The sequence below is a fragment of the Nyctereutes procyonoides genome, unplaced genomic scaffold (assembly GCF_905146905.1).
Source record: "Nyctereutes procyonoides isolate TBG_1078 unplaced genomic scaffold, NYPRO_anot_genome, whole genome shotgun sequence".
Classification (NCBI taxonomy): domain Eukaryota; kingdom Metazoa; phylum Chordata; class Mammalia; order Carnivora; family Canidae; genus Nyctereutes; species Nyctereutes procyonoides.
The window spans coordinates 66593159-66733285 of NW_026575052.1; the positions used below are offsets into that span (position 1 = coordinate 66593159).

The window sequence follows — 140127 nt, forward strand, 5'->3', positions numbered from 1 at the left end:
TACATAATTACAGAATTTGCTTTCACTGTGTTGGGATAGACACTCTTGGATATTCAGCTGCTAGAAAAATTTGAGAGGCTTCTGTGTAATGTGCTGAACTAATGAGTCTCTTCAGTGATCTGTGGCAATAAATAGCTTAAGGATGGATAACTGAACTTGCATGCCACCCCTACTGTCCACCAAATTCCTCAGTCTCACTGGCCCCCTATGCTTTATGGCTTTTCCTCACACTATAAGAAAAGATCTATTCACAGTTATTAAAAGCTTAGCTTCTGGCTTTATGGCTTGGGGCTAGTTCTTTGACCATGCAAAGCCCTAGTTTCCACATCTAAAACATGAGACTAATAATAGTATCTCAATAGGTTGGAATTGTACTTTAAGAGGGTTGAGAGGATTGAGACAGGAAATGCTCTCATGACATTGTCTGGCAAACAATAATAACCAGATAAATTCTAAATATTTCAAATGTACCAAATCCTGGAGAAACAAGTAGCTAAATGTATTGTTTTAATTTTTCTGTCTCATTTTTTGCTGCATACCCTGCTTACTGTCTGGGAATAACAATTTTAACCATGCATTTGTAAAGAATAATATGTAAAATCTTAAGGTTACCTCAGATAGTAATTTTTCATGAAACAGCAGTAAGTACAAAAATGAGCAACCTACTGAATATACACATTAAATTTGTTGTGAATTCATCAGGCATTTGACCATCCCTCCTGAGTTCTCACTGACCCTAAATTATAATACTCTACTAAGACTTTCATTATGAATTTACTTTTCTGAGTTCCCCATTATTGTTTAAATTCCCTAAATCTTGTTTAACAACGCATCTCTTACTTCATCTGCCAGTCCAACAGGAACTTATATAATACTTATAACTCTTAAAAAATGAGAATTCAAATAATTTCTTTCAAATTATGCTATGATAATCTTTTTTAAGGAACCTATAGTGAAGTAGTTGCTTTGTAATATTCTTAGATGTGAATATATTTTACATACATTTATATTTATATTGGAATTTATAGAGTGAACAGTGCTCAAACTAAAGTATTACTTATTTGAGTTTAGAATGCATCTTGTATGTAATATTTGAAAATGGATGTACCTGATATACTGGGAAGTCACAACACTTTATACAAATAGTAAAGTCATGTACATATAGGAGGAGAATTATTGAGTAACTAATTTAATATTTTACTTCAAAAGTATACAAGTTTATAAAGTTCAAGTCTATGTTTTTTTTCATTTCAATGCTTTTCAGTATTTTGTTTAATTAAAAAAATTTAAATTGTTGACATACAATATTAATTTTAGGTATATAGCATAGTAATTTGATATACATACCTTACAAAATGATCACTGTAATGAGTCTATAATCATGAGTCTATGATCACTTTAATGATCACCTGTCACCATACATAGTTATTACAATATTATTGACTACATTCCCTATGCTGTACTTTATATTCCCATGACTTATTTATTTTATAACTGGAAATTTGTACCTTTTAATCCTCTTCACCAATTTCACTCATTTACCCACACCCCTCCCCTCTGGCAACCACCAGTCTGTTCTCTGTATCTAAGAGTCTGATTCTGTTTTTTGTTTGTTTTTTTGTTCATTTGTCCTGTTTTTGAGATTTGACATATAAATAAAATCATGTGGTATTTGTCTTTGTCTGGCTTATTTCACTTAACATGTACGGTCAAGAACCATCCATGCTGTTGCAGATGGCAAGATTTCATTCTTTTAATGACTGAGCAATATTCCATGACTGAGTAATATTCCATTGTATATCTATCACATTTTTAGGTTTATCCATGTGTTGATGGACACTTAGGCTGCTTCTGTATCTTGGTTATCTTAAACAGTACTGCAATGAACATAGGGACACATATTATCTTTTTGATATATTTTCATTTTCTTTTGATAAATACCGAGACGTGGAATCGGAGGATTGTATGGTAGTTCTATTTTTAATTTTTTGAGGAACCTCCATACTGTTTTCCATAATGGCTGCACAAGATTACATTCCCACCAACAGGTGTAGGTTCTCATTTCTGCCCATTCTTATCAACGCTTATTTCTCGTCCTTCTGATTGGTATGAGGTGATATCTTATTGCAGTTTTTATTTGCATTTCCCTAGTTATTAGTGATGTTGAGCATCTTTTTGTGTGTCTGTTGGCCATCTGTACATCTTTGGAAGATGCCTCTTCACTTCCCTCCTCTGCCCATTTTTAAAGTAAATTGTTTATTATTTATTTACTTTTGGTGTTGAGTTCTATTAGTTTCTTATATATTTTGGATATATTAATACCTTATCAGATTTATCATTTGCAGATATCTTCTTCCATTTGGTAAGTTGCCTTTTCATTTTGTTGTTGGTTTTGTGCAAAAGCTTTTTAGTTTGATGTAGTCCCATTTGTTTAGTTTTGCTTCTGTTGCCCTTGCCTGGGGAGATAGGTACAAAAAATATATTGCTAAGACCCATGTGCTATGCCTACTGATTATATTTTCTTTTAAGACTGTTAAGACTTCAGGTCTTAAATTAATGTCTTTAATTCATTTTGACTTTATTTTTGTATGTGGATTGAAAAACTGGTCCAGTTTCATTCTTTTCCATGTAACTGTCCAGTTTTCCCAACATCATTCACTGAAGAGACTATCTTTTTCTCACATCACATATTCTTGTCTCCTTTGTCATAGATTAACTGCCATATAATTGTGGGTTTTTTTCCTGGGCTCTGTATTCTATTGATTTGTGTGTCCATTTTGTGTGTGTGTGTGTGTGTGTGTGTGTGTCATCTGTTTTGATTATTAAAGCTTTGTAGTATACTTTAAAGTCAAAGAGTATGATGGTCTCCATCTTTGTTCTTCTCTTTCAACATTGCTTTGGTTATTCAGGGTTGTTTTTACTTCCATACGAATTTTAGGACTATTTGTTCTAGTTCTTTGAAAAATGGCTTTGGTATTTTGATAGGATTATATTGACTCTATAGACTGCTTCAGGTAGTATGGATATCTTAACAATATTACTTGTTCCAATTCATAAGCATGGCATATCTTTCTATTCATGTTATCCAGTTGCTTTCATCAATATCATATAGTTTCCAGTGTACAAGTATTTCACTTCCTTGGTTAAATAGGTATTTTAAAATATCTTTTCCTAGGTATTTTATTCTTCTTGGTGCAATTGTAAATGGGATTGTTTTCTTAATTTCTCTTTCTGACAATTCATTATTAGAGTATAGAAATGCAACAGATATGTGTATATTAATTTTATATCCTTCATCTTTACTGCAATTCACTTATTCTAGCAATTTTTTGGTAGAGTCTTTAGCATTTTATATATATACAATTATGTCATCTGCAAATAGTGACAATTATACTTCTTACCAGTTTGGATGCCTTTTATTTCTTTTCTTGTCTGATTGCTGTGACTAGGACTTCTAGTGCTAATATTGAATATAAGTTCCAAAAGTGGGCATCCTTGTCTTGTTTCTAATCTTAGAGGACAAGCTGCAACTTTTCACTATAGAATATGATGTTTTAACCATGGGTTTGTCATATATGGCCTCTATTATGTTGAGATATGTTCTCCGCATAAATGGATGTTGAATTTTATCAAATGTTTTTTAAGTATTATTGAGATGATATGATTTTTTTAAAAGTTTCTATCCATTTATTCATAGAGACATAGGCAGAGGGAGAAGCAGGCTCCCTGCAGGGAGCCCAATGTGGGACTCTATCTGAGAACCCCAGGATCACACCCTGAGCCAAAGGCAGATGCTCAACCCCTGAGCCACCCAGATGTCCTGAGATTATATGATTTTTATCTTCATTTTGTTAATATGATATATCATGTTGATTGACTTGCAAATATTGACCTATCCTTGCATCTTGGGAAAAATACCACCTGATCATGGTATAGAATCCTTTTAATTTATTCTTGAATTCAGTGTGCTAATATTTTGTTGAGGATGTTTACATCTACATTCACTTGGAATATTTGGCCTGTAATTATTTTGTAACATCTTTGCCTAGTTTTGATATCAGGGTGATGCTGGACTCCTGAATGTGGAAGCCTTCCTTTCTCTTCAATTTTTTGTAGCAGTTTCAGGAAGATGTCAATTCCCCTTTCAATATTCAGTAGAATTCATCTATTAAGCCATCTGGTCCTGGATTTTGATTTGTTGGGAGTTATTTTTTTTATTATTAATTCAATTTCCTTATTAGTACTCAGTCTCTCTCAGATTTTCTATTTCCTTCTGATTCAGTCTTGAAAAATTGCATATTTCTAGGGATTCATTCATTTTCTCTGTATTGTCCAATTTGTTTTACCCTAGTTGCTCACATTTTTCTTTTATAATCTTTTGTATTTCTGTGGTGTCTGTTGTAACTTCTCTTTCTGATTTTTATTTGAGTCCTTTTTTTTTATGAGTCTGGCTAAATGTTTATCAATTTTATTTATCTTTTCAAAGAACCAACTCTTGTTTCATTAATCTTTTCTATTGTTATTTAGTCTCTGTTTCATTTGTTGTTGCTCTTGTCTTTATTCTTTCTGCTAACTTTGGTTTTGTTTGTTTTTCTTTATCCAGTTCCTTTAGGTATAAGGTTAGATTGTTTATTTGAGATTTTTGAGGTAGGCCCCTGTCACTGTAAACTTCCTCTTAGAACTGCTTTTGCTGTATCCCATTGATTTTGGTACATTTTATTTTCATTTGTTTCAAGGTATTTTTTGATTTCCTCCTTGACTTCTTAATTGACCCATCGGTTGTTTAGTAACATGTTGTTTAGTTTTCATGTGCTTGTGTTTTGCTGGTTTATTTTCTTGTAATTGATTTTTAATTCCATACCATTGTGATCACAAAGATGCTGATATGATTATAATCATTTTAAATATATTGATATTTGTGTTGTGGCCTAACATGTAATCTATCCTGGAAAATGTTTCATGTGTACCTAAAGAGAATGCGTATTCTGATGTTTTTGGATGGATTGTTCTGTATTTATCTGGTAAGTATGGTCTAATGTGTCATCTGGTCTAATGTGTCATTTAAGGCCACTGTTTTCTTAATGATTTTTTTGTCCAAATGAACTATTCATTGATATAAATGGGGTGTTAAATTTTTTTTACTATTATTGTATTAATGTCTCCTTTTGATCTGTTCCCATTTGCTTTTATATATTTTAGTGTTCCTACTTGGAGGAGTATACATATTGGTAAGTGTTATATCATCTTGTTGGGCTGATCTCTTTGTCATTATGTAAATCTCCATCTTTATCTCTTGATACAGTCTTTCTTTTAAAGTCTATTTTGTCTGATACAAGTATTGTTACTCCAGCTTTCTTTTGGTTTTATTTGTATGGAATCTTTTCCTGTCCCTTCACTTTAGTCAATATGTGTCTGTTGGTCTGAATGAGTCTCTTATAGGTAGTATATTGATGGGCTTTATTTATTTATTTACTGCACAGCATGGAGTCCAATGTGGAGCTTGAAATCACGACCCTGAGATCAAGATCTGAGCTGAGATCAAGAGTCAAATGGCCTAATCAACTGAGCCACTCAAAAAATAAGCTCTGGTCTTTTTTATTTATTTTTTATTTGATCAGTCACCCTGTGTCTTTTGATTGGAATATTCAGTCCATTTACCATTAAAGTAATTATTGCCATTTTCAAAATTGTTCCTGGTTGTTTTTGTAGTTAGTCTCTGTTCTTGCTTAATCTCTTCTCTTTGTTTTGATGATTTTCTATGGGTTATATTTGAAATTCTTTCTCTTTTTTTATTTTTGGTATCTATTATACCTATTATGGGGTTTTGGTTTATTGTTATCATGAAATTTATATTTAGCACCCTTTGTATGTACAAGTCTATTTAAGTTGATGGACACTTAAGTTTGAACATGTTCTAAAGGAGCTACATTTTTATGCTTTCCCCAATGTTTTATGATTTGATGGTGTACTTTATATCTTTTTATTTTGTGTATCCCTTAACTAATTACTATAACTATAGTTGGTTTTATTACTTTGGGTCTTTTAACATTCATACCAGTTTTATAAGTGGTTTATCCACTACCTTAACTATGTGTTTTCTTTAACCAGCAAGATTTTTCCTTTCATAGTTTTCCTACTTGTAGTTATGGCCTTTTCTTTTCCATCTAAAGAATTTCCTTTAGCATTACTTGAAAGTCCAGTGGTGATAAACTTTAACTTTTGTTCCTTTGGAACTCTTTATCTTTCTTTCAATTCTGAATGATAACCTTACTGGGTAAAGTAGTTTTGGTTGTCTATTTTTTTTTTCCTTTTCAGCACTTTGTATCACGTCAGTCCCTTTTGGACTGTAAAGTTTCTGCTGAAATATCAACTGATAGTCTTATATGGGTTCCTTTGTACATGACAAGATCTTTTTCTCTTGCTGTTTTTAAGAGTCTTTCTTTATCCTTAACTTTTGACATTTTGATTATTATGTGTTTTTTTTAAGATTTTATTTATTCATGAGAGATACACAGAGGCAAAGACATAGACAGAGGGAGAAGCAGGCTCCTCAAAGGGAGCCCAATGCAAGATTATATCCCAGGATCACTTCCTGAACCAAAGGCAGATGCTTAACTGCTGAGCCACCCAGATGTTCCCTTAATTATTATGTGTCTTGGTGTGAACTTCTTTGCATTCATCTTGTTTGTAACTCCCTGTGCTCTATGGACTTGGATATCTGTTTCCTTTCCCATATTTGGGAAGTTTTCAGCTACTTTTTCTTCAAAAGAGTTTTCTAATCTTTCTCTCTTCTTTTTTCCAAAATCCCTATAATAAAATGTTAGTATGGTTGATGTTGTTCCAGAGGTTACTGAAACTATCCTCATTCTTATTATTTTTTTCTTTTTGCTGTTCACTTTGGATTTTAACTACCTTGTCTTCTAGATTACTGATCTTTTTTTCTGTATTCTCTAATGTTGATTCCCTTTAGTGTATTTTTCATTTCAGTTATTATATTCTTCAGCTTTGATTGGTTCCTTTTTGCATTTTTTATCTCTTCATTGACATTTTCACGTGTTCATTCATTTTCTTCTGAGTTCAATGAACATGTTTATGACCATTACCTCCAATTCTTTATCAGGTAGATTGCTTATCTTCATTTTACTTTTCCTGTAGCTTTGTCTTTTTTTTTTTTTGGAACATATTCCTCTATTTCCTCATTTTGCCTGCTTGCTGTGTTTGTTTCTATGTGTTCGGTAGGTCAGCCTCATCTCCTGGCTTTGAAGAAGTGGCCTTTATGCAGATATCCTGTGAGTCTCAGAAGTATAATCCTCCAGTCACCAGAACTAAGTGCTCCAGAGGTATCCCCTGTGTGGTTTGTGTGTGCCCTTCTGTTATGGCTATGCTGTGACTGGTGGGCAGAACTGGCCCATTGTGGTTGATTAAGAGGCCAACTGTGGCTACCATGGGTATGCTTGTGTTTGAAGCTAGCCCATGGTACAGCTGTCTGCAAGATCCAGCTGCAACTATTGGGGACATATTGGTGGGTGGGTCCCTCTGCTGTACCTGCATTGGGAAGGTGTTTCAGTGTCTCACTAAGAGACATTAATTCATGAACTCTAAATCATGCTGCTTCATGTATTTTTCAGAACTGCCATGTATGACTGGGGTAGCCAATCAGAAGGGCATCCCTTTCAGTTTAACAATGAACAATCTGAACATCTTTATGCAATGGCCTTCAAAAAAAGAAACTTACTCCAAAATGGGTTCCCCTCTTGGTCAGCGTTGAGCCAAAAGATACAATCAAGTGAAAGAATAGGAAAAGGAAGGGTTTTACCTTTAACAAGTAAGAATAACATCAGGGATATTTCCAAGATTGGAGAGACAGATAGGAAGTCACAGCTGCCTGAAGGAGATACTCACCAGCACCAGGTAGGAAAACCTCAACTGTAATTGATGAATTGTTGGAGGCTCTGTGTTAATAACTGAGTTAAAACCTCCAGAAGGACCATGTCATAGGGGCTTCCTATAACACTGTAAGATTAACCTCCAGGAGCTTGACCAAGTTTCCATAGTAAATATTGAAGAAAAATCCCCTCATGCTTCTACCAGGGGAGGGGAAAAGAAACCTTTTTGAAATAAGCCAGAGCACTCTGTTCTTCTTCATAAAGCCTGCCCTCAGGGGAAAACTAGCTAACCAGAGCCTAATATGTTGGTGTAATCATCAGAGCCTAGCTGACTTGAGGAAAGGGAAATACCCAATTCCAGCCCACTCTGCTATATTGTCGACCTTAGGATAAGTGGAGAAAAAAAAAAAAAAAAGAAAACCAGAGAAACTCTTGTGCAGTTCACAGTCTCAGGGCATAGATTCCCTAAAGACTGAGATCTGGTCATAAATTATAAAATGCTCCCCCCCACCACCACATACTTTGCCTCCACATTAGTAAAGGCCTATTTACAGAAATTCCTTTTACCTTTTACATATTATGTCCAGCTATCAAAAAATTACAAGGCATACCAAAAGGCAAAAATATATGATTTGAAGAGATAGAACAAGTGTCAAAACCAGACATGTCAGGGATGTTGGAATTATCAAACCAAGAATTTAAGACAACTAGGGTTAATAATAAGGGCTCAACTGGATAAAGTAGACAGCATGCAAGAACAGATGCACATTTTAACCAGAGAAATGGAACTCCCAAGAAGGACCAAAAAAAGAAATGCTAGAAACAAAAAACAGTGTAGCAGAAATGAAGACTGATTTAGTGGGTTTATTAGTAGACTGGATACAGCTGAGGAAGAAATCTCTGCACTAAAGAATATAGCAATAGAATGTTTGAAAACAAAGAAAATCTGAAAAAAAAAAATAGAACAGAATACCCAAGAACTGTGGGACAGCTGCAGAAGGCATAAGTTATGAGTAATAGAAATACTAGAACAGAAGAAAGATAAAAAGGAACAGAAGAAATATTTGAAACAATAATGACTAAGAATTTCCCCCAAATTAATGTAAGACACCAAACCCACAGATCAAGGAAGTTCCAAAAACACCAGACTGGATAAATGGCAAAAGAATTATACCTCAGCATATCATTTTCAAATTACAGAAAGTCAAAGAAAAAATATCCTGAAAGATACCAGAGGAAGAAAGCACCCTATCCCTAACATGCTTCTCAGGAACCATGAGAGAACAGTGAAATATTTAAAGAATTAAGCGGGAAAACTACCAGAATTGTGTTCCCTGTGAAATCATTCTTCAAAGGCAAGGAGAAATACTTTCTTAGACTTAAACAATTGAGGAAATCTGTTGTCCGTTGACCTGCCTTGCAAGAAATGTTTAAAGAAGGTCTTAGAGAGAAGGAAAAAATATAGGTCAGAAACTGAGATACATAAAGAAAGGAAAAGTATCAGAAAATGAACAGATGATAAAAACTATAAAAAAATCCTTAACTGACCTAATTGGTAACAGTTTGTTCAAAATAATAATAGGAACAATGTTTTCATCTATGTATGCTTATGTATATAGTGTATACATACATGCTTTGTACAACTATATGTAAGTAACACAAATGACAGCAATGATACAAGTGATAGGAAGGAATTAGGATTTTTTTTTTAATTTCAAGATACATTCATGCTAGTGGTATAGCATTATTTGAAACTGTACTTGGATTAGCTGTAAAAGTACGTTGCAAACATTAGGGCAGTTTCTAAAAAAATTTAAAAAAGGAAGTAAACAGATATGCTGGGAAAGGAGACAAAATGGAGTCATATAAAATGCTCAATACCATAAGAGGCAGGGAAAAAGAGTGAAAGGCAAAAATGGCAAAAAAGAAGACAGTAATGCATATGATAGATATGAATTCAACTTTATTAATAATCACTCTGAATGACAATGATATAAATACACCATTTAAAAGACAGAGATTGGGCACCCGGCTGGCTCAGTGGTTGACTGTCTGCCTTTGGCCCAGGGCATGATCCTGGAGTCCTGGGATCGAGTCCCACATCGGGCTCCCTGCATGGAGCCTGCTTCTCTCTCTGCCTATGTCTCTGCCTCTCTCTCTGTAACTCTCATGAATAAATAAAATCTTAAAAAAAAGAAAAAGAAAAAATAATATTGACAAACTAATTCTAAAGTTTATATGGAGAGATAAAATGCCCAGAACAGACAACACAATATTGCAGGAGAAGAGCAATGTTGGAGAATTGATAGTGCCTGACTTGAAGACTTACTTGTAGCTTTACAATATGGTATTGACAAAACAATAGACAAACAGGTCAATAGAACAGAATAGAGACAAAATAAACCCACATAAAAATAGTCAACTGATCTTTGGAGAAAGAACAAAATTAGTAAAATGCAGAAAAGACAGTCTTTTCAATAAATGGTGTTGGAACTACTATATCCACATGCAAAAAATATAAATCTGTATGTAGACCTTACCCCCTTCACAACAATTAAATCAAGATGGATCATAGATCCAAAAGGTAAATAGAAAACTGTAAAACTAGAAGATAACATAGGAGAAAACCTAGATGACCTTGGGTACAGTGATGTCTTTTTAGGTATAACACCCAAAGACATGATCCATATAGAAATAGTTGATAAACTTTACTTCATTAAATTAAAGAGCCTTCTGCTTTGTGAAAGACAATATCAAAATTAGAAGACAAACCACAGACTGGGAGAAAATAATTGCAGAGATATCTAATAAAGACTCTTATCCAAAATATACAAAGAACTCTCAAAACCCAACACTAGGAAAACAAGCAACCTAACTTAAAAATGGACAAAAGGACCCCACCAAATGAATAGACACCTCACAAATGGCAAATTAACATATAAAGAAATGTTCCAGATCATATGCCATCAAGGAAATGCAAATTAAAACATTGAGATACTACTACACATCACTTAGAATGGCCAAAATCAAAGCACTGGCAACACCAAATGCTGGGGAGGATGTGGAACAGAAGAAATTGTTGTTCAGTGCTGGTGGGAATGCAAAGGTACAGACACTTTGGAAGATAAAAAGACAGTTTCTTACAAAACTGAACATACTCCTACCATACCATCCAACAATCATGCTTCTTGGCATTTTCCCAAAGGAGTTGGAAACTTATATCAACACAAAAGCTTGAATATGGGTATTTTTAGCAGCTTTGTATTCGTAATTGTCAAAACTTGGAAGCAAGAAAGATGTCCTTCTGTAGGTAATTAGGTAGGTAAAATAGTTCAATAAATTGTGGTAATTCTGATAATAGGATATTATTAAGCACTAAAAAGAAATGAGTTAGCAAGACATGAAAAGACATGAAGGAAACTTATCTGTATATTACTAATATAAGAAGCCAGTTTGAGAAGCTTGCATGCTGTATGATTCAAACTATATGATATTCTAGAAAAGGCAAAATTACAGATACAATAAAAAAAGATGAACAAGTAAAGTACAGAGGATGATTATAATGGAGGAGAGTATGCACATGAGGGGTAAGAGGAGTATATGGGAAATTTCCTCTCAAATTTCTTGTAAACTAAGTGTCTTAAAAAATAATCTTAAAAAAATAGGGTAGTCTTAAATATATCAAAAATGATTTTATATGTGTTGAGCATAATATTTAATATAGTAATATTTGCTGTGAAAGTTTGCACTTATATACACAAATATTAATTTTTCAGGATGTTCCTATTTAAAAAGTCATTATTTCTCATGTATTGAAATAAATTTTTTTTAAAGATTTTATTTATTCATGAGAGAAACAGAGAGAGAGGCAGAGACACAGGCAGAGGGAGAAGCAGGCTCCATGCAGGGAACCTGGTGTGGGACTCAATTCCAGGACTCCAGGATCACACCCTGGGCTGAAGGCGGCGCTAAACTGCTGAGTCACCTGGGCTGCCCTTGAAATAAAATATTAATGGAGTTTTCAGCAATGCCTTCTTCCCCTACAATGTATTTCTTTCTTTCTTTCTTTCTTTCTTTCTTTCTTTCTTTCTTTCTTTCTTTCTTTCTTTCTTCCTTTCTTTCTTTCTTTCTTTCTTTCTTTCTTTCTTTCTTTTCTCTTTCTTTTTCTTTCTTTTAAGATTTAGGTACCTTAGAGAATAGGGTTTCTAGAATATTTCAGTGAATAGATATAACATTTACATTCTGAATTGCTAAATACTATAGGTAACATTACATATTTGTGTAGTTCAGGAGAAGAAATCTAATGTTTTTGTGTCTTGGCTTCCATCTATAAAGTCTCGGTACTTTTCAGACCCTAAAGTACATTTTTAATTTTATTTAAAAATTTTTTCTCAAATATTAAATGACCTAATTATTATTATTTCTCAAATGACCTAATTAAATTATTTTTCAAAGTTAAATAAATGTGTTATAAAGACGTGTGTGGTACCAAACAAAACAAAACACCAATTAGAGAACTGGAAAACTCACAGGCCCCTCAAATAATGTGTGTGTGTGTGTGTGTCTCTGTGTGTGTATGTATATGTGTGTGTGTGTGTGTGTGTATACACACACACACACACACACACATATATATATATATATATATATATATGGTAGATTATAGTCAATCTAAATATTTTGTCTGGAGAGAATCACAAAGTCAAATTTTAGACAAGTCAATACAAATATATATTTTTTTAATTGCAGTAAGGCAATTATTGTGCTTTGACGTATTTTGGTAAGGAGTGGAAAGTGTGAGGAATAAGAATATGAATAAACAGCATTCCATCCTTTAAATATTTAAGTTTGTACTCAACTGCATCATTATATCTTATTTTTTCTTTCTGGGCCATAATTATTGTGATACCATTTGAGCAAATTTTCCCATCAAAAGATTGGCTTGCTTAAACAAAACGAACTTCTGAATCAGTTGCCAGTATTAACCATGAGAAATGATAGAACAGGTTACAAAAAATGTGTTGAGCTATTTTCTTGGAACTTCCAGGGCAAAAGAGTCACCAAGTTCATCTTTTATGGAACTGAGTGGGTGTCAATTACGTTATGCTTGAGAAAGAGAATGTCTAGGAGGAAATGAAATAGTTCAGCAATTATCTTGCCAATTAAAAAAGTAAGGATTTTCTTCATTTTAGAGAAATACATCAACTTGAAGGAAGTGCTAGTTAAAGGCTGCCACCATCACCAACAGCTAAGCAAAAACCAGAACCAAAGCTTAGTAGAAGAATATAACAGATTTTAATGCTGTAAAATATACGTAACATAAAATTTCCCACTTTAACCGTTCTTATATGTACAATTCAGTAGCTTTAAGTAGATTCACAATGTTGTGTGATTACCACCACTATCTATTTTTAGAACATTTCATCATCTCAAACAGAAACTCTCTACCCACTAAACAATAATAACCACTTTCCCTTCCTCACCAGTCCCTGGAACCTCTATTCTTTCTGTCTCTATTGAGTTTACCTATTCCACATACATCATATTAGTGGAATCATGCATTACGTGCCCTTTTGTACCTGGATTATTTCATTTAGCATAACATTTTCAAGGTTGTACGTGTTGTAGCAAGTATCAGATTCCTTTTTACATAATATTCCATTGTGTGTGTGTGACCAACACTACATTTTGTTTATCCATTCATCTGCTGATGGACAGTTGGGTTGCTTCTATCCTTTGGCTACTATGAATAATGCTGCTATGAACATTGGTGTACAAATAATGTTTTAGTCTTTATTTTCAGTTCTTTGGGTATATAACTAGAAGTGGGATTTCTAGATAAAATGACAATTACATGTTTAGCTTTTTGAGAAATGGCCAGACTATTTTCCATAGTGGCTTTTACATTCCCTCCAGCAGTACACGAGGGGTCCAATTTCTCCACATCCTCACAAACACTTGTTATTTTCTGTTTTTGTTTCCTGATAGATGCCACCCCAGAGGGAGTGAAGTAATATGCCATGGTGGTTTTGTTTGTACTTCCCTAATGACTAGTGATATTGAATTCATGTGCTTATTGGCTATTTGTGTGTCTTCTTTGGCAAAAAGTCTGCTCAAGCTCATTGTCATTTTTAAAATTGTGTTGTGGTGCTATTGAGTTGTACTTCTTTATATATTATGGATATTAATCCCTTATCAGATATATGATTTGTAAATATTTTCTCCTGTTCTGTAGATTGTCTTTTCACTCTTTTGACTGTGTCCTTTGATATAAAAAATTTTCAAAATTTTGGTGAAGCCCAATTTATCTATTTTTTCTTTCATTGCTGAGTCTAATGGCATGAAGATTTTTTCCTGATGTTTTCTACTACAAGTTTTATGGTTTTAAGGTTTTTGATCCATTTTGAGTTAATTTTTATATATGGTATAAGGTGAAAGTTTCATTCTTTTGTATATGGGTATTCAGTTTTCCTGAAACCATTTGTTGAAAAGACTATTCTTTCTTCATTGAATGATCTGGGCACCCTTGTGAAAAAATCAATTGACCACACATGTGAGAATTTATTTCTGGCCTTTCTACTCTATTCTATTAGTCTTTATGTTTCCCTTTTGCCAGCACCATACTATTTTGATTACTGTAGCTTTGTGGTAAATTTTGAAATCAGAAAATATGAATTGAGTTCTTCAACTTCATTGTTTTTCGAGAGTGTTTTGCCTTTATGAGATCTCTTGAAATTTCATGTGATTTTTATGATGAGTTTTTTTTAATTTCTGCAAAAATGTCATTGGGATTTTTATAGAAATTACATTGAATCTATGGAACTCTTTGGATAGTACCATCATCTTAAAGATATTAAGTCTTCCATTCTATGAATATGTGATATCTTCCCATTTATTTAGGTCTTCTTTAATTTCGTTCAGCAATGTTTTGTAGCTTCCATTGTATAAGTCTTTTGCCTCTTTGGTTAAATTCATTCCTAAGTATTTTATTCTTTTTGATGCTATTGTAAATGGAAATGTTTTCTTAATTTTCCTTTTCAGATTTTTCATTAATAGTATGTAGAAATGCAACTGATTTTTGGATTTTGATTTTGTATCTTTCAACTGTGTTTCATTTGTTTATTAGCTCTTTTTTTTTTTTTGGAAGCTTTAGGGTTTTCCACATATAAAATCATGCCATCTGTGAAAAGAGATTATTTTACTTCTCTTTGACAGTTTTACTTCTTTTCAAGTTTGATACTTTTGTTTTTTTTCTTGTCTAATTCAGCTAAAACTTCTAGTACTATGTTGAAAGCAATTAAAAGCAGCAGTCAGCCTTCAAAACCCACAACTCTGATAGTTTGAAGGGCAAGGTCCTTTTTATCCACCCTGGCCCTAGCAAGCTGCACCAGAAACTCAGTCTGTGGCCCTTGCACTGTCAGCCACAAAGATTGGTAGCCACTACCATAAGAGAAAGGTTGAAATTCATTGAAATTTACTAGCTCTCCACTGTGTGTTCTAAGACTTCTACTAGAGTCCAGAGTTGCCAGATAATTACCTCGGACAGTTCCCACCATTTCAATAGTTGTTTAGATGAAATGATGGATTCCTAGAGTCTCCTATTCCCACCATCTTCTGTGATGTCACTCTCACAAAAGTTGACTGTCCAGCTTTTGGGAGAGTTTGCCTATCCTTCTAGCCTGATATATTTTTGTTTCAATAAGGTCAAGGTCTTGGGTAAATTCTTTGTGGAACAGTTGGCCTCCTTTTGTTTCAAAGTCAGATTTACCACTAATCTTGGTTGGCCATGTGACACATTTATGTAATTCAAAAAACCTTGAGGGTGAGTGTGAGAAAATATAATTACATTTTCTTTGCTTCTGAAATTGATACAAATCCAAATCAGACCAAATTTTTTGAATTTATGTAAATTATGTACATTTAAAAGTCATGAATGACTCATTTAAAATATCTTTTTTTGTGTGCGATAAATCAGTAAAAGTGTTTAAGAAACAAACATTTTGTTTCATCTGTTTCATAACCAACTTTTTTTTTGTCAGTCAAGTCTTGGCTTAATGAAAAAAACAAAAGACCTTTGTCCTATATTTTTACCACCTTTTGCATCCTGCCTGAATAACCTTAAATTTAGAATGTTTTAAAAAATCAATAAGAGGACTATATCACATTTCTTATTAGGTAGCAGTTTATAACTTTTATAATTCTCACAAAAATGGTCAGTCTTGGGGCTTTCCACTTGATGATAAACTATTCATTTAAAATTTCAAAAAAAATGCAATGTTTCCAGCTTCATTTTGAATTGCTTATCTTTACCAACATTCCACATGTGGGCTGGCTGTCTAATTACTGATATCTGCATCAAAATATTATTAATCCATGTTTTACTTCTGAAAAATAATAAAATAGGTGCTTAGGGGCTAATATTGTGTTTTGTAAACATTTTTGTTTGTATTTTCTTTTTAAAATTATCATTTTTTATATAGGCTCTATGCCCAACATGGAGCCCAGCTCAGGGCTTGAACTCACAACCCTGAGATCAAGACCTGAGCTGAGATCTAGAGTTGGATGCTTAACCAACTGAGCCATGTAGGTGCTCCTATTTTTGCTTTTAAAGAAAGAAATCCACCCATCCTGTAAGGAATATGCATCCTTGTGAACGAACTAGCAGATTTTCCCCTCTGAGAGGAACTTTCCGACTTTGAAGACAACCAGTATGGTTGAGGCTGGGCATCAAGGCTTTATTACAAATCTTTTGTCAATCTTTTCTCTCTTTTTCTGGAGAACTTTCTAGAGAAAGCCTTCTAGAACTTTCTGCTTCCCAGCCTCGAGGAGATTTCTTATGTCTAACCTCTCACTTTTCTTCTGGCTAAAGGAACAGAGCTCTGTGAGAACTGTGTCTTTTGAATCTAAGGGGAAAAAAAAAAAAAAAAGATGCTCCAAGCACTGAATATAGAGAATGAGGGGGATCAGTTTCAGCACATCAGAAAATGTTTCCAGCATGAAGCATTTTCATTGCCTGCTATTTCTGTGTCTGGGGTGGGGTTGTCTGCTGAGGGACCATTGGTTCAGCTGCTTCCCAGAGGGAACCCCAGCTTTCTGGCCCAGGTAGTGGCCTCCTGTCACACAGCCCCTCCCGAGCCAGCCCTCGGGCACACAGCTGTTTCTCTTCTCCCCTTCTCTGCAGGCCAGCCTGGCTCCGGGTTTCTCACGATCACCCTTTCACCACCCCCCTTCCTCAACCCTCTCCCACATGTGTCCCTTTCTTCCCTTCCTCTGTGTCTGCTCTTCTCAGAAGTTAGCTTACAAAGCAAAGTTGTAACTTTGAATTCCTGTTTTTCCAACTACCCTCATGTGACAGGATATCTCCTTATTGGAGGTTTTCCCTAATTTCAGAAGCCCTTTAAAAGTAACAGCTTCCTCCATACCTCTTTTCAGCAGGGCAGCTCTGAGAACAGAGTAGGGGAAGGGGAGAGCGGGTGCCTGCATTGTTTTGGCTCCTTCTTACCCCCTCGTCTCCATCAGTGGAAGCGAAGGATAAACTCTGGGCCATGAAGCTGTCCCTACTCCTGGTTTTCCTCTCTCTTATTCCGGTTGCTGTACAGCTGTTGGGTAAGTTGACTGAAGCAGAAGCTTTCTGACTTGGGGCCTGGGGGCTATGCCACGTTTCCTTTGGGGTCAAGGTTAATGGATGGATTCCTTTTAATATCTGTGGTGAGGAGGAAAGCCAAAGTCCCGCGCCCCATCAGCTCTGTGGGAAACCGGTTGCCTCCTCCTGGCTGCCAGGCCTAGAAGCCCGGGGCCTGGAGAAGCAAGACTGCTTCTCCAGCCAGAGGTGCCACCTGGCCTCGAGCCCCACAGAACCCCTGTCTCCTCCTGACTTCTCTCACGTCCCATTATTCTTTCTCTGCTCTGTTCTTAGAGGGATTTCCTTTGTGGTTTCTGGGTTCTGGTTTTCAATTCACAATAATCCTGTCTAACCACCAAGAAATATCTTCTGGAATGTTTTGGCCAAAAGGAGAAGGCACTGGTGTCGTTCCTCATGGTGGGTTTAAGGACAGGATCATAGATCATCCTCCAAAGAGGGATTCCATGAGATTTTTACAATGCGTGTTTTTCTGTGAACAAATCTTTTAATTATCCATGGTTTTTATAGCTACAAAGTTCATCTTTATCAGTATTCTAAGTTGTTCAAACTGACTTACACTTGTTTTCTTCCTCTTTTTTTTCTTTTTTTTCTTTCTGGAGACTGGTGATTGCTCATGAGGAACTTTATTTTTTTTTTTTTTACATAACTTTTCAATTCTCAGACACATTGCCGAGTCTGTCTTTTCTCGTTCTCTAGATGCAAACTGCTTAAACTTCAGAATGGGAGTGCCTGTTAGAATTTTCATTCCCAGTTCCTTTTTGAAATGAGATTGAAAGGATCTCAACTTTGAAGTTTTGGTTCCTGATCCCCCTTTTCTCCTACATCAGCACAGGCCACCTCTGCCAATGGCACTCCATACCTTCCATGTAATGGTGAGAGCAGGAATGGGAGCATATTTATAACACAGAAACTCCAACCACCAGGAGACTTCAGAGAGGGTGCTGACCACAGAAAACATTAAATCATTAAGCATTAAGTAGCAGTGATTATATGGGGCACCTGGGTGGCTCAGTCACTTAAGCATTGGGCTTTTGGTCTTAATTCAGAGCTTGATCTTGGGGTGGTGAATTCAAGCCCCAAATTGGGCTCCATTCTGGGTGTGGAGCCTACTTAAAAAAAGAAAAAAGAAAAAAAAATAAATAAGTAGCAGTGATTATACAAGTACAAGTGAAGGCCTCCTGCCCCTGCAGGGAAGGTACGGAATTACTCTATGTATTAGTTCTCTGCTCTAACAGGGAGCTTAATGTTACCTGCCCCATGTTTTTGCAAGGATTCAATGAGTTACAAAATATGAAATGTTTGGAACATAGTATGGGCCATAGGAATTGCTCCCTTAGTGCTGACAATTAGAAGTAGTGAGTTCTTGTTCCCACAGTAGTAACTAATTATCCAATAAAAGCAGTAGATGAAGCATTTAAAGGAGAGATTTCCCAAGAAACTATGCTGAGGAAAAATTTAGAGCCCGAGAAGATATTTTGCCTTATTTCTGGCTACAAAGCATATCTCTGATTGAGTAAGGGGTGCTGGAGGAGGAGATGCTTAACCCAAGTGGGAGAAGACCACATTTTCAAGTGTTCATCTTGCAAGTCTGCAAGTGGAAGGGTAAAACCAAGACCAATGAAAATCTTCTAAGACTTGTGCTGTCCCACATAGAATCATCTGCATAGGATTAAGTTCCTTGTCACTGAAGGTCTTCAAGCAAAATCTAGGTGAACAGTTCAAGGGCTCTGTATGTGACCTGGAGCCTAACACAGGAAGTCCAATAGAAACATTATTAGCGGGGATCCCTGGGTGGCTCAGCAGTTTAGCGCCTGCCTTTGGCCCAGGGCGTGATCCTGTAGTCCCAGGATCCAGTCCTGCATTGGGCTCCCAGCATGGAGCCTGCTTCTCCCTCCTCCTGTGTCTCTCTCTCTCTCTCATAAATAAATAAATAAATCTTTAATAAAAAAACATTATTAGCTACATTATATAGCCACACTAAAAAACATTGATTTTATGAATATCTTTTATTTAACCTGATATGTCTAAAATATTTTTAGTAAAGAAATGTATTGCGATATTTTTATATTCGTCTTTTAAAAGTTAGATTTTCAAAATCCAGAATGTATTTTGTACTTAGAGCACTTCTCAATTCAGACTGGCCTCATTTCAAGTGTACCAGAGACCCTTATGGCTAATGGCTACCATATTGGGTCCCATAGATACTAATTTTCTCTAAACTGACTCTTAATGCTTTGGGACAAGAAATGTTTCTCAATTTGCTTAGGAGAGTTACCCTCCTTGAGACAGCAAAATGCCTTTACTCTGATGAATGTCTTCCTCTTCATAGGCACAAATATGGGGGAAGCAGGGAGTTGCTGAAGATCTGTTTACTCAGAGAATAAAAAACAAACAGAAACATGGGTAAGGGAGCTTCTTACAGAATTTTTTTCTTTAACTTGAGAGCCTATAATTCTGATTATACCTTTTCTTGGTTCAAACAGCACATGAACAGAGGTTAGTTACTGCTCAGTTAGCAGTAGAACAAAGGGTATATGAATTCCTTTACCCCTGCACCCCCTGCCCTGGCTCCCTACCCATGAAGAAAACCCACAGAAAGGTCTCCCTACTTTCTGTGGTTTATTTTTCTTTCAATTCAGACCCCAGCGCATTCCACGTCATCAGCACTGTGAGCATCCATGTCTACCTTGAGGTCCTAGGAGGCCAGGCATGCAGGACGGGTGTGTGGGGGGGTGATTCTTAGCTTTCTTCTTGCCCTGCTGTTTAGCTGAAAGAATTGCATTCAGCACCAATGTTTAGACCTCAGTGGCGATATAGTCATAGTCATGATACAGTGAGAGATGCTCAGACTCAGAGGTTGGACCTCAGCAGAGGAACATAGCTTAAAATGGGATGGTTTGGTGCATAAGCAATAGTATGTTGGTAAACTTAACAATTAGTTCCCAGAGAAGAAAAAAAAAGGCACTGATTTGTGGCATTTACTGATTTTCATGGTGTAACGTTCCTGTCACAGCTGATTTCAAACTACCAATGTAATGGTACTGGAGGCAGACTTGGAAAGGATGCCAACAGTAGGACCTCACTAGCCAGTGATTGTAAAAAAAAAAAAAAAAGATACAGTGAATTTGATCTCTGGCACAGTCCCATGCTGCATCCACTGTCCTTGTTTGATAGATAAGAAAATTGAAGTCCTGACAGGTTAAGTGATCTTTCACAACTAGTTAATGGCACAACCAATTTAGTGCTCAGGGCTCCTGACTCCCAAGGCAATGCAGGGTACCTGGGTGACTCAGTGGTTGACCGTCTGCCTTTGGCTCAGGGAATGATCCTGGGGTCCTGGGATTGAGTCACGCATCAGACTCCCTCTGCCTATGTCTCTGGGTCTCTCATGAATAAATTAAAAATTAAAAAATAAACAGAAGCAATTCATTTTTTTGGTATATGAATTATTGGTTAATACCAATCTAGAATTTCTTCAAGAAATAATTCCCCTTTGCCATTCCCTTAGTCATTTTAATTTTCATAAAATTTTCTTTATAAGATTTCTAATTTTATCTCTAATCTCTTCATTTCTTCCTTTACATGTGACTTCTTTTAGACACCGGATTTAAGACATGCTTTCTAAAGTTACTGAGCAAAACCAAGTTCTTGTCATTTTCTTTTTTCCACTGTTCTTATATTTGTCTATTTTTCCTGTTACTGTTCCAAACTTCATCTGACTTTTCTGAAATTGAGAGATGGAGATCTGTGTATGTAGAATATTACAAAGGTAAGATGACAGTTGCCTTGTCACATGACAATTCAGTGCCTTAGGGGTGCTGAACCTAATTTCTCAGTAGAAGGAGTCATCATTGGTTAAATGTCAACTTTACAGAGTCAAATATGCTCAACATCAGTTAAAGACAAGAACCCTTGTCTTCAGAAAGGAGCTGAAGACCTTCAACACTCAGATCTGTCCTCTGGGACTGGAACATGAGCAGCTAAGGATCAGAGCTAGGAGGTCACAGAGGCCATGAAAGGAGTTGAACAAAAAGAAAGTAACCTTTGAAGTAGCTTACCTCCATAGCAGAGAGGGAATGAAACTGATGTCATAATGAGAATATTAGTGTCCTGTTGTTTCTTGGCTACCATCAAGCATTGTTGGATGGAAACATCATGGGGTTAGTTTGGTCTGTAGAGGAAACCAGTGAAAATCAGGACAAAAGTAAGAATAAAAGAGGTAAGAAAGCAAATACTCTTTTAAAAAGAATTGAATCTGACATAGAAAGGAGAAAACACTATTTTTTATATTCCCCAGATGAATAGTGAAAGGGAATAAAGGGGAAAGGAGAACAAATGAGTGGGAAATATCAGAAAGGGAGACAGAACATGAGAGACTCCTAACTCTGGGAAACGAACTAGGGGTGGTAGTGACTGGATGACGGGCACTGAGGGGGGCACTTGATGGGATGAGCACTGGGTGTTATTCTATATGTTGGCATATTGAACACCAAAAAAAATAAATTTTATTTTAAAAAAAGGAATTTTAAGAAAAAAAAAAGAAAACATTCTAAGACAACTTTGTCCACTTACAAACCAAATTAGAGTCATAGAGCACTTTCAGAACCTTAGTCACATTCATTAATCATTTTCAGATCCTTAACAACAGCCCCATGATGTAAGAAGGGTCGGTGTTACTGTTACCATCCACCTTTTATTACAGGAGAAAACAGGCTCAGAAGTCAGCTAGCCAATAAGGACCAGAGCTAATTCTTGACTATTGTCTTCTGGCTCTGAGGCTAAGAATTTACCAGCTGGGGTGTGTAGACCAGGGAAGATCTAGATCAGAAAAGACATAAAATGTGCCCAAAACAACATTATGTCAAAGAAGGATTTAGTCCCTCTATTTATATCAACTGTTTAGACTTTTCACTCGGGGAAGGGAAGGAGGTTATTAATACTGGGATGTATACTTTATGCAAAATGACATGCTGGGTGTTTTTACATAAATTATCTCATTTAGAAGTTTGTGGTAAGTCTATCAAGGAGCATTATTATCCCTATTTTACAGATGAGGAAATCGAGGCTGGAGTGATTACTTTAACTGAGGCAATGCCACAAGCGAATGATGGAGTCAGAATTTGATCACAAGTTTGCTGACCTCAAAGAATATACCCTTCTCCACCACATCATCTGTCTCTTGAGTTTGGAAACTGGAGTCTCCATCATCTCTGTTCCTTTCTCTGGTCTGCTGCAACAGCTCTATTTTCTCTGGTCTCATCCTGTTCTGAACCATTTCACGCTGTCTTCAAAACTGATTTTCCCAAGTTAATGATAATAATTAACATGTATATAGCGATTTCTGTGTGTCAGGAACCATTCTCAGTGCTTTATTTGGATGATCTCATTGAAGCCTCACGACAACCAGCAAGTCCTAAGATTTTCCCCTCATTTTTCAGATGGTGAAAAGGAAGCACAGAGTAGTTTAGAAACTTCACCAAAGTCACACACCCAGTGAGCATCAAGAGTTCTGATTATGCCATGGTCAAATGGACATGATACATAAGGATTAATTTTTTAAAGATTCTATTTATTAATTCATGAGAGACACACAGAGAGAGAGGCAGAGACACAGGCAGAGGGAGAAGCAGGGAGCCGGATGTGAGACTCCATCCCAGGACCCCAGGATCACGCCCTGAGCCAAAGGCAGACGCTCAACTATTGAGCCACCCAGGTGTCCCCATAAAGATGAACTAATTAGTGAGCATGGCTGTGAAGAGAAGATTGGTGTAGTGTCAAATTCTTACCTATAGATTTTGTTTGTCCTAGAACGAGGGGAGAGGCTAGCATTCTGAGGTTGAAGTTCTAGGAGAGAAAGAAAAGGAGAACAAGTGGAGAGGCAGAGGGGGGTAGATAGAGTCCAGGACATAGGTAAAGAAATCAGCAGACCGAGGGAGACCTACTGAGATGGAAATGAACAAACCCAGGAAGGGTGTAGTTCTTCATATCTTTAGGAAGGAAGACAGGAAGTTGGATAAATGTCTTACGCCTGGCCTCTCCTTTCTCCTTGAGGTCATAACCCTTATTGGATTCACAGTTGTACCTCTCCAAATGGCCAAATGCAGTGACTTAAAATTATTAGGCTCTCTGAATATTTGGTGAATGAATGAAAGATCAAAGTGACAACCAAAATAATTCTTAATTTTTCCTTTATTCTTTTGTTCAATTTTGCCAAACCTAACACTGTGATCCTTAGTCTTCCCCATGCCCCCAGTACTTGGCATAGTTTTTGGTTTTGTTTGTTTTTTGCATGTACTAGGTGAATGATAAATAACTGCTTTTCACTTAACTTCGGTTCTTAGAGGACACAAATGAAGGTTTTTACATTCATTTACTGAGGCTAATGGACAGATTTCTTAGTTTGGGCTGCTTAAGATGCTGTCTCTCTGACAATGATTTGAGCGAATAGTTTACTTGGGAGACAGTGCCAGGAAACCCTGGCAAAGGAGTAAGGAGGTGGGACTGGAAGGGAAGGAGCCAGTGACCACTGGGAACACCTGGGGTTCAGCCCTGCTAGAGTGCTCTGGGTGACAATGTAGGATATGTGCCTCAGAGTTATCCCTCCCAACGTGCCAGGGACTTGGGGTGTTCATTCATCAATTGCTATCAGTCACTGGTAAAAGGCTACTACTCAGGGGCTTCTCTGGCCTTTTTTGTCTTCACAGTGTGTAGGCACAGGGGACTCAGATGCCCCCCAGGCCCAGAGATGCTATGCTGACCTTGGGGAGTAGGGCTCATGTGCACTGAAATGGCAAAAGGCAAGAAGAGATAAGTAGGGTTCTGGCAGTATCTGGTACAAAGTATCCACTTATTTTCCTCTTACCCAGCTTCACTGTCTTGCAAAAGATAGAGATGTTTGCAGCTCAGCATTTTATTTGCCAGCAGGGAAAGTCTATAAATGTATAAGGAAATACAGCATATAATACTTATATCTCTAGATAGTCAAATTTAATCACCTAATTTTCTTTGCTAATCAATTTAGAAATTTAATTATTAACCCAATGTCAATGGAAAAATTTAAATCTGTTAAAACATGCTTAAAAGAATATTCATGGGGCACCTGGGTGGCTCAGTTGGTTAGGCGTCTGACTTTTGATCTCGGTTCAGGTCTTGATCTTGGGGTTGTGGGTTTGGGCCTTGCTCTGGGCTCCTTGTTAGGCATGGAGCCTATTAAAAAAAAAAAAGAGTATTCACACTCATGTTATTGGGTATCTAGTCTTCAGTTATTTTGACTTGAGATATTCATCTGGAACTTACTGCTTCTTTCATGTGTGTATTTTGACCTTTGAGGTTTCTGCCTTTAAATTAACTGCAGGTGGTGTGAGCTCAGTGTGGCACAAAAGTTGTCTCTGGTTTGTCCTTGCAAGGTTACTTGCACAGTGCCTGGCACATATTTGTTGAAAAATTAATATGAGGTTAGGAAGATAGAGTTAAGGATGGAAGAAGGGTCTCTTCAATCCTGTAAATAAATATCTGATGTGTAAGTATTTAATAAGCAAAAATTAAAACACAATCAATCCCATAATTGAGGTGGCAGGGAAATGAATATAGAAATTCCACCATCCTCTTTTGTTAGCTTTGTAATATTTCTATTACAATAACATAGTTAGTATAGAAAAAGAACAGAAAACATTGGTGTGGTTGATAGTGGCAAAAATACCACAAGATGACTTTTAGTCAAGGCCTTGGATCATTTTCAGAGGAAGAAATATGACATTTTAAATCAGAGACACTACACAGATACCATGATAAAAGTAAAACTCAGTGTTGACTAGTGGGGGAGAGGAGTTATGTATGACTGTGGAATCATAAAATGATAATTTTACATTTCCTTATATTGTCTGGCAAAGGCAATATCAAACTTGCACTGCTCCCTAATGTCAAAGATAAATAAAGGAAGCCAGAATAGATAAGGGTGAATTGAAATAGAGCTTTTCATTTCCAAGTACTCCTTGTATAAACATTTATAGATTGTTCTTTGGTAAAAATAAACTTTCAGGGAAAGAAGCTAACATTAAACGTACTCATCATCATTAATCAGTTATTAAATAAAATAATGTGTCTGGGTGTCTAGTCAAGGTGCTTCAGATTTAATTAATATTCTTTCATTCATTCAACTAATATTTGTAGACAGACTATAACGCTCCAAAAAGAGAGGATAGAGTACTGAACCAGAAAAATGAAGTCTACTTGTGGAATTTACATTCCAGTGGAGGGATACAGGCAAAAGATAACTAAGTGATTTCTTAAAGAGAATATATTTTAAGATGGTTGTGAATGCTATATAGAAAATAAAAGAGCAAAATTGGGATAGTCTGCTCACTAAGGAGTTGACACTTGAACTAGGGCCTTAAAGAGCATCCCAAGAAGAGAGAACTTGAAATATGACATTTCTAAAGTGGAAATTAAGTGTTTGAGGAACAGAAAGGCCTGTGGCTGGAAGGTGGTGGGTGAGAGCAGAGATAGCCAAACAGGATCATGTCCTCCCTAGGGAGCTAGGATGTGGAGGTTGATATTTTTGTCCTGTGTACAATAGTGCACTCTTGAAGGTTTTAAATTTTGGGGAAGATATAGTTAAAAACAAAATCTCCTCCCAGCTTAGAAAACCTCTTACAAAGCTAGAAGAAAAAGAAAACAGTTTCATGGTTGAATAAGCATTCAACCAGAATGGGATGCATATCACAGGCAATCTACTAAAGAGACTGCAAAAACGGGAAAAAAAAAATCAGACTCATCTATGTAGTTAAATAGAAACAACCCATTACATGAGGTAGGATTTGTGGTTTGGAGTCAGGTGCCAAAGTAGGCCCATCTCACCCAGGAAACTGGGAGATCAAGTGTTATATTCTTTGATGCTTGCATTTTTAAGAGAGGAAGACCAGAGTAAGACTATGGTGGCTTGGTCTAGGATGGTAGCTGTGGAGACAGAAAAGAATGGATTAGAGTATATGTATCTGTCAGGGTTCTCCAGGGAAACAGAACCAATAGGTTATGTGGGTGTGTTTGTATGTGTATGTATCTCTATATCTGTCCATCCATCCATCCATCCACCCATCCATCTACCCATCTATCAATCATCTTCTGTCTATCTTTTGAGAATATTTAAGGAATTGGCTCATGCAGTTGTGAAGGCTGGCAAGTCCAAAATAGGGGTAGGCTGGCAGGCTGGAAACTCAAGAAAGAGTTGATATTGCAGTCCAAGTTCAAAGGCAGTCTGGAGGTAAAATTCTTTTTCTCTTTAGGAACCTCACTCGGTCTGTTATCTTGCAGGCCTTCCACTGACTAGATGAGGCCCACACAGTACTGAGGATAATCTACTTAAAGTCTAGATTCAAATGTTAATCTCATCAAACAAACCTTCACAGCAGCATCCAGTGTTTGACCAAATATCTGGAAACTGTGACCTAGCCAAGCTGACACATAAAATTAACTATCACAGTATACTTTTGGATAGAGCCAATAGATTCTGCTTTTGTTCTAGAAAGTGAAGGAAATCGGGGAATCCAGGATGTCCTAGAGTTTTAGCTTATGGATATTAGTGGATGATGATACCATTAATGAAAAACGGAAGATTGGAGTTTTGCTTATTAAATGCCATAATATTTAGAGAAAAATCAAGATGGAACTGCAGATGAAAATTACATGAAATAAAAGTCAAATAAGTATAAAAATCTCTGAAAGAAGAACAACACTACTTGTGCATAAAGACTTTCAAGCACCTTACCTTAAATGGCTGGTTACGAACTAGTTGAACGACTGAATTTGTGATTAATAAATGTTGGCTGTTTGATGATGCTGAAGTATGAGGTGGAAAATATTACTGTTTATGAGGTGTTACTGAGCAAAACTGTCTGAAAAGTGGAAGATAAGTCAAGATAGGAAAACAATAGGTGGAATAGCATACAAATTAAATGTAAAGGACAATATAGTTGAGTTCACAGATATATATGAAAAATTTCAGACTTCATTACCATTTTAGATAGAAAAGCCTAGACTTATATTTGTGTGTGGCAAATTATCATAGTAAGCTTTTCTCCCCTATGTCCTGTGTTTTATTATAAACAGAACATGATATTATTAATATTTTAATTTTATTGCCAACACAGAAAGTTACTCATCTTGTCACACCAGGACATGGGCAGCAACAAAATGAGATCAAGTCTGGGAAGGAGTTCAGCTAGATGGGAGGAGCTTCAGCCAGGCATTGCATACTCAGTTGACAGATGTCAACTCCAGAGAAGCAAACAGGAGCAGGTGTTCTGAATTGAGACTATTGAGTCCCAATTCCAAGAAATCAAACCAGCAGAAATGAGAAACCCAGCCGAGGAAGCCCGGCTAAGGTTCAAAGTAGCACCAAATTAGGAACCCAGATGGATTAGAGGCGGGAGGTCTCTAACAAGTGTGGGGCAAGAGCAGATGCAGGAGCAGGGCAGGGAAAAATAAACTTACAAGGCAAATTAATGGTCCAATAACTGGTCTCAGGATGTAAGTGGTTCTAACCTGACAGGAGTGTTGAGACAGTAAAAAGAATATGGCTTGTGAAAAGGTTCTGTAAATGTACACTCTGCTAGTGGTACTTTTATTACTTTAAGACATTTCACTTGATTAAAAATAAGGAACTAATTTAGTCAGACCCTCAAATATCTGCAATACTGGCAGCTCATTTTGAAAGAACACTTACTTAGAAGGAATTTAGTAAATTCTCAGAAGTAATGTTTGATAGTTATGTCATAAAATGAAAAGTCAGTTCTTTTCATTTGTCTATTCTTAAAAAAACAAAAAAAAAACAGAAAAGAAAAAACCTTTCCATGAATTCAGTTTTGATTTAAGGGGAGGGGGGAAGCTTGCCAGATCCTTTTCTTTTTTCCTTTCCTTTCTTTTCTTTTCTTTCTTCCTTCTTCTTTCCTTCCTTTTTCTTTCTTTCTTTCTTTCTTTCTTTCTTTCTTCTTTCTCTTTCTTTCTTTTCCTTTCCTTTTCTTTTTTCTTTCTTTTCTTTTCTTTTCTTTCTCTTCTGTTCTCTTCTCCTCTCCTCTCCCCTCCTCTCCCCTCCCCTCCCCTCCCCTCCCCTCCCCTTCTCTTCTCTTCTCTTCTCTTCTCTTCTCTTCTCTTCTCTTCTCTTCTCTTCTCTCTCTTCTCTTCTCTTCTCTTTTTTCTTTCTTTTTGCAAAATGGAAGTTCAGTTTTGCCAGCTAGCAGCTTTGTACAATAAGTATAAGCCATCCACATATATTTATTTACATTACCAGTCCCAAGTTGTAAGTATAAAGCAACACTGTTATTTGTAGTTATTCTCAAAAATATTACCTCAAATGAAGTAAGGATGTATACTTAAACTTTACTGTGAATTTGACAAATTCATTGTTTCTTTTTGTTATACAAAGGCTAGCTTGAGTATGCCAATAAAATGAAAGTTAAAATTATATAACAGATACTAACTTCCATCTCAGTGCTGTATCTCTAAGTTACCTATTGCAAGGGAAAACAAAACAAAACACTGCTCTTGTAGGGCTATCCAGAAAGCACTTAGTTCAAAGATTGACTGGACATAAAGGTAACATTTCCTAAAATAAAATTACTTTTTAAGTTACAGAAAAGCCTCATTAATGTTGTAATTAGAATAATTATGTATGCGTTTCCTTTATCTCAAAGAGAGTAGGGTTGAATCAGACTTCAAAATTCTATTCCAGGATACACATATATTTAATTTTACTGCTTTTTGGATTTATCTCTTTTCTTTTTTTAAAAGATTTTATTTATTTATTCATGAGAGAGAGAGAGAGAGAGAGAGAGAGAGAGAGGCAGAGACACAGGCAGAGGGAGAAGCATGCAGGGAACCTGATGTGGGACTCAATCCCAGGTCTCCAGGATCGGGCCCTGGGCCGAAGGCAGGCGCTAAACTGCTGAGCTACCCAGGGATCCCCTGGATATATTTCTAAATTGTCTTTTCTCCAATGCATGTTATTTCTTTCTCTGTTATCTTCCTTTTATGCTTACTCTAATTTGTGTGCATTTAAGACCAGCCTTTTTGTAATGCTCCCTGTAATGAACTAGGAAGTCTTCAGGATTTCCAGCCGATTGCTGGGGGCCCTGTGTTCTCCAGGGAGAGTCTCTCCCCTAGCCTCAAGGACACTCCCCCTCTGGGTCTCCTGCACCACCCTCCTCCCTGCCTGGAGCAGAGGGAGCAGAGTTGGCCCAGGTAGAGTCCACTTCTCCCCTTCTTCTGGGATCATGAGTTTTATGGAAATAAAAATGTTGGGAATCTTGACCAAAAATATTATTTGTCATATGTATCCACTTAAGCATGTTTTCTTATTATTTTTTTTAAACAGACACTAGGCAATTTTTAATATATAATGAAGATCACAAGCGCTGTGTGGAAGCAGTAAGTCCCAGTGCAGTCCAAACAGCTACCTGCAAACAGGACAATGAAGCACAGAAATTTCGATGGGTGTCTGAATCCCGGATTATGAGTATTGCTTTTAAATTATGTTTGGGGGTGCCATCAAAAACTGATTGGGTTGCTGTCACTCTGTATGCCTGTGACCCAAAGAGTGAATTTCAGAAATGGGAGTGCAAAAATGACACACTTTTGGGCATCAAGGGAGAAGATTTATTTTTTAATTATGGCAATAAACAAGAAAAGAATATTATGCTTTACAAGGGTTCTGGTTTATGGAGCAGATGGAAAGTCTATGGAACTACAGATGACTTATGCTCCAGAGGTTATGAAGGTAAGAAGCATGGAATGTCTTGCCTTTCTGTCAAGTTTTTCTCATCTTTATATCAGGAATCTAATTCAAGAAAATAAGTATATTATTGTTTAGTCTGTGCTAGAATTATTAATTGATTGTGTTTGTGTTTTAGACTATTCTACATTCTATAAATAAATGACAGTGAATGATACTTTAGCTATTTATAATTAATGGAATGACTATTTTGTGTTTTTTTAACTTTTTAAAATATTTTTTAAGTTATGGATTGCAATTATTAGAAATGAATTTGCACTGTAGTCTTTGACCAGAAGCTTCCCATTTGACATTATTTGGTTATTGTGATAAATGAATCTAACCAGATGTTTCTTTTCCTTTGGTTTATGTTTCCCTAGAGAATGACACATGGAACAACATTCTTTCTCGAGTCAAACTGCCTAAAACAAAAACTTGGCATTTCTTGATCTCTTAAATTTCTAAATGTTTCTGTGTCCCCCTATGAGCATTAAAAAATATAATAATCACAAGATTAGAACATCTAAGGAATTAGCTTGTAAATTACATGCAACATATTTAGTCAGCTATTTTAGAAAGTGGTAGCACCTGTGGGGCAGAAAATAATTTTATATGAAGTTGGTTCCTTAAGCTCTTGAAGGTTAAATAAAACCAGAGTATTTAGTTTTATCTTGCCAAATTTCATTCTCTGGTGGCTGCACAGAAACAACATAACATAAATAAAACAGAACTGAAACCTTTTACAAAACCTTCTTGTGTCGGATGATATGATAACCACATTCCAGGTTTGGACACTTGGTTATTTGGAAGTGTTATCTAGAACAACCTCAGAGTCAGAGGAATAGCCTGCCTTTTGGGATGAGAGATTACCTGTTTCCAAAATTACTATGTTCCTGAGGCTACAAAGATTGGTTGAGTAGCTAGTTGCCGTAGCTAATCAGAGCTGGGAAGTTCAGATCTTTCTAAGGCCATAATTTGTCAGCTTTCCATTTTCCTTTTTTATAAAGAGGAGGGAGGGTAGGCATTGTAGAAGAATGAGAAGAAGGGTTCAGAAAGAGGCTCTCCTGAGCCACTTAATGAACATAATGAAGGTTTAGAAATTATAGGTGAGGCAACCTAAGTAGTATAACCTTTCAGGAGAAACTCAATAGAAAACTTCAGCAAGACAAGAGTGAACCAAACTTGATTGAGTCAAATTCCACAGATGATGCAATAATCCTAATTGAGGGATTCAAAACAAGGAAGATTGGTGCTAAGACATCAGACTTCTTATTTAAAAATATATCACCGAAGTTACATAGACCCCAATCCCCAATTCCCATCATCCTTTGTGTTCTCCTGCTTATTTGAGAAAAAGGTGCACAGGGTTTGGGATAGTGGTTCTCAAACTGTAATATGTTTACAAATCACCAGGAAAGCTTGTTAATAGTGCAGATACCAAGGTTCCCCTCCTACCCAGAAGCTAAATTAGCATATAGGGGGTAAGGTCCAAGAATCTATTGAATTATCTTGATGAGCACCTCGGTGGTTGGATGAAGATGGTCCATTGACCACATTTTGCCTGTTTTCCATGTCTCTCTCAGAGCTTAAGCTATTCCTACTAGAAGATCTAGCCTTTCAAAGGGATCTTGGAATCTACTCATTGGAATACACATTTGATCTGAAGATAATGTAGAGAGGATATACATAGAACCTGTCTCTCTAAAAGAACACTTGAGGAAGATAACTGGCTGAGGCCAAGAATTATTTTAGAATAAGAGAATCAGAATTATAGACTTAGTAGAATCAAACTGTTATCTGGGAGTTTGGACCACATAGGAAGAAAAATTGACGGTAGTTATGATTTGTCAGTGAAGTGGCTAGAATGGAATTTGGTTCTTTTGGCCTCATCAGGGCTATGATAAATAAATAGGTTTAGTTCTGAAAATGCCATTTCTGATTGAGAGCTCTAAACCCAGCCCTGAAAATTTCTTGGCTAATTTAATTAAGAGTACAGCTGGCCCTGAGGTGGTTTTAACAGGCTTTCTTCATATGAAGGAACAGGATATCCAGTGATTAAGGGTGGCACAATTATATCTAAATCCAGCATGTTCCTTATACAATATATGAGTTGGAGAACTGGTCCTGTAACATAGTGGAACCAAAGTTAGGACTGTATTTTGAAGTTCCTAACAACTAGCTAATTGACCAAAAAGTTAATTTTTTAGTAAATGAAAATAAGCCTAGTTTGTCAGGAGGATTGGATGAGTACAGGGTCATGGGTGATGGCCCCTCTCTCATGGGGTTCTCACCCAGCTGGGTGTGGAAGACAAGGCCATTAGGTCCCTGGGATGCTACAGCCCCTGCCTCTAGTCTGGGTCACACTAGACGTTTGTCCACACATTGAATACTCCCAGTGAGTAACCCCACTCACTTAAGACCAGATGGACTGGTCTGAGGAGCACACATGTGTGTCCCCAGGAGGCTCATGCACCAACCCTTCAAGAGTTATCAGATAAAATCTAGGCCAGTTCAACTTGAGTTTGAAATAAGCAACAAATACCTTTTTAGTGTACGTATATCCCAAAGGTCGCACAGCTTACTAAACTTAGGATATACTGATATTAAATTATTCAGTGTTTATCTGGAATTCAAATTTTACTGGGCATCCTGTTTTTACTTGCCAAATCTGGCAACCCTTAATTCCCAGGTTTTTTTCTCAGTGACTGAATAGAAAGGAAAGAGAGTAAGGAACTTAGCATGAATTACAATTTTAATATTTGTTAGGTGTTGTGCTACATTTTATACATTCATTTTACATTGTCTAAATCGGATTTTGAGATATCTTTTAGGGACTCCTTTTAAAGTCATGAATCTACAAAACTTAATGAAGAAAAGAGTATTTTTATCTAGGACAAATTCTGAATATCATCAGGTGGCAATAGGCAAAATACTACACTATAGAGGGTTATTGTTTTCCTGGGGGCGGAGGGGGTGTCTCTACAGGGACAGAGGCAGTAAACATTTTGAAGAATGCAGTTAGGGGAATGGTGTGGTTGTCAGTGGAGATATGAGCTTCTCTAATTCTTTGGCTTAAGCCAAACCATAATCAACAATGATTTTTTTATTTCAGTTTTCTTTTCTAGGTAAGCTCAGAGCTTCCCATTTTGCTCTGTCTGAATTCAGTTTTAAGAAGGACAAATATTGATTATAAATGGTATCCAGTGGTTTTGAGTGCTTTCTTTCTATGATGTGGATTAGAGAGTTATGTTCAAATTCTGACCCTTCCTCGTAGTCATTGTTGAGGGACTCCAGTAGAGGCTGGCTTGCCACGATGTGGTAGGAGGGGATTTGACTTTTGACTGCGCGTTAGAGTTACACAGCTAGAATGTTATTTTTCAATGTAGAGATTCAGTAATTCTGTGATACCAAGCAAGAGGAAGGATGGCCTCTTCTCTGTTTGAGGGAAAATGCAAAAGTCAAGGCAGGTGTCACTAGACCTGACTACTTTTGCCTAACACGAGGAAAGAGGGAAATCTGTCCTAAAAGACAGCAGAAATGAAGTGGAACTAGAGTTGTTCCTAACACAGATGGCTGTGTGTACTCAGAAAGGGACTGGGGTACAGAGAGAAGGGAAAGAGAAATGAATTCCCCGTGTGGGAACATTAAATGTGATCAGAAGAGTAAGACCCATCCTCGGCATTTTTCTTATTGCAAAGCCACCGTTCAGAAGATTGACTTATGTTCTAAGTGTGGTCAATGTGTCTCTTCTAGACATGTACACACTGCTGGGCAATGCCAATGGGGCAGCATGTGTATTTCCATTCAAGTTTGAGGACAAGTGGTATGCAGATTGCACAAGCGCTGGGCGATCAGATGGATGGCTCTGGTGTGGAACCACCGCAGATTATGACGCAGACAAGCTATTTGGATATTGTCCATTGAAATGTAAGTAGCGTTGTCGTCAAGAAAATTTGCCACATTTAGTACAGCAACATGGCGATAAGACCTTGTGTTTATTGGGACTATGTTCTCTCTCAAAGTTATTTCCCACTTATCATCTTGTCACACTCCACTGCAACCCTGTACGGATATCATTGTCCCCACTTTCTAGTGGAGAAAGTGATCCATGTTGGCTGAAGACCAGGACACAGATCTTCTGACTTCTCAGCCCTGGGCTGCATACATGACTCCTTTATTTCCATCAACTGCTTCTTTCCTTCAACTGTTACTGTTCTATCTGTTATTTTTTAAGACTTTAGGGCAAATTATGCTGATGCTATATATACTGAATACTGTCACCGTTGGGACTTACCATTATTAAACCATAGATCAAAACCAATTTTTTTTTAAGATTTTATTTATTCGTGAGAGACATAGAAAGAGAGGCAGAGACACAGGCAGAGGGAGAAGCAGGCTCCATGCAGGGAGCTTGATGCGGAACTTGATCCCCAGACCTGGGATCACACCCTGAACCAAAGGCAGATGCTCAATCACTGAGCTACCCAGGAGTTCCTCAAAACCAAAATTTAAACAATGCCATAAGCATGTGGTTTGATGGGACGAGAGAGATGTGAGGGACTCCTGATGTTTTGCCAATGTAATGAAAAGGGCACCTTCCTGTGAAAGTGATAGTAATGAATAGTAATGACAGTAAATTTAATTTAAGAACAGTGTCGTTTAATTTAACCTTGCTATGAATCAAATAGAAGTAGATTATTTTTATGCTTGAAGGATTTTTAAAATGAAAACGTATTACGCAGTAATACAAAATAAGTGGCATTGCATGGAATTGATAGGAAGCAGCCAGAATGTAAGAATTCTCCTGTGTTTTCTCCACACTCAAGAATCTGTAAGGAAACAGTGTAGCTGGTTGAGGTGCAGGAGAGAAGGAAGTGGAAGAGCCTTGGAAGCCAAGGCTGAGACTGAAGAAGGAGGCAGGGCTATCACCCCCCACCCCGCCCCCCACCCCTGGCCTCAGCCTCCTGCCAGCTATCCTCTTCCTTTTCTAACCCCTAAACTTCACACTTGCTCTTGCTCCCTCAGACTTTGTAGAGCACAGCAACTCCTGTTTGTGCTATTCTGAGCTTTCTCCTGCTGGCCTGCAGAGGGGTGGGTGCAGGAGAGGAGTTAGGTGCAGATGCAGTCTGGGATGATTGTAAGGCCACCTGAATTGCAATAGCATCACTTACCACTGAATTTTGGGAACTACACACAAGCATTATTGTGAATTAATTATTAATGTAATATTAATAAAAATAATAACAAATAAATTAATAATGCTAAAAATGTTTTAGTGTCTCACATTAAAGCCAGAATCCTAAGAATCATGCTTATTTCTCTTTTAGATTTATAATCCCACTTAAAATAAATTTTATTTTTCAGCCCTATATATTATTGCAATTTTCTTCTGTGTGCAGTTCCCATGTTCTGGGCTAATATCTGCAAAAACTCACAGGCTTCCCATTCATGGCAATGCTGCTAACTTGTCCTTGGGTGAAGTAATTGTATCTGCCTCTAATAACAATTTTCAGAAGTTTGATTCCCACGAAAGGTTAATAGATGTCTGACCTCTGTATTAGATGTCTTTTTTTGTTGGAACGGAGATATTTTTCCCCTAAGATAAAGTAATGCTTGTATTCCAATGATTGAGGAGTGTCTTTCACCTTTACTTAGTAGAAATGGTATTTTATAAATCTGTTATCAAGGAATTTCTTGGAGGTGTGGATTTCATGAGTCTACAGCATCTTGCACTTAAGTGATATTGATGAAGGAGTTAGTTGTTGGATGTATGTATGATTTAGTCAATCATTAAATGGAAGACAAATGACTAGTCACTAATCATAAAAAAAAAAAAAACTACAAAAAAACTCACGACCTTGGGATCCATGTGTGTTGGAGGGGTATCCTGAGTATTTTCTTGAATAATCTTTTAGTCTTGTTACTTCTAATTTATGTCTTCAAAACCAATGTGTGTGTGTGTGTAGTTGGTAAATGTAAAAGTAAAATAACTAGGAAATTTAAAAAATTGTTTGACTTTAGTGTGCATTAAAAATTTAAAGCACATTTAATACATTCATGCGTTTCTTAAAGGGCTTTGTGATTTCCCAATCTACTTCATTTTCCTTGCTTTGTGTTCCTTTCAAAAGAGCATTTTTTTAAAAAATATTAGCCTTCAACTAGCAGGTTTAATACAGGAAGATAAGGTACCAGTTATTGACCTAATCTTCATTGTCCTTTGCATTGTTTATTGTAATGTTTTCCTTCTGTTTAGACATTTATTTTAAAGTATCATGAGAACAGGAAAAGGAAAAGACCCTTTCTCTCAGTTCTCCAGAGCTTGCAACTTTAGCTTTCCACATCAGTTGTACTGGTTTACTGTGTGAATATGAACAATATGGGGAGGTGTAGAGTCAGCAAACCTATACATTCGTTGGGAAATAGATTTTAATTCCTTGATCTACAGTGCAAAATATACTCTTTAAATGAAGAGAAGAGTCAAATCACATTTCCTTCTTTGATCATGTATATCTCTTACTTCTATTTCTGGGCAAGAAAATAATCCCTTCTTTTTAAAAAGAAGTCTCACATTGTTTACCGTATTAGATCTCCAAATTTCTAAAAATATGTATTTAAAACATCTCCATCTTCAAATAACCCTTAAACCAGTCTCATGTGAATGGATGGTCTCACTTAGTGGAGAAGAATCTGAGAACTAGTAAGATCTCAGATCATGATCATTTGTTTTATATTTTTTAAGATTTTATGTATTTATTTGACAGAGAAGCACAAGCAGGGGGAAGGGCAAAAGGAGAGGGAGAAGCAGACTCCCCACTGAGCAGGAATCTGGGTACAGGGTATGGGGGCTTGATCCCAGGACCCCAGGATCATGACCTGAGCTGAAGGCAGATGCTTAACTGACTGAGCCACCCAGGTGGCCCACATCATGATCATTGATCATTTAAGTTTAATATTATCAATTCAAATTTATCTTTATGTAAATATATAATCATTTTATAATGAAAACATCTTAGAAATTTCTTCTTTTTTTAAAGATTTTATTTATTTATTCATGAGAGACAGAGAGAGAGAAAGAGAGGCAGAGACACAGGCAAAGGGAACCTGATGTAGGACTCGATCCCAGGACTCCAGGATCACACCCTGGGCCGAAGGCAGATGTTAAATGACTGAGCCACCCAGGGATCCCCAACATAGAAATTTCTATGTTGTTGCCCAAATGAAGTTTTATCTGTTTTTCTTCCTCTTTGATGTTTCATAGAACCACAAGTTTCATATCACATTATGTGGTATGTGTATGAAAAAGGTTACTTCCTTGTCACATACAAAGATTCATGGCAGCGTAGGTATATGCTTATGGGAAACTGGCCAACTTCTTGGCAGGTTGAACACTTCTCAGAAAATTTGAGAAGTTACATGATTCCTCCTCTTCCTTAGGAATAAGTGAAGAAATTATTACTCCCTAGGATTTGTAAATAGAATTTTATATTTTTAAAAAGAGAAGAGGGAGGTACCTGGGTGGCTCAGTCCATTGAGTGTCTGCCTTCAGCTCAGGTTATGATCTTGCAGTCCTGGTATTGAGCCCTACATCAGGTTTCCTTCCTGCTCCACAGCAGAGTCTGCTTCTCGCTCTGCCTCTGCCCCTCCCCCCATGCTTATGCTCTCCCTCTCTTGCTCTCTTTCTCTCAAATAAATATAATCTTTTAAAGAGAGAGAGAGAAAAAAAAGGGAACATTTTTATAACATGAAGCACACAGAAATATTTCATTTGTTGACTAATTTCCCAAACATCTTGTAGGTAACACACTACAAATAATATTTATCAGTCTCTACTATTGGCCTTTCATAAAGTATAACTAAGTTTATAGAGTATATTGGGAATTGTAAAACAGCAAAGGCAGAAGTAAGCTCAAAGAATTATTTTTTACTCTAAAGGAAGGAAAACTAACCATCTACTACTGGCTGGGGCTACATAAATTTAATATATTCTAGAGATGGGAAAAAGACTTTAAAACTAAGGATAAACTAGTGAGTGCCACTGCCTGGATACAGGTAGAGTCCACGACTTTGCCTTCTAACACCCATGCCTTTTGTCTGAGAAGACCCAAATAGAATGTCCAGGCAAAATATTCACCTCCTGAGAGAAGATACATATATTCTCTTTCCCCAAATTTCCCCAGGAGTTTGGGCTGGCGTCTCTATTCTTAGTTTTTGCATTGGCTCACTTCTCAACTCAATTGATCCCAAACATCTTGACACAAAAATAGGGAGACAATACCTCTCTTTCCTTTCTTAGGTAGATGAAAAAAATTAGATGTGGTTGATTTTTTGAAAACTCTCCTCTATCAAAGGTGTGAAGAAAATCTCACAGGTGCTTTTAAAATAAGTAAGAGAAAAGAAAATAAATATATTTCAGACAAAAATGCTATTAGAATTGTTTAAAAAATATTGTTTTCTGAAAGTCTTTTTATGCCTAATGCAGCCAATTCCATTGACTTCTCTTACAGTTGAGGGCAGTGAAAGCTTATGGAATAAAGACCCGCTGACTGGCATTTCCTACCAGATAAACTCCAAATCTGCTTTAACTTGGCATCAGGCGAGGAGGAGCTGCCAACAACAGAGTGCTGAACTCTTGAGTATCACGGAGATACATGAGCAAACATACCTGACAGGTAATAACGGGTAAAGAAAAGAAAGTTGTAAGATCATGATGATTTTATTTCTATCTAGTTTAGCTTAAAAGCAGATGGTGCATCTGATTATAGACATCAGGAGAGAGTCAGTCCTGAGCAGGTATTACAGGGGTAGGGTAGATTTGCCCCCCGGAATGGCAAGTAGGTTTTGTCTCAGGAGCAAACTTTCTTCCATCAGTTATGACAGTTTCAAGAACCTGTGTTGAGAAGGATTCTGAGAATTGACCTGGGCTCAGAGTAGAAGGCATCACAATGAGTCGGTGATGTTCTTGGACATGGCAGGGGTACTATGCTGGTCAAGCATTCCAGATCTAACCTGAAGCCAAAGATTTTCCATCAGCATCACGGAATTCAAAAGGAGAGAAGGAAGTATATCGTATGTTCTTGCCACAAGCAGGGACGAGTCAAGAGCAGCTCTGAAACTTGGAGTCCTTTTTACTTCCTGCCTCTCAAACTCCCAGACTCTACTGATTTTCAGGCCTTATTGGTGTTCTACCCACAATATGTTTGTTTTTTAAGCATTTGTTCTTATAGGATTGTGAAGATGGGAAGAGAACCAGTGTTTGCTTGAGATCAAACTATTTGTTTTAGCTTCTGAAGTCCACACTTGGGGAGCCGAGAGATTAGGAGCAGTTCTAGTTCACCCTGACACTGCTACCAGATTAATATATCTCTAATCCTATGCCTATCGTGTTCAAAAAAGCCATCATGGCTGTTTATTTCCTATCAATTAATTAACAGAACACCTTTGCCTGGCATTTAGAGGCTGACGGCTCTTCCCTGACTGCTGTTCTCCTTTAGGTATTTTGCAGTCTTGACAGAAGAATTTTGGGTCTCTCATCTTTACCTAATACTTTCTCATTGCCATATCTTTCCCCATGCTGTTTTATACATGGAATCCCCAAATTTCATACAGGTGAAATGCAATCTTATTCATTTCTATCTGCATTTCTCTTATTTGTTTACTATTTTTATAATAGCTGTGTATGTATATGCCCCACTTCCCCTACAAGACTATAAATACATTTATTTGTTATTTCTTATTCATTTATTCAACCAGGTGGCTGGTATCTGTGTGTGAGGTATTATGATAGGTCCTAGAGACATGAGGGTGACCAGAGCCAGTCATGTCCTGTCTCCATGTTGCTTAATTAAAGTCCAGTGGGGAAAACCAGCATGAACCAGAAGACAAATAGATAAATACAAATTTTAGTGAGTGCCATGAAAAAAGCAAACTTAAAGACATGTGAAGGATGGATTATAGGAGCAAATGGCTGAAAATGAGGAATGTCTTATGAATAGTGATGTCCCTCAGCCCCCATAGAGATTCACATAGAAACGTCCAAGGAAGAGAGTCTCAAAGAATGTTTGCTAACTGACAATTGATGGTGTCGCACAATAAGAATAATTATTTAGAAATTCAGCCTCATGTGTGCACAGGTGGTCAGTTTATGGCAAGAAGATGGTTAATGCAGTGGTTCATAAATGTAAATTTGCATATGAATCATTGGGCCACTTTGTTAAAATGAAGATAAATGGGCATGAATGCCAGGGATGCTAGATCAGTAGCTGTTATGTGGGGCCCAGGAGTCTACATATTGTCAACCTTCCAGGTACTTCTGGGGCAAGGGTTGAGGGACCACTGTGTTAGCGCCTGCTGTGTCAGCAATGCCTACACAGTTCAGTTGACTAGCCACCAAGCAGCAGAAGGTAGGAGTAGAGAGAGAGAGAGTAAACTCTGGAGCCAGACAGCCTGGGTCTCAGCTCTTCCAAGCTTTGAAGCTTTTGGGCCTCAGGGACATCATCTGTTAAAAGGGGGAGTATGTGTAAACCAATACGAGGGATGGAGCATGTCCCCAGCTTGGCCTTTTTTTCTCTTTTTGGATGATAGCTCTTCAATGACTGGAACACATTTCCCCTGTAAGTTATTATTATTTTTAATTGAATTTGAAGATGTTTATTCCATTCTCTTTTTGGAGAAAAGAGGTAACACACATTTATTTAGCACAGCCTTGTGAAATGCATTTTTAAAAAAGATTTTATTTATTTGACAGAGAGAGAGAGAGAATATAAGCAGGGGAGACTCATACTCCTTGCTGAGCCCAATGCAGGGCTGGATCCCAGGACCCAGAATCATGACCTGAGCTGAAGGCAGATACTTAACTGACTGAGCTTCCCAGGAACCCCATGAAATGCATTTTTCTACTCTTCCTCCATTCCTGAGGACTGAATCATGAGCTGCTCCACTGTAATAGAATCTTTCTTGCAATAATAGTTGGGTGCCAAGCTTAGCATTTATTTTTTTTAAATCTTTTTTTTTAATTTTTTTTTACTTTTATTTATTTATGATAGTCAGAGAGAGAGAGAGAGAGAGAGCGAGAGAGAGAGGCAGAGACACAGGCAGAAGGAGAAGCAGGCTCCATGCACCGGGAGCCCGACGTGGGATTTGATCTTGGGTCTCCAAGATCGCGCCCTGGGCCAAAGGCAGGCGCCAAACCACTGTGCCACCCAGGGATCCCAAGCTTAGCATTTATTAATGGTCTCTTTTCAGTACAGGCAGCAATTGACTATTTTATTTCTGTTATTATGACTGAGACCAATAGTAGAAAAGCAACCTGACCTCACTGTGTGTTCATAAGCTCAGAGAAAGAATTATGCCTCATGTCTCCTCAGTTATTCTGTTTCATGTTGGTCTGGGAGGCCTTCCTAGTATCAGGGCAGAGTATCAGAGTGATTAATATTTACGACCATGTATAAAAATCAGGGCAGAAAGCATGGACAGAGACAAAACTAAATTCATGTAGATGATCAAGGAAGAGAAAAGATGACATCAGACAAGTCAGGTGTTTTCTGTGTGAGCTGGCCTGGGTGAGAGAAAACTATTAGAGGTGAAGTGGTTTCTGCCAGTCAGAGAATGATGAATACCAAATGATTTCATTCATATGTGGAGTTTAATAAACAAGACAGATGAGCAAAGGGCAAAGGGCAAAGGAAAGAGAGAGAGAGAGAGAGAGAGAGAGAGAGAGAGAGGCAAACCAAGGAACAGCCTCAATCACAGAGAACGCACTGCTAGTTACCAGTGGCCAGAGGATGGGAGTTATGGGGGGAATGAGTGATGGGGGTTAAGGAGGGTACTCGTGGTGATGAGCAGAGGGTGATGTATGGAATTAAAATAAAAACTTAAAAAAAAAGTTGAAATGATTTGAGCTGGCTTTCTTTTTTTAAGGGACTCTGGGTTGTATTATCTAGACTCTACCAAGTTTTACTTGGTTTCTGGCTTTCTGGAAGCCAAGGTACAGAATGCAGGTGACTTTTTACCTGCCTTACCAGCTGCATGGAGGCAAGGGGTGAGTGCAGCAGCTCCAGCTCCAGCCTCAGGAAATGCTTTCCTAATCAGCCAGTGCTATTCTTGGGTCCCTCAGGAGCGCAGACAGGCGCTAAGAAGCTCAGAGGCCCAGTTCACCTCAGATACTTGTTTGAATCTTATCCAAGCCTCCGGAATTTTAGTCAGCAAATTTTAACTGAAATCTGGATGAGAATGATTTCACTAGTGAGATTTGTAGCATTTCCTGCTTTTCTTTAAGTCAGAAATATCACAGATTGGGGGGGGAGGTCTAAAGGGGAATTCATAAAGTAAAACAGAACTTTGTTTTTTGAAGGGAAGATAGTCATGGCATTCAGGACTCATTGGGAGGTAGTAGGAAAGAATCTGGAAAATAATGGTGTGAGTGAAGAATTGTAGATATACTCCATTTGAGGAAATATGCCACTAAAAGGAAAAAAATGTATACCCATAAATAGTTATACTTTCAAAATAAGATTTATTCCATGTGAGGACTGTAAGCAGTGTAAATAACATTTTTTTTAAAAGGTGTAAACCGGGATCCCTGGGTGGCGCAGCGGTTTAGCGCCTGCCTTTGGCCCAGGGCGCGATCCTGGAGACCCGGGATCGAATCCCACATCGGGCTCCCGGTGCATGGAGCCTGCTTCTCCCTCTGCTTGTGTCTCTGCCTCTCTCTATCTGTGTGACTGTCATAAATAAATAAAAATTAAAAAAAAAAGTTAAAAAAAAATAAAAGGTGTAAACCGTTTTTATGACTCAGATCCATTTAGCTGTCATGTATTGATCAGCTGCTGTGTGCCAGACACTGGGCTTTATTTCTAAAGCTCCTACCAAACTCTTAAATGTCTCCACGTTATAGATGAAATAAAAGGGAGAAGCTAGAAATTTACCTAATACCTCCTGTTAAGAAAACAGTTGGATTGGAGCTGCCCACTGTTTTTCCATTTTGCTCTGTCCCGGTCCTGCTCATGAAATGAGCCAGAATCTGGTGATTTCCAAATCACTAAAGAGAATCCTTAATTTAGGTATCAACAAATCATTCTGGTGAATTTAGTTTAAAATGGTGATCTGATTTCCCCTTGTGTGCAGGGCTTATTGCGTCTGCCCACCGGCAACTTCTTATATCATTTATGATCACTGCATCATCCTCAACTTCTGTTTTTACCCCCAAAATGTTGGGAAGCTATTTATCCTTCAATTTCTGAATCAGAGTTATAACAGCATATGTGCCGGGTTAGGGTTTACAGAACTGAAATAAGCTGTAGGAAGTAAAAGTTGGCTTGTTTCCCTGATTGTTTTTGGTGCTGGTTGGAAAGTGAATTGGGCCACAGTACAGGAAAGATGAAAGGGAAGGATAACGTTGGACGTGAATGCATCTTCTGTTATAACTAGGTTCAAAAATAGGTGCATAACCATTTCAGACAATGCACATGCAGAAAAATAAAGCATTAAAAAGTTCAGTGTGTGGAATCGATACTTTGTATAGTAATGCTAAAAACAACAACAACAACAACAACAAAAAGCAACCCTAGGTCTCTCTATGATATTACAAAAGTACATTAGAGAAAGAAATTTGTGGACAATGCTCATCTGCTTTAAGTGGTGATGATATATTTAACACAAAATTTGAATTTTGTTTCTAATCACAGGTTTTGCCAACCCTGATTCAAGATAGAGTACTAATACTGATAACAATAGCAGCTTACATTTATTGGGTACATATTATGTGTTAGGCCCTGGTTTAAGAAGTATTTACTAATTTAATACTTTAAAACAAGCCTAGAAGTACACAGAGCAGACTCAGGCTATCAGAGGATAGATAATTCCTATAAGAAGCTATCTTCTTTTCTATTTTGCCAAACACAGTAATTTAAGCCATCTCAGACAAAATCTACTTTAATTCTTCCTATGGTCCATGAATTACTTATAGTTTTAAAAGCTTAGAAATGCTTATTTTCTTAATAACAATTAAAAAATACCAGAGTATTTGATTTGGGGGAATAAATAGCTATATTTAACATTTGTGAAATGCTACTTTCAACATCATTTTCTGTAGTATACCCCTCTGTAAGTATAGAGATAATTATTTTCCAGGTTACTACAACTTTAAATAATTTATGGAAAAAAAATCATTCAGTGCCCAATAGTATTTAACAGAGTAATTACTAACTTAAATTGTAGTGTCGGTACGACGGTACGACGTTGATCCCAGAATAACATTTCTAATGCACAAACCAGTAAGCAAGTATTTCCTCTTGACACAAATTACCTATTACATAAATGAGGGAGCACAGAACTTTTAAGTTGATTTCTTTCATTTATCCAAAAGTGACCTAAGTAATAAAATAGTACTCAAAATAGTTTAAATAACTATATGTAAAAAATAATTAACAAACTAAAAAGAAACCATTGATAAGATGAATAATTATGAAATTGATTTAATATGAATGAATTTTTATCACATTATTATTTTTTCAGATGATTGCAATCATACTTGATGATGCTCATCCCAGAGATTTAAGGCTAAAGAAATATCAAGACTTGTCCTTTTGATAATCTCATCTCCTTAGTAGTTTACAATAAACATTTCTATTTTTTGGTAAAATTCCAACTTTGGAGAACCAAAAGCTGCATCTTTGCAGGTGATAGGAATGAGTTCTGGCATGTGCTATTGTTTGGAGAGGAAGGGCATGTATTGGAAATATCTGTCTAGTTCACTGTTGTTTATTTAAGGTGCTCTAATGTTTAAAGTTATCTAGAAAAGGTGTTAGTAGTAACTCACAGGCAAGATTAATTTAAGCAGGAATTGAAGCCACTGGAGAAACCACATTGAACCCTGGGTTCCAATCCTGATCTGCTAATCTCCTTCACTCTAAAAGTTCCTTAATCTCTCTGTCTTTGGTTTCTTTTTCTGTAAAATGAAGAGATTGAACTAGATACCTCCCAAGGTACTTAAAGTACCTGCCTGTAAGAGCTGTGCTACTCAAACATTTTTTCTTGAACATTTGATAAAAATGAGTGAGTCTGAATTCATTTTCACCCATTTTTACATTCCAGTAAAATGGGATTCATGGGATTTCATCCCATTGTTATTTTATCACTTTATTTTAAAAAATCACACAGTAGAGTTTATTTTACTTCCTGAAAAGTAAAGTCAAGTTTACTTTCCAGTAAGTAATTCCTGCATTGAATTCAGTTCAGTTTATTAAGCAATCAGCCTACCTAATCAATATCAACCTAATCATATCTTCAAGTGGATATTTGGACGGACTGCCCTTTGCTAGTGCCTCTCTGCCAGATGCTGAATAATCTGAGTGCAACATGAGGTCACATTATCTCTAAAACCATTGTCTTCACTTTTATGGAAGTGGATGCAATAAATGTGAGATCTGATTATTTGGCACTGAGTCACTTTGACCCCTAGTCACTTGAATTGGTGACTTGAATGTGTGCATGCATACATGAGTTGATGAAAAATTGGGGAAAATGTTAATGACTTTGAGGTAGCTCAGTTGGAGAACTAGAGTGTCTGCACTTTGGTGTCACGAGACACCTAGCATAGCTAGTGAGGGTTAAATGAACACAGGCCATGCTCTGAATAGAATAAGTGCTAATTCTTGCCATTGACAAGAATACCAACTTAAGTTTAGTACTTTATTAAAGACAGAGGATAGTTTTATTTTTTATGAACTCTTTGTAATCAACTAAAAAGAATGTGAAGAGAACAGAGAATCTGTGTGGTTTTTAGAAAGTATAAATAGTAACAAATGGGAGTGTTTAACACCAGAGGGCTGAGGTGCCTGTGGCTTGTTTTTTAAGTCTACATGAGCACCCGCCAACCTCACACAGTTTGGAACATTGTAATTACAATTTATGAAGTGCCTAAACAAAATGTTGTTCATGTTAGCCAAAGATTTTTGCTTAGACTTTAAGCAAAATATTAATGAGAGAAAAATAGATCTTAAAAGATGCCATAAAATAAAATTCTTTTTTTTATATAAAATAAAATTCTTAGAATAAGTTCTAGAATGTAAGGTTAGGTAATAATTTGTGAGCATGATAGATCAAAATGTTTAGTAAACATTTTTATGATAGAATATTTTGAATTTTATTCATAATAAATGTTATTTGTACACTTGGGGCACCGGATGGCTCAGTCAGTTAAGCATCTGACTCTTGATTTTGGCTCAGGTCATTATCTCAGGGTCGTGAAATCCAGCCCCACATTCGTATTCTGGCTCTGCGCTTGGCATGGAGTCTCCTCATCCCTCTCTGCTCCTCCCCCTGCTCTCTCTCTATCTCTCTCTCTCAAATAAATAAGTAAAATCTTTTAAAAAAAACTTATTTGTACTCAAAAGTGAAGTAAGAATGTTATTATTTGATGATAGACTGTTATCCAAATTAAAAAAGCACACTCATACCATTCTATAGGAGTATTCAAGACAATAGAGTTGAAGCCTGGTCAGATCTGGATTAGAAGCTTACCAAGAATCTTACTAAGAATCTTACTTAGGCTCTCACCTCTGTTTATCAGTCAGTGGAGATAGTAGTTGTACTTACCTCAAGAGAATGCAAGGAGAAATGTTGGGCATGGTGTTTTTATCATTTCTCTCAAATACATTTTGATTCAAGCACTTAATTCTGAATGCGATTCCATTGTCTTTTCCAAATGTCAGTTTTGTTTTTGCTTTTCTTGTATAGGATTAACTAGTTCCTTGACCTCAGGACTCTGGATTGGACTTAACAGCCTGAGTTTCAACAGTGGGTGGCAGTGGAGTGGTGGCAGTCCATTCCGATATTTGAACTGGCTACCAGGTAGGGTTCAGCTTGCCTGGGAATAAATTCATCTAAATTTAATTTATCTGGATACCATGGGGATCTTCATCATCTCACATGTAGAGCTCAAAGAAAAGAATTGGGAAACTTTACCGAATATAGTCCATTTCTCATGTTGCTTTTAAATCTGCCAACTAGGTTTGTGTATACTAAAACCATAAAGTTTTTATGGCTCCTGGGATATGGATTTGTCTGGAAGGATTATGACACCAATCAATACAGGACACTCTTAAAATGTATATATATTCTCTGAGTATCCTTCATTGGCTAGGTATTATATTCAAAATCAAATTTTCTAATTTTACAATGTTCCAGTTGAAAGTGCTTATATATAAAATGTATACTTATGAGATATATATATATATATATACTATATAATGCTATATTATATATTCAAATATTTTATAGGTATTTATTTATATTTACACACACATATTTAAGTGAGTGTGGATTATTTGGGGCTGGAAAATTTCTCATTATCTTGAGCCCCAAGATATTTGTGATATTTGCTCTGATTGTCATTGTTATAATGATCTTAACTTCATTGTTTCCTGTTGCTAATCTAATAGAGCTGCATTAAAATAATATTTTAGACAGATAATATTCCAAGGTAATATAATAATTCATTACCAGTTTTGTTGGCAATTTGTGGTTTAATTATAAAGAAATGCTGTTGGGGGATGACCAAGACTTCAGCAGCTGTCAAATTTTTTGGAGGACAGAAAATGCTGTGAACTAATTATGTCTACATTTTCGTAACATACAGGTAACAGAACATAAAGGAGGCTAAATAATAAATGTGTTTTACATACATGGCAATCATTCAGAGAAAATAAAAAAAGACCAATGATGACAAAAAAAAAAACTTGTATCTTATTCACAAATGCCAACCATTTGTAGCTGCTTGAGGTGCTCTATCGAGTGTGATTCAGAACTCTCCACCCATACCCCTGTACTAATTAATGTTGGTTTATTAGCAAAGAATACAATAATTAATGATTACTGAATGCCATGGATGTGGGAAAGGATGAGTCACATTTTCATTTACTAGTTCTGCTATGAGAAAATAATGATACAGTGTTCCTTCATATGGTCAGACTGCTTTCTTAAAAGCCACTGAATGTTTTTGCATTTGGCTTAGGAAATTAAACTCTTCTGTATTACTGATTTATGGTATTTAGAGAAAATGAAAACTTGAAAGAAAGAAAGAAAAGAAGGAAGGAAGGATATTCAGAATAGATGCTAAAACACAAGAGGGAAATTTTAGAGGATACATTTTGGTTTAAATTGACTGGCTTTTACTATGAAATTCCACTTCCAGTGCATTCCTTCAGTGCACAGTTACAGGACTGTCCTAGAATTGGCTTTGTTTTCCTTTACAATATGGGAACTAAACATTACTGCAAGGGAATATAAAATGTCCTTTTTGTGGGTGAGGATTTGATATGCCTGCCTACTCAGATTAAATTGGAGAATGCCAATTAGGCTCAATCAGATCTTTAGATAATAATGATTTTTTTTTAATAAAGATTTTGTTTATTCATGAGAGATACACAGAGAGAGGCAGAGACCTAGGCAGGGGGAGAAGCAGGCTCCTGGCTTTGTGCGGGACTGGATCCCAGGGCCCTTGGGATCACTACCTGAGCCAAAGGCAGACACTCAACCACTGAGCCACCCAGGTGCCCCAATCTTTTTTTCTTTTTTTAAGGAACTAGAGTATATTCTTTGCTGCTTATTATTGCATCTTAGGCAAGTCACTGTATTGTGCAATTTTGTTATAATTATTGTAATATATAACCACTTGCATTCCAAGAGTTCAGTGAGAAAATTGAGAGGTTAACTTCAGTGAAAGTAAGGAATGAAATTGGAATATGGTTGAGAAAGGAAAAGAAAAATTCTCTTTATTAAACCAAATTCCTGAGAAGTAGTAGCTGCAAGGTTAAATCCCTTCTGAAATAATGAGAGTTTCTTCAAACTAAAACCAGAAATCTTTTGGAATAGTAAAAGCTGTCATTGCATGAATTATTTGATCAAGCATTCAATTGAGTACTTACCAAGTAATAATGTATCTATTGAAATACATTCACAGTTTAAGTGAGGATATTTTACACAAATGATGTAGAAGTGTGAATTCAAATATATAACTGTGGTAGCCATTGAAAGACAACTGATTGATATGTTAAGGTCCTCATCACTACTGATTGATATGTTAAAGTCCTCATCACTAACAATGTCTTTCTTTGTGTGCTCTTCCACAACTTTCAAAAAATTTTGACAAAAGCTTTATGGAGCAGGTGATATGATTCCCATCTAGAAAGAAGGCAAAGTGAGGTCCAGGTCCAGGTTATACACATGTCAGAGGTCACAAAACAGTCATTAACACAATGTGGCTCATCACCCAGTCTTCAGGTGAGAGATGGAGTGCTAGTTTGCAGAATATTAACTAGCGAAAAACCATGAGAAATATGGGCATCAATGCATATATCCATTGCATCCCTGAAGTTGACTTTATCTGGTTCTTTTATCACTTTTCTGTAAGATATGGGATGAAGGGTTAGTCGTTAAAAATCTTCAGTAGGCTGGGTAGAAAATCTTGAGGAAGAGTCTTAGTTTGGGGTGTATCTTATCAGCATTTCCCATGTCATGTTGCTCCTCAAGCTCCCTTTCCCTTGTCTTTCTCCTCTTTGCTGTCTTTCTCTCTCTTGTTGGAAAAAGATTCCCACTTTCAGAAATTCTCTAGTTTGCTCCTCAGAGTTAGCATTACTTAGCTTTTCGGTAGGTATTTACAGTGTTCAATATGACTGGTTTGGAACATCATGTGTTTTCCATTTTGTTAGATATCTCTTAGATATACATCACGAAACCCAGCATGAAGATTGTTCAAGATTATATGGTCTAGCTTAATTGTTGATATTGTGAAAAAAGTTGTTTCAAAGAAGTAAATTCGTATAATCAACATTTTAAACATTGGAATGATCCAATGACAAGAAAAAAAATAGACACCCAACATGTCTTTTCTCTGCAGTCAGTAAATATTTCTTGGTGAATGTGAAGCCAGTGACAGAATGGGATCCATTAAATACCAAGGATGAAGCCGTGCCATTGTGGGGGCTGTCTGCTTGTAATACCTATGATAATCCACTTTGATTTTTCCTTTTCCCCAAAGGAAGTCCATCAGCAGAACCTGGAAAAAGCTGTGTGTCCCTAAATCCTGGGAAAAATGCTAAATGGGAAAATCTGGAATGTGTTCAGAGACTAGGCTATATTTGTAAAAAGGGCAACACAACTTTGAATTCTTTTGTGATTCCCTCAGGTAAGTGATCTATTTGATCTGAAGTGTATAAAATATTGTATTTTAAAGAAGAAAATTATAGTCTAGCCATAACTGTGTGAAATGACAGGTTTTGTTGATAATTTATGGAGTAAACTTAATGATATCCCTACGGAATTTCTTTTTGTTGGTTACTAGTAACCAACTAGTGTGCTATGGTGCTCAGACATGTACAAAGCCTTTGAAAGAACATAAATAAGAATTTATCCTCAGAGGAGCTCTGTGAGGTAGGCATTATTATTCACACATTCTAGATGAGGAAGAGGATATTCGGAGGATCTATAAAACTTGCACATGTGACAAAACTGGAATCCAAGCTAGAAAATAGATATCTGCAAGGGACTTTTTTTTTTATTATATTCTTGCTATTTAAGGATCCATCTGGCTCTAGTGCTGTAAGTTTAGTATCTTCAATGGCAGTCTTCACAGAAATGAGATAAAACATCCAAAAAGTACTCAATGAATTTTATATATAGGCTAGACTCTGGGGAAAGAATTCAATTATGCTCCCTCTTATAATTTTGAGAAGAATTAAGTTACACAAGAATGCACCTTTTTTTCTTCAAACTGGCAAAAAGCAAGCAACCTACACTTTTTTCATTATCGGCTGTTTTTGCAGAAATTCTCTAGTTGCATGTATGTATGTATTCTGCTTGAGAAATCTGACACTGTGGCATTCTTGGCTTTTCTCTTTGACTTTTTCCATGCCTGGGAAGTCAAAAGGTACAAAAGTGATAGGAAGCAATAGTATTTTCCTTCCACCTCTTAACCTCTAACATCCAGTTCTCCTCCCAGGTAAACTGTTTCTGGGTATTTATCCTTATGTAGTTATTGTATAAATATATAAACAAATATGTCTATAATCATTTTTGTCTGTTTTAGTATGCAAATGGAAGCATACTCTATGTATATTCTTCACTTTTTTCAGATAAAAATTTTGGACATCTTTCCATACAGTACACAAATAGCCTCTTGGTTTACTTTTATGGCTGCATGATAGCCATTACAGAGAGAGACCATGTATACTTTTTGACCAGTCACCTAACTGACCTTCAGTTTACTTCCAATTTTTTTATTATCGGAAACATTCCTATCATGAATAACTTTATACACGTGTCATTTCATGCGAGTGATCATTCCTAGAAGTGGAGTTGCCAGACCAAAGAGTAGGTGCCTTTGCAAATTTAATAGATACAGATATGGTCAAGATGTCTAGTGGGTACAGATGAGGGTCCTGGTTCTTGGGTTCAGTGATATTTCCAGAGATACCATGATGATTATAAGCACATGTGCAGGAGGCCTCAGTACTTCATCTCCTCTGTTCCTCCCATAGGAGAAATAGTATCATTCTTTCTCCTTGGAAAAGCTCATACAATTCTCCTTTGGAAGATTTGGAATTGCCACTTAGGGGAAGAGAAAAATGGTTGTTTTACAGCTTCCCTGGTACGGGAAGTAGAACTCTAGAACTTGGCCTTGATACTTAACTCCCAGTTTTGTGTTCCTCATCCATAAAGGGAAATATTAATACCTGTTTTCCCCCCTCTGAGAATTTATCATAGCTGCTAGCAAATTTAAAACTATGTATGGAACTCTTTGTTTGTGGCTTGCATTGTATCTCTAATAGACAGTGTTGCTCTACAGGAACAAGTGATGTTTTGTGTCTGTCCTATGGAATGCCATTTCATTGATTGTTTTAAACATTTTTAAAGGTCATCTGCACATTTTGAAGTCCTCAGCATTTGCTGACATTATTTTTAGCTTCCTAAGTAGCAAAATCAAAATATCCCACCAGAGGGCTCCAGAGCTATACTAACTTATTTATTTATTTTGTAACGTGGCAATGTTGAACATCTAAATTGTATTGAGGGGCCAGAATTTTTAAGTATATGCATTTTTTCTATGACAATAACAGAGCGTTTGGTCATCATGAGTGACTGTTTACTTATATGGCTGTGTAAACACAATCCTGTAACTTGAAGATACGGCAGACAGTCCTGGTCTCTTGAGATAATGGCTTTACAGGATTCATTAAGTGAATAGCAAACATTTACTGTATTGAGCATTTACTAAGGCAGCACATTTGAGAACATTCACTACCAAACAAATGTATAAATTAACATTCATTTGGTAATATAGTCCCTTTTTTAAGCAAGGTCTATTGCAAAATTGCAGTTTGAAATAGTATCTGTGAAGAGAACTGATGAGCTGCTATATATCAAATATATTTTCTCAACCGACATTCATTACACCTGCCATGTACCAGGCCCCATGCCAATTCTGGGACATACAAGGATGGATAACTTGAGTTTCTGTCTTCAAACATCTTTCCTTTCCATTTCCCCAGCTCTTTACGATTATAGTTCATTTTGCAATGTGAAATCAAGATTTATGAAATTTGACCATAACTCTTAGTAGCAATAGTTAGGATGTTGGCCACTGTTACTCTTGATTTAAATAATAATTGTGTGATATTTGTCATCTATAGTGACATTATCTCAAGTGTTTTCTAGTTCAGAAGAACACAGTGAAGATGAATAGCTTCGTATTAGTATTGTTATTGACATTATTGAAATGTTTTTACATATATGGATACTTTAGTTCATGTGCTATGTATGACTTGCCCAAGATCACACAACTTGTGGCACATTCAGGTTTGGCCTGAAAGACTTCTGAATCTAAAACTCTGTGGTCACTACAGTATCATATACCATCTCATTGAAACAAGCCAGAGCCAGTGGGTCAGTGTAGAGGCACCAGTGGCCGGCTTATGCTCTTGTGGTTTCTGTGGCTCATTGGTGGCCCCTCTGTCTCCACCTAGTTATCATTTGTGAGTATGTGTGCCAAAAAGGAAAAGTAAACATTACCTTTAAATGCTTAGAAAATTTTGTTATACTTTTAAAAACATCTTCCCTTTTAAATGTTTTCCAAACTCTTTTTTTTTCTCTAGAAAGTGATGTGCCTACTAACTGTCCAAGTCAGTGGTGGCCATATGCAGGTCACTGCTATAAGATTGATAGAAAAGAGAAGAAAATTCAAAGAGATGCCTTGACTGCATGTCGGAAGGAAGGTGGTGATCTAGCCAGTGTCCACAGCATCGAGGAATTTGACTTTATCATTTCCCAGCTCGGATATGGTGAGAAACCTTATAGCAGTAATATGGTTGGCTCTCCCCCACTCTCCACCCATCTCTTGGAAAATTTAATCATAAATGTTAAATTTAATTTAATAATTGAAGATTAATAGTGAGATTATTTGATAAATATAATAAATATTAATCATGCATAGTAGAAATTGTTTAGAAATTTAAAGAATTTTTTAAAAAGATTTTATTTATTTGAGAGAGAGAGAGAGAGAGAGAGAGAGAGAGAAAGAGAGTGCATGAGCAGAGGCAGGGGAAGAGGGAGAGAGAACCCCAAACAGCCTCCATGCTGAACAGGGAGCCCAACTCAGGGTTTGATTCCAGGACCCAAGATCATGACCTGATCTCAAATCAAGAGTTGGACACCCAACTTACTGTGCCACTCAGGCACCCAAAATTTTTAAAAACTTTTATCAAGGAGATAATTTGACTTATTTTTCTTTTAATACATAATCAACTGACATACAGTTTTAAAAATATTATTTTTTCTATATAATCTGCATGCAGAACAGCCTACCTTAAATTTGTCATTAATATTTCATTTATTGGAAGTACTGGTGTGTACGTATTTTCTTTTTTGACACCCATAGTTTCTCTCACCAGAAATATCTCTAAATGAGCTATATTGTACTGTGAATTTTATTTTCTTTATTGACCTAGCTAGTACTGCTACAGTGTTGAGCAGTGAAAGAAACAGGATATATTATTGGGGTGGTTAGGTGGTGGCCTAAACTTAAAGAAAGGTATGCCTCAATTTTAGGTATGTAATTTAAAGATTATACAGAGAATGTACTAAACAAAATACTGGAAGGTTTTCAAAAATTAATTCTATCAGAAAACAAAGAAAAATGAACTGGTAACACTTATCCCAAAGAGGAGGCAAGAGAGGAGGAACCAAATGAATGCTAACTGGCATTTGGGTACCTGCTGGTTCAGTGATGCTCATTTTGTGCTTCCCCCTCGAGCCTGCTGACTAGCGACAGCTGTTCATTTCCAGCCAGCAAAACAAGAGGAAATGAATGGTGGCAATGGTGGGGGAGGCTTCCTGACACTTATTGCCTGAAAATTGATAAGAGTCAGGGGGAGTGAAGGAGGGCTTTTTCAGCAGTTGACAAAAGATGGGAATTAGCAGAGTAGTCACAGAGAGCCTTTGCAAAGACCCCAAAACACCAGGGCTCCTAGCACCTGTGCCAAACGGAATTCTTTCCCCTCTGTCTACTTGACTCCATTTAATAGGCCCTGATAATAGCCTGCTGCAGCCTGTAAACAACTTCTTCATATTCTCTAATTACGCATTCTGGAGAATTCAGACTAGAAGATAATAATGTAATCAAGACTGATATGTCTGAATAATATCATAGCATCCAAGTCATGATACTTACAGCAGGTAATAAAGTTTGCAAATGAATCTGGAAAACAGATTAGTTAAGATGCCACAGACCCAAAGTGGAAATCTTTCTCTACTTTATATAACATGATATAGTAAAAGAAGCAGCTTATGTTTATTACTGTAGTTATGTAGGGAAGTTGACTGACAAAGGTTGCTTTCATTTATTTATTTTTTTATTGAAGTATAGCTGACATACATTTTATTAGTTTCAGATATCTAACATAATGATGCCACATTTGTATTCATTCCAAAGTGATCACCACAATAAACCTATTTACCAATTTTGACTGTGGTCACCGTGCTGTGCATTACATCTCCATAACTTTTTAATTTTATAGTTGGAAGTTTGTATCTTTTTTTAAAAAAAGATTTTATTTATTTATTTGAGAGAGGGAGAGAGTATGAGTGAGAGGAGGGGCAGAGGGACAAGCCGGCTCCTTGCTGAGTGGGGAAGCCTAACACAGGGCTTGATCCCTGGACCTTGAGCTCATGACCTGGTCCTTAACTGACTGAGCCACCCAGGTGCTCCTGAAATTTGTACTTCTAGACCCTCTCACCCATCTTCCCCCAACAACCTCCCACCATGACGTCTGGCCACCATAAATCCAGTCTCTGTATCTATGAGTTTTGTTTTATTTATTCATTTGTTTTGCTTTTTCAGATTTCACATATAAGTGAGATCAAAGGATATTTGTCTCTGATTTCATTTAGTATAATGCCCTCAAGCTCCATCCATCCATGTTGTTGTAAATGGAAAGATTTTAATCTTTTTTTATGGTTTTGTAGTATTCCAGTGTGTGTGTGTGTGTGTGTGTGTGTGTGTGTACACAATGGAATATATATATGAAATGTATTCTTCATTTATTCATCCATTGACAGACACTTAGAATATTTCTATATCTTGGCTATTGTGCATAATGCTGCAAGGAATATTGGAGGTGCATGGGTCTTTTTGAGTTAGTGTTTTCTTTGGATAAATACCCAGAAGCGGAATCACTGTATCATATGGTAGACCTATTTTTAATTTGTTGAGGAACTTCAACATTGTTTTCTATAGTGGCTGCACCGATTTATACTCCTACCACAGCCCACAAAGTTTCCCTTTTCTCTACATTATTGCCAATACTTGTTATTTCTTGTCCTTTTGATAATAGTCATCCTGACACATGTTGGGTAATATCTCGTTATGGTTTTAATTTGCACTTCCCTGATGGCTGGTGGTTTTGAGCATCTGTTTGCCATCTCTATATACTGTTTGAAAAAATGTCAATTCACATTATCTACCTATTTTTTAAAAAAATTTTATTTATTTATTTATTTATTTATTTATTATTTTTTTTTATGATAATCACAAACAGAGAGGGAGAGAGAGGCAGAGACACAGGTGGAGGGAAAAGCAGGCTCCATGCACCGGGAGCCCGACATGGGACTCGATCCTGGGTCTCCAGGATCGCGCCCTGGGCCAAAGGCAGGCGCCAAACCGCTGCGCCACCCAGGGATCCCATCTACCTATTTTTAAATCAGATTTTTTTGTTATTGAACTGTATGAATTCTTTATATAGTTTAGATATAAACCCTTAATGAACACTTGGTCCGCAAATATCTTCTTCCATTCAGTAGATTGCCTTTTCATTTTGTTGATGCTTTCCTATGCTGAGCAGAAGCTTTTTAGTTTGATGTAGTCCCATTTGACTTATTTTTACTTTTGTTGCCATTGTCTTTTGACTCAGAGCCAAAAAAATACTGCCAAAAGCAATGTTAAGGAGCTTACTGTTTATGTTTTTTTTTCTAGGAGTTTTATGGTTTCTGGGCTTATATTTAAGTCTTTATTTTGAATGAATTTGTGTTTATGGTGTAAGATAGTGGTCCTGTTTCATTCTTTTGTAAGTGGCTTCCAGTTTTCCTAACATAATTTACTGAAGAGACTGTCCTTTCCTCAAAGTATATTCTTACCATCTTTGTTGTAAATTAATTGACCATATATACATTGGTTTTTTTCCAGGCTCATTATTCTGTTCCATTGATGTGTGTCTGCTTTTAGGCTGAAACCATGCTGTTTTGATTACTTTGGCTTTGTAATATTGTTTGAAATCTAGGAGTGTGATACCTCTACATTTGTTCTTTCTCAAGATTGCTTTTGCTCTTTGGGATCTTTTGTGGTCCCATACAAATTTTAGGTTCATTATATTTCTGTGAAAAACGCCATTGATATTTTGATAGGGATTGCGTTGAATCTATATATTACTTTGGGTAATAGGGACATTTTTATAATATTAATTCTCCAATCCATGAACATGGACTATCTTTATATTTATTTGTTTCTTCCTCAATTTCATTCATCAAGTTTTATAATTTTCAGTGTACAAGGCTTTTACCTTTTTGTTTAAATTATTCCTAGGTATTTTATTCTTTTTGATGCAATTGGAAATCGAATTATTTTCTTAATTTCTCTTTCTTATAGTTCATTGTTAGTATATTAAAAGGCAACATAGTTTTATGTATTAATTTTGTATCCTGCAATTTTATTGAATTTGTTTATTAATTTTAACAATTTTCTTGGTGGAGTCTTTAGAGTTGTCTATGAAATCATGTCAGCTGCAAATAGTGATAATTTTACTTCTTCCTTTCTAATTTAGATACCTTTTACTTCTTATTCCTGCCTAATTGCTCTGGCTAGACTTCCAATATAATGTTGAGTAAAACTGGGGAAAATGGGCATCCTTTTCTTTTTCTTTTTTTTAAATAAAGATTTTATTTATTTATGAGAGACACAGAGAAAGAGACAGAGACATATAGGCAGAGGGAGAAACTAAAAAGGCAACAAAAAGACCAATGAAACTTAGAATTAGTTTTTTGAAAAGATAAACAAAACTGACAAACCTTTAGTTAGATTCAATCAGATAAAAAGATAAGTGCAAATAAATAAAAATAGAAATGAAAGAGGAAAAATTACAGGCTCCCATGGGGAGCCTGATTAAGGACTTGATCCCAGGACTCCAGGATCATGACCTGAGCCAAAGGTAGATGCTCAACTACTGAGGCTCCCAGATGCCCCCTCTTTTTCTTGTTTTAAGGGAAAAGCCTTCAGTTTTTTATTATTGAGTACCTTAGTTGTGGGCACACCATATATGGTGTTATTATGTTAAGGTACATTCTGTCTATTTCCAATTGATTGAGAGATTTTATCATAAATAAATATTGATTTTTCAGTTGCTTTTTCTGCCTCTATTGATATTATCTTAAAAATTAAATTAAAAATTTTTTTAGAGAGCAAGCATGAGTGGAGGGAGAGGCAGAAGGAAAGGGAGACAATCTTAGGCAGGTTCCACATCCAGCATGGAGCTCAATAGCTCAAAACACTGAGCCAAAATCAATAGTTTAATGCTTAACTAATTGAGCCACCCAGATGCCTCAAGATGATAATATGATTTTCATTTTGTTAATGATGGTGTATTACATTGACTGACTTGCAGATACTGAACCATCCTCACATGCCTGAAATAAATCCCATTTGATCGTGGTATTTGATCCTTTTAAGGCATTGTTGATTTCTGTTTGCTAACATTTTGTTGAGGATTTTTGCTTCTGTGTTCATCAGGGATTCTTTTTTTTTTTTTTTTTGTGATGCCTTTGATTTTGGTATCAAGCTAATACAGGTCTCATAAAATAAGTTTGAGAGTTTTCTTTCCTATTCAATTTTTTGGAAGAGTTGAGAAAAATAAGTTTTAAGTCTTCTTTGAATGTTTGGTAGAATTCACTGGTGAAGCCATCTGATCTTGGACTTCAGTTTGCTGTTTTTTTTTTCTTTCTTTTGATTACTGATTCAGTCTTTTTACTAGTAATTGGTCTGTTCAGATTTTCTATTTTCTATTTCTTCATGTCCAGTATTGGAAGATTGTATATATCTAGGAATTATCCACTTCTTCTGAGTTGTCTAATTTGTAGGAATATAATTACTTACAGTAGTCTCTTATGATACTTTGTATTTCTTTGGTATCAGTTGTAATTTTTCCTCTTTCATTTCTATATTTATTTGCACCTTTCTTTTTATCTGATTGAATCTAACTAAAAGTTTGCCTGTTTTGTTTATCTTTTCAAAGAACTAACTCTTAGTTTCATTGGTCTTTTTGTTGCCTTTTTAGTTTCTCACTTATTTTTGTTCTGATCTTTATTATTTCCTTCCTTCTACTAACTTTGGGCTTCATTTTTTTCTTCTTTTTCTAGTTCCTTTAGGTGTAGAGTTAGGTCATTTATTTGAGATTTTTCTTTTTTCTTGAGGTAGGAACTTTGTATTGCTGTGAACTTCCCTCTTAGAATGTTTTTGCTGTATCGCATAGATTTTGGTATGTTTATTTACATTTCATTTGTCTGAGGGTATTTTTTGATTTCTCCTTTGATCTTTTTACTACCTTATTGATTTTTCAGTAGCATTTTTTAAAATCTCAATTTATTCCTGATTTTTTCCTGTATCCTTTTTGTAGTTGATTTCTACTTTTATACCACTGTGGTTGAAAAAATGCTTGATATGATTTCAGTATTCTTAAATTTATTGAGACTTATTTTGTGGCCTCACATGTGACCTATCTTTGAGCAGATTCCTTGTGTACTTGAGAAGACTATATATTCAGCTGTTTGGGAATGGAATGTTCTGTATATGTAAATTATTTATTTCCATTTCTTTAAGTTTTTTCTGGAGTTTCATTTAAAAAAAAACTTGGAACATATTCCTCTGTTTTTACAATTTGTTTAACTCTCTGTTGGATTCTGTGTGTCAGGAATCAGCTACCTCTCTGCCTTAAAGTGGTGACCCTGTGTGGGTGATGATCCTTACCATCTAAATTTGCTTTAATCATTAGCTGTTTCTTGAATTGTCTCTCCAATATTTCAGACTTACGGGGCCCAGAAACAGTCCCCCCACTCTGGTTACCAAAGCCCAGGACTCAAGGGGCATCCTTTGTGTGGGCTGTGCATTGAAGGGATGTAGGGAGATAAAGTGCTGCTTGCTGTTTTTGGGAGGGGACTGTAGTAGTGGAAGGAGGTGTGGGGCCCTCACCTACTGCCTCTGGCAGGGCTATAGCATCAGTGTGATGGAATGGCATTACCTGATTAGATTGGTAGTGCAAAAATAGCACCTATTAACTCCCCACACTAGCAAAGTAGAGGAAGAATGTAAGAATGGTGCCTTTCTGCACTGTTTTCTCTGGAGAGATTTCAACAGGCTTTTGCCCCCCCCTCCCCCCGGCAATTTTTAAGATTAGCAAATGAATCTCCTTTGAATATGGTCTAGGAACTGCTGCTTTTGCCTTGGGCTTTGGGTTGAGTGCCACTGCATGTGAGACCTCTGTTCTGACAACCCTATGGTTCTCTTGGATTTGAGCCCCATTGGTTTTCAAAACCAGATGTTTTGGGGTCTCTTTTCTAGTACACATCCTGAGAGTTGGGGTGCCTGATGTGAGACACAAATTCCTTGCTCCTTAGGAAGGAGTTCCATATTTGTGAGACCCCTCCTGATGGTGGGTCACTACACCCTTGTGGGTTTTTGTCAGGACTAAGTCTCTGCTTCTCCTAGCCATCTCAACATGGCCTTTTTACCTTTTGTTGTAGAATAGTGGTTCAGCTAGCTGTCAGGTTCCTTTCAGAGGAATTGTTCTGTAGGTAGCTATAGATTTGTTGTATCCATTGGAGGAGTTGAGTTCAGGATCTTCATATACTGCTGTTTGGAGCTGCCTCTGGCAAAGGTTGTTCTACAATTCAGATTAGGAATTAATACATTTTCACTGGGAAATCTTCCCTTCTTTATTGTTGATAGTCTGATTTATTTAAAACAGTAACAATAATATAGATAAAAACAAATAAAAGTAAAGGTAAACAAAATTATTGTTTCTAAATCAAAAGCCTAGAAAACTCTTTAAGTAGTTGAGACAATATCTCTTTTTAAAAAATATCTTTATATTAATTGTGGAAACACAATGGAGAAATTGACACTTGCCCACATAAGTTATGACTACATCAACTAAGACAACTTCCCTAACTGATTCATAACAATTGGTCTAACAACTTTTTAAACTTGTGTATTGTGTATTTTTATGGAATCTAGATTGTGCTTAGGAATTATAAAAACTAGAGGGAGGTGCACAATTTAGTGAGAAAAAATGTTTATAGAGAGTTTACATTTTTATTAGTCTTCAACCTAAATCCTGGAAGGGCACATGAGGTCATTTTGAAGCTTATATTTTCTGCCCAAAAGATCATGATCTGCCAAATTAAGTGAAAGGAAAAGGGGATCATCCTGGCGATGTCATTCATGCTTCATGGCACTGGAAACATCTGCTGGGGCTGGCAATGGGCCAATCATGGACTTCTCCAAAAGCAAAGTTGAGTGACAACTTTTAGGAGGAAGAGATGAAACCATTTAGGGAAATTCCTATATGGTATGGCATTTTTCTCATTTTCTACTGCAACATCATCCTTATAATCCTTTGGCAAGTAATTTTATTTTTCCATGTAAAGAACATAAGTCAGACATTCATAATGACATTTCCAATAGTACAAACTAAATAGACATTGTCTATTCTTTCTTTTTTTTGAATTTGCAAATATATATGTTTCTAGCCATGAAAGCTTAGGCCTTAAATTTTATCCCATTTTAGTTAAAACATTTAGAATTTTTAGAATTTTAACTACAGATAAGATCATCAATGTTCTTCATAGAATAAAACAAAATGGTCACATCTTATATCTGTACCTGGTTGTTTTTGTTTTAACCTTTACTTGTTGTTTGAACTTTTTCTGGTATTTTATAGTGAAAATGACTTCATATTCATTTATATTTATAGACTAATAAATAAGTCCCAAATGTCAGGAGAGACAGTTCAACCCCTCAGTTTATATATCTTCTCACTCCTATTATAGATATTGAGCTTTAATGGGAACACCCAATATGTTCTTCAAAATAGCATAGTAATAAAATAGAAGTGTTTTTTTTTTACAGATTTTATTTATTTATTCATGAGAGATATACACAGAGAGAGAGGCAGAGACATAGGCAGAGGGAGAAGCAAGTTCCATAGGGAGCCCGACGTGGAACTTGATCCCGGGACTCCAGGATCATGCCCAGGGCCGAAGGCAGGCACCAAAGCGATGAGCCACACAGGCATCCCTAGAAGTGGTTTTTAATAGTACTTTAAAACATTCATGAGTTTAATAACAGTCGGATAGATTAATATATAAGGAAGTTATCATATATCCAACACTGAGAGTGCAGTAGATATGGAAAGTTATTTATAACCAAAAAAGTAACTTCACAAAATAGGGAGTAATGATGGATCAACTTCAGCTTCATTTTAGCAACTGCCATGAGATATAAGTTATACTCAAACAATAAAAGAATAAAGTTCCATTCATAATATAAAGAATACATTGTGTAAACTAATATTGACAACATAAAATGTAGTAGGCAACTCAGATTAACACTCAAGAGGATGGGGATCCCTGGGTGGCGCAGCGGTTTGGCGCCTGCCTTTGGCCCAGGGCAGGATCCTGGAGACCCGGGATCGAATCCCACGTCGGGCTCCCGGTGCATGGAGCCTGCTTCTCCCTCTGCCTATGTCTCTGCCTCTCTCTCTCTCTCTTTCTGTGACTATCATAAATAAATAAATAAATAAATTAAAAAAAAAAAAACACTCAAGAGGATGCTCTTTTATCTGTTATAATATTAAGGGAATAGACCTCTGTTAATAAAACAGGGGCCTTCCTTTCCTGATAACCTCCTGATTTTTGGAAAGAAAACATATGTATGTTACTTTTCTGTTTTTCTTCCTGTTTAGAGCCAAATGATGAGTTATGGATCGGCTTAAATGACATCAAGATTCAAATGTATTTTGAGTGGAGTGATGGGACCCCTGTAACATTTACTAAATGGCTTCGTGGGGAACCAAGCCATGAAAACAACAGGCAGGAAGATTGTGTCGTCATGAAAGGCAAGGTAAGGCAACTGTATTTGCTGATACCTAGCAAAAGCCTGAAGGTATTTTCTCTCCTGCCTCACTCACTCATATAATCATTTAGATTGTTTCTAGTCTAGGTGATCTATCTACATTTCAGTTATTTAGCAAGGTCAAATTTTTAAGGGGACAAAAAAAGCAAGAGACAGAAACATTCAGTTCAAGGGTGAAATTAACCAATAACCCATATTCATATTGTTCCTGTGCTGGGTTCTAAATGGCAATATATAGAGCTTGACTGGTCAAATGAGAGCTTGGTTCTATTTCTGACTGGTTGCTCTGAGTAGATGTACTTAAGTCTATTCTACCTACCACAGTCTGCAGTCTGTACTTGGAGAGCTACATTTGTTCTTTTAGGTTACATGGAGATGTCAAATATGAGAAGATTGCTTCCATGTCCTTAAATACGACTTTAGTGACTAAAGAATATCATCAAATTATCTTTTGCTAATGGATGATGAACATGGTGGCTAAGAGGCTGGGTTTTGATGCATGGCTTATTTTTCTCATTTATAAGATAGGCATAATAATTGTACCCAACTTAATGATGGGCAAAGGATTAAATGGGTTGATGCATAGAACAAGCAGTGACTGGCCCAAACCTACTGTTCAGTAAGTATTAGAGGCTATTTCATCATTGGGATTGTTTTCATTGTGATTAATTGAAAGCTAAAGAAAAGAGTAGGCGTTAACTATTGAAAGGATAGGAAGAAGTGGGTCCTAGGAAGAGGAAACCAGAAAGCATCATTGTAAGGAACTGAAGAATAGTATGGCTGAAAGCAAGGAGTAAGACGCAGGGTGGGTAGGAATACTAGTGAGTGTTGACGCTGAACAAATATGTCTTAGCTCAGGAGTGGCAAGACCGATTTTTCAATTTAAAAATAATTACTCTGGCTGAAAGTTGAGTACCAAACGGCAGCAGGTTGCAGCTGAGTGAGGAATAAGGAATCAGAGGCAGACAATACAGAAAACAATTCCAAAGTGGTTAATAGTTATGTGAAGCAGAGGAGAAGCCATTATGATGTGAAGTCTCTAAGGTAGGGAGAGAAGTTGGAGTCTGAAGCAAAGTGGGAGGCGGAGCTTTAGATTCAGGAGGATACCCATTAAAATGAATCAGAAAAAGGAGGAGATATGCATGTTTTCAGACGTGTTTTGAAGTTTGACGCATTTGGAAGGGAGTTTTTCTGGATGGCTTTCCAGGTTCTCGGTTCACTTGAAAGCAGCTGATAGAAGAGGCTGTGTATAGACCTTCTTTTGACACCATAACTTAAGAGCTTACAAGCTTTTCTTAGTTTCTCTTTAGATCCCTCTACTCTACAGTGGCATGGACAGCCAAAATAGAAAAACACATTGGAGCTGCAATCTCTTTTCACATCTTTGCAGCCAGAATCAAATTTGCTATTCACTTATTAAACGTCAATTTACCTTTCCTTTCAGAGATACCATTTTTCTCTTATGAACCTTTTTATTTATTTATTTTTTCCTGAGTCCTGATTGTAAGGAAACAGCCTCAGAGCCAAACAACTGATAATCATTCATTGTTTTTCTCTTTGCTTTCTGCAGGATGGGTACTGGGCAGATCGAGCCTGTGAGAGGCCTCTTGACTACATCTGTAAGATGAAATCTCAAACCCAGCCCACAGGAACAGTGAAAGCAGAAACAGGCTGCCAGAAAGTGAGTATAGAACATGCACAATAACTTCAGAGTAGAAAATATTATGTGATGCCTTGGCTTTATTTTTTGGCTGTGAAAGTGCTTTATTATTGTCTAGGTAGCCATGTGTTCTAACTGTTTAACCATCCAATGGGTTATCATTAGTGTTTGGTATCATTGTTCTCCCCAAAAGCATCTTTGGGTGTCTTCTACAGGTAATACGGGTGCATGTGGTCAGTAGCAGCTTAAAGAACATCACGGCAATTCTCCTGCCCCAAATGGGGGAATGAGAACAGAAATTAAAACCACACTTCTATGGAGCCTGGTGAGGGCAATGAGACTATAGTGAGTTATAGTCATGGAAGAAGGGTCATTGAGGGATTGGTAGTCAGTGATCCTATGGCTTGTAGAAACATTTCCCATAGATAACCGCAAGTTTTGGATAACAAACTGTCCTGTCATTTTCTCCATTTATAATATTTTCTGAGGGTGCTGCTTCTGATAGGGATTCTTCCCGTAGATCCCTGCATTGGGAAGCAGGGAATCTAAAGCCATGCCAAGTTATTATGCTTTGTCCCCACTTGTATGTCAGCTAATACTACCTCCTTGCAGCTCTTATAATTCTTTGAGGTTGAAGTAAATGATCTCTGTGAAACAATTTCTAAAAGCATCCAGAAACTACAAAATACAGGGTGTATGGTTATCATTTTCCTGTTTAACTGCTGAGTTGCTTGTCTTCCCCTTTTTTACCTTTCTCACTTCTCTTGCATAAAAATAAAGTAGAAACTAATTTTCTTTCCAAGCATGTCATGTTGTGATCAGATCATCTTATAAACAAACACCAGAAGGCTGAGAGTTCATGAAACATAATTTAGAACTGTCCAAATAAATCATAAAGAAACATTGAGCAGACACAGAAAATCAGAGCTATTCACGATATCTCTGTGATAATCAAAATCCCCCCTTTAATTATTATGCTCTGGGAATTCAGCCCAGGGAAGCCATGACTTTCTTAGAGTGACAGAAGCAAGGCTAGAACTCTGGTCTCCCAACCCTATGTCTCTACCCTGAGATTACTGGTTTCACTACCAGTGTACTTATATATTCTTTGTCTAATCATAGGGATGGATATACAGGAGTGTGTATATTCTTGTAATTTTCTATAAATAATAAAAAATCCTTAGATGTTATTACTTCTGTACAATGGATCAAAGTCTGTATACATGTAACAGTTTCTATGTATAATAAAAGTTATATGTATAGTCTAGTAATTGTCATATCTACAATGTCTGATAAAATCCAATTTAATCATTAAGGTGGTAATAAGAAAAATAAGAAAATATCCACAACTGTTTGTTGAGTATAGTTAATTATCTTAAAGGATAAATATTATGTTCCTAGTTAGAAGAGGAAAGTGAAGCTCAGAAACATTAAATAATTTGACCAGATTAAAAATACCTGTGATAGGTAGCTTCCTTAGAGAGCTGAGAAGACTGGAACAACAACAATAACAGCAAAAAATCCACTCACTAGCAAAGGAAGATAACAAGATTTTTTTTAATTAATTTATTTATTTTCTAATCTGTGCCTGGGCACTTTGTGGTGTGGGGATCTTTGTGAGAATTCAAAGCCGCAGATGTGTTCTACAGATCTGGGATTCAGTTTTCAATTCACTGCTACCTTTGTGAGACATCTGGGACAAAGTGGTCCTGAGTCTCTGATATTTCAGGATATCTGACAGATACAAATGTTAAGCCACTTTATGCAGACGTTCCCTCTGCCAGGCTGACAAGGAATCTTACAGATGAGTATGAAATCTGAAATTATATCAGGAACTTTAAATGGTGGGATTAATGGATGTGACATTCAAATGAATGTGTTTTTGAATTCTTACAGAAATGAGTGACGAGCTTGGAACCATGGACCAATCAACCAAATTTTCTTGTCTAGTGCTTTCATTATGATTCACTTCCAGATATTTTTGATTTCCATTAAGATTTCTTTGATCCTTGAATTATTTAGAAGTGTTTATGTGTGTGTTGATATTGGTGGCACTTTGGTGGTAGGGATGGGAATTTTGGTTTTTAGCTTCTAAATAGTTAGAAACTGTTGATTTTAATTTCACTGCATTGTGATCATATAAAGGTTTGGTTATTACTTGTTGAGACTTTATGATCTAATTCATAGTTTTCATACATATTCAGTGTATTTGAACAGGATGATCTTTGATTTTTGGCTTCAGGGGTCTATAGATATTGACTAGATAAAAAGTTAATTTATATTATTCAGATGTTCTATATTCCTAATATTTTGTCTGTTCGACAAAATATTCTCCTTGCAATTCTGTCAGTTTTTGTTTTATATACTTTAGTCTGTGTTATATCTTCCTGATACATCCATCCTTTAATTATGCAATTACTTTCCTTATTTATAATGCTTTTTTAACCGTAAAATCAATTTTAAATAATATTAATATGCACAGAAGCTATCTTTTGCTTGGTATTTTCTTAGAATCTCTTTTTTCCAACTAGTTCTTTTTAATCATTCTATGTTATGGAATGGCTCTTGTAAATATGTATCTGCATTTTAGTTTTTTTAAATCTAATTGGAGGAACTCTGGCTTTTTCCTGGCAAACATGAGTTTAGATTTTTTTTTTTTGCATACTCATGTATTTGTTTCTAGCATCTTATTTTGTGCTTTATTTTGTTTACCATTCTGTTTTCTTTCCTTTCTGGTGTGTCCTTTCTTACATTCCACTGGTTCTATGGAATGTTTTTATCACATTTTCCTTCTCTACACGTATGGGAATCATATTCCACTTCTAATTTTTTTTTAATGGTTAACCTTCTGTTTTTAACACACATTTCTGACTTGAAGTTAAGCAGCATCTCTCTCAGCTTCCTGAACAAAATGAAGTTTATTATTCCACGTAAACATAAAAAAATTTTTTTTAACTTGGAATTAATGTTACACTTCCAAGGAACTGTAAAAGAGAGTACAGAAAATTCCCCTGTGCCATCTACTCTGCTCCCTCCAGTGAGAACCCCTTATGTAATTAGAGTACAGGATCACAGCTAGGTAACTGACATGGATTCAATATGTTAACTTAACTATACATCTTGTTAATTTTCCATTCTTTAACCTCCCACCTGCAATTAGTTATCTTTGCTATTCCTACAAGCATTTAGACCTGGATTCACTAAGGCATCTATTGGTTTCTTTGCTCAGTGTAGACTTTTAGTCCTCTTCCTCCTGATTTAAACTCCTTCTTGCCAAAGTAAATCTTTTAGTGATTTTTTTCACCAATGATATGGGAGTAGAAAACTCTCTGTCTTTATCTGAAAATGTTTTGATCCCTCTTCATCTTACATAATAACTTAGGTAGGTTCTTTTAAAATGCTAGGTTGACAGTAGTTTTCAGAGAGTTCTGTGTATACATCGTTTCATTTTCTCCTGGCCTTTATTTTTGCCATTGGAATTCCTGTTATTTGACTAATTCTTCTTTTTTAAAAGTGGGGACTCTGTATCTTCTCTCTGATTTTAAGATCTCCTCATTGTCTTTGTCAATCTGCAGGCTTTTAGTACAATATGTTGAAATTTGGATTTATTTTCTTCTGTTTGGTACTCCATGTGCTTCTTCATTTTTGGAATTTGTCTCTTTCTTTTAATTCTTGAAAGTCATCAGTCATTAATTTTATTCAGTGATTCTGAAACTTTTCTTGGGTTGATTTTGAAACTTCTCATTGTATTATTTTGTTTTCTCTTCATGCTTTTAAAACCTCTTTTCATTTGTTCATCTCTCTGATGCATTCATTTGATTGACTAAGCCACATTTTCTATATTTAATCTGGTCATTGTGTTTCTAACTTTATATTTTTTTCTTTTCTAGAAATTCTATTTTTTGTGTGTTCAGATCCTTTTGTTCTTTGTTCATAGCATTTTGATCGTTCATTATTGGTTCTGCTTCTTTTTGCCTTCTTTTGTTAAATCATCAGAAACATGCTTATTTTTATATTCTTTCCAAATTGTTTTATTATGTTACATTGCTGACTTTCCCTTAAAATGAGCCTCACATGGTTGATAATTTTCAACTGTGATTAGTCCTCATCTCATCTACACCCTACACCTCAAATGTCATAGTCATACATGACCTGTATTGCAGAAATATTTCAGTTGTGTAGTTCTGTATTTTACTTACCTGAGTGCCGAGGAATTTCTCCTTTTGTAAACCAAGATTTATTTTATTTCTTGGCTGTGGATTCTAATACAACGTGAACAATGTCAAGTTGGGACCAGCACCCATCTCTGACACATAATCACTATTTATTTTTACCTGAAGAATTTTTTTTCCTATACCTAGAAGCCCAGGCAGATGACAAGAATATGCCACTGCCTGGTTCTGTGAATATAGTTTTCTCACTCTACTTTCCTGGAGGGGCTCCCCTTAGTGGGTATCATCTTTAAAAAAAAAAAAAATCATTTATTTGAGAGAGAGAGGAAGAGAGCCCTCAAGTGGGTGGGGGAGGGGCAGAGGGAGAGAGAATTCTCAAGAAGACTCCCCAGTGAGTGCAGAACCCAACATGGAGCTTGATCCCAGGGCCCTGAGATCATGGCTTGAGCTGAAATTAGGAGTCAGCCACTTATCTGACTGAGCCACCCAGGCACCCCAGTCAGTATGATCTTTATGTAAAGACTTCAGTTCCATTTCCCTGCCTCAGGTGGGCTGATAGCCAAATACTCTCATTTATACGGACATTTAGTACCCCTACCCTGAGACCCTAGGACCCTAGTCTAGGTCTGGTACATGACAGGACGACTACAGTCTCAGCTTGAGCATTTCCCATTCTACCATTTTAGTCTTCTATATGTTTTTTGGTTCCTGAAGGTTTCCTCATGCATGGACTTTTTTTTATTGTTATGTTTTTATTTAGCATTTCTGTGTGTTTGAAGTATGGGAGAAGAACCATGCAGAATCATGTTGCCATAAGTGTGATAATTATTCTCCTAGGACCAGATGATACAGCTTTACAGTCACTACCTACTTTTGGCTTCAGTAGGCAACTAGGCTTGCTACTCAGCAAATTATTTCCTGTGGTTACTTATTCTAACACTGAAATCTTCGCCATTCTGTTCAGGGTCCTCAATAAGCATTTCAAAAATGACTTTTGTTGGAAGATGTAACAGGAGTGGAGAGAGTAAATGTCCTGCCTCTAGTTTTGTGGCATAATTTGTCCTAAGAGGAACAATGTACTACTGTTTTCTTTATTCATATAAATATTTTTCATTGCATTTCAAATTTTCCAGATTTGTGTTCTCCACATACTCCTATTATTTATCAATTTATGTTTCATGGTAGAGGAATTACTGAAATAATATTATTTAATCAGTATCCATGATAATCTGCTTGATAACATTAACAGGGCTGGAAAAGACATGGCTTTTACTGCTATTTGATTGGACACACACTTTCAACATTTACAGAAGCTAACCAAACCTGTATAAATGAGAAGGCTTACTTAACAACTATTGAAGACAGGTATGCAACTACTTTAATTTTATTTGAACATATGTCAAATAATGAAATGTTTTCAGAGAAGCCTAAATATCAACATGCTCTAAATTTCTGGAAGTTACATGTGATCTATCCTGAGGTATGGCTTGCAAAAGTAGGAGCATTAAAAAAAAATCATTTTCTTATTTGAATTATTCACTTGTAAATACTATAAAGTATTTTGCTTCTTTTAGAACTATAAAGCAATATTCAGGACAGTGTATTAGTATTCTAGTAAACATAGTTTGTGGATCTGACTTTTTTCTGATCTAGTATATGTCAAATTTTTTAAGGCAAGGAAACTGAGTAAAACTTATTAGTTCAAAAAATGCTGCTATCTTACCACTATCTGCACCAAAAAAGGTGATAGAGAGATTTAATGAATATTTTATTATTCCCTTATATCCTTCTGTGCTTTCTTTTTTGCTTTGCTATGCTTGCTAGACTGTTAGGTCCAGAAAAATAACATAGACATAGAGGATATTTTATATAACTTTTGACTTCTAGCATCCCAGCCATCTTTGAGGTTTTAGTTTTTATTTATCTTGCCCATAATCTTTACAAAGCACTGGATTAGGCACTGAAGAAACTTAAAAGAAATTTTAAAATGTGCATTTGATTTGTAATAAAAAGATAAAAACAAGTTGTGTTTTAATACAAGAAGCTATATCCATTGGCCTTTTAAGGCACACCCAATAAAATGTAGAGAATGCTATTGATATTTAAAAAAAATTCTTTGATAAAAACAAAAAAGAGATATCATAGAATTTGTATAGTCTTTGTAAAAGAGCTTGTATTTCAACCATATTCTTTTTTCATGTGCAATTAAATACCTAATATATTGTTGCATACTCATATAATGCTAATGCCTGAAAATCTGAACATAGATCCTTTTTATCTTCTGACAAGATGAACTTTACATCTTTTTTTTTAATTTTTTATTTATTATAGTCACACACACACACACACACACACACAGAGAGAGAGAGAGAGAGAGAGAGAGAGAGGCAGAGACATAGGCAGCGGGAGAAGCAGGCTCCATGCACCGGGAGCCTGACGTGGGATTCGATCCCGGGTCTCCAGGATCGTGCCCTGGGCCAAAGGCAGGTGCCAAACCGCTGCGCCACCCAGGGATCCCTGAACTTTACATCTTTAAGTACTATGGGAATATATTCTGATCTGCATTGTAATTGATCTTTTGGTTTATCAGAGCAGAGATTTCCCTATATTTTATATTTTGGGTTTGTTTTCCTTTGTGTTTTCTATGATATTTATAATCAGGAGCTCCCTAACTCTGTGGTTAAATTTGATTTCTAGACATTTGAGAAAAATTGAGTTTAGGACTTTGACTTTTTTTGTTTTTTCAATGTAGGGAATGAAATTACTCAGATTAGGGTCATATAAATGTTCTGTTATGGTAACCTCCACATTTCCGTCTCTGCTCTCTCTGGAGCCATCACCTCTCTTCATTCCTGGAAACTTTGAGCTTCACTTTTCTTTTCTTTTCTTTTCTTTTCTTTTCTTTTCTTTTCTTTTTTTTTTTTTTTTTAAAGATTTTCTTTATTCATGAGAGACACCGAAAGAGAGAGAGAGAGAGAGAGACAGAGAGAGAGAGAGAGAGGCAGAGTCACAGGCAGAGAGAAGCAGGTTCCATGCAGGGAGCCTGATGTGGGATTCAATCCCGGGACTCCAGGATCACACCCTGGGCTGAAGGCAGGCACTAAACCACTGAACCACCCAGGGATCCCTTCACTTTTCTTTTGCTCCAAAGAAAGATTTTTGCCCACATTTCTGGTTCATTGTGTAATGTTTGTCAGTGAAGACAAACTTTGGTTGCTTTACTAACCAAATTGTGTCATTACCAGATTATGTCAAATACGTGGTGGATAAGATCCAAAGGGAGAGAAAATGGGGAAATTTGTGACTCTGCTCCCAGTTCCTTGTAGACATTGAATCTCTGCTTCTCTGTTTTTCTCAGTAATTTCCTCTTTTGTTTCAGACCTGAGATAAGAGAATAAAATTGAAGGGGAAATCCGCACAGATTTTTCCATCTGTATCATCCTTGATAATGTTACAGCCTCACGATTTACTTAACTAAGAACTGTGTAGAGCATTTGAAATATTTGAAAAGTGGACTAATTTTTTTAAACAATGTATTTCAAAGAGGCTTTAGAACTCTTTATGGCTAAAGAACTAATTTTTTTAAACAATGTATTTCAAAGAGGCTAAAGAACTACTTTGCGTTTTCAGAATTCTCTTACATTTTGAGGATGGGCATAGGGACTGGTGAGGAATAGGGATAAATGGTTTGTATATATATGAATGATTTTATTCACTCAGCCCTATGGTATTTTCCCTCATTTCCTTATTAGAAATTTGTGTAATTTATTTATTTATTTATTCTTAAAGATTTATTTATTTATTTGACAGAGAGAGAGAGAGCACGAGCACAAACAGGGAGAGCAGCAGGCAGAGGGAGAGGGAGAAGCAGGCTCCCTGCTGAGCAGAAATCCAGCTGTGGGGCTCCATCCCAGGACCCTGAGATCATGACCTGAGTGGAAGGCAGACACATAACTGATCAAGCCACTTAAGCACCTCAAGTTTGCATAATCTAAATGACATATCAACATGACACACTATGTTTGAATTACCAACTAAATCATTAACTCAAACATACAATTGAGATACTTTTCATGTGGCTAATTAGAAAAATTCACATTTCTAAAATTTAGTTAAATTTTTTTTTAAAGATACGAACAAGCTTTTCTGACTAGTCTGGTTGGATTGAGGCCTGAAAGATATTTTTGGACAGGACTTTCAGATGTGCAAAACAAAGGGACCTTTCAGTGGACCATTGAGGAAAAGGTTCTGTTCACCCACTGGAATTCAGATATGCCAGGTATGTTCAGTACTTGGGGCTGCGGTTTTCATTCAACCTCCAAGTCGATTGGGCAAAGCTTATTATCCTTCCATGTGCCTTTCCAGATAGACTGTGTGCACTAATTATGCTTTCAGCATTTTATATTTCATTCTCTGTTTCTTTCTAATTTTCTAATTCGTTTACAGTGGTGTAAAAACAGGGAAGGAAAAACTACTGGTTGTCTGGTATGACCTTGTTTGAAAAATATTTAGGAAATCCTAAATGGCCACAGATGTTCCAAATGGTTAACTTATTTCTGTAACCTTAAAATTATATTAAAGGGGTTTAAACTTTTCAGTGCAGCGATGAATGGAACTATTCTTGTGCTTCAGTGGTGGGGCAAGGAATTGTGCTTACATGAGACTCATTATTCTACTGTCTTGTATGTACTGCCCTTAGCCTTTTATATATCCTGGATTTTATTTTATCCTTATAAGAAACCTGCAAGGTAAATTTAAGTATCTTTATTTTAAAGATGTGGAAACTAGAACTCAGAAAATTTATGTGACTAGAAATATTGCAAGCATGGATTTAGACTAGCCTATGTAATTCCCAGATTGGTACTACTTGCACTAATACTGCCATGACTCCCTATCAATTTTGATTTGCCTTCCCTGGGAAGTAGTTTTGGAAATAGCCTCTGAAAGATTGTTTGCCTTCTTCATACACTGCTATAGCATGTGACATTATTCAGTGTAACACCGCCCAGAAATTCCACATCCTTTATAGCAAATGTTTCACTGTGTCTGGGCTAAAAGCTAAAGCAAGACTTAAGCTAAAGCTTAAGTTCATGAATTTGCTATTTAAAGACTTAAGCTAAAGCTTAAGTTCATGAATTTGCTATTTGGCCTAATAAGTCCTAATCTTTTTTTAAAGATTTTATTTATTTATCCATGAGAGACACAGAGAGTCAGAGGGAGAAGTAGACTCCCTGCAGGGGGCCCCATGCGGGACTCCATCCTTGGACCCCAGGATCACACCCTGAACCGAAGGCAGATGCTCAACCACTGAGCCACCCAGGCGTCCCTAATAAGTCCTAATCTTCAAAAGTTCTTTTAATTTGTATTCACAAATTATTGACAAAAAAATAGATGAGTAATTTGGATAGTGTGATTCTTGGTTAATTGTTGAATGTTCTGAAAGGCAGTACAACCAGTTTATTTTTAAATTATTAACTGGACAGGATATTAAAAACTGAGTATAGACTTTTTTTTAAACATCAGTAGGAGTGGTAATTCTTACTCTCTAGGCCAAACTCCTTATTTTCACGGGTGTTGCTCATTCAGCAGGGGGACTCGAGAGATTCATCTTGGAATGTGCTGAAAATAAAAATGGATGAAATCAGAGCCATGGAGAAGGAGAGATCTTAGAGAAAATGTTTTGGAAAAGATATGCCTCCCCAGAACTTTGAGAGTTACCTCTAAAAGCTTGAAGTCCATTAAAAGAATAGCAATAAAAGATTATCTCATTCTAGCAGCAAAGACTCCTGCTGTTTTCAATGTTCCATCTTAATGAATTACTATTTGGAAATAATCACAACTGTAAAACAGATTTTATTTTATTTTATGTACCTTTTTATCCACTAAAGCTGGCCCTCATTACAACTCTGTAAGGTAGGTAGGGATATTTGCCTTTTAAGGTGAGGAAACCAGTTCAACATAGTTACATTATCTATGAATAACTAAAATCTCTCGCTCAGTTGTATTTCATTTTGAAGTGTGTGAAGAATTTCTGTTTTGAGAGACCTATGGAAAAAAGGGGTTCTTAAAAAAACCCTTAAATAACTCACCTTAAACCACTATTTTTACCTTGATGGTAAATTTCATCATACCAAAATTATTGTATTATTAAATATCTATATGCGGGGCACCTTGCCCGATGTTAGAAATACAAAATGTTATCAAAACCTTGACATATGATATCAAAGTTCTGCTCAGGGATTTAGGCCACAGAAATAAAAGGTAAATAGCAGTTCAAAATAGTGTAAATGAATTGCAAAATGCTGCTGGATTTCTCACCTATATGTTGTCTTCACATGCAGACTTTACCACGTCGTTTGACACTCGGGTTTGCACTCTCTTCTGTGAGCGTGGTCTACCGTTAATAGCACCTGTTAAGTGAATTCTGTTATGTATTTAATACAGGCCGAAAAACAGGATGCGTTGCCATGAGAACTGGAGTTGCAGGGGGCTTGTGGGATGTTTTGAGATGTGAAGAAAAGGCTAAATTTGTGTGCAAACACTGGGCAGAAGGAGTAACTCGCCCGCCGGAGCCCACAACAACCCCTGAACCCAAATGTCCAGAGGATTGGGGCACCAACAGTAAAACAAGCTTGTGTTTCAAGGTGAGTATCGATTGCTAAGCTAATAAAGAATCATGTGAGGAATTCAAACAGGACCAAAAACCACAGTGCTCAGGCTCTACCTGTGAAAATTCTAATTTTATTAATTTGGAAAGGGAGCTGGGCTTCAGTTTTTGAAAAAGCTCTCCTTGAGTGCATGCCAATGACCAATTGCATTTCAGCTAACAAACCCAACTCACAGGAGCTTTCTTCACGTGCTTTGCCTTCATCACCCTCACTCTGTGTCTCCTTGCTCCCAGGCTTCCTTGCCCTAGTCTGAGCTCTCACCTGTCTGCATCTCAAATGAAAATTTCTGTTTCACTTCATGTGATCCCACTGCATCTCATTTACCCCTGTTCTTAGAGCCCAAGCTTTTAGGTAAGTGCACTGATAATGCCAAATGGACATCTTAGAGGTAATGGTCCATTTTTCTGGTTTAGTGCCTGGTTGTTACACCTGATGGGATGTGAAGGCATTCCGTGCCCTTTCGATGACAATTTAATATTCTGCTATCATTTTATCCATTCCAAGATCACACCATCCATTTTCTACTTAGGGAGTCAAGTTGACTAAAATGAATGAGATAAAAACTTCAGTGAATTATGTATTTGTGTCTTTTTTTTTCACTCTTTCATCCTTTCTTGAGAAAATTAGACTTACTCAAATACAGAAAAGTGTTTATCTACTGCTTAATGATACTATTCTCTAATGTCTCACTCTCAGGACCTCTTTTACTTAGTCCCTTGAGTGGCATATGGCCATGGCATGCCTCGGTACACACTTAGGCAAGGCTAAGGGAAAACTTGAATTACTAACATGTATCAGAATGAGGCTGTTTAGTCTTCTGGAACTCATGGGGCATGACTAGTTGGGTTAGCCACTCCCACTACTAGCCATGGAGACTGCTAACCTGTTCAGTCCAGTCTGGGCTAAATGCATAATTTGCCTAGAAGGGACCATTTGGGGCCAAGATAGAAGAGGATTTTGTAAATGAGTTAATTGAAAATGAACAGAAAGCAAATCAGGTGTTTATTGTGGCATCTGGAAACTTTTGAATTAAGTACACAAAGGCCAATTTCATCCTATACATGGCCATTCACTGGAGGGTGGTAGGCTGTGGAGATTTGTTGCAGGATTTTGAGAAAAGTGGTGGAATTCTTCAGAGCTGGGAAGTGAACAAGGGTTCTGGTAGAGATGTTATCCAGATGGATATTCAATAAATTAGAATATGTGCTTCGTTAGAAAATTATATGGCTTTAGAGGTGCTTAGGTAGGGTTTGTTTGGAAATATATGGACCATCTTTGTACATATTAAGGTATAGGAGTTATTAATAAAATTTAGGTGATAGTAAATTTATTTAAGAAAATCTTAGGGTGCCTGGGTGGCTCAGTGGTTGAGTGTCTGCCTTCAGCTCAGGTCATGATCCCAGGGTCCTGAGATTGAGTCCTGCATTAGGCTCCCTGCAGGGAGCTTGCTTCTTCTTCTTCTTCTTCTTTTTTTTTTTTTTTTTTATTTTACGATAGTCATACAGAGAGAGAGAGAGGCAGAGACACAGGCAGAGGGAGAAGCAGGCCCCATGCACCGGGATCCCGACGTGGGATTCGATCCCGGGTCTCCAGGATCGCGCCCTGGGCCAAAGGCAGGCGCCAAACCGCTGCGCCACCCAGGGATCCCAGGGAGCTTGCTTCTCCTTCTGTTTGTGTCTCTGCCTCACTCTCTGTATCTCTCATGAATAAATAAGTAAAATCTTTAAGAAAAAACAAAATCTTATATCACAGTTGAGCAGGTTGAGGTGCTCACAGGAATTTTGGGAGTTATTGATGTGGAAAGTTGCTCAGGGTACTTTTTGTCTAGATAGCTCAAGTTAGGGTCAGGGTGAAGATTGCCTTGAGTTATGTGGTGACAGCTGGGCAGCCATAGTCAGTTGGGAGCAAATCCTATTTCCCACAGGCCTATGATAGTAAGGACCATGACTCATGAGAAACAATGAATGAAAATTAGAAAAGTTGGGGGATACAATGGACTTCTATAATATTTGCATACAGACAGGTATTTTCCAGTCTGGGATTCCATTTCACTGTAGGCTTCTGGATAATAGGTGATATTCCCTAATTTATATGATCTATTAAATTTAGTTCAGCTCATAACCTTTTTAGATGCTTTACCAAATACATGTCTTTTGTGGCATGTGCTTTAAAAGTTGTTAAAAAAAAAAAAAGACAAGACCATTGTAAAGGACACCAGCTACAGAGTATTGGAATACTGCCAGGTTACTCATTGTTTAAGCTAAACAGGATAACAAACTGTGGCACATTTTTTGTTGTTTTTGAAGTTTTCCTTATTTGTGTTTTGTTGCTATCTCTCAAAAGTTTTTGGGGGCACCTGGGTGGCTAAGTCAGTTAAGTGTCTGACTCTTGATTTTGGACTAGGTCATGATCTCAGGGTCATGAGATCAAGCCTTGAGTCAGGATCCAGGCTGAGTGTGGAGTCTGCTTAAAATTCTCTTTCTTCCTCTCACTCTGCCCCTCCACTGCCCCTGCTTGCACAAGCCTTCTCTCTCTCTCTCTCAAAAAAAGAGAAACTCTAATTTCTCAAAAAGAGAGAGAGAGAGAGAGAGAGACAAAAGTTTTTCTTTCTTTCCCATCTCAGTGCTGCTTTCTACACCTAACCAAATTAAGCCTGTCTTCTACAGTGAGCTGTATGCTTTCCCATATTTCTGAAACTTCTAAGATTTTAATCTAATTTCTCTTGTGCCATAACATGCTTTTATTTTTTAAGGTTTTCTCAACAAAATCATCTCACACATTTTGTTACCCAAATACTTACTTCTATATTGATTTTCAACCAAGAGAATTACATTGTTTTGCACCATAGAGGTGTCTTATTTCTCTAAAGTGAAATCTCATCAAAAGTAAATAATTAATTCTCTTGATTTGGTAAGCAATGAAGTGAAAAATAACTTCTGAAACTGTATCATCTTTAGCTATTTGCAAAAGGAAAACATGAGAAGAAAACATGGTTTGAATCTCGAGATTTTTGTAGAGCTCTGGGTGGTGATCTAGCTAGTATCAATAATAAAGAAGAACAGCAAGCAATATGGCGATTAATAACGTAAGTGTCTTTTCTATATAATACTCCTTTCTTTTACCTATCTGGTGCTAATGATGTTGAGAAAATTCTTATATTTCTGAAATTTTTGGCTCATAATGCTACTTTGAGTGCCTATACTGTATACCAAATCCATAGGACCTTTTTGATCTGGCTTCACTTCCAAATGCTTTAATTTTGTAGGTATAAATCCTGTGACAAATTGCTCTATAAAAGTACCAGACACTCAATACATGTTATTAAATCAATAAATGAATATCTTTCAGTGCTTTATAATTAAATATTCTCAATCGGTGGCTCCTTTTCAATATATTTATGAGGTGTACCAAATTGCACAGCAATTGCATAATGCTTTTATTTATTCATTGAATCTCTTTGGTATACTAATTTAAGTTTGGAAGGTAGTTTTAAAATTTGATTAGCTCTTCTAGGTAACTAGACTTGCTTTATCCAATAGTATAAGCTCTCTTTGTGTCTTGTAAAATTACAGGGCTAGTGGAAGCTACCATGAACTGTTTTGGTTGGGATTGACATATGGCAGTCCTTCAGAGGGCTTTACTTGGAGTGATGGTTCTCCTGTGAGTAATTTAATTATATACCATTGTCTTAGTTTATCATGTATTTATTTTCATGCTATCCTATGGCTTAATCCAAGTTTTTCATAAAACAGATTATTATCGATAACTAGAAACATTTTTCTATGCAGAAGTAAATGCTATTTTGGGTCTTTATTCTGCTCCTGCCTTAATATGGTTTTCCTGTTCACCCAAGGTTATAAGCATAGTGGACTGGATGAAAAAAAATTAGAAAACTCATTTTGCTAGTTTAAATAAAATAATGTTTTCATTCTATCATGCAAAATTTTGTGCGAGTAGTTCAACTTCTTAAAAATTGAGTTTCAAACAAGTGTTGGCAAGGATGTAGAGAAAAGGAACCCTTGTGCACCATTGATGGGAATACAAACTAATATAGCCACCATGAAAAACAGTATGGAGGTCCCTCAAAAAGTTAAAATTGAATTTCCATATAATCTAGTAATTGCACTACTGGGTATTTACAACAAAAATATAGAAACTCTAATTCAAAGGGTACATGCACCCCTGTGTTTATTGCAGCATTATTTACAATAGCTAAACTATGGAAACAGCCAAGTGTCCATTGATAGATGAATGGCTAAAGAAGATGTGGGGTGTAAATTACTATATATAATGGAATATTATTCAGCCATGAAAGGAATGAAAATTTGCCATTTGCAACAACATAGATGGAGCTAGCAAGTATAAGCTAAGTAAAATAAGCCGGTCAGTCATACAATACTGTATGATTGCAGTCATATGTGGAATTTAAGAAACAAAACAAATGAGTAAAGGAAAAAAAGAGAGACAAACCAAGAAACAGACTCTTGGCTATAGAGGACAAACTGGTGGTCACCAGAGGGAGGAGGGTGGGAAGATGTGTAAAAGAGGTGAAGGGGATGTAGAGTACACTTACCATGATGAGTGCTGAGTAATGTGTAGAGTTGTTGAATCACTACATTGTACACCTGAAACTAATATAACCCTGTATAATTATACTGGAATTAAAATTAAAAACTTCATATGAAAAATTGAGTGTTTACAGCCTTTTATAGACCAGGAGATCTGGGAACAAATTTCAAGAATCCATTAGTAACCACTAGGCCTTGTCAGCCTTCCCCATTCTCGGGAATGGAGAAGTGAGAGGCTAGGACACATGCTGGCAGCATTTAGTGTTCCAGTCATCCCAGGAAGTGATTTTGTGTAATTTCAGTTCTACCTCCTCTTATAAACCATCAGCAATTTTTCAAGGCACTGAAGTAAAGTGATTTAATTCATAGCTCCATTGACACTTGGATTTCATATTGATATTTTTGGAAAATGCTTCATCTAAAACTCTCTTGGCTCTGATTCCACACTGAAAACTGCAAAGGGAACCTGAACCCATCCCCTTCATTGATTTTCACTGTTAATTTAGGTGAAGTGTGGTAGCTTTGTTAGGAGTATTTCATAAGTCCTTTTCTTTTATAAGAAGAACTAATTGTACTTCTCTTTTTTTAATTTTTTTTTTAATTGTACTTCTCTATCCTGCCTATCTAAAAAGAGAAAGTTTCCAACATCACAGTGAAATACTATCCCTTAAGCAGTAGGGATATGACAGATTTAGGGATTCCCAATACTGAGAAGTGGGGCTTTTTTTTGCTAAGTTTTCCCTATATATATAAATCCCACTTTTTTTAAAAAATTTTATTTGTTTATGATAGTCAGAGAGAGAGAGCGGCAGAGACATAGGCAGAGGGAAAAGCAGGCTCCATGCACCGGGAGCCCGATGTGGGATTCGATCCTGGGTCTCCAGGATCGCGCCCTGGGCCAAAGGCAGGCGCTAAACCGCTGCACCACCCAGGGATCCCTAAATCCCACTTTTGCAGCCCTGGATCCATTTTATTAATAAGACCACAGAAAATTTTTTTTTTAAGATTTTATTCATTTATTCGTGAGAGAGAGAGAGAGAGAGAGAGAGAGAGGCAGAGACACAAGCAGAGGGAGAAGCAGGCTCCATGCAGGGATCCTGATGTGGGACTCGATCCGGGGTCTCCAGGATCATCCCTTGGGCCGAAAGCAGGTGCCAAACTGCTGAGCCACCCAGGGATCCCCAGATCACAGAAAATTTTATAATAATTAATAGCATATTCTATTCAGCTTTGAAACTTTCTATCTAATGGGTGCTATTTCCTTCCTACCCATTTTCATCAACCTTGCTTTCAAAACAAAGTACTGCAAAAAAAAAAAGTAAACGGATTTAAAAAATGTTAATATACCTTTCTTTTCCTGTTTGGATAAATGATAGGCAGTGGCCTGATATAAATGATTAATGGTTACAATGTAATGTCTCTAACATAGGTTTCATATGAAAATTGGGCTTATGGAGAACCTAACAATTATCAAAATGTTGAATACTGTGGTGAGTTGAAAGGTGACTCTGGTATGTCCTGGAATGATATTAACTGTGAACATCTTAACAACTGGATATGCCAGATACAAAAAGGTATGATAACCTGTGCTTTATTTTATCCTAGATTGGAGAACTAACCTCCTGATATCCTAATATTTTCCCTTTATTAGAAGAACCAAACAAACAACATAACAAAATAAGGGAACTGGCAGGGTCCACCAATTCACAGGATAAGAATGAAGTCACTGAGTACAGATAAATGTTCCAAAGGAACAGGAGATCAAAAGGCCACCCGGGAATCCTGGACAAGAGTCACGTCCTCTAAAAGAGTTCCCACGAGCTGTGATTCTGGCTCACGTTCTACAGGGGTAGGAGTGGGTGTAATGCAAATACCATTTCTTTTGGGGATATTTACCCCCTGACCTATGTCAGCCATCCAGTAGGTGAAAATTTCCCAAATATTCTAAATATTGATTTCTTAAATAAATGTTCAGCACAAAGCACAAGCACCATTTTGAGGCGCTTGGTACTACTACACCCACCATGCTATTGGTGGTCAAAAAATATCACTGCATGCTATCAGTTATGATCTGGGACTCAGAAAGTTCCACACATCCAAGTCAGGCATTGAAGTCAGAGGATCCAGGTTCTTATGTTCACATAAAGGAATAAACAGATCTTCCCTGGAACCACGCTATACATAATCTTCCTCCTTTGTAAACAGTTAAGTGGAACCACATTGCCCTCTGCTGTTGGGGACCTTGGCTACTGTCCCAATGCCACTGCTTAGAGACACAACAGTGTTGCTCTCCCACTGTCTGTCTGCTTATTTTCCCTACTTCTGCATAGATTAGTGTTTTCAAAGTTTTTCAAATGGAGGAATAAATGGTGACCAGTTTTTCTTTAGAGGTCTCCTAACTCCCAATGACTAGTTTCTTTGTGTATTGTTAGTAGCTCTATTCTTAACAGATGTTAAATACATTAAGTCAAGCTGGGTAACCTGAGTCCTTTTATCAGGTTCCAACAAAGTCCAGATATATCATTAACTACTTGGACAGAAAGTTCATTTAACTTTTAGTAAAATATACATTTAATAAAAATGAGATTATTTTGAAGAAAACATTTTATAAACAAATAGTTCATCTTTAATGGTTTCAAATAATAAAATTTTAAGTAATTTCACAGCTAATTATACATACCAATGTATGTATAATACATACCAATACCTTCTACATACCAATAGCACACATATTTTACCCTACCTCTCTACACATACTACTAACTCCTTTTTGCAGTTGAAAGAATTGAAGGTAGGCAATATAAGCCCTAGTCTGGGATTTGAACCTAGGCTTTCTGAATCCAGAACTTGTGTTCCTTTTTTTTCTTTATATGACACTATTTGTTGGACCTGAAAAGTGTCTTCCAATTTCTGGTGGCTGTTACTTACCTAATTCTGCTGTCCTTCATTCTCTAACTCTACGACATGGTAAGAGAATTAGGGAGTGGAAGAGGAGGGGACAGAGAGAGCAGTTATATTTTTAGCTATTTTGACCCAATGAAAATAGTAAAATTAGAAGAACATGTGATTGCAGAAGTTCCAGCATACTTTATGATTTGATTTTCTTTTGTTTTCCAGGAAAAACACCAAAACCTGAGCCAACGCCAGCTCCTCAAGACAGTAGGTGTTTTCATATTTTATGAACTCCATATCGGTAGCCTTTTTTTCTTCTCTTTCCTTTCTCTATGAGACATACTTAACCTGGGAAGAGCAGAGTTCTTAATATCTTTGAGAATCTTGTGGAAGTCTGGATCTTTTCCTCTAAATGCTCACACGCACAAACACAAGGAGTTTTAATACAATATCTCAAGGGCACTTGAATCAAATCCAAGGGGCTGGATCTCCTCTTTAGTACTGTGTTAGTTTCCAATGGTTCCTGTAACAAATTACCACAAACCCCCTGGCTTAAAGCAACACACACTTATTCAGAAATGTGAACTCTGTTTCACTGGGTCAAAATTGGCAGGATCATGCTTCCTCCCGAGGCTCTAAGGGAGAATCTGATTCCTTGCCTTTATTAACTTCTAGAACTCCATTTCTTGCACTTGTTAGTTGGTGGCTCCCTTCTCCATCTTGCAAAACCAGCACTGTAGCATCTTGCTTCATTTATCACATTCTATTCTTCTTCTGTAGTCAGATCTCCCTCTTTAAGGATATTTGTGATTATATTAGGGCCCACTGGATAATCTAGAATAATCTCACCTCCATCTCAAAACCCTTAAATTAATCACATGCACAGAGTATCCTTTTCTATATAGGGTAATATTTATGGATTCCAGAGATTAGGACATGGATATCTTTGGGGACTCTAATTCAGTCTACAATAACACAGAATCGTAGAATACCATGGTTTGGAAGAAGGCTTAGGAGCCCTCCTGGTATGTGAATTCCTTGATTCTCCAGGTATACACTGAAGCACCCAAGTCCATCTGTTACAGGCTCTTTGTTATATTGAGATGAAAGCTGATTTCTCCCAGCTTCCACTTCTTGAACTCAGAACATCATGGGTGCAGGTATGTAACTCCTGCCAGCTCTGTGATCCTATTGATAAAAATAACACTGAGAGTTCCTTTACCCAATGATGATACATGGAACTAAATTGAGAAGAAAAAGTTCGAGTTGGTGCAAGGTGGATATCTGGCCTTAGGCAATGCAGTCTGTATTTGGCATAAATATCTTGCTTATTCTGGGTTCTCAGAGTTTCAGATACCTCTGATAAAGCGACTCTGTCCTTTTCACTTTTGTGAAGCACACATACCAGATTCTTGAATTTGTCTAAGTAAAATTCATCACCCTTTTTCATTAATTTTTCAGATCCGCCAGTCACTGAAGATGGGTGGGTTATTTACAAAGACTACCAGTATTATTTTAGCAAAGAGAAGGAAACCATGGACAAAGCCAGAGAATTTTGCAAGAAGAACTTTGGCGATCTTGTTTCCATTCAAAGTGAAAGTAAAAAGAAGTTTCTATGGAAATATGTAAGAATTTGATTAATTTAAGAATGAAACAGTGATGTGATAAGCAAAGATAATGCCTACTATTGGTACCCGATGGTGCAATTTCAAGTTATGTGCTGTATTTGAATTTTCTAAGGTTGGGGGAGATGTGAATGCCAGAGGAGGACAGGCAAATGGTGGCCGTAACAGAAACAAGTGACCTGATTGCTTAAATATTCAATGCAGAGTCACAGAACCCAGAAAGCTTTTAGTCGAGGCTTTGTGAAGACCTACACATGATGGCTTTGAGTTCACTAATTTGATTTTCAAATATCATAATTCTTAACTCGTTGTTATATATCAATCCTGGACTCTTTGTGTACAGTGTAGGTTGATTATTTAAAAACCTATCTTATTTCGACCAAATTGTTGGTTAAAAGCTTGATTATTGGGATCCCTGGGTGGCGCAGCGGTTTGGCGCCTGCCTTTGGCCCAGGGCGCGATCCTGGAGACCCGGGATCGGATCCCACGTCGGGCTCCCGGTGCATGGAGCCTGCTTCTCCCTCTGCCTGTGTCTCTGCCTCTCTCTCTCTCTCTCTCTGTGACTATCATAAATAAATAAAAATTAAAAAAAAATTTTAAAAAAAGCTTGATTATTTAAAAAAAAAAAAAGCTTGATTATTCACATAAAAATCTTTCTTGGTTGGGATGCCTGGGTGGCTCAGCAGTTGAGCGTCTGCCTTCAGCCCAGGGAGTGATCCTGGAGACCCAGGATCAAGTCCCACATCAGGCTCCCTGCATGGAGCCTGTTTTTCCCCCTGCCTGTCTCTGCCTCTCTCTCTTTCTCTCTGAATGAATAAATAAGTAAATCTTTAAAAAAAATCTTTCTTGGTTGGACCGAAATTGTCACATAACATAGAAAGTACAGGGTTTTTTTTTTTTTTCCAAAGGCACTTGGCTTAGTATTTCTTTTTAAAAATCTTCATGACATCCTTGTTGCTTATCAGAAGGGAGGTAAGAGGGAGAGCAGAAAAAAATAGTTAACGTAATGAAAAAAAAATCATTTGCTGACAAAGGGATTAGAGTGTAGTCTGACTTACCTTCATCTTTGTGGATATATTTTGGTTTGAAATTTTGAGGATATTTCCTAATTTGCACAAATATATATGTGGATGAAGTCTTTCTTCAGAAGCAAAATACCATGTGGTTACTTTGTTTTCAAGAATATCTTCCAACAACCTAATAATTACTGTAGCCATTTGGAATTATAGAGAATGATTTAAAGTATTTGTTTTATAACTTCACATTCTTGTATATTGTGCATGGTTTTCTTTTTTAAAGCTTATTTCTTTGTTTCTACACCCAATGTGGGTGACAATCCCAAGATAGAGTTGCATGATCTTCTGACTCAGCCAGCTAAGCACCCCAATATTTCTTTTAATTTTTATGAAAAACATGACTTTTACAACAAAATCTCTGCATGAATCTGTTCTTAGAAAAGGTTCCAAATGGGCTGCCTCATTAATAAGTACATTTTGTTTAAGAATTTTCTTATTATAGGGGTGCCTGGGTGGTTCAGTTGATTGAGCATCAACTCTTAGTTTTGGCTCAGGTCATAATCTTGAGGTCCTAAGATCCAGCCCCATGTCAGCCCCAGCTCTGTGCTCAGCATGAAGTCTACTTGAGATTCTCTTTCTCTCCCCATCTGTCCCTCACCCCACTTGCCCTCTCTCTCACAAATAAATAAATATTCTAAAAAAAGGAATTTTCCTATCATATATGTATGGATTGAACTATATGTAAACTTCCATCCTCTAGGTAAACAGGAATGATGCACAACCAGCGTATTTTATTGGCTTAATGATCAGCTTGGATAAAAAGTTTATGTAAGTACATCAAAATAAAACAACTTTGCTTCAGAGACTAATCTGATAAACATCTAAGAGTTATTTTTGAGACTTTAGTTTTGCTGAATACATTTTTAAAAATCCTACTGAATTCTCAATCTAAAATGCGTCTTTAAAAAAACAAAAGGAATTTTTAAAAATCCTGTTTCATATTTTCAGCATCATAATTCTCAAACAGATAACTCAAAGTCTGATTTAATCTTGCAAAACTCCACCTGTCTTTGTTTTAGGGTTTTGTCACATGTTAGCCAATGATCTACAAAGAAGATATATTATACATATATGAATACTGAACTTATTTTAAAAATTATGATTCCCATTTAGACCATCCTTGGTGCACAGGATTAAAGGGGCCTTTAAGTTGCCCCACTTACTGCTTTCACAGCACTACTTTGAAATTCCCTTTCAACTGCACGAAATGCTTTCCCTTCAAAGGAATGACTGTACTGTTTTCCATTAGATACAGGGGCCAGGAAAAGCTGTGGGAGGGAGGAAATTAGTACATTTTTGGGGTTTCTTTCCTTGTTCATTAATACAATGTTCTCCTAAGCTTGAAGAGCAGATATGTCTTCCTGGCTCAGGCACGGATGTTTTAGCCACATATGTTCTGCTTGACCATTAATTGCCATTTTTGAGCAATAGAGAACAAAACTCACACTCATTATTTTTAAAGATCAGAAATGTTTGATGCTTCTTTGGACAAGCACCCATTTTAATCATCTCTAAAATGAGAGGGTTGAATTTGATGATCTCTTGCTCTCTTTCCAGCTAACAGTCTCTGAATTTCTATAATTTATGAAAATAAGCATTGACCCACATACCTTAGGAGAAACCTAGAATAAACATAAAAATCAGAGTATGGGCTTAATGAGAAACTCTGAATTCTTGGTCTCTCTCTATGGGTGGTTTTGTTTTGTGGGAATCATGTCTAATAAGTACTGTGAGAGGCTGTTTGCTTCTGACCCACTTCCAGAGAAACTGGGATCTCCATTATCTCTCTCACTTCAAGACTAAAGGTAGCTTCTTCCAGGGAAGGAAAAGAAGACAGACTAGCCAGGGCATCAGGTTGCTGCAGAGGAGCCCAGTGCCACGGGAAGCAGCAACTTCTTGGGCTTTTTCCTGCTAGTCTCTGTAGACTCCTCTCTTCTGTTTGCTTTAAATCCCATACTCTCTTCATCTTCATTGACTAATCTGTTTCCCACACCAAACTGCAGCCAGTTATCCTAATGTTTGGATTATTACTGCTAAATGCCTGAATTTTCTTTTCCAGTTGGATGGATGGAAGCAAAGTGGATTACGTGGCTTGGGCCACAGGTGAACCTAATTTTGCAAATGACGATGAAAACTGTGTGACCATGTATTCAAATTCAGGTAGACAATATAAAAATCTTCGTGAATTTGCCTTGTCGTATGATGTGTCATCTGCTACATCCCTAGGCTAAAAGTAGCAAGTTGTACATTTAAATCAGGCAAGAAAAGCAGAGAAAATAAAGAAGTTTAATTTCAGCAGTGTTAACTGTTTGGTTTGTGAGAATGGATGCTTAACATTTGCTCTAATACATGACACAATTGTGTCGTTTCTCATTTTATGAAACATTTCTTTATGTTTTGATTTGAGCAAAATATCCAGAATGTTTATCTATCTCCCTTCTTTCTCTCCACATCTTTATCTGTAAAATGAGAATAATGATAGAATTTACCTATTGTTGAGAAGATTAAAGATGTAATATATGTAAAACACTAAACAAATGCTTCGTATATATAAGTTTAGATATTATTAGATTACTATTATTAGTTCTTAATAGTGATATAGATAATACATCTGCAACACTAAGTTTATTCTGGGCTCATAGGAAGCTATCTATAAAGTTGAACTATTATCAGTTTAAGTGAAAGAACAAAAGAATATGGCATGGATCTTTCTAGTCACTTGTGTAAAAATGATGGTTGTAGTCTAAGCCATTTTCTGAGACTCCTTATAAAACATAAATGCATTGGGGCACCTGGGTGGCTCAGTGGATGAGCGTCTGCCTTTGGCTCAGGTCGTGATCCCAGAGTCCTGGGATTGAGTCCCACATTGGGCTCCCCACAGGGAGCCTGCCTCTTCCTCTGCCTGTATCTCTGCCTCTCTCTGTGTGTCTCTCATGAATAAATAAATAAAATCTATTTTAAAAAAATAAATGCATTTTTTTTAAAAAAGAGTGTTTTTAAATGCAAATATGTAAGTCTAACTTAGCTATTTTGTTCTTTGCCAGGGTTTTGGAATGACATTAATTGTGGTTATCCAAATGCCTTCATTTGCCAGAGACACAACAGCAGCATCAATGCCACAGTTGTTCCTACGGTGCCTTCTGTCCCAGGAGGTTGTAAGGAGGGCTGGCATTTTTACAATAACAAGGTACTAAAAAAAATTAGTTGTAGTTGTGGCATTGATCAGTGTGTGGATTGACAATGCGAATCTTTCAGTATGGCGGTAACTTTTGCTTCTCTAGTGACTTTAGAAAATTTTAGGCAAGGACAGAGGTTGCTATTTCAAGTTCTCTATGGAAATTGAGAGTATACTTGAAGATACTCTCCAAATGGACGAGTCCTTTGTTCTGAGGAAGAAAACAACTTTGCAAAGGAAGTTTCTGGGTTATAAAACTAACTTAGCCTTTTGGATCTCTGTTTGGTTGGAGAAAATTTATATTTAGCTATAATCTTCATGAAGAATTTTAATTTCTTTAAAGCAAACACTATTATTTTACTTAGTTCCTTTTTTTTTTCTTTCATCCAAGTGTTTCAAAATCTTTGGATTTGTTGAAGAAGAAAGAAAAAATTGGCAAGAGGCACGAAAAGCTTGCATAGGATTTGGGGGAAATCTGGTATCAATCCGCAATGAGAAAGAACAAGGTATGCAACCATTGTGTAATCAATGATGCCCTTAAATATGTAATTCTTTTCCCCTGCTGATAGTAAATGATATTTTGGTTTTCCAGAGTAAACATTAGGCCGGGAAGAAAACCCAAACACACGTGGAGAACTATTTTATTCAGTTGTAGGCACTCTGCTGGACATTTAACACAAAAAGTCCCTTTTTTTCTCTTTTTTTTTCTTTTTTTGCATATTTTTTATTGGAGTTTGATTTGCCAACATATAGCATAACACCCAGTGCTCATCCCATCAAGTGCCCCCCTCAATGCCCGTCACCCAGTCACCCCAACCCCCCACCCACCTCCCTTTCCACTACCCCTTGTTCGTTTCCCAGAGTTAGGAGTCTCTCAAGTTCTGTCTCCCTCACTGATATTTCCCACTCATTTTCTCTCCTTTCCCCTTTATTCCCTTTCACTATTATTTATATTGTATGAATGCGACCATATAATGTTTGTCCTTCTCTGATTGACTTGCTTCACTCAGCATAATACCCTCCAGTTTCATCCACATTGAACCAAATGGTGGGTATTTGTCATTTCTGATGGCTGAATAATATTCCATTGTATACATAGACCACAGCTTCTTTTTTCATATTTCTATGGACATCTAGGCTCCTTCCATGGTTTGGCTATTGAGGACATTGCTGCTATAAACATCGGGGTGCAGGTGTCTTGCCCTTTCACTGCATCTGTATCTTTGGGGTAAATCCCCAACAGTGCAATTGCTCAGTCATAGGGTAGCTCTATTTTTAACTCTTTGAGGAACCTCCACACAGTTTTCCAGAGTGGCTGCACCATTTCACATTCCCACCAAGAGTGCAGGAGGGTTCCCCTTTCTCCACATCCTCTCCAAAATTTGTTGTTTCCTGTCTTGTTAATTTTCACCACTCTCTTTGGTGGGAAGTGGTATCTCTTTCATTTTTTATTTTATTTTTATTTTTTAATAATAAATTTATATTTTATTGGTGTTCAATTTGCCAACATACAGAATAACACCAGTGCTCATCCCGTCAAGTGCCCCCCTCAGTGCCCGTCACCCATTCATCCCCACCCCCCACTCTCCTCCCCTTCCACCACCCCTAGTTCTTTTCCCAGAGTTAGGAGTCTTTATGTTCTGTCTCCCTTTCTGATATTTCCTACCCATTTCTTCTCCCTTCCCTTCTATTCCCTTTCACTATTATTTATATTCCCCAGATGAATGAGAACATATAATGTTTGTCCTTCTCTGATTGAAAAAGTCCCTTTTCATTGTTAGGACAACTGTGTGAAGCAGGTTATCCTCACCCTACTTGGTTAGTGGGAGGGTTGGGAATCAAACTGGCTCTTCCATTTACATTCCATTCTGTTTCCACCAAACCAGTTTATTCCTCAAGCAGTCAAAGAAGTAGAGTAGTTCTAGAAGTAAAATGGAAAAATTGCTTGTTTTCCATTTATTGTGCCTCTAAATGGTTGATCACATACCTTAAAATGCAATAAAACTAATTTTTAAATATGAACTTTGAGCAAATAGAGACACCCCCCCCCCCTAAAATGTAAAGATAAACCAGAGCTTTGAAGAAAATATTGAAGGAGAAAACTCACCATATCTATAGAACAGATTGGAAAATTTATTATACTGTCAAGAGAAAGATAGTTGACCAATTTGGCAATGGTCTTTTCATGGCCACCTTACCTGAAATAGATATTACAGTAAATTATTGACCTGTCATTTTAAGAAGGATGCTGCCCACCTACAGATCAGCCAGATGAAGTAACTAAATTCATGGAAGTTTTGGAAGCCACAGCAGGCATTGAGTGAGGCTTGTTTGAAGGAACCTCAGCTTTCACAGCCCCGGAAAGAAAGGCTGTGAGCTTTGAAAAGAGAAGATGTAAAGCTGTATAGTTCCAGAAGGAAGCAGTGGATAGCAGTTGCAAAGAAATAGGTTTAGGCTCAAAATTGGGAAGCCATTCTAACAATTAGAACTGATTAAATAAGTTGTTCTGTGAGCTCTCTACGGGGCTGTGAAAATGCTTACACTGGGAAGTTCTCAATGGGATGTTATAGAGTCACACATGCTGACTGGTACAAAGCACGAAAGATCTACAACAAGTGTTTGTACGAATGAGTTTATGTGAGATGTTAAGGGGGAGCTGAGGAACTGCATAATTTCTAAGTTCCCTTTTGGTTCTGAGATTCTTTGACTTCCAGAATCATTTACTGGAAAACATGGTACAAAATATACAAAAGAAGAAAGACACAGGAAAACCCTCTGTGGCACTGTCTCAAATGTTTACTCTGTAAATGCCGCCATGTGCTCTCTTGGAACACATGATACAATAAATCAACCAAAGTTTCACTGAGAGCCTTTGTCAAGTTCAGCAGCTTGCCAGACATTGAAAGAGAAGGGTCAAACCATAGCACACAATAGAAACGTTTTAAGAATATAATATTCATATTTCTCTCACTGGCCTACCACATTTTGGACCTAGCTACCCAGCAGAGAAAAATAATAATTGATTTCTTCTCTTAACCACAAAGTGCTGATTCCTGGCATCACAAAATTAGAACCTGGGTAATAGAGATGTGCAGAAGGAAACAATTTTCAGATAAAATAACATTATTCCTGGCAAAACAGACACACGTTGTTGAATTCTTATTGTGGTTGTTGGCAGAAACAAAGTCAGTGCTGAAATCCTGGCAGGTAGTGCTTTTCCACATTCATCTCAAGTTGGGGATGGGGAAAGTTCTGATCTTATTTAGGAAATAAAACAAAACCAAAATAAATATCTAGCTGTGTTCTTCTCACTCTAAAAAATGTTGAAAGAATTTATTTTTTTAATTTTAATTTTAATTTATTTATTTTTTTCACCTTTGATTGAGAAATAAGCAAATCCCTGAGCACAGTGGTCACTGTGTCTGCTAGTCTGGCAGGAGAATAAACACGTAACAGTGACCCTTCTGTGGAATGTTTGTTCATGAATAAACAGATAATTGTATCTCTTCAGGCTTCTTTCTATTTTGCATTTTCTTTTTAATAACCCAGATGCTTAGTCATTCAGTATCCTATTTGCATTTGGGAGTCGGGTTTAAGCATGTTTGGAAAATATTCTGTAGAGTTGGTGTTCATTCACCTAGGTGTCCGTGGCTGCTGGCAGATGAGGTCACTAGCCATGGAAGGCAGCGTGTGGTGTGCGAGGCGTGCAGAAGGGCAAATGGACAGGGGATGGGGCACGTCTTCACTTAAGCCCCTTACAGCATCTGAATATTTGCCACCATCCTCTCTGTGCAGAACTGGCAAGGAAGCAAGAGGCCACACTTGTTCTACATTCTGTGCATTTTTCCAAATCTTCTCTTCTACTGAGGGGAGTGCTTAGCATCACGATGCCCCCTTGGTCCCAGCACACCTGGTGGATGGCCACCAACCCCTGGCAGTTGCTCCCCGGGAGAAGTTCTAATTGGGTGGCTCTTTTGGTTTGGAAATCCAAAGTAGTGATAATGTGACAGCCTAATGCTTCTTGTTTTGACAAGTAGGTTTCATTTTTAGAAGTTTTCTGGATGAAGCACCCTGTTTGCCCCCTCATTATTATAATCAGATTGTCTTATTTAAAGAATCAGGACACCTGCAAACTCATGGGATGACTGTGTATGAATTAGAAACAGTGCCTCTTCCTGCAGGATGGCAGGCAGCCACAACCCAGATCGGGCTGTATGAAATGGAGCACAGGGCCTGGGATGGATTTCAGCCACCCTGTCCCAGTTCCCCACTGCCCTTGGGCAGGGCACGGCCTGCACAACTATCTGCAGCGGCCCGGATAAATACCTAGACTTTTATTATACGAAACTTTCCAAAGTACAAAGTGAAGTGATAACGTGATGTTAGGTTAGAATGTGTTTGTTTTCATGGTAAGTGCTTTGAAATCATAATAAAGACATTAATCATGTACTCAATGTTTTAAAATTACGTATTTTGAACATTTTCCGTAGTTTGAGTATCTTCCTCCCCTCCCCCACCAAAGTTTAAAATTACCCTGTGGAACTTTCTTTTCAGCATTTCTTACCTATCACATGAAGGACTCCACTTGTAATGCCTGGATTGGGCTGAATGATGTGAATTCAGAGCACACATTCCTTTGGACGGATGGGCGAGGAGTTCATTTTACAAACTGGGGGAAAGGTTACCCTGGTGGAAGAAGAAGCAGTCTTTCCTATGAAGATGTAAATATCAGTTTCAGGTCACCTCTCCATGCACTGTCAGCCTACTTAGAGTCATCATATTAGTGATTAATCTGTGAAAAATCTACCAGAGTTTTCCTTGATCTGGTTCATTCTTGTGGATCTTAAGTGTTTTAGATTGAGCCAGCCTCGAGGGAAGGGGTGTAAATTCAGTTATGGACTCTTCAGCTTGTGGGGTAGGTGGTGGCGGTCTCAATGGATGGGAAAGCCAGCTCCAATCTGGGCCTATGTTGCAGTCAGTATGTACACTTGAACCCAGAGTTATCAATTTTAGCTGTATCAACTGCCTCTAAACTCTCGAGGCTTGTATCATTAGGGGTGTATGTCTGGCAGCTGCTGCTACTTTTTTCTTTAAAAGATTCTTATTTATTTATTCATGAGAGTCACAGAAAGAGGCAGAGACATAGGCAGAAGGCGAAGCAGGCTTCCTGTGGGGAGCCCGACGTGGGACTCAATGCCAGGACCCCAGGATCAGGACCTGAGCCGAAGGCAGACGCTCAATCACTGAGCCACCCAGATGCCCAGCTACTACTACTTCTAAAGATAGAAATTATCATGATTGAGTTACCACTTGTAGAGCACTTACTGTGTGCCACTGTGCTCGCTGCTCTCATATATTAACCTAAGAGACAGATGATTGTTTCTTTATTTTATTACTTTTAATCTTGTATCATTGGACAGTCAACCCATCAGTGTTAAACACCGCACTAGGCATTGAGGAAAAACATGAAGAAACAAAAGATTTTGTTCTTGTCTTAAAGAAGCCCACACTTTTGTTAGACTACAAGTCTTCCACGGGAAAGAAGATGGTGAGAAATGCAAGGGTGTGATGGCAGGATCAGTTATAAAGCCCTGTAGTAGTTAGGAGGAAAGAAGCTTACTATGGGATAGAGTGATCTAATCTGTCAGTTCTTATCTTTCATTTGATGCAAAGAAGGAATATGAGAAAGAACCAGCTACGGGTCTCTTCCTCAAGAGGTTTAAAACAATGATCGGGAAGTTGGGTGTACGGGGTGGGAAAGGCCATGCTAAGTGGGCAAGGTGAATAGTCTTCAGGAAAAAGACACCAGGTAGGGCTGGGCAGGAGTACATGACTTTGGATATAACAAGGCTTTTATACAGAAAGGAAGTAGGAGTAAACATTGAAAGGTTGATGCAGAATTTAGAGAAATTTAAATGCCCCATTTAAATTGGACTTTGTCAGATATGCAGCAAGAAAAGGTTAGAGCAGAAAAATTATCTGATCACAATGGTGCCTTTATAATAGCTAATTGGGTTAGCTCTGTGTAAGGCAGATACATTTAGATGATGGGTTGGTGATTTTCTGTGGAGAAATAGTTTGAATCTTCATTACGTTCATGAAGGCTAAAAATTTAGTGAAGAAATTCAAGCAGAATGGAATGAGGCAAGGTTTGCTTAGAAAAATTTCTGGATGAGACATGAATTTTGTGTAAAAATTATTATTGCTCAAGTGGTTTTTGTTTGTTCATTTGTTTTGAGAACATAAAGACAAGCAAAAACAATAAAAGCAAAATCTGTAATTTCATCATCCAGGAAAAAACAATTTTGTTTTGAATTTATTTGTAGACTTGTTCTTAGTATGTGAAAAATATAAAGTTTATCTCACAAAAATGTAATCAAAACACACATACTGTGTTGTTAACAATTTCTAGGACTTGAAAAATGAAGAGGATTAAACACGGTGTGATAAAGAGAGTGTGAGAGAGCTTTTCATATGTCTTTTGTAGTGGAAACATACTTGCTCTGTACAGGTTTTCTGAAGTAGAGCGTAGGGTGTAAGCCAGGGTAATGGAAGATAAGAAAAGCTAAGAAGGAAGATGGGAATGAGTGGAGCATGTAAATGCAGGATCAGGAGTTCCTGGGGGTTGAAGTTCATAGGATAATGAGGCTAGAGGCATGGAGGTCACAAAGGCAGTTGGTGCAGCATTGCAAGCAGTGGTAGCTATGGATCAGGGATTAGGGGGTTAGAGCTAATGCCTGGGGTTCTTTCCATCTTTCTGCTCTACATCATTGGTATGTTGGTTTAGCTCTTCATTACTGCATGGTAGAGAAGTTCCAGTCGTTCTATCCAGTCAGAAAACACCCAATCTTCCTTCCTTTGTGGCTCTTTATCAACAAGAAACCCTTCCTTGGGGGCCACTCCTGCTCACAGCATGCTTTGCATTCCTCACTTGTTGAAAAGCTGGGTAGTGCAGTGACTAAGGCCTGTGCTAGGAGCTTGAATGCCTGGAGTTTGAATCCTAACTCTTATTTATTAGCTGTACAACCTTGGGCAAGTTAACCTGTGCCTCAATTAACCTGTGCCTCAGAGCTCTCAGCTATGAAATGGGCGTACTCATAGTACCAACCACATCGGATGGATGTGAGTTTATAGGAATTAATACATAGATGGTACTTAGAACAATGCCAGATATTATAGGTGTGAGATATAATTATTAGAACTGATAGGTTAAAGAAGCCCAACATGTAATAAATCAAAATCTTCATCTGAAACACTGGATGAACACTTTGGCAGGTGCAGATCTTATGACTTTTTTATTTGCTTTGGCTCAGACTATCCTATGGAAGCTTGATATTGCAAACATATTCACAACAAAAAATAGAAAACTCTTTGCAGCCTGGCATACTTCCCTGTAAGATTGCAAATAAGATGGGAAGCTTTCTAGCTACATGCCAACAATTTGGTCTGAATCCATAATGATATTTTATGAATTAAATTAGCAATAAAAAATATAGATTATATTTATTTCCCTTTAACAGTAGGATACCTGTTTGGGGGTTTGAATCATGAGAATTAAGATGGAGAAGACATTGTATTCTAACATTTGATTGCTAAATTTTGATAGGGATTAATGTAATTTCTGATGGCAAAGTTTCTCCAACCTGTCTCTAAAATTATTCAAATCTATCTGACTTTTTAATTAAAAACAGCAAGAGTTCAGGGGTGCCTGGGTGGCTCAGTCAGTTAAGCATCTGCCTTTGGCTCAGGTCATGATCTCAGGGTCCTGGGATTGAGCCCCCACATGGGGCTCCTTGCTCAGTGGGGAGCCTGCTTTTCCCTCTCCTATGCCTTTCCCTGTGGCTTATGCTCCCTCACTCTCTATTTCTTTCTCAAATAAATAAATAAAATCTTTAAAAACAATAGCAAGAGTTCACTGTGAGAGATCCACATAGAAAGTGTGAGCAGTTGCGTGGAAAGTAAGGGTGAATTGGCCAGAACTGTCAATGAATTAGGATGATGTCTTTAAATTTGGTGGTTGGGAATGAGGGATTTTTTTTGGCTTATTAATTTATTTAAACAATTGTTGATTCACACTGCTCCCCCCCCCTCCTTTCTCCACAAATGTACAGGCTGACTGTGTTGTTATTATTGGAGGGAAGTCAAGAGATGCAGGAAAATGGATGGATGACACGTGTGACAGCAAGCGGGGCTACATTTGCCAGACACTTCCTGGTAAGCTGTACTGAACCTCGCCGTCCCAAAGAGCTGAGGTTATTTAACAGTCTAAAAAAATGACCTTCTCAATTTTGCTGTAGACCTTGAACTGCTCTAAAAACATAAAGTTTTATTTAAAGAATGGCCATTGCCTTGCACATTGTTTCTCACCTCAATCCATGTGTGTCTGTAACAGAAAAAAAGGGTGACACCTATGACCTTGTCCTGGGTGTACCGCCTCATCCGTTACAAACATTTTGTGCAGTTTACACTTGAGGTTGGAACTTTTTCTAGCCTCATTAGAAGTTTAGGATGGTACACCATTTAAAAAAATGTCACAGTAAGAATATTACAGTTCTGCTTGCATAATTTGAGAACCATTGGCACAGAACATTATATAGCTCCATTGGTTCTGTATTCTCTGCCTTTAAAAATGTAGATATCTTTTTTTTTTTTTAAGATTTTAGGTCATCTCTCTACCCCACATCGGGGCTCGAATTCACAACCCAGAGATCAAGAATTGCATGTTCTACTGACTAAGCCAACTCTGTATCCCTAGATATCTGATTTATGTTTCTTTCATATCTTAGGAAGCCCTATAGTTACAGAAAAATAAAACAGAAAATGTGCATAGTTACTGAGTCAAGATTATGTTTGTACTTTAGCCTCCAGTGAAAGAAGAATACAAATGTCTTCCTATACAAAAAGGGCCAGAAATTAAAAGGTGGTTTAGAAAGGAGGAGGTAGGGTGGGATGGGCTTCTCTCATCCTGAGCACAGCTCTTAGAGTGCGAATTGGAAGGTACTTGTTTTTCTGCATCAAACTGATTTTTCTACATTCTCTTGGGAGTCAGGGAACTAAGTCAACTCATAACAATGAGTGGAAATCACAAGATATTTTTGGATGATTAAAAAGTACTGTAGAAATTCTAAACTCTCATTAATTCAGAATTAATTTCATTAATTCATTAATTTATGTCCAGGACATGTTGCTTCTCCCTCTATGCTATGTCCTATGGCACCAGAATCTCAGGCCACCAGAAATGCCGAACATGCCATCCGTGCCTCTGTTTTGAAGAAAGGAAGAAGTATCCTTCCAGGAATGAATAGTGACCCACAAGCTTTTTGAAAATCTTTCTCTTCTTACCATAAGTGATAGAAATTTGCCACTCATCAAAACTTATTAAAAAATAAATATTGGTAATCATATTAGCATACTCATTCATGTTTTTATTCATATCAATGAATATAAAACCCATCATTTAAAAAATATATAATACCTGTTCTTTGTTGACATTTCTGAAAGTGCAGAAAAGCACGAAGGAAAAAAGTACCCATGATCAAACCACCTGAAAAAAACCTCCCAGTATTTTAGTTTAGTTTTTCATTATAATTGGTTTATGAATGTTTTAATAAACAAGCAAATTGGACAGATGAGTTGTTTCCTAATTGCACATAGCCTTCCAAGAAACTTTTAAGCTTTACGTCAAGCCTCCTCTGCCACTTTTAGTGCTCCCCAAATTTTCCAGTGGTTTTAAGACAAATTCAGAGCTCCTCAAGTTGGGAAATGGTGGTTATTCAGTCTCTACAAGCTGTACCATTGGAAGGGTGCTGGTCTGGGTCTCTTGGTTTAATGATATTCTTCTACCAACACAAGGTGGCAGCAGCAGCAAAAGAAAGGGGAAGCTGCCCCGGCCAAAATAAAGTCATTACCATACTAGGCATAATCAAAACCAGGTTTGGCATTGTACAGTGACAGAACAAGGCAGATGGTAGATTAGGTCCGTATATAGTGGAGCATGTCTGAGAATTAGCCAAGACAAAATTGGTAGGCAAGGACATCTAGAATCCTAGACTAGGGATTGGCAATTTTTTTTTTTTTTTTTTTTTTTTTTTGTAGAGAGACACATTATAAATATTTTATCTGTAAATGTACATTCTCTGTTGCAACTACTCAACTCTGCTGTGATACTAGGCAATCACAGACAACATTAAATAAGTGACCGTGGCTGTGTTCCAATAAAACTCAATTTATGGACACAAATTTGAATTTCATACAATGTTGACATGTCACAAAATCTTTTTCTTTGAAATTTTTTTTTTTTTTTTTGGTCCAGCCATTCTTGGCTCATTGGCTACAAAAACAGACAACAGATTTCACCTTATGGTTGTCATTTGCTAACCTCTCACCCTAGGCCATCTATTAAGGGGCCCAGAAAGAAGGTCTTTTTTTTGGGGGGGGGTCTTGACAGTGTCACAAAGAATGGGTGGGCCCAAAAAGCCTTTAGAAACCCATGCTAGAAGACTGAGGAAGAGTTCAGAAAGTCAAAGTGACTCTGGCTTAGAAGGGCTCCAGCCCCTGAGTCAGTTTGGTTGAGATATGAGGGTACAGGATGAAAGGCATTGATAATCATCAGTAGGAGAAAAGCCTTATGCTGGGATAAAGGTTGAATGAACCCAGAGCTGGTATCTGGCCTCATGCCAGAACTTAAAGCAGTCTCTTCAAGGTACTTTATGAACAGGTTGAGTCAAATAGATACAAATAGATGCAAATTCATGCATTGGGTGCAACAGATGGAGGAGGGGGAAGAAGATGGTTGATAACCTTGAAATATGCCCAAGATGGTAAAACTAAAGATTAGTAATGACAGGATGATAGATATTTTTAATTGATGGAATTTTTAAACATTTTTTTAAATTTTTATTTATTTATGATAGTCACACACAGAGAGAGAGAGAGAGAGAGAGAGAGGCAGAGACACAGGCAGAGGGAGAAGCAGGCTCCATGCACCGGGAGCCTGACATGGGATTCGATCCAGGGTCTCCAGGATCGCGCCCTGGGCCAAAGGCAGGCGCCAAACCGCTGCACCACCCAGGGATCCCTAATTGATGGAATTAAACTGTGTTGTTTCTTTCATTCAGATACTAGATCTCATTGAATTTTCAAGCCTTTTGGGGTTTTTTTTTTAATATAGTTTAGAAACTTGATTACATATCTTTATTAATGATCTAAATACAGTTTGCAAATTATTTCATTCAACCAGACATACTGGTTAAAAAAACAGAGCTTTTTTTGGTGTTTGGTATGAAATGACTCATGGAAATATTTTTAGCACCTGATGGTTTAGATTTATGCTACCCTGATTATTTTTATAATATATGAGATATGGTAATAGATATAATGTACCATTAACACTCAAAGTAATGTTTATTGATAATGCTAATAAAAACAAATCTTTTATTCCAGACTCTTCCTTGCCTAATTCTCCAACAACAATTCCAACAGATGGCTTTATTGAATATGGGGAAAGTAATTATTCACTCGTGAAATTAAAGTTAGAGTGGCATGAAGCAGAGAAGTATTGCAAGCTTCACACTTCCCTTATTGCTAGCATTCTAGATCCCTATAGCAATGCATTTGTATGGATGCAAATGCAAAGATTTAATGAACCTGTGTGGATCGCCCTGAACAGTAACTTGGTAAGATACTGGAAACATGAGTGACTTGACATGATTGATAAATTGTGATTAAGCATGATTCTCTTTCTGTTCATTCTGTTGAATATTTACATAAAATCTTTTACATGAATCTATTTTAAATAAACTTAATTTAAATCTATTTATTAAATAAATCAAATTATATACTATAAAATGTATTTAAATTTAAATTAATTATATTAATCAATCAATTAAAATAAGTTTTATTTCTTTATTTATGTCTTACATATAACTGCAAGACGCTGAGCTAGGCAATGTGAGTGATGCTAATGTGAATTAGATCCAATCTTGCAAGGATCCAATGCCTTCAAGGATTTAGCAAGCTAGTGCTATGTGTCAGAAATCAAACTAAGATTTATATAACTTATATTAACTTTAATTCTGCTTTTGAATGTTAAACTTAGATTCTGCATCTAAGCCTTTTTTATTAACTTGTTTCTCTCTAGTGTCATAATTATAGCTGTGCCATGGAAATTAAGAAACCAGATCAGAGGCATAGTTCCTAGATGATGAGGATACTTTTTATTTTCTGTGGCAAGACATTCTAGAGTTATCAGTCCTAAAGTTGTGTGAAGAATTTCACTGCAGTCAATTCTCTGTGCTCCATAAAAGAAAAAGGCAGGTTGGCAGAGAACTGGGGTGGGGGTGGGGGCACAGAACTAAGAGTGGTGATGGAGTTGCCAAAATATTCTTAAAATGAGCCTTCTCTGATGGTCTGTGACCCATCCATCCTCCATCCACTTATCTAGTCAGCCAGAAAACTTCCTAGTAGAAGAAATAGAGATTTCTACAAGTAACTAAGAGAGACAAGATCAGAAAGGTTGAAGAGAAGTCTATAAAAGTGCTTAAAGAGGAGAGGAAAGGGATCGGTTGAGTCAGAAAAGAGGGCCAAGAAGGCTTCTTAGGGAAAGTGGACTTTATAGATATGGTCTGGGATGGTGGAACATAAGGAGTACTAAGATGAGAGAAATGGACAGAAGGAGATAAAACTGGAAAGTAGGTTGATGTCAGATTTGATAGAGCTTCTAATGCTGTGCTACAGAGATCAAAATGTACACTTTATGGGCAGAGAACTTCCTAAGTAGGGAACTGAATATTTAAAAGTAAGTAGTTCCATAATGATTTCTGTGATTAAGCTTAGGCAGGACATTTTTATGTCTATGTTGACTCTAATTTTAGTAATTAATTCACTTGATAGTTCACTCATTTTCTTCTTATAGACATGGTCACAATTCTCTCATGAGTTTGAAATAGGCTTTTATTTATTTTTAGAATGATTAAACAACATTTCCACTATACCGACATTTATAATTATTTTTATTTTTTATAAGATTTTATTTATTCATGAGAGAGACAGAGAGAGAAGCAGAGACATAGGCAGAGGGAGAAGCTGGCTCCCATGAGGAGCCTGATGTGAGACTCAATTCCAGGACCCCCCGACCACAACCCAAGCCAAAGGCAGACACTCAACCACTGAGCTACCCAGCTGCCCCAACATAGGGGTTTTTTTAAGTCTATGTTTTACAAATTAGCTTTCAAGGATGTCTTTATGGAGAAGTCCAAGGGTCTTTATAAAAGATAGGTGACATTAAACTGAATTTAAGTTGGTAGAAATGATTTATAATGTCCTTTTTGTTCTCAAATGTTGAAGATTTGTCAAATCACAGTCTTAAATATACTTCTACTCCTCACTTGGTTCTTTTGGTGTTTTCTAAATAAACAAGACTCCATGTTAATTTTTTTTTTTTGTCTTTGCAGACCAATAATGAGTATGCTTGGACAGATAAATGGAGGATGAGATACACCAATTGGGCTGCTGATGAGCCCAAATTGAAATCAGCATGTGTTTATCTGGATATTGATGGTCACTGGAAGACAGCGTATTGCAATGAAAGTTTTTATTTTCTCTGCAAAAGATCAGATGGTAATCAAATACACAAAGCCAATCAAGGGATCTGATATTTTCTCAATGAGCTAATATACACACCATTATTGGCATTATTAAACCGTAACATGTCTTAGGTATCTTAAGAGTAAGATAACAGAACATATCCCTTCACCTAATGAAAGGCTGACTTGGTAATAAACAAATATATAAAGAGGCAAATAATGGAGGTCGAAAATTTTCTTCATTGCTAGAGTTTCTTTGCACTTTGTAGATTTTTGAATTTTTATTGTTGAGATTATCCTCTGAATCTGTGATGTCAGATTTGTCAGGAAATTATGATGACTTTTTATGTTGACAGCACAACTGTATCAAAATAGTTTTATCAGAATCCATATTGATTAAGCAGAGTCAGTGATTTATGGCTTTAGCTTTCTTAGAATACAGTCTTAGAAGTGGACAGGGATAAAGTTCTAGAATTTTCATGGTCACATTTCGTTATATCACAGACATCAGTCATAGCTAACAAGCGTTAATAGGGGTTAGGGTTCCAGAAAAGAGTGTCTTGAAGGGGGACACACTTTGCAAATTATATTTAGGTGACTTTTTAAGGAACGTAACATCTTTGTAAGTATTTATAGATCTGCCTTCTTCATTATGACTGTGATTTCTACTCTACCAGAATACAGTCTATTGAAATATATTTAAAATGAAAACAAAAGGATAAAGTAAAAAGAACACCCAGTAACAAAAAATGGCAGATCCAAATGATTACCATTAGAACTTTTTACGAATAATGATTGGCGATGAAATTTTTCTTAGCTGCTAATATAGAAGCCTCAGGTTTTATTTTATTTTAAATGTCATTTTATTAACAGAAATCCCTGCCACTGAACCCCCACAACTGCCTGGCAGATGCCCAGAGTCCGAGCACACAGCATGGATTCCTTTCCACGGTCACTGCTACTATATTGAATCTTCATTTACAAGAAACTGGGGTCAAGCGTCTCTGGAATGCCTCCGAATGGGTAAGTGTCACATTTACTCTAAAAAATCCCATAATCACCTATTCTGGACTACCACGATACGAACAACACTGTACATTTAAATCATATGGAATGCAAAAATACCTGTTTATTTTTCTCTGTGTTTTATAACAGAATGAATAGTCAACATCATGTCCCACACAAATATAATTTATAACATCGTGGACTCAAAATTTTAAAGAATTACAGTAGAAAGTAATCATCTGCTGGATAAGTCTTCCTTACTTTCTGTCCTAAAATTCTCAATTGTTGGGATTGTCATTCTCAGTTGTAGAGTGTTGTGTTCAGCTCTTATCACTATAAGCTCAGGTTCGACAAATGCCCAAGAGTCATTTGCTTTACCATTAATAGAAAAGCCTTTAGTTCTGATTATTTTATATGTGAAGAAAGACAAAACAAAACTCAAAAAGACATGACAGAGATGGATAATTTTCCTCTCAAAATAAAAATGTTAAAATTAATTTTTCAGATTGCATTTAAAAATACTTAATTAAATCCTACTTTTTAAAAAACTGTTGAATTATTCTTTTTTAAATTTTGATTATGTTGTATGTCATTGTTCTTTATCCAATAGTGATATATATATATTCATACAAGAGCTTTATTCTCATTTCCTAGAATTCATTCAAAAGTCAACCTTGGATTTTGTTTTTTTCCTATTAGGCTTTTTTTTCCCTTTAGCTTTATTGAGGTATAATTAATATATTACATTATGAGACATTTAAGGTGTACAGCATGATGTTTACATCATTTACAACATGATGATTTGATACAGGTTTACATTGTGAAGGGATTATCACCATCAAGTTAATTAACATATCCATCATATCACATATTTAGTGTACAACATGATGATTTACATCATTACAACATGATGATTTGATATAGGTGTATATTGTGAGGGGATTGTCACCATCAAGTTAATTAACACATCCATCATATCACATATTTACTTTTTTTTTTCTTTTCTGGTGAGAACAGTTAACTTCTACTCTCTTGGTAAATCTCAATTATACAATACAGCATTATCAGCTGTAGTCACTATGTTATCCATTTCTATCCCAAAACTTTATTTATCTTATAAGTGAAACATTTTACCCTTTTGCCAGCATTTCCTTATTTTCATGCTCTGTAGTATACCATTTAAATTTTCTTATTAATTATTTACTATATATATAGTTTATTTCCTTAATGGTTGACCTGGGGCTGATAATTACCACTTGAATATGCAACAATCTAGTTCAGATTAATATAAATGTAATTTTAATAATACATAAAATTTTTGCACTTATATAAGTCTATTCCCTCCACAATGCTTTGTGTTATTACTATTGTCATACAAACGTATTTTATATATTGTATGCCCATCAATACAGATTTATAATTATTAACTTTATGTAGTTGTCTTTATATCATGTAAGATTTTAAAAATGAGTTATAAACAATAAATAAATTAATATGTCATATTCTTACTTATGTAGGTGCCTTTACTAGTGCTTTTTATATCTTCATGTGGATTTGAGTTTCTGTCAAGTATCCTCTCATTTCAGCCTTAAGAACTCTCTTTAGTATTTCTTGTAGAGTAAATCTGCTTGTGATAAAATCTCTCCATGTGATCATTTCTCTCCATTTTTTTGTATCTGGAAATGTCTTAATTTTCCCCTCATTTTTGAAGGATAGTTTTGCTGGATAGAAAGTTGTTGGTCAATAATTGTTTTCTTTCAGCCTTTTGAGTATCTTATGCATTGCCCTCTAGCCTCCATGGTTTCTGTTGAGGAATCAGTGCCAGTTTTTTTTTGAGGATCTCTTGTGCACAATGAGTCACTTCTCTCTTGCTGATTTTAAGAATCTCTGTCTTGACAGTTTGCAATATGAATTTCCTTGCAATTATCCCACTTGGAGCTTAAATAGATGTGGAATTTCCTAGATGTATGCATTAATGGGTTTCATCAAATTTCAGAATTTTTGGCCATTATTTCTTAAAGTATTCTTTTTGCTTTTCTTTTTCTTCTCCTTCTCAGACACCCATTATGTATATTTTGATACACCTGATTATGTCCCACAAATCTTTGAGGCTCTGTAAGTTTTTCTTTTTTTCCCCCATCATTCAGACTGGATAATTTCAATTTACCTATTTCCATGGTTTTTGGTTATTTCTTTTGCTTAACCAAAGCTGCTGTTAGGCTACTCTAATAAATTTTTCCTTTCAATTGTTATAATTTTCATCTCCTGAATTTTAAGAAATAATTTCTATCTCTCTCTCTCTTAATATTCCATTTGGTGAGACATTATCTCATACTTTTTTGTTCATTTTTTACACATTTTCCTTCATTTCTTTAACATAGCTGATTCAGTCTTTGGTAAACTGAAGGTGTGGCTTTCTCAGAAACAGTTGATATTGACTGCTTTTTTCCTTGGGTATGGCCCATAATTTCTTGGGTTTTTTGTTTTTTGGGTTTTTTTTTCATTTCCTGTAATTTTTTGTTGAAAACTAGACATTTTAAATAATATGGGCAACTCTGGAGATGAGATTCTTTCTATTCCAGAGTATGCTGTTGTTGCTGTTTTCTTTTTTTTTTTTTTTCTGGTTTAGTGATTTTCTATCATTAATTCTGTAAAGATTGTATTCTTTTTCATGTGTAGTCACTGTAGTCACTGCTTAGCTAGTTTAGTGGTCAGCTAATGATTGGGAACAGATTTCTTAAATTCTTAAAACTGATATGTTTCCCAGATTTTACTAAGGGACTCTGCCTGAAAATACTGCCTTCTACACTCATTCAGCTAGCTTACAACTCTGTCTTAGTCCTCACTTCCTGTTTGTGCAGACCTCAAGGTCAGCCAGGGGTGAGAGCTTGGGAATCCCTCAAATTTTTCATAAGCAGGCATGTAGTCCTGGGTGTGTACACACTCTAGTGCATGTCTGTGGCCTTCTGGATTCCCTAGAATGGATCAAAGTTTTTTGGAGCTCAATATGGTCATTTTATTCCCATTTTTCCTTTTATGCTTTTATTCTTTGTTATCCTCTTTTCCTCAACTGTGATCCCTGCCTCAGGTGTCTATGATGTTAGACAGTTGCCACTGATAGTTTTTGAAAAATTCCCTCAGAAAGAAGGCTGTTTACACTGTTGGGTTTTGAATTAGGACAAGCAAAGCCAAGCTCTTCAAGTGAGACTTTCCACAGAACTGTCAGAGAGATAAAATAATGGAAATTTTTTGAATTGAGACTTTGAAAAAGCTCCAACCCCATTCTGACTATTCCAATGGTTTCTGGGCTGCTGGTTTTCACTGTGATTTGGGTGCCAATTGTTTTTAAGGTAAACAGAAACCTGAAGATAAGGCAATGAAATTAGAACAAGTTAAACACCATGAATCTCACACTTCATCCAAAGATTGAATATTTTTTATATAAATACCTCCTGTATTGTTACAACTGTTACTTAATTTTTAGGGGTCTGAAATTTTTCAGGGTTCTTACCACTTTTGTAGAGGAGAGGATTTTGATGGATACTTACTCTGCCATTCTTTATGGTGTCACTGAAGTCTGCCTTGGAATTTTTTAATTAAAAGTTTTTTTTCCTTCATGTTGCTAAGTGTTTTTTTTAAAAAAAACTTGCAATGAATATGGGAAACATTTTTTTCAATTTTAGGTGACTATGTTTTCCTGTAAATAAAATAAATGATTCTCATTTATCAAAGCACGTCACAAATATTTTGAAATGATTAGTATCTCTGAAATATATTAAACAATGGAATATATAATTATACAATAAAAGCAATCATCAAGAGGATCAACCAGGACGCAGTAACATGGGATGCAGGCACATGGTTAAGTGTAGGGTTTGAGATTCAGAATGCCTGGATCATGCTATGACTCAGCTCACTACTATCATTGGGATCTTGACCAATTACTTACCTTCTGTAATTTTCATTCCTTATCTATAAAGTAGGGTAACAGTAGTGTTCATTTAAAAGGTGGTTGTAAATTCCTAGTGAGATCATACTTGTAAAGCCCAATGTGAAATGTCTGGCGTGAAGTGCTTAAAATATATTAGTTGTTATTATTATAAAGCTATATATTTTACTATAAACTCTAATGCTGACACTGAGTCAACCCTAATGTAATGTGAGATGTTGATGCCATAGTAATCTAACCAGGCTTTCAGTTTTCCTCTCTCTTTTTACTTTGTACAGTCCTATACCTAACAACAGGATTAATAATTAATTCTGCTGCCTAAAAAAAACTAAGTGTTCTTTATCACTACCCTGAATACCAATCTCTTTCCATCTACAATGAGGCCTAACTCAAGCCTTTTTCACCTGTTAACCAGATTAGTCCAGCCAAACAGACATCTCTTAACACTCTAAGTTCCTCGCAATAGTCAGATCTATCTTTCCATCATTTGTCTGTATCATATCATCATAAAACAGATATGGAGGAATCCATGTATCTGTATGCCATGTTCTTAAAGAAGCTCTATTCTCCCCTCTCTCTGTCTCTTCTCTTATTCCTTCTCTTCTTGGAATTATTTTTTATTCTTTCCACTTGAAATCCTATGCTTCTTAATATCTTAAATTCTGTTTTCTCCATGTTCCCCTTTAGTTATTCCACCTAAAACAAATCTCCTTATTTGACATGTCAATTACATATTGTATTTATTTTCTCTTGTAATACATCCATCTATCTCCTGATAGTATAGTGTAGATAACATAACCTTGTTAGGACATACTCTGTGATGACCTGAATAGACATTTTTCCAAAGAAGACATCCAAATGGTCAACAGACATGTGAAAAGATGCTTAACATCACTAACTATTGGGGAAATAAAAATCAAAGCCACAATGAGGTATCACCTCACACCTGTCAGAATGGCTAAAATCAAAAAGAAAATAAATAATAAGTGTTGGCAAGGTGTTGCCAAAAAGCAACCCTAATGCACTGTTGGTGGGAATGTAAATTGATACAGCCACCATGGAAAACAGTATGGAAATGTATCAAAAATTAAGAATAGAACTATCATATTATCTAATAATTCCACTATTGGGTATTTACCCACAGAAAACAAAAACACCATCTCAAAAAGATATACGCACCCCACTGTTTATGGCAGCATTATTTATAATAGCTAAGACATGGAAGCAACTAAGGGTACATCAGTAGATGAATGGATAAGGAAAACATGGAATATTACACAGCATAACAAGGATAAGTTTGTGCTTTTTCTGAGAGAACATGCGTAGCCTAGAGGGTATTTTGCAAGTGAAATAAGCCTAAAAATACCGTATGAGTCCACTCATAAATAGAATATAAAAAAGAATCAACAAACAAAACTCAAAATCAGATCTCTACATACAAAGAACAAACTGGTGGTTGCCAAAGGGAAGGGGATGTAGAGGTTTGGGCAAAGTGGGTGAGGTGGGGGAAGGGAGAGATACAGGCTTCCAGTTATGGGATGAGGAAGTAAAGGAAATAAAAGCAGAGCATAAGGAATGCAGTGGTATTATAATAGTGATGATGGGACAGATGGGAACTACACTTGTGGTGAACATAGCGTAATTAATGTGTAAACTTGTCAGGTCACTAAGTTGTATGCCTGAAACTAATGAAACATTGTGTGTCAGATATTCAGATATATTCAAATAAAAGAATTCACTCACACACCTGTCACTATACCCAAACCCACACTCAAGAGGAGGCATGTTACATAAATGTGTAAATATTAGGAGGCAAGGATCAAAGTGAGCCATCTTAGATTATGTCTACCCCAAAAGTCATGGCCATAATTTGAGTATGAGATGCTAGTGGCCATTCTTAAGGTAGAAGTAATAGAAACAGAGAGAAGCAGGCAGATGTGACAAATATTTAAATAGGAAAATCAGCAGAATTTAGGCACAGGCATCAGAAAAGGTGGAAGTCAAGAATGACTCTCACGTTCAGACTTGAGCAAGTGGGAAGATGCTGCTGCTTGCTAATATGCAAACAGCTACAGAGAAATAAGATTTCTAGGCAAAAATGTTATGCATTTCCTTTTGTACATGTGGAGCTTGAAGTGCCTATGAAACATTAAAACAGTTTTCAGAAAGAAAAAAAAAAGAAAAGACACATTGTCCTACTGGTCTTTGCATATCCTGCCACAACTCATTCAATGCTTGTACAAAAATTATGCTTAAAAAAACATTTTTTTAAGAGAGAATCTTAAGCAGGCTCCATATGCAGCATGGAGCCCAGTGCAGGGCTCAATCTTATGACCCTGAGATCATGACCTGAGCTGCAACCACGGGTCAGCCATTTAACTAACCGAGCCAGCCAGGCACACCCTGAAAATCAGATTTTCAGAAGGGAAACTGAAATTTTGAGAAGTCAAATGTCCACTCTTTGAAATCCTTCACCTTAAGTGGAGATGTTGGGGTGATTTTTGTTGCTCTAGTTACTATCAATACTGTCCTTATAAAAATATTTTTCGTTCCTTAAATGCAGTTCCATCACATTGTTTTTTTATACTTTACAGGTTCCTCTTTGGTTTCCATTGAAAGTGCTGCTGAATCAAGTTTTCTGTCCTATCGAGTAGAGCCACTTCAAAGCAAAACCAACTTTTGGATAGGATTGTTCAGAAATGTTGAAGGTGACTCTGCAGAACAATAATTTAATAACAAATATTTCAAAATGTTCTGTGCAAAACAAGTTTTCTGTTCCAGAAAGTCTTGCCTTAAATAATGATTGATTTGTGAAGAGTTTGAAAATTCAAACTTATATTTTCATTTAAAATAAGAACTGAAATTTTAAATGACTCACATGTTATGCTTTCTTGAAAGTTGTTGGTTAAAAGAGTGTTTTCTGTAGCTAAGGTAGTTTAAGAAGCTTGAAAAAATAGTTTCTATCTTTTGCCAGAAAAAAAAATTAGGGAAGGATAAAGCATATCTATTTGTTCTATGTGGGAATACATTTTCAACTAAAGCTATGTGAGAAACATATTCTTTTCTGTTGTTTTCTCTGTAGCAACTGGTCATTATTATGCTCTTGCATACTAAAAGTCTAGTTGTAAACAACTATTGATTATAATATGATACAAGATGCATAGAAATTTTGCATGAATAGCCTGAATTTATTTTAGAGTGACTTTTAACTTCTGTGTTTATTGACTTTATTTGATCATCAGGAATGTGGCTTTGGATAAACAACAATCCAGTCTCCTTTGTCAACTGGAACACAGGAGATCCCTCTGGTGAACGAAATGATTGTGTGGCTTTGTCTGCATCTTCTGGATTTTGGAATAACATTCACTGTTCTTCCTACAAAGGATATATTTGTAAAAGACCAAAAAGTCAGTAAGAATTTTCTTTGCAGTACACATGTTCACAGGCCAGCATTTCTTTCAGATATTAGGGGGTCATGTGTGGGATTATAATACGATTATAGGTCTTTTGCAAACTTTCCCCCTTTGTAAGTGAAAAATCCAATCTGCCCTAGTGATCAGCTGTTGGCTGCAGCTCCAAGTGAGCATACTCTGTCTTCTTAGCTGATGTAATGATTTTGGTCTATCAGTACATTTGGGAGGGAATGCCCATGCATATAGACTGTGGAGTTCCAGGCGGTTTGGAGAACCAGCTTAAAAGTCTTACAGCATAAAAGGAAAAGGGGTTAAAATAGTCATTTCCACTAAACCAGAAGGGATTAGGGTTCTGCAGAGGAATCAGAACTTAGTATAGAATAAATCATGTAAAACCAATTAAATCTCCTTCTGAGATTAGGTGGCAGACCATGTAAGGACAGGGATTGGGGGAATTAATAGTGTTACATACCCGTGATGTGGTACTGTCTAGACGTTAAGACTATTTTTATGCCATTCCACTTCACACAATATCCTTCCCAAAAGATGAAATTATTAATTAGATAATAGATTTAAATAAGTGAGTTAGATAAATTAAGAGTCTATCCTCAGTAGATTTTATTATTTTGGAATTGTGTAGCTCTTCAGGCTTTTAAAACTCTGTTTGAGACACTTTGGTGCGGCGTTAGAATCTTATTTTACTTTTCATCCCAATGCCTTATGGTACTTTAGGCTTCAAAAACAGCTAGATTAGAATACGTTATTTTTGGATAGATTGGGTAAATTTTGAGGGTCAGTATCAGTGGGTCAAGTGCAACTCAGTGCATTATATTTTCAGAATTTTCATTGTATTTAAACTCCTATAGCTCTAGGATTCTGATGCAGCATGCATGGATGGATGGTTGGACAGATGGACGGATGGATAGATAGATGATAGATACATATATATGTATATATGTCTCGTAGATTCTATTTATGTATCATCTATTGTCTATCCATATATATCATACCACCCATCATGAACCAAATATGGAGGATTCCATGTATTTGTGAACCACATAATAGTCACTATCTGCATGCAATTATTATGGGTTTTTGTAAGTAATTATTTTTTTATTTCACAGTTATTGATGCTGAGCCTACTCACACATTAATTGCAACAAAAGGTAAGACCAATATGAAATTTTAAGTTCTCTGTTAGTAATATATCAATATGGTTTGCTCTTTTAAAAAACCATAATGATCCCTTCGTACACCCCCTGTACTCTCCGTAGAATTGCTTGGGCTACTTTAGCCTTTGCCATTGCGTCATCAGTCTTGCTTGAATGATGCTCTAGGAAAGCAGACCTTAGAGTCAGGTTGGTGTTTTTAGTATATGTGGGGCCAAAGCAAGCACTGGATTGGTGTTTTTTTTACCATAGATATTATTGAAGACATTGCTGCATTACAGAGGTGCCTTGTGAAAACCCCGAGAGAGATTTCTCTCAGGAATCCTTGTGGGTTTTTTACCTTTTTAAAAAGCAATAGCTTAAATTTTTTTTTATAGACAACTTGAATCAGGTAACTGATCTTATTTCACCAATTTTGTTGGCAGCTAAAAAAACTCAAAGTATGATTTATGGTTTGTCTTCATCCTCTTTATTAACCTCCTGGGTGCTGTTTGTTAACTAGTTATACTCATGAGCTCAGATTCCCACTACTCTTGTTTTCTCTTTTCCCTAATTTTCTCCCTTGCATTTTTAAAAAAATCATCATAATCACTATTCTCTTTATCTTCATATGATGTATTTGTGAACAGCCTTAAATTGTTTTGAAACAGGTGTAAATATTTTAAAACATTGATTAATTGGGGTGCCTGGGTGGCTCAGTGGTTGAGCATCTGACTCCTGGTTTTGGTTTGGATTGTGATCTCGTGAGTCGTGGGATGGAGCCCTGTGCAGGGCTCCATGCTCTGTGAAAAGTCTGTTTGAGATTCTCTCTGCCCTTTCCCCCTTACTCTCGCTCACACTCACTCTCTCTCTCAAGTCAATAAACCTTTAAAAAACAAAATAAACATTGATAGATGAAATATTCCTGCAGCTGTATAATAATCTTAATATTGAAAATAATCCTTTACATGGACTTGTTTTCATGCCCTGCATTTCTATCTGACAAATGTCAATGAATATTGGACATGAAAGGACACTGATGCATTTTAGCCTTCCAAAAAAGAAAGTTGTACTCTTCTCCATAGTGTTCTACCTTTTGCCTCCCTCCACCTTTATCCTCATGGTTTTATTTATTTCTAGCTGACCCAAGGAAGATGGACCCTTTCAAGCCGTCTTCCAGCGTGGCAGGAGTCGTGGTGATGGTGGTCCTCCTAATCATAACCGGTGCTGGCCTCGCTGCATATTTCTTTCATAAGAAAAGACATGTGCACTTACCTCAAGAGAACACTTTTGAAAACACTCTCTATTTTAACAGCAGATCAAGTCCAGGAACTAGTGACACAAAAGATCTCGTGGGCAACATTGAACAGAATGAACATGCAGGCATCTAGTATCATAATGTGATTTAGGTATTTTTGAATTTTTAACATGATAACTAAAATGTTAAGGTCTTTAATTCAATGTGATTGTTTCCTTTAAAATTAGTACTGTATTGAACTGGCCTGTCCTTTTTCTTTGCCTAATTGAAGAAATAATTGCTCATTTTCTAGCCTGGCAAGGTATATTCACGAAAGAAGAATAAGGATATTGACTACCACTTTAAAAAATATCTTAGGTGAATACACAGCACAAGAATGCCAACATTTAAGCATCACTGATGTGCAGCTAGTGTCAACCGCCTGTGGATTAGGAGAACCCCAAATACCTAAGATTTCTGAAATAGTTTAAGGAGCTCCCGAAGAAAGAAATGTTACCTATTGACTTGTAATTCAGTAATTAGAAGACCATTGATGAAAAAATCAAGTACAGATATCCTCAGGTGGCATGAAAATTTAGTCACTTTTTTCTCTTACCAATCTTGATGTTTTACTTCAGTTATTTGGAATTATATTTGTACACCTGCAGAAAGAATGAGGCAGCTGAGAATCTTGTTTGCCCGGAGCAGGGTTTTCCAGGCTGAATCTTGCAAATGTGTTCTTTGTCCTGTTATATGTATGTATATCAGGAACGCAAAGATGTGACATAAAAATGTAAATTTGCATAACTGAATGTACTTAGATAATGTGAAATAAACATCAAAGACAAGGTCTATTTTTAATATATTTGTATCTTGGTGATCTTGGTAAATGTAAAATTTCTTTTAAGTGTGACTTATTTATCTATTTACTTGATACTTTACTCTGAAAATAAACAGTATGATCAGCAAGAGGAATTCTTTAAACCCTCCATCTATTTGGAAAAAAGATATGTCGCTAAAACACCAGGTATAAAATGAATTTTTTCTCATAGTGACTTGCATGATTTTCCCAGATCTCCCTCTGTAACACTGATTCAAGTCAGAATTCAACAAAGGCACTGCTATTGAGAATTAGGTTTCTAAATATCTTTTTTTCACTTTAATAATTCTTTTTTGCCTTAAAAATGTTGCCTTAGATAAAGCTTCCTGTGCACTATGTAATACTTTAGAGATTTTGCATCTCATACACATACCACACTATCAGTTCATCCTTGCCTTTGTCAAGGGATTGGTCCGGGGCGGGAGTTCCTTACCTGAGGTCTCCAGATGGGACACCTTGGTTGGTGTTAAGAGATCTAGGAACGTCCAAAAATTGCATGCAAAGTGCTGTACCAATTTGTGTGTGTGCATTCTTTCTTTTTTTCCTGGGAAGAAAATAGCAGATTTTTGGGTAAGTCTGTAATTCAAAAAAGATGAATAAACTGAACATTGGGTTGGAATAGGATGGAGTTTCTAATACCCCAACTCAGATGAGTAACAGGTGGAAAGAAATGGGAAGTGACAGGCAGTTCGAGAAAAGCCCGCTGAGCACAAAGGATTCCCTCTCATATCTGAAACAATAGAAAACATATTGTTTTTCATTTTCTTGGTAAGAATAAAGCATATTTCATTTGAAGAAGTTCCAACAGGAATGATGGCTGTAGTATCACAGCTGTGAATAGTGAACTATATATAATAATAGTGAACTATATATATATATAATATTAGTGAGCTATATATAATAGTATATATTATATATACTATATATATATATACCATGTTATATATAGAATATATGTACTATATATACATATAATTTTATTATATATTTTATATACTATAATTTTATTTCATTATAAATAATTATTTTATTATACCATATTTTATTATATTATTTTACTAAATTATATTATATTATAATTAATATATTTTATTTTACTATTATAATTAATTTTATACTATAAATACATTATGATTAATGTATAATATATGTATAGTATATATAGTATGTATTATATATACTATATATACTGTGCTATGTGTTATATATAACATGTATTTATTATATAATATACTACGTATACTAATATATATTATACATATTATATATGTTATACTATATATAGTATAATACATGACATATGTATAATATATATTCTCTCTATATATATCCCTTTCCTAATATATATATATATTTTACCTCAAAATACAAGAGTGAATTGGAAATATAAAATAAGGAGAAATACATAAAAGAACATGATTTAAAAATTCTTTACAGAAGTCACTTTCATTATAACTCAGAGCCATATCTTCACAGAAGATACTTTGGACTTCAAACATGTATCTCAGACCTAAATGTCTTACCTTTTCAAGAAGCAGTCCATATTTGGTAGAGTGCTGAGCATTATATTTTACATTCACATTGTCCACTCAAACATACAATCAAATAGTTAAATCATTTATACCTACACAGGTATCCAAATATACTCCTAAAATATCAAGGATATTTTGTGGTTGGGGGAGAACAGTTTTGGTTTGGGTTGTTGAAATTGAGTTGTTTTGTTTCTTAACCAGAAAATTCTATTTGGTGGATTAAATGTATAAGTACTCTACTCAGTGGCTTTGCACTTGCTTCAAGTTTGGATCAGAATCCAGCAGCTGGAAGATGGAAGATTCTTAAGGATATCCCCTCCCCGCCCCCCCCCCCCCCCCCGTTGAGTACAGACAATGTGAATAGCTTGGAACTTGAACTCTAAAGCTAAAATTGATATTTGCAGAGACTTATAGACTCTTAATTTACTTTTCAGTATTTGCTAGTGTGCCAAGTTATATATTTGCTCCTTCATCCTTCAGATGTTTCTAGAGCATCAGTTACATGTGCCAGGCATTGAGTGACCCCCTGGAGATTCAAATATGGGTAAGAAGCAGTGCTTGTCCATAAAAAGTGCACAGCCTAGTGGAGGTCTAGACACAGATCATTTTATAACAGTGGGTGGTTACACTGGTAGAAATAGGCTTCAGACATTTTTTTAGCTTGGGATACCTTGGTGGTTCATGGTTAAACATCTGCCTTTGGCTCAGGTCATGATCCTGCGGTCCTGGGATCGAACCCTGCATCGGGCTCACCACTCAGTGTGGAGTCTGCTTCTGCCCCTGCCTCTCCCACTGCTCATGCTCCCTCTGTCTCTCAAAGAAATAAAATCTTAAAAAATTTTCAGCTTTATTGACATATAGTTGACATATAACATTGTGTAAATTTAAGATGTATGACATAATGATTTGATATATCTGTATATTGCAAAGTAATGACTAAGGTTAGATAACATATCCATCACTTCACATAATTATAATTTGAAATATGTCTCAGACATTAATGGAGCAGTGACAGATGCAGACACAGTTTCAGCAGTGCAAGAACTGGGTTTTGCGGGTCTGCAGCATTCACTTTGGAGGGTGGGGCTCTTGAAGAAAGATAATACAAAAAAACAGGTACGAAAAGTGAAAATGTATTCAAAGTGAAAAAAGAAATGTGAGAAATTACAATTTTTTTAAGTTGGCATCTACAGCAAATATCATAAATTCAAGATAATTATGCTTGTTTTTTAATTATTAGCTACCTGATATACTTTGCATTGGTTTTCTAGCATCTACCATCACAAGATACCATGGACCCATGCCTTAAACCATGGAAGTTTATTGTCTTTCAGCTTTCTGACAGTTTATAGTTCTGGAGGCAGGAAGACCAAGATCACGGTGCTGGCAAAGGGTGGCTTCCTCTGATGCTGTCTCTCTGGGTTGCAGATGACTGCCTACTTGCTACCCTTTCCTATGTCTTCACTCTGTGTGCAGGGGTTCCTGGTGTCTCTACGTGTGTACTACCTCTTCTTTTATTTTTAAAGATTTTTATTTATTTTGTATTCATGAGAGACAGAGAGAGAGAGGCAGAGACATGGGCAGAGGGAGAAGCAGGGTCCTTGTAGGGACCCCAGTGCAGGATTCGATCCCAGGACCAAGGCATCATGACCTGAGCCTAAGGCAGAGGTGCTCAACTACCAAGTCACTCAGACATCCCTGTCCTACCTCCTCTTATAAAGATACCAGTCAGATTGGACTAGGTCATACCTCAAAGACCTTGTTTTTTAACTTGGTACCCTCCCTCAGGATCTTGTCTTTCAATACAGTCACATTCTGAGGTACTAGGGGTTAGGGCACCAATATTTGAATTTGGGGGGAGTGGGGGAAAACAATTCAGCACTTCTTTTTGATTGTCCCTTGTATTTGTCAGGGTTTCCCAGAGAAACTGAACCAAAGGATGTGGCTGTCTGTCTACCCGCCATCTATTTATCTTTTTATCTACTTAGTTATCTAAATGGAGAAAGATATATTGTATTTTATTTATTTTGTCTTAAAGATTTTATTTTTTTTATTCATGAGAGACACAGAGGGAAGGGGGACAGAAACACAGGCAGAAGGAGAAGTAAGCTCCCTGTAGGGAGCCCGATGTGGGACTCAATCCAGGACCCCAGGATCATGCCCTGAGCTGAAGGCATGAAGGCTGAAGCCACCCAGGCAACCCAAGAAAGAGATATTTTAAAGAAAAGGCCACGCAGTTGTGGAAGTCTGGTAAATCCGAAATGTACAGGCTAGGTGGACAGGCTGAAGACCCAGGTGCAGTTTGAGTCCAGAGGCAGTCCGCTGGCAGACTCACTCAAGGAAGGTCAGGCTTTGTTCTGTACAAAGGCCTTCAACAGATTAGACAAGCCTCACCCACTTGAAGGAGGGTAATCCGCTTTGCTCAAAGTCCACTGACTCAAATGTTAATCTCATCCAAAATAACTCCTTCATAGAAACGTCCAGAATATGTTTGAGCAACTATCTGGGCACCATAGCCAAACAAGTAGACACATAAACCATCTCCCCCCTTTATGGCAATGGTTTTTGCAATATTTTTTTATGGAGAGAATAGAAAGATAATGCAGTCTTCAGCATGATAGAATTTTTAAAAAATTCTTTGATAGTTTATAGTTCTAACTATATAACCTGTTATTGATAATGTATACATTTTAGAATTATGAGCAAATATGAAAAAACTCTTGAATTTCATTCATCTACAAGCACTAATATGTTAGGGCATTTATTTTGAGTTCACATGTATGTGCATCAAAGTATAATGAGTAATCATAAACAAGTTTGAATCTGTAATAATCACTAATCAGTTTGTTGACATTTTTATAATGTCATATGATGTGTTTGGTGAGGTTGGTATTTTGTGTCAAATCAGCTAACAATTTAAATCTTTTTCTAATATGTTCATATGATTCAGTTCTCTTCATTTTCATCATTAACTAAATTACCATATAACCTGAGAGTCTTTTCATTACTTCAACTTGAAATCAATCCCTTCCTGTTAATAAATTATTGCTTTGGGAATGATCTAAAGATTTTCTTGTTCCTATTTCCATCTTGATGTCAGAATAATTTCTGTTGGTTTCATTTTGCGACTTTCAAAATTTCCAATTTTCTGTTGGCTTATTTTTGCTTTGTTTCTGTTGTGGCCAAGATTGCGAATCCGAGAAACCACCAAGGAGCCGACACAGATGCAAGTACACAAGGGTTTATTAACAAGCTCGAGCTTGGGTCCAAGTATACCTGACACAGAGGAGCAGGGACTTGGACCCCAAGGTGGGTTCCAGCTTAGCTTATAAAAATGGGCTGGTCTAGGGGACCTTTAGAAAGGGTGGAGGAATTTCTCAAGTTCTGTTTACATTCTGATATGGTGCTTTCAAGGGCATTAAGCTCTGTTCTCATTCTGATATGGGGCTCCTGCCACTGGCTTCAGCTCTGTTCTCATTCTAATATGGGGCTTAACTGAAGTAAGGTAAAGTTCAGCTCTAATTCACAGGGGCCTGAGATGGCTGAACTTGTGCTAACACTGAACTTAAGGTGGAATGGCCTTAATTTTCTCGGCCTCTACAGTTTCATATTCCCATTCATTTGGCTTGTATTTTACTCTAATTCTTTAACAAATTTTATTTATTTATTTATTTATTTATTTATTTATTTATTTATTTATTTATATTTTTTTAATTTATTATTTTTTAAAAAGATTTTAGTTATTTATTTGAGGGAGAGAGATTGAGAGTGCAAGAAAACATGAAGAAGCACAAGTATGGGGAGGGGCAGAGGGAGAAACAGACTCCCTGTGGAGTAGAGAACCCAGTGTGGGGCTCAATTCCAGGACCCTGGGATCAAGACCTGAGCCGAAGGCAGATGTTTAACCGACTGAGCCACCCAGGCACCCCTTTAACAAATAAATTTAAAAATGACAAAATAAGGTATATTTTCTACACATCCCAATGTGCAGTCTACCAGCACCTATAGAAGAATTTCTCTCTTTTTTTTTTTTTTTTTGAGGTGTTAGAAAAGTGTTTTTCCAAGTTACAGGTGAAGTAATGTATTTGATAAAACTCTGACCACGTTCCCAGCAAAAAAAGAGAAAAAGAAAAACCACATAGTGCTTTTATATTGTATATGCTGCATTACTTCAACCCTCCATTTTGATTCGGCTCTGATGGGAACTGAAATTTCTACTCAAATTTTTTACCCTGTTGTAATCAAAGAAATTTCCATAGACTAGTGTCTGGTTTCAAATGTTTAATGTTGTTTCTTCTCTAAGTCCACTTACTTTGGTCCTGGGTACTTTAAGGATATGCTCATACTGCTGAATAAATTAATTCTGGTTGTCAGCCTTCCAATGGGGGCTGGATGATTGGATACAGTGGATGGTAGGTACGTTCCCAGAAACCGATTGAGAGGTGGTTGTTGGACGTGCAGTCTCACAAGGCTGAACTACAGTACTCACAGCTGCTCTGTGAAGGGATTCTGCAAAAGTAATTAAAGTCCCTAATCAGGTGACATTAAGTTGGGGTTATTATCCTGTGCAGGCCTAACTTAATCAGTTGAATGGTCTCAAAACTGGGCTTAGGCTTTCCCAAGGGTGGGGGTTGGGGGCAGATTCCTGCTTTTCAGAAAGTTTTGGCTCATGGAGTTCCAATTTGCTCCTGACTTTCCCTTTCTCTATAGACATTTGCCTATTTCTCTCTCTCTCTCTCTCTCTCTCTCTCTCTCTCTCTCTCTCTCCATTATGTTAATATTTCCTACTGGTTCTCTTTCTATGCCCAAATTCTGATTGATACACTATTCCTGTACTGACAACCACATAAATATATTATTCCATTAAACCAACCAAATGTGTTCCAAACTTGATGTCGCTTTCCCCTGATTCCCAAAAGTGCTCATGGTCACTCCCATGCTACCTGATACAAGAGGAAGTTTAATCCAAGGGTAGTTGAAGTAGAGAGTCTGAAACAATATCTTACTTCTGAACATCTTATTTGACAAACCCAACCATGTGAAAACACTGCTAGGACCCTATTCACTGGCTTAGAAGGGACACATGCAAGTGAGGGGCCCCCCAGTTTATGCTTCATTTGAAAGTTTTACTAGAGAATCACTCTGAATGTCAGAAGTCATTTCTGAGAGAAGTGCCACTGGAGAGACTTGAACACAGTTCGATCAGATGAGAGAAAAGAGTATTTCAGTGGGGAGGGGGAGGGTAGGGACAGATGCCAGGCAGGGCAAATCTTGAGCAAAGAGATGAGATGAGAAACCACGGGTTGTACATTGGGTGTAAAGTGGGATTGAGGTGGTGGGGACTAGAATTTTGGGAGTCACAGCCTCAAATACTGACAGCAAGCCATCTTCTGTTGAGTCCTCCCCTTCATCTGCATTGGGAGCATCTTGATGTATCAGCCTCCGCCCAGTAGACCTAACCAAGGAGACAACATGTTTCAATAGTTCGGTGCCTTAACACGCATAATCAAAGCTGCATACGTAACCTGGCCCAACTTAGAGAGGTCCTCAGAAATAACACTCTTTATACTCAGACGTTGGAGTTACCCTAGTAGACTCTGAAAGAATTAGGCTCAGCGACTCCTGGAGACTTAGATCACATAACTATGGGATGCATAGAACAGTTGGCTTGTTTGCATAACAGAATTAGAGGCTGAAAATCCTTTTAATTTAGAAACTCTTGAATTATGAATGTAAGGCACCTATATCAGTGAAAATTTCTTCTCTGCTAATATCTTGGGGAAAACCTATTGCATTGGCTGTAAATGGACATCTCAACCCTGGCTGCACATTGTATCGCCTGGGCCTCACCTCAGACCCGTGAAACAAGAATCTGGGAGTGAGACTCAGCCATTGGCAGCCTGAGCAGCAGAACAGAACAAGGCAAACCAACAAAAGCTTGCCGGGTGAATTTATGAACTAGATAATGAAGAAATAATGTTGAATAGGTCAGTTTTATAGGTGTTAATTATTCTTCAGGATTCCCTAATAGGTCAAAATTCTTGAGAACATGAATACGATAATATTTCTCAAAATTAGCAGAGGGCAGTTGGCGAATTTCATGATGTAGAATGGCTGCTTTTAATATAACTATTTTTTTTAACTAAAAAGAAGGTATCACCAAAAATAGTAATATTATAATTTGCCTTTTCATACATCTAGTTTTTCTTAGGGAATTTATATTGTATCCAAATATCAAATAAGAAAATTTCCTTGAAACCTTGTTTTTGGTCAAGCTTAAATAGATGTTGTCATAAAAATGTTTTAGGAGATGCCTTCCACTGGAAATTTTGTCCAAACTGGCACAATGCATATTCTGGTATTAGAATTTCTATAGCATTCTTTAAATGATGTTTTTGATTTGGAAGGGCGCCCTGACAGGCAGCAATTTTAAACAAAAGGTGGCACTGACATTGGAAAGGCTCTCTCTGAGTTGGCTGGAGATCCTGGCTGTGCTGTGGGGGCTTTAAAATATTAAAGTTATTCATGGCGGCTCTGCATGATTAGGTTTTGGCAAAGATTATTGATCTCATTCAACTAGCTCTGTGGGCTGAGTGAAAACCTTTCCTGTCACAGCTTTCTCCTTATGGGTCTGATTACAGCTCATGTACACACAGTTCTCCAGGAGTGTGAGAGAACTCCACAAAGCTATCACACTTTCTTTTCTGTGAACTTTTTGTTTTCTTGAAGGATGGGAAAGTTCAAGACTCACTGGGCTGGCTCCTGATTTGGGGTTTTGGCAGGGGTTCTCAAACTTTGATGGGCATAAGAGCCACATAGAGAATTTATTCAAAATACAGATTTCTCTGGGCTCATGCTTCTGATTCTGATTAAGTAGAGCTGGGTTGGAGTCCTGGAATCTGCATTTCAGGACGCATCCCAGGAGATTCTGATGGCCTCAGGCTTTATGAGTGCTCTATTTTGATGAGATGCTCTATTTCGAAATCATTTTGCATTGGGATAGCATTTCCTCCAAACTGTTAGATATCTCACATAATCCCATAATCTGTGAGGTAAAAGCAGGATAGCCAGATAGCATGGGAGTTAACCAAAGTTTCAGTTTTTCCATTCTTCCTGTTAATTAACCAGGAACTGTAGATGCTAAAATCTTTCTGTACTACTTTTTATAAACTGCCTTATACTCTCTGCTTTCTACTCAATGTTTGCATCCTCCGTCCCCATTCATATGTTGTGAACCTAATTCCCAGTATGATGGTATTAGGAGGTGGGGTCTTTGGGAGGTGAATAGGTGATGAAGCTGGAATCCTTGTGAATGGAATTAGTGCCTTATAAAAAAGACCCCTGAGAGCTCCCTGTCCCTTCCTTCATGTGAGGATGAAGAAAGAAGACTACTGTCCATGAACCAGGAAGCAGGTCTTCATCAGACACTGATTTTACTGGCAACTTGATCTTGGACTTCTCAGCCTCCAGAACTGTGAGAAATAAATGTTCATCGTTTCTGGGCCATCCAGTCTATGGTATTCTATTAGAGCAGCCCAATGCTATCCTGTGCCTACACAGTTCCTTTATAATCACCATTAATGAATATGTGCAAATTGATGATTTGTCTCTCTTATCCAATCTTAGAATATAAACTCAGAGAAGGGAAAAGCCAGTCATTATGTGGTCCTGGACAGAACCTTAGATCTTTGTGAAAAGCATCATTTCTCTTTGCTATGGGTGATAACAGAAAATTATCCCATCCATAGAGGCTTCCCAGCTCATGGAAATGTCAGTTGTTGTGGCTCAGAGCTTACTCTTGTTATAAAAGGAAGTACATGGAAACCTTCTAATGCTATGACCATCATCAATCTAATTCACTCTTATTTTCTTGAGAAGTAAGAGGATCGCGTCCATAAGAGGTACCTCATCAGCTTCTTTGATAAAAATTGCAATAAACCTTTCAAAGAGGAATCTGTCTTGTATTTTCCCTCAATTTTCTGGAAATGAGAGCGGTTCTTGGCTATGAAGGTAATAGGAAAACTAATTAAGTATCTATCGTGCTAAACAGAATGCCATGTAATTGAATAAATTCCAGGTGGTCCCGAAGTGTGTTCTGCTGACTGCCATGTGCCACCCTACGGGTTAATTCCAAAACCCACAGGTCTTCACTTTTGAACTGTGGGAACAAAGGAGGAGATCTGAAGTTTCTAACAGAGAAGAAGGAAGGATGTGAGATTGATAATCTCTATGTACCCACATCTCTAAACATGACAGTCAGTTTATCAGGCAGGATTTGACTCCCTTGAGGAAATACTGGGTTAAGGGATGACCCTTTTATTAAGGGTCTCAATAAAAAGTCCTGATTTTCTCTGGATGCGCCCAGACTTCTCCGTGGGCCTTTGCTTCCACATGTCAGTAGTCTGTAACTAGCTATGGATTATGTAAGAAGAGTCTGTTTCCATATCCTATGGACCCCATTGGCCCCTGACTCTGTTGTGGGCCGCCTCCCCACCTGGACTGCAGTTCTGCTGGAAACACCTGTACTGGTCTCAAGCTCCTGTGGTGTATTTTTACCAGAATGCAGGTAGGGGGACTCCTGCTTCCTCATCCTCAGGGCCACGTCTCACCCACAGAAGACCCCTCAGGCTTACAGAACATGAAGGAGGAAGCAGATCCAGTTTGGGGCCTTTGTTTGAGCAGCTGACAGAGATTCCACTGCCAAACAACAGAGAATCTGGCAAAATCTCTGAAGAGCCTTAGCCAACTGGAGCTTCAGAAGCCACAGCTTCCCTCTGAGCTCCCCCTCAAGATGTGTATAGTCATTGAGCTTGTTTTGCTTCCTCCCTACTCTTGTTTAAAAGCCAGATTTCTTCCTTGACAAGCCGCAAAAGCACAGTACTCCGGGCTTTCCATGAGGGCAAAGAGGAACAAGGAGAACAAGTTTGGGGAGGCCAGGCAGTATCAGGTAACCTTTCCTGCAGTTGATCTTTAGAGTATCCAAGCCACTGTGTTTTTTGGACCGTCTTCAACCAAGCATTTTCTACAGTGCCAAGCCTCAGGATATCAAGAACCATTTACAAAATTCTCTCTCTCTCTCTCTCTCTCTCTCTCTCTCTCTCTCTCTCTCATAAGAAGAAGAATGATTTAGCTAAGCTAATGATTTAGCTATATGTGTTTCTGCCAACACATATCACATAGACTGAGACAATAAAAGATTTTTTTAAAAGCCTAAAGAGAATTAGAGTGAGTTCTTGTTGGAAAGAACACAGTCACTCCCCTTCCAAGCATTCCTGGGATCGGCCAACCTAAGCTACTTTGGTAGCTGCCACCAACCCTGTGGCACCCAAAAAAGACTAACACAATGGGCAATGTGGTACTTCAGTGACCATAACAGGTACCACACCTGGGTAGACATCAACACCCTTAATCATGAGGGTTTTTTTAGCTCTCACTTTGTTTTCTTCATTCAATGGTACTTCACTTTCCATTGGCTCCGATAGTGCCCAGGAATAAAATGCTATAAAGAACCGAAGCAGAAAAATGACAGTGTAAGCTACAAACTCTAAAGTTGTTTCTGGGACCTAGCCATGGGTAAATGGTCAAATATACACACTCTGTTCTTCTGAACACACCAGTCATAACATTACGACTTCCCCAAATATTTGACAAATCTGCAAAGGATGTCAACCCAGAGATTCTAGTAAGCCATTCTGTAGTTAAGGCAGAAAGCAGAGCTACATCCATTTGGTTGAGTGTTGAGGCCAAAACTACCATCACGGGGATGATGAATACCATCACCCCTAAGGAGTCATGTCTAAGACAGCAATGATCACCACCAGGACATGAAGAGTTGAGTCAGAAATGAAGCTACCATCCGTACTGACTGTGGAGCTCAAGGCTACACCCAGTATCACAAGCACATTATGAAACCTGACAACTTTCAAGAAGGATATTGAGGCATTATGCAGATTACTGGTAACAGAAAAATCTAGAGTTGAGGCCACTCTCAGTATTGTTTGGAAAGAGCTTATAAAAATGCTGAGGATGCCAACAACAAATCCAAGATGGCACATGGTCCCTGGGTAATACACGCTTATTGTCACAAAGCTTCCGAATGGCACTGGCACGTGTTGAACCCTCCACATGGAATGTGCTTTCTTCCCAGCTCCAAGAGCTAGGCACAATAGATCCCTCAGGTCAATTTCATTAGGCTAACCTCCAGTTCCATTGATCTTAAACTCAGCCTCCTGCTTGTTTCCATAACACTCATAATCCCTTAATGTTTCCTTTATTTATTTCCTCCCTACCAATCCCAATGTAATGGAACCAATGTCTAGTTTGGTTCATCAGTGAATTTCTGATGCCTTCAATGTCCTTGGCTCATGATGTTAACTCCAGTGAGTCAATGAAAGAATTCAAACTATAAAATAATAATTTTTTTGTGTATAGTTTAATAGTAGATATATTTACATTGTTGTGCAACCAGTCTCCAAAACTCTTTCATTTTGCAAAACTAAGACTCTATACCCATTAAATAACTTTCCATTCCCCTAACCCCCACCTTCTGGAAACTACCATACTACTTTCTGCCTCTATGAATTTGACTTCTCTAAGTAGCTCCTTAGAGATATAAGTGAAATCATGCACTTGGGACTGCCTTATTTCACTTAGTGTAATGTTCTCAAGGTTCATACATCCTGTAGAATACATCAGAATTCCTCCCCCCCCCCTTTTTTTAGGATTTTATTTATTTATTTGGGAGAGAGAACATGAATGGGAGGGAGGAGCAGAGGGAGAAGGAGAAGCAGACTATATGCTGAGTGTAGAGCCTGATGAGGGACTCCATCCAGGACCCTGAGGTCCTGACATAGCCAAAGACAGATGCTTAACTGTTTGAGCCACTCAGGCGCCCCAGAATTATTCTCCTTTTAAAGGCTGAATAATATTCCACTCTATGTATAGAACATTTTGTTTATCCATTCATTGGTCTTTGGACATTTATTTGCTTCTACTCTTGGTGATTATAAATAATACTACTATTAGCATGGGTGTATAAATATCCTTCCAAGATCCTGCTTTTAATCCTTTTGGGTAATGCCTGGAAGTGGAGTTGCTGGATCATATGGTAATTCTATTTTTAATTTGCTGAGGAACCGCCATACTGTTTCCCACAGTGACTATGGCATTTTATATAAGGGGTCCAATTTCTTCATATCCTTGCCAACACTGTTTTCTATTACTTACCCATTTTTTTGATAGTAGTGACTAAAAGATGTGAAATGGTTACATTATTTTTACTTTTTCTATTTTTTAAATTTTAAAGATTTTTAATTTTATTTTTTTAAAGATTTACTTATCTATTTGAGAGAGAGATTGCATGAGTGGGAAGATGGGCAGAGGGAAAGAATCTTCAAGCAGACTCCCTGCTGAGCACAGAGCCCATCCTGGGGCTCGATCTCACAAACCATGAGATCATGACCTGAGCTGAAACCAAGACTGAGCCCCTCAGGTTCCCCTACTTTTACTATTTTTGAGTACTACTTGAGTCAGGCTATAGTGAATGCTATTGATTTCTCAATGATCTCCACCCTGGGGGAGACTAGGATTGGATAAATTGGACTTTAGCAATGTCTTGGCTCTCCTTTTCTTGTAGAAGTTTTTGACACCTTCAAAATCAAGAAAACTTAACAGTCACAAATCATGTCCTCCACTCAGGTTCCTCTTCTCTGGGGAAGATATGTGCACATGGCCTTGTCTCAAGTTTTCTCTCACTCTAAATCCTAAAGAGGTCTTAGGAGGACAAATTCCATTTGTCAGTGTTGCTCGTTTCTGGGCAAATCTGTGCTGTTCATTTTACATAAGATCAAGATAGTCCAGAGACTTACAAAGTATGCAAAGAAATAGATATGCCAAGCCATTGACCACTTTCTCTGGCCCCACCTATAGAGGACAATGTCAGGCTGGGAGAGAAAGCCATGATGTCTGCTGATTTCAGGGGTGGAGGCTTAACCATAGATGATAGATAGATGATATTTAAATAAATATTAAATGATATGTGAAAAAATCTGTGCTAGATACTATATGTAGTTTATCTCATTTAATTTTTTATAGTAACTCATGAGCTAGATACTATTTTATAGATGATAAACTGGGACTTCATATTCCATGCAAGTATAGGTGGCTGGTGTACAGAGTGAGGCTTTATTAATCTAGGTTATGTCCCAAATCTATGTACCTAACTATTACTTTCTTTTGACTTCAGCAAGCAGGACACATTTGATGAAAAAAATGCAAGGAAAATATTAAATCTGTGTTATGAAAGTTTTCATACCCAAGAGAATGAAAGTTTTCATACCCAAGAGAGTTGAGAGCATGCTGCCTGATTGTACCAGATTTCTGCTTAGATGACAGAAATGAGAACCCCAGTGCCATTCAGGATCTAACTTTTGTTGCAAGAGGTAGAGTTGCCCTTGCCTTTCTCAACACTTCCTAACCTTCTTCTCAGAGAAGCCTGCACGGGCTAAGCCATTAGACCAACGAAGTGAGGAAGGCTTCTATCTGCTAATGAGCCAGAATAAGCTGTGACTCTCCATGGGGTCACTTCAAAAGTCTTATTTATATGTCACCAGAGGAAACCTTGAGAACTAAAGCTAGAAGGTAATTTGTGCTCACTGATAATCATTCTGTTCAAGGATATTTCCAACCTCTCTGCTTCACTTGACTTTGCGCAGACCTCTCACTTTTACTACAGTGTTCAAGTCATCTTGCCTTTTGTTGCCTCCCATGGCTCCCACACAGGGTAAGGGGTTCCCACAGAACACGCTGTAACTATCATAGGACTTATCCTGCTGTATGCTGTTGGACTGTTTGCCAGGCTGTTCTCTGACAAACTATGATTATGGGAAGTGATCATGCTCCACTTGTCATTGTCTCACCAGCATACGGTGACATAGGTAGGCATGCTCAGTAAATATCTGAGTATGATACTATGTAAATATGCAAAGAACATCTAATGCTCTTTGAGCATTCCCTATGTGCCATGTACAAGTCATTCATTGTATTATTATTTAATTTAACTTAGGAGAACCCTTACAACAGTTCTGTGAAGGCAAGTTTCTACTCTTACCATCTCATCACTGAGAAAACTGATAGAAAGTTTAGGAAAGTCATTGAAGGTCACACAGCTAGTAAGTGGCTGAACCAAAAATGGAGCCTGGACAGGCTAGCTCTTGAGTGAGTAAGCTGACTTTGAAAGAAAAAAGGCAAGGAAGTAAGGAAAAGAAGGACTTTTCTCTGTCTGAACTCCATTTCCACACAAGAGGGAGCACAGGTCACCGAGGTGGACTAGGTCGGTCTGGAATGGACAGGGTTGCGCCTGGGTAAAAACCAAAGGGAAGGCACAACCCAAAGGCGCCAGTAGTAGAGCAGTATTCACCAGAGACAGCAACCCAGAGCAGGGGGTCATAGTGGTGGGGGTGCAAGGCCAGCAGGCTTCCCAGCACCACCCACTCCTCTTTCTCCAGGATATGACTCTTTCCTGGGGACATTGGGGTGGGGTGTGATATCAAGGATTTCAGTTGCCAATATTGGCACTGAGAATAACAAATCAGGTATTTCACTATCTTTGTTACATTTATCATCATCATTGTGAATAGATAATGCATATATAGGGTACACAAATAAAAAGATTCAAGAGTATGATGAACCCCCATACCACCCACCCCTGTAACTCCCATCCCTCAGCCACTGGCAACCACAGTTGGACATTTCTTGTATATTCTTCTAGCGATCAGCTATATATATCCACGCAAATAAGTGTACACACACATATGCATGCATATTTATATATGCACAACATTTCTCTGGAAGAATATACAAGAAACTTTTAACAGTATTATATATACACACACATATGTGTATATATATATATAGGAGTCTCCACTCATCCACTTTCATCCTTCTAAGATTTCCTTGCCTTTTTTTTTCACACTGCTGTCTTTTCTCTGTTCTCTTTATTTGATGAGTTATGCTTCTTTTATTTAAAAAAAATCCTCTATTGTCATCAAAATGGAATTTGGAGGACAGCTCTGAGATAAACACATACTACCTTTAACCAAAAGTCTCATTATATATTCATAGCCTCAGAAAAGGTATTGATGGAGCAGAGCTGGAGACAGATCCAGACTAGGGCAGTCACAGATGATCTATGGGAAGCTGGGTCAACTGAAGGAAGAAAGAAATCTAACAAAATCCTGATTTTAATAATAATAACAACAGTAATATTCATTTGACATTATCAGTGCCAGGTGCTGTACTTTTACATGGTCTCTCTCTTTTAATCCACACATAAAATAGGTACTAAATCATCATCTGCATTTCAGAGATAAGGACATTGAAGCTTACAAAGATCCAGTAAACTGACCAAGGTTATAAGTCTTGTAAATGACAGAGCCCAGGATTTAAATTTACATCTGCCTGAAACCTTTCTCTTAAATCCTGGGGCTGCTCGTTATATACTCTTCTGGCTGATTCCTGACCACCATGAATAGATTGGATCAAACTTCAATTTTGTGAATTAAATGTATGTTGGGAGGACAGGATATGCTGAGTGCAATTTTCCAGGTCTGTTGTTCTCTTCAAATGGCATTTAAAAATAAGAACAGCACCCTCTTAGGAACTGGTTGATAAGAACCAGTTTAAGTTCTACTTGAAGGCATCCCATCTATGATGTCTGATACCATCCCAAAGCACCCTATGCCTCCAGTATTCCCCTAGACTAGCCTTAATCTTTTTACACTTTTTTAAACTCTGAAGTCTAATAAGGAAGTTCAGATGGGGTATGCTTTGTAGTTTCAAAGAGATACTGAGTTTCCAGAAGTTCTAACATAACAGGAAGCTGGGTTTCAATAATATTATGTTGATATGATAATTAATATTATATGTCAACCTGACAGGGTTGCCCAGGTAATTGATTACACATAATTTCTAGAAGTGTCTGGGATGATGTTTCAGGATGAAACTAGCATTTGAATTAGTAGTCTGAGTAAAGCAGATGGTATCATAATGTGGGTGGGCCACATCTAGCCAGTTGAGGGCCTGAACAGAAAAAGGTGAAGGGGGAATAATTCACTCCTTCTGTTTGAGGATCTCTGAGCTGGGACATTGATCTTCTGCTCCCTTTGGACTTGGACTAGAACTTATACCATCAGTTCTTCTGGTTCTAAGGCCTTTGGACTAGATGTCTTGGGACTTCTTGACTCCCATAGTCACATGAGCCAAGTTCTTATAATCAATGAATCAATCAATCAATCAATCAATGTCTATCTATCTATCATTTGTCTAAACTTTATCTATATATCTCCTACCAGTTCTGTTTCTCTGGAGAAATTGACTAATACAGTTGGGTTGGCACCATTCCCATCATGGACTATGTGAATGATACCAGATTAAGACTTTCACTCTCATAAAGCCAGGGCTCTTTACCAGCACTTATGGGGCCCCAACAAAGCTTCTCATAAGGAGAAATACAGAAATGCCTTCAAGACTTCAAGGAAGCTCTGATCTAGGTGTTTGCAACATACCTTTCACAGTAGGAATCTAAACATGGCAATTATTTGAACAAAGGTGCTCAGTTCAGCAAGTGAGGCCCAGACATTAGGAGGTTTTTTCTTTTTCTTCATTTCGTCTTTAGAAGAGGAGGATTGTAAATAGAACAAGAGATCATGGGACGTCTGGGTGGTTCAGCAGTTAAGCATCTACCTTTGGCTCAGGTCGTGATCCTGGAGTCCCCGGATTGAGTCCCATGTCAGGCTCCCTGCAAGGAGCCTGCTTCTCCCTCTGCCTGTGTCTCTGCCTCTCTCTCTCTCTCTCTCTCTCTCTCTCTCTCTCTCTCTCTCTGTCTCTCATGAATAAATAAATAAAATCTTAAAAAAAAAAGAACAAGAGATCAGAGCATGGCTCCCCATGATACCATTTTCTTCTTTCACCACCTTATCCTCTTGACCATAACTTTTTCTTTTGTCGGTGGCTGAACTTCCTACTTTTATGCTAGTCCTCTTCTTCCCCAGCAGCAGGTCTGCTGGTCACATCCATTGTCTTTTATCTTTACAGGGATCACACAGTTCTAATCAACTTTTCCTCCTCTGGCTCATTCATTCAATTATGCATTTATTCATTCATCAGATATTTATTCAGCATCCACTCTATGCAAGGCACTATGTGTGAAAACCAAGATACAGCAGTGACAAGAAGACATAGTCCTTCTTCCCGCAGACTTTAGGCGGCTATAGGAAAGACATACTTTAAACAAATGATTTCATAAAGAACTTTTAATTGTTATTAAAGAAAGTATAATGGAAAAAAAATAAAGAAAGTATAATGGAAGAAACTTTGAGGAGCTCATGAGGGTACATATTGAGGTCAGAGAAGGCTTGAGAAAGTTGAAAAGAATGGAATGAGTCAGAGTTCAGAGAAATTGATGACTGAAGGGCTGGGGGTGTGGGCAGGGAAGAGTGTGTGGGGAGACAGTACAGAAGCAAAAAAGGCACAGAGTGAGCAAGGTGGAAGCTTGGGGGGAGCCCGCCCCATTTCTTAGCTCCCAGTCTTTACAAACGCCCCGTTGAGACAATCTTTTTATTTTCCTTTCAGCTCTCCAAAGCTGAATTAAAAAGGAAATTCCTGGGCGGAGTTATTTTTCTCATTGGATATAGTCCACTAAGAATGAAGTACTACCCTCTCCCACTAATCAGAGCTGAGCGATCCCTTCACCCACACACAGAACACAGGACACACCCTGAACCACTTTGTAGCATTGTTGTTTGGGGGTGGGCTGAGGTCTCCCACCAGGATGAGGGCCCAGGAGATCTGAGAATATATGTAGGTCATGGTATTTCACACAATCTGTAACAGGAGCTTGCACAAAGCAGGTTCTAAACAGTTGCTGGCTGAACTGAATTATTGTGTGTTGAATTCAAGATTTTCTGGAAATTATTTCTGGAGCATTTACCCTTAAGGGAACCATTTTTTCAGTATATGGTAGAGACAACTTCCGCTTTCTAACATGAACTATTCTGGGATCATTTCTTCCAAACAACCCTCTGTATTTCCTGTCCTATTTTGAACCAGAAGTTGGGATTTTAGCACTTCTTTGCCTCAAGGGTTTTGCACAAAGATAAACATATACGCCTCCACATCGTGGGACAAGTAGGATAAAAACAAGGTATCACAAGGCACAGGTGATGAAGATTCTACTACAGCAGGGGAACCATGGAAGGCTTTTAAAAGAAAGTGGTATTTGAGGGCCTGAGGGAAAGGCAAACAAACAAAACAAAGTATAGGTTTGGCAGGCCAGGGGAGAAAGGGCCATTTTATCCTGAGAAAAGAGCGCAAATACTAGACCCTAGAGATGCTCAGGGTAAGAGAAGTGGCTGCAAATGGCCTGGAGAAGGAGCCAAAGAAAGAGGCTGGAGAGGATTTTTCGTGGAATCATACTGTAGAGCTTGTGTAATAATTGCAGTGATGACAGTCCATTTATTGTACTCATAGCTGTGCCAGCTGCCAAAACGCCATAAAGGCAGGTGATATCCCCATCTTGAAAATGAGAAGAAGGCTCAGAGGGCCCCATAAAATATTCTACGTGGGGCCAGTATTCTTTCCCCCAGGTCTGTCTGATTCGTATTATCACCACGGCCTCCTTTAAAGAACTCCAAAACCATCCTGGCTGGCAATTTTAAAAAGTATTTCAAAGGGCCCTCTTTTAAAAATGATTTTTCTCTGTTGTACAAAATTATGCACATTTACTATAAAAATGTGGAAAATATTTTTAAAAGAAGGAAAAATCACCTATATTCCTACAACCAGTAAGGAACTATTACTACTTAATTATAGTGATATTCTTGCCATGAATATATTTGACATAATTATGATCCACATAACATTATGTACAAATGTGTAAAAATAACTTCTCGTATTATACAATGTGCCTAATAACTGGATAAATATTGGAAAGATCTCTTTCCATACTTAGAATAAAATCCACCAAATAATAAGTACTGAACAGTTTATTTTGTAGAATTCTTGTGAATGCCATTAGTTGAATCAATATAAATAGTGTTGAATCCTTCTCTTTGGCAATATTAGAGTCTAACAAATTTTTGAAATTCTCATTAGCATAAAGGATATTTAAAAGATAGAAACTTCAGCACATAATTCTGAAATACCCATCAGTTGACACCAACACCCTAATCGTAAAAGCAGGCTAAAATGCTAACTCAGGATTCTATTTTTCTAAAAATATCCTAGAAATTGCAATGGTTTGGGCTTGCAGAAAAAAAAAACATGTTTGAGGGTTATGTACCTTAATATTCTTTCATCTCAATTTACAAAGGATTAGTTCTTCGTTTTAGGAACAAGCAAATAAGACATTAAATTAAAAAGGAAAGAATTCCCAGTGTTTTAGACTGGCGCTGAAGATTCTGAACAAATATTAAATGTTGAATATGTCCTTTGTAATATTTGTGGCTAACCCCAGGAGGGCTGGGAAACAAGTGATGTTGGGGTGTGGCTGGAGGATCAAGAAAGATGTTGTAAGAAGTTCCACTGTGTCCAATTCCCCCGGAAAGAGTATGGATGAAAAATACAGCTTTTTCCAATGTGAATTGTCAATGTGAATTGATTTCCCTATGCTTCTCCTGTTAACACTTAATGCTTCCCAGTGATCCCCACCTCTTTATGGTGCCCTTCTCCCCCCAAGTGTGGATGGGACATGTGATTCCCTTCTGACCAGTGAAACAGGAATTTATAAGGTTACCAACAGTCGCATGAGTTTGAAGGGCATCCTTCCACCAACAAAGTCTTTCAGAGAGACCCCAACCCTGCCCGAGACCTAGGCTGCAGCCTGATGAAGTTCCAAAACACAGAATACGTGTCTCAGCCATGCCTGACCCACAGAAATTGTGAGATAATAAATGTGTCCTGTTGGGAGCCTAAATTTGTGTTAATCTGTTATGCAGAAATAGATGACTAATACACCTATTTACACAATGATTCACCCAGAGTGAGTCAGAAGCTAGTTGTGAAATTAAGTGGTCAGCAGGCCTCTTCACATACTCACTCTCCATTTCTAGTAGCTTTTCCCTGTCTGAAAATGTCATTTCCAGAAACAGAAAAAGATGACAACACATATCATTTTTGTCTCAAGGGGTACCAGCATATGCATGTGGCACAAATGAACAGAAGACTTGGAAGTATGGACCTCACAGAGGTAGGAACCCAAACCTCCAGGGACAGGCAGCCAGGGCTCCCACGGTGGCTTGGATGGTAACTAGTGTTTAAGCCCCTTCTTCTATCTTCCTGTTCTTCCAACTTGAGTGGGGAGGCCCTTGGCCTCCCATTCCTTGGGTTGCTGGGGCCACCTGCATTCCAGACAGGACGCTCCCATCAACATCCCCAGCAGACTTCCACTCAGATTCACCTTAGACCTGCAGCACCCCCCTCACTTTTAATGAGTCTGGAGAAGTGAGGAGTTTCAGTTGGGCACTTTGTTGCCTTGAACAAATGGAAGAAGGAAGGATGGACATGGGGTGGATGCTTAGCAAAGTCTGCCACTCAAAGCTTTGTTCCCACAAAAGGAACCATGGAAAGACAGGAAAAAGGGAGGGAGGGAATAAAAAGGGTGAAAACTAATGGCATGGAAAGCAATATATAAATGAGGTATCAAAGCCAATGGGATGGTGAATGTTTGAAACGACTAATCAGAGAGATCCATTTCCAACAAGACTGGCACAAAATAATGAGTAAAAAGGATGAGCTTTAGAATCAGGGATATATAACATCCAAATTAGGTTAAAATCATAAAAAGAGATAACTACCTTTTAGGTGACCTAAAAGGTAAGAGAATACAGAGACTATCATCTTTTTTTTTTTTAATACATCATGTATTTTCTCTAGGTTTGTTTTTTGTTTTTACTAGTGATAATCTATGGCTTTTATAAAGAGAAGAAAAATATTGTTTGAAGTTGCACTTAATAAAGTGTATGTTTTATTTAAGTCGGCTTCCAAGTCAAAGATGGCCTAAAGGTCTAAATTCAAACCAACTGACATTTTCTAATTGTTGTCAACACAGTGAAATTGGCCGTGTCAGAGAATCAGAAGCCGTATTAGACAGTCCCTGCCCCATAGGGCTGCCTTCCCAGAGGGATATTCTGTTTTTTTCTCTGAGAAATCATTTAGAGAACAAGGAGAATTTGTTTCAAATGCCTGGTAGGTAGTCCTGTTAAGTATCACATAAAAGTAATAAAGCCTAAGGTTCTGTTTGTTGTAAAGTTTGGTCTTCCGCTTACATTTTCTTTTTTCCCCTGAGAAGTTTTGAGCTGCAAAGTTTTGGGGAAGAATTGGAAAATCAGAATGTAGCAGATGATTTCCTCGATGATGGGCTCTCATCTGCTTCCTTCACATATCCCGCCCATCCCACGCTGTGCTGTAAAAGAAGCTTGCATTTACAAATAAAAACCAGGGAGCTCATCACAACCCACGGATGCCTGGAGTAGAAGTCCCAAAACTTCGATGTGGACGGGCCTGGATTTCTAGTGACAACTACCAGCTGTGTGACACTGGCTAGTTCTGAAATGTACAGTGAGAAGTTCATTAGGTTCAACTGCTGTAACACCAGAAAATATACATGAAGCTTATTAGCACAGTGCCTAGGTGTAAAAGACACTCAAAAAGTGTTAATAAATGTTATTATTATTAATTATTATTATTATTTAGGATAGTGTCTTGGAAAAGGGGGAAGAAGACCATGTAAAGGGGCACATGGGGAGAAATGGGGCCCAGACTGGGCCCAGGCATAGCTTGGAAGAGGAGGACCTCCTATTACCGCCAGAGCTGGCCCCACCGGGTAGGCTGAATGCTGGAGAAGAGGCACACACGCAGCCCTCTGGCAGCTCAAAGCCTCCTTTCCTCATGAAAGTTGCTGGAAAATTGTTCCAATAAATATATACATCTGTGATGAAGAGGCAAGTTAATGATGATCCCTACAGTTGTACAATGCCCAACCTGTAACACTGTACAGGGCAGCCCTGAACTATCCCCACAAGATGGCTTTATCCTGGTTTCAGGCTCTTTAGTTGGCCCCATCTATTTTACGGTTCCTGCCGGGCCCCTTTAAAGTCTTTCTAGCTCAAGGCCGGGTACACATGTAAATACATTATAAAGAAGGGGACGCCGGGGTGGCTCAGCTGTTGAGCTTCTGCCTTCTGCCCAGGGCCTGATCCTGGAGTCCCGGGATCGAGTCCAATATCGGGCTCCCGGTGCATGGAGCCTGCTTCTCCCTCTGCCTGTGTCTCTGCCTCTCTCTCTCTCTGTGTGTGTGTAACTCTCATAAATAAATTTAAAAAAAATTTTTTAAAAATTAAAAAAAAAAACACAACCTAAAGAAGTTTGAAGTGCAGGCCGTACCAAAAGGCAAAGAATCCGACCTGAAGGAAAGACCGGTCAGTCCCCAGCTTCTCTCCCACTTTCCCTCCCACGGCAGCGCTGTCTGTCCCTCTAGACGCGACTGCATCAGATGAGCGTGGTCCCAGATGGGGCTGCGCCGGCCTCCTAACCATCAATCAGGACTAGATTAGCTCCTCTTGATGCCACGGGCTAGCTAAGGTCTGGAACTCATTACCCTGCAGGTTGCTCCGGTTAGGGAAGGCCAGGGCGGCCGGCGCAGGGCGTGACCCTGGAGACCTGGGATCGAGTCCCGCGTCGGGCTCCCTGCACGGAGCCTGCTTCTCTCTCTGCCTGTGTCTCTGCCTCTCTCTCTGTCTCTCTCTTCCTCATGAATAAATAAATAAAATTAAAAGAAAGAAAGGCCGGCCTGGGCTTGCTGGGCAAGCAGGCGGCCTGCGCCCCGCCCCCCGCCTCCAAGCTGCAGTCCCGAGTCGGGGCGGAGGCGGCGACCGGGTCATGCAGAGCCCCCGCAGGCTGGGCCTGACTTGGAGCCTCCCTCCCGCCTCTGGCTGCGCCACCTTGGCCGTGGGGCCGGGACGCGGACAGGAGCGCGGCTGGTGGCTGGCTGGGGCTGCAGCAAGCCGGGGGCCAGGTGGCGGCCCGAGGCCCTTCGGGAGGGGGGGGGTCGTGGGCTATGGGAGCCGCGGCCAGTACCCGACCCGGAGGGCCTCCAGGCCGCAGAGGGGCGCGGCCCGGGCACCGGTGGGGGGGGGGGCCGCCAAGCCAGGCGGGGCTCGGCCTGCCCGCAGGTCAGTGAGGCGACGGCTGCAGCAGCTGCTGGCGGGGCAGGCCGGGGAGCCACGGCCGCGGTCCCCAGTGAGGCCTAGCGCAGGCCCAAGGCTGCGCCTGTCGCCTGTCACCTGTCGGGGCGCCGGGTCGTGCGCTCAGTGGCTGTGGGACTGGGCTTCAGTCACCTCCCAACCGGCCCCTGAGCCACATCAGGACGAGGTGCCCCCCAGGAGCCCCTTTTTTTGACATACAAATACAGGCTGTATTGGAGGATGGGGGGGCACAAGGGCCATCAGGGGTCACGTCAGTCCTCTCTGCTCTGCTGTTCCCACCACACCTCCTTGGGCTCCAGGTCGTCATCGTAGTCGTCCTCCCCTCCCCCTCCTCCCCTCCCCCTCCTCCCCTCCCCCTCCTTCCCTTCCCCTCCCCTCCCCCTCCTTCGGCGCTGCCTGACACCTTGAGCATCTGGGAGGCCGTGAAACCGACCTGCTGGTTGCATGTGGCCTGCTCGCTGCGGCGGACCCGCGGCATCTCCTGGACGCTGGCCCCGTTGCCGAGCCGGACCTCGAGGTCCTTCCACGTCTGCCAGACAGCGCCAGCGGTCGCGGGGTCGCAGATCTGGGAGCAGAAGCCGTAGATGGCACGCGCGGTCAGGGCCGCCAGGCCTGCACTCCATGTCCGCGAAGTGCAAGCACATCTCCGGGGCGTGCTCGCAGCCAGCTGCCGGCCCCCCTCCCCGCTCCCCTGCCGGCTGCAAGCGGACTCTGGCTCCGCTCACCCGAGAGCTCGCAGGCGCTGAACCCAAGCTGCAGCCTCTGGGAGCCTTTGCCTCCACGCTTCCCCGAGGGTCACGGCCCTCCCTGGGGACTGTCACCCCCTCTGGCTGCCAGGTTTCACATCCAGCGAGTGACGCAGGAGGAGACTAATTCTCCTGATTGCTTCCTCTTTGCATTTCCCCTGCCTCCGGCCTCCCTCACCCCACTGCCTCCACCCCCACCCTCACCCCCCCCACCTTCCTCGGAGCTGAACCCAGAACCCGGACCCTCCCCTACATCCTTGAGCATCACTTCGCGCATCATGTACCCCCTGCCGTTTACACGCGCTCTGTCCACTTTGAAATGGTGGGTCTGAACTCCTCTTACCTCCCGCACAATTTACCACTTGGTTCTTCCAGTCGTTTGTTGGCTCATAATTTGCCGAGAGCCTCCTGCGACCTCTTCCCCCGCAGACGCTGGGGCCAGAGTGTACGTGCTCCCGTGTGTTCCCGCTTCCATTCGCTTCTGCCCAGCTGAGAACTCGACGCCTCCCACACGTGCTTTTCTCCATGTTCGAAGACCTCTTTTTACAGATTTTCAAATGCCTTAAATCTTTTAAACCTCTGCACCTTATAAAATTAAGGCTTTATAAAGAGCTTACCTTTTCCACAAATCTTCACCTCTTGAGTGTGGCTACAACAGTTGGGGAATCAACTGGAAAGAATAAAGAAATCTTGATTCAACACTAAAGCCTTTACATTCAGCGAGGTGAAGTCCATTGACCTAGATCTGTCCCTGAGAGAGGCAAGGGACTGTGAGAAATTCTAAGAGTTTCTTAGATTTTGAGGAGCATTGGTAAATATTGATATTAAAAGTCAGGTTCACTAGCCACTTTTATTTCACTTTCCTGAAAAATCTGCCAGACAGAAAGTTCTCATTTTTATTCACCTTCATTGTTACCCCCAGAGCAGCTCTCTCCATAGCAACTGAAAACTTCTCTGGGTTGAAATAATCCTCTCCAGCTCCCAGTGCACAGTCAAGGAATTTTAAAAACAAGAGGACTTTGTAACCGAAAAATACTCTGCACGATTTAAAAGGCCACGGAGCTCCAGATAAATAATCATTTATCTTCCTTCTAACGGTAAGCACCGCATTTGGAAATGTTTGTCTCCTCTGCTGTCATTTTTTAAATGCTAAAATAAGAATCTTGAACTTTCTCTCTCTCTTTTAACTGTAAAAGTAATCCCAATTATCTATCTCTTCTTACTACCCCGCAGTCATTACTAGCCCATCGCCAGGCCAAGATCTGACATGAGATGCTGTTAACATTTTGCATTTTCCTTAAGCAGTCCATTCAAAAGATTAACTTTTTCCGCAGAAAGCTGATTGGCTCTGACACTGTCCCTCATGCCTTTAGTGACCATTGAGTATGTGGATTTATCAGGGCTCTTGCAGTCTTGGAACTCTTGGGCTTTTCTGCTCGTTCGTACTTTGATTGGACTAAAAACTTAAAAAATGGCCACTGTTTTCTGGGCATGACTGTTTTCTTCTATTTACCCTTCCTTG

The 140127-nt window shown here is 37.6% G+C and overlaps 1 protein-coding gene across 1 annotated transcript; it reads left to right on the forward strand.

Moving 5' to 3' along the window:
• The first annotated feature begins 17299 nt into the window (after positions 1–17299).
• Positions 17300–114227, forward strand: MRC1 (mannose receptor C-type 1). The gene is made up of 30 exons (XM_055332445.1): positions 17300–17492; positions 29897–30298; positions 34046–34219; positions 38797–38961; positions 47027–47140; positions 50328–50474; positions 53440–53625; positions 62848–63005; positions 64588–64698; positions 70099–70214; positions 72980–73128; positions 75294–75493; positions 78475–78602; positions 79090–79177; positions 81515–81659; positions 83203–83244; positions 84439–84602; positions 86379–86446; positions 87738–87838; positions 88723–88865; positions 89245–89359; positions 93408–93574; positions 96965–97067; positions 100296–100528; positions 102305–102470; positions 103310–103459; positions 109985–110098; positions 110633–110797; positions 111928–111969; positions 113092–114227. Exons 1-30 carry the CDS (start codon positions 17432–17434, stop codon positions 113340–113342), a joined length of 4368 nt encoding a protein of 1455 aa, XP_055188420.1. The 5' UTR covers positions 17300–17431; the 3' UTR covers positions 113343–114227.
• Positions 114228–140127: the final 25900 nt, after the last annotated feature.

Bases quoted from the DNA above. Each gene is read 5' to 3' on its own strand.
- MRC1 (XM_055332445.1), top strand. From the start codon at position 17,432: ATGAAGCTGTCCCTACTCCTGGTTTTCCTCTCTCTTATTCCGGTTGCT. The intron at 47,141-50,327 runs GTAGGGTTCAGC...TTTTCCCCAAAG, and splicing joins ATATTTGAACTGGCTACCAG to GAAGTCCATCAGCAGAACCT. The intron at 110,099-110,632 runs GTGACTCTGCAG...TTTGATCATCAG, and splicing joins ATTGTTCAGAAATGTTGAAG to GAATGTGGCTTTGGATAAAC.